We start from the raw sequence: 144,179 nt of genomic DNA on the forward strand, positions 1-144,179 counted from the left end.
AAACAGCATACCTGAGGCATGAATGAACACAAAAGCTGTACAAGATACATTTTCAAAATAAACCACTGAAATAATATAATATATAGGGTCATCAAAAAACAGACTGAAGGATATTGGAACATGCAATTCCCTGTTCCACAGACCCACACTTCTGTTTGATGTGCCTCTATGTCCATCTCACCATCTTCTTGTTGTCTTGTTTGTAGATCGTGACCGTCGCCTCTTTGATGACAGTGTGTGTGATCTCATGGAAGTCACAGAACACCACCCAGCCTTTGTTTTGTTCTTTCTTCCAGTCATTTTTCTGCTTTCCATCCAGTTTGTTCTTCTTTGACTTGCTCTTCTCTTTGGAGATCACAGGCAACTGTTTGGTAGATGAGGTTTGCATCCAGATCATGCGAAAGAATTGTTAATATCACTTGATAATGCTTCAATGACCAATGTTAAGTCATGTGTATTGCTATAATGAATATAGTGTGTTCTAATGCTCCTGAAAAAATGGGCAGAAAAGAAACAGCAGTTATGATTTTAAGTTTTGCACAATATATACTCTGCTGTAGTTGGATGAGGCCGAGTAGAGAGAAACTGACCATAACTTTGTCATTTGGTCTGAGCGTAACTATCTACAGCTCAGTGAGGCAAAACCAAGGAGCTGGTGGTGGACTTGAAGGAGAAACAGGGTGCCCGTGTCCCCCGATTCCAACCAGGGGGCAAGTGTGGACATTGTGAAGGAGTATAAGTACCTGGGCGTCCAATAAACTGGACTGGGTGAGAAACACTGAAGCCCTTGAATACAAAGGGCCAAAGCCAACTCAATGTTTTGAGGCAGCTGAGGTTCTTCAACAGCTGCCGCACTATGCTGAAGGTGTTTGTGGTGGCGACAGCTATCCTCTGCTGTTTCATGCTCGAGCAGGATACTGAGGGTGGCCGACACAAAATGCAGTACTAAGCGCAGGAGATCCTTCATTCCTGTGGCTTTCAGACTCTATAACTCTTCTCTATTGTGTTTTTGTTGTGTTTTTACTGTCAATCCATTCTTATATTCATATATTAATCAGTGAATCCTTCTACATATTAATAGTAAACATTTACTTAATTCTTATTCTGACTCATTTGATATTTCTATTCTATTCCATTTATTATATTTTATATATATATTTATTTACATTTCATTCTGTGTTGAGCGATGCTAGATAGATAATTTACCTCTGGGATTAATAAAGTGTTTCTATTCTAGTTTATTTTTTAATTGCCACTTTCATAAAATCATAATGACAATCTTAACGAATCTAGACATTTTTTAAATCATAAAATAACTAGTGTTGTCAAAAATAATGCATTCATTTAATTAATTGATTTGAAATGTTTAACTCGTTAAAAAGGTTTAACGTAATTAAAGCAGTTGTTTACTTCCTCTTTTTTTTCTTTGTTTGTTTGTTAGTTTGTTTTACTCCCTTACCGGAGCAGTATGTGCATATGTATGGGCGCAGCGCTCTCAATAAATTTCCATTGCAAGCTTCAGTCTTCAGTAGAAAAACAATGCGATTAATCGCAATTACTTACAGAAAGTTGTGCAATTAATTAGTTAATTTTTTTTAAGCGATTGACAGCACTAAAAATAACATGTCTATATACATTTACTGTCTCGGGGTTTTATCAATATATCATATAAAACTAATGTTTGTCATTATAGATAGAAGATTGCTGAATTTTGCTCACAGACCGTTTTACTTACCACAGAGGGTTTACTCCTCCAGGAAATGCCAATGGTACCAGTAACAAGGACCTGCATGTCATGGCTCGTTTCCATGTTCTGACTTTGGCTCTGGCTCTGACTCTGATTGTAGTAACCTGGAATAGCATGCAATCATTATAATGCAGCAGTTACACAGAGATGAGATAATGTACACACAGCTTTGATATTGTGTGAAACTTGGCATACGTTGTTATTAACTACACTGTTAATATAAAGGAAATAGCACTATAACTATGGCTACTGTAATATTATTAACGATGAGGAATCACTCAGATTACATATTGGTGCTTGAAGTTTTAAAAAAAATCTACATAGTTGTGGACACCCATGGTCTTGGTCTTTACTCTGTGACAAGTGGGTTAATTTGGCTTTCACTTTTGATTTTAACCAAATGCAAAGACCAAAGGGTTACATTTTGATATCAGTTAAGTGCAAAGAACTGTGGGTGGGAACCAAAGGCACTGTACATGTCAAATACCAAACTAACCACCTTCCCAAAACCACAATACTACAATTAAAATACTGCAAGAGCACAAACAACTAGTGGATATCTCAGTTCATGTCTCCAAATTGGTTATTCTCCTCACTTAATATTACTTTTGACTGATTTCTTTTCAATTATTATTCCATCAACGCCAACAGATTAATTTTGTGACACATAATGTTCTGCAACACTCACCGGAGGAGCTTCCGTTGCAAACATCTCCGTCCTGCATAACACTGAAGGAGATGGGCTCAAAAATCTCACTGCCTAGGTTGCAAGTCAGGCCCTCCAGTGTGGCCAAGTACTTGATCTTTAGGTCGTACGGTGTGATGTTGCTGTCCTTGACAGTGCCGGTGTTGAATTCACTGAGAAACTTCTTGAACACATTATTGATGCGGATGCGTGTCAGAAAGTTGCGCTGCTTAATGTTGCGGTTCAGCATCTCCGGGATGAACCGCTTGTAGCTGTTGGGATTAAGACAGACAGATTAAGATCATTTCATTCTATAATATGTTCAAGTCCTACGTTATTGTTATAAGTGGGTTACTCTATGCTTCAAATGTTGGGATGATTATGACGGTGGCTAAGTGCTTCAAACAACAGTTTACTGATAACTGTCGTTGAATCCACTAGAAATATTGCCTCTCGCTATACTCAAGTTGTGGTTGATTTACAAGTTAACCATCAACAAAATACCATTAATGAGACAGTGTCAGTATTACCGAGTCTGTTAGTAATTCTGATCCTGAACTGAACTCATCAACAATGTATTTCACGTAGTATATGAACATATCTGCTTGATGGAAATGACACACCTTGCTGTGTAAACGTTTGTAACTTGGGAGATCATGCACATCATTGACAAACGTATTCCTCATTCTTAAATCATAAGAACAGGTCAGGTTGTTAATGTATATTTCTATATGTCATTAGGTTATTTTGAGCGTGTAGTTACCTGTTTTCACGTGAGGAGGTGGCTGGGGGCATCTCCAAGGTCAGGGTATGGTGAGTGATAGCAAGCACAGCCATGCCCAAACATTCATTTTCTATCTCATGTTGTTCAACCTCTGACTGGGATGTCCTCAGTGGAACCATGCCTGTCTGAAAGTCATGCTGGCCCTGAAAAACAAAGATATATTAGAAAACCTGATTGGAAAATCAAACCAAACACAGAAAAAAGACAGGGGGGGAAAAAATAAGAATGGGGCTCGCAGTTGGGAAATGTCAATACCATGATGTAAAGCAAGCAACAACTAATGATTAGCTTCAGGTGCCACTGAAGATAAAAGGAGGATTCTATGTATTTTAACCGTTATGATGACCCCCATGCCGCTATATTACTTCCTGGTTTACAAGTCAACTGTGACTTGTGCCGTTTCTCAGTAAAAGGTGTTACGATTGTAATATAAAAAAACATCCCAAAATAATTTTGCATTGACACTTTTTTCAGTGATCTATACAAATACGGTCTCAATGATAGAGATATAGTCACCCCTTGGAACTAAAGGCTTATCATAGATAATCAAAGAAACCTTAAGCACATACCTGGGAAAACAGATAGCTTAGGGAAGCAGCGTCCAGCAGTGGGGTCCCTTCGGGTATTTTCTGTGGGCTCTGACCTCTGAGTTTACTGATGCAATGTCTCCAAACCGGTGATTCTCCTTCAGTAGTGCCATGCCAGTTTCTGAAATAGAACCTGACAGGAAAAAAAGAAGACAGAGTAAATTAGCTTATGCAGTCTATGTGGATTTCTGACATTTAACTATTATTTACATGAAATTATTCTGATCCTAAATATCCCGATTGAGTTTCACAAACTGAGAAAACTGAAAATGAGAACACGTTAGACCTAAGATATGAGTATTACATGAACATGCTGTGCGCCAGACGGAATTTTAAAGATTAAAAATAAGCTGAATTTTGAAATATGTCTCGCAGGCTGCTGCACAAGTGGTCTGCTATTGAAGCAGCTGGAAATAGAAAATTAAACCAATAGTTCAAACACTTTTCTTAGCCAACCTTTAGTGTGCACCTGAGTCTGAACACTTACAGGAAGTATGTTCATGTCTCATGCAGAGTTATTGAATGCAAACGTTACAATGTTGGTGAGTGATGTGTGTTTTCTCCAATTTCACGTGTTGTGAGGCTCATTTTGACTTTTTCCCAAGCAAAAATCACACGGCTGGTAAGAATTTCGGCTCTGGGTCTCACCTGTTTTTCTTTTTCTTTTTTTTTTCTTTTAGCTTTTGACCCATTTCCCTGTGTTCCTGTTATGTCAAGCATTTTTGTTCAGCTGACCGATGCATTTCAGTGGCATGCATGGTCAGTGGATAGCAGCCAAAACTCATCCTCACAATATTAAGACCATCAATAATGAAAAGTGACCACGGGAAGAAAAAGTACCCAAAAATGTTACCTAGAAATATAAAGTAAAAAAAAAAAATGGAATCAAATCTAATGGTGAGACAATGAGACAGACAGACGTTACGGTATTGTTTAATTTGTTTCTATCAATCATAGAAATGGCAAGCTGGTAAGTTATGTATCTGCAATTGCATGAAACTGCTATGTCACTGCAGAAATGCTTACAATAGCTGTAAATGGCACTTTAGTGAATTTCTAATTCTTAGGTTACTTTGTCTTTTAGTTTTTCTGCAATACAGTATACAAAGGAAATTACAGAACAAAGAGACTGTGCCAGATATTCTCTCTAGCATTTACTGCTGAAGCAAAGCACAACGAATGAGGAAGTGTAACTGAAAATGTCCTCATACATTTATGTCTTTGCATGAAATGCTACACAACGGCATTGGCTTATGTAAAAAGTCTTTCAGACTGATGTAAAGTAAGATTGCTTACAGTTTTTACTATAGGTGCCTTAAACAGGTCAAGTTCGGCATTATATCTATTTTATCATATCAGAAGTTCAGAGCACCACAAAGCTGTTTTTATTGATTTCATGAGTAACATGCCACTGTTGGCATCGCTCTTACCTCATGCGGTAATGCAACTTGATGCTTGTGTCATCTGTGATCTTGAACTCATAGTTGGGTGGGTACCAGGTGCAAGTTGTTTCATTGTACAGAGCAAATAGGTTGTGGCACAAGGGGGAGATTGCTGAGGACGGGAAGAGGAAAGAAGAAAAGGGATCAACAGGCTGATAAATGGAATCTTTACACTGATACGCTTGTTATTTACAATTCATCCAAAGGGAGGACTCAAAAAACAATAAATATAAAAATCTACGTGCTCATCGTGTACTTTGTTTGTGATCTACCATAGGAAAAACTTGTGTGGAAAGAAAGTTTCTCACTCCCTCAAACAATGGGACATTTTAAACAGTAATAACAAATAATAGTGGATTAGTTGATAATAGGCAGGTTTTTTTTTTAAGATAGAGTGAGTCATGACTTGAAAACTGATAATACTTTTAATGATTTTAGACCTCTATGTGATGTCCATGTAATGATGACACATGTCGATAAAACAAAATGTGCCTCAGGTCATATTTGCCAGGTGCGATTCCAAAATTGTTGAAACACATAGAGATTACATATCAATAAACAAAGACAGCAAATCTTGATTTTTGCCAAATACGAATCCATATCTCACAGCATTTTTTGGCGGCATCCACACAAAGCTCCTCAGCCGTGTAGCACCCTTTGAAGTACTGCAGCTGGTTAACATCGTGAAGGTAAAAATGAATCTCCAGGCCCCAAGTGGAAGGAGGAGAGGAGGAGAGCTGGGCCCTCCGGCTTCTCCTCATCTTCAAGCAGATTTGCCTGCTCAACTCCATCACCCACAGAGTTGGCATTCAGATGGTGCCTGAAGTGAAAGGAAAAACAAAAGTGAGAAAAGTGAGATTTTGTCCCGAGTGTTACTACGGTTGCACAATTCAGATTTTTTTGCTGCAATCCTATTTTTTTTGGCGCCATCGTTCTCACTACGTTTTAAACGCCAGCTTTATCAGACTGCGGCGTGACCGTTACTGGATCCAAGAGCGAGAGCATGGGCAGAAGACGGCGTGATTTCACGCCATTTACAGAAGTAAATATGGATGCCACGCCGGTCAGCGCCAGGGTTGCCAGTTATGACTCACTGTTTCCAGCCCAAACAGCGTGAAAGCCATACACCCCATATAAAAACCAGCCCAGATCTCAGCCTGTGTAGAAATCATGTTGAAACGGTAAAATTATTACATGTATAATGAAGAACATGTCATAAGCACACAAATGCACTAAATAAACAAAGTAAAAACGGAAGGGAATTCGGCTCCCCAATTGGGGGAGACCTGCCCAATCTGGCAACACCGGTGAACGTGCGTAGCTCCATTCTCAAGTGGTTATGCAACAGGAGCCGACAAAATCGAGACAAAATGACGAGGGGAAGAGGGAAGTTGTTAACATTTGCGCAGAGCCACTCCCTGCAGCGCTTATTTGTCAGTCACACGTCAATGACGAAGCAGAAAATAAAGAAAGTGGTTCATGAAGCTTCATCGAAGCTTCATTTGGCCATCACTAATTCATACGACCGATGAGATAGTTGAATATTGCCGGCTTGTCAAGTGACGTAAATCACTGACTAATCAGCAGACGACTGCGTTTTCTCCTCCTTATCGGACCTGTTCTGTAGTGCTGGGTAGCCCAACGGAAGGGTGACAAAAAATCGGAACCCTCGGGTACTGTTCTTTCGGTACCAACCAAAACTTTTGCAGTGGGGATGCATGAATACCCGTCCTGTCACATTCTGTGCAGTGGGAACGAGTGTTTCGGTCCCCTTTGTCCAAATTTTGGAAATGTGTTTCTCAGCTTTTACCAAACACAGACTTAGAGTAAGTACTGCACACAGTTACATTTTTGAGTTAGTGATGTAATGTGGATTAGTAACGTCATCCCGGTACATCGAGAATTGTAATGGAGGCTTCACTATCAATTCTTTGACAATCTGACTTTCAATATTTTAAACCTTTTTGCATTTATTAGACAACAGCAAAAGCATATAAAATCCACTTGATGTTGAACAGATGAACCTTTGACTAGTAACACAACTGCAGCATTCGGTAGGTGCCACCTTGATATATCATACACCAAAATGCATTGTAACTACATAAACCTCTAATGTGTGGCAATACCTAGAAAGAAATGCACGTTTTTGGTGTTCAACAGAAGGTTCTCAAGTATACACTTAACATATTAATATTGTTTAAATGTAGAAAAAGAGAAATACTTAGAGAATCATCAAGGTCATTCATCACAATAACTGACAACAACCCTGGAGTCAAATTAAATCATCATACCTCTTTATTTGCTACTATAACTTCTTATTAAGATGTCACATAAATCCTATTAAGACAATGGACCACATGAAATATTGGATTTATACATAATGACTCATCATGAAACGATCATCAACCTTTCACAGTGCTTCACAATACAAACAAAAATCAACAAACTAAAAACCAGAAATAGCATATATGCATTTATTCTCATGTAACATGTAAATTACTTCATGTGCCAGTTCTAGAACGAATAAATGCAAAAAGCACAACACTACCGGAGGGTAATGAAATACATTGAATACACGGTGCTGAAGTCTTGGCTGATGATGGTGGTAGTCATCATTTGTCACTATTCTCCCAGATTAGAGTAGAATTTCTTGAGAAGAGATTATCAACGAGTCATCAATCCTCTGTACTGAGTGAATGTGGAACTGTATCGAAAACAACCCCTTCGTACTTCACTGGAACATAATACTTTTGATAACTTCCTGTGGACGTTGTCTGTTTTGATTTTAAAAGAATCAACATTAAAGGGACACTTAACAGCCGTGGTCTGCTTCTCATCTGATCAAGTTTGTGATTGACTGTATAAGATGGTTAAAAACTCAGCAAAACTGATAGACAGCAGAAATCTGCGGCATAGAAATTTTCCACATCACTGAGTACATTATAGCTGATTTTGTCGGCGCGCAATGAAATTATGTATTTTTTTGTCCTTCATTAGAGAAAAAAAAAAGAGTTTCTTACCAAAGCAGTCCTTAGCCATTATCCATAGCTTCATCAGCATTAACGATGCATGGATGTTTGTCTTTAGGTGAATTCACCAAGCGTTGGATTGTTCACCCAGTAAGAGGGAATGTGAGCTGGGATTAGACCGCCATGAGAAAGGTTAGTTTTACCCTGCTGACAATGTGTTGTTGCAAAACATTTTGATAGCAAAATGATTTTTTTTGTTCTTGCGTAAGGAGCTGCCAGGATGCTTTGGAGCTTTTTCACTATTACAAAATGTGTACAATTATCACTACAATCACTCTGTACCAAAAAACATTTAAATGTGTCCAAAAGTCAATGATGACATGTAATTGTACTTGAAGTGTTGTGATTCAGTGAGCATAACAGCTCAGGATTACGGTAAACAGTACCTGTTGCACAACAACAAAATGCTTTATTTGCTTATGTTCCATCTAATCAATCACTGATGATTTCAATATAGAGGGTAATCTATTTTTCTACAAATGCTAAATATTGGTTCAGGGGGACAATGTAAATAAAATCACAATGCCCATTGTACCTGTAGTGGCTTGTATCACAATTCAGCTAATTGTGCTAAATAGTATCTCACTTGCCATGAAATGCAAAGCCATTGCACCTGACAGGATAAGCCAAAGTACGGCTCTTTGATGTTTCAGAGTAAACACCAAAAGGTGGACTTTTTCTGTTCCTGTACCTAATTACTAAACTAAAAATAACAAGACATATTGATTTATTATTTACATCATTATTACCTTATAATGTGGCTCTACTTATTTCTGCTCATCAGTTTCACATTTGCTATCATCTACATTTATCTGTAAATCACATCACACTTTGTAAAACTTTTTCAAGTGCATATTATTGGCTTCTATGTCCTCGTGTGTCAATAAAAGTGCCCATCGTTATCACAGTAATTCTCTGCCATCAGGGAAGAGAATCAGATCCTCAGATCAAGACTTATAAACTCAAACCAGTAGGGCAGTGTCACTTTTAATGGGTTTATTGGTTTAAATGCTGCTTACGTTTCAATCTGCTTCCCATAGCGATTATATTTTATTGGGTTTTATTAGATTTTTTACCTCCTACACTGTATTGTAAATGTCTTGCCTGCTATTGAATGTTGTATTTTTTTAATGTAGTCTTGCTTTACATGTACAGTACATTGGATTTTATTAGTTATTGTTTTTAATCTAGCCTGTTATCAATGCACACCCTCATGTACGATGACAATATAGCTGTTGAATTCTATTCAATTCAATTAATTAAACTTGCCACAAGTCAAATATGATATCAGGGCTTCAAATACTGGTCCATATGTTCCAAGTCTGACAGGTGAAGTCTCTATCAAAAGTACAAGAAAAACTACGACAAAACTAAGTCTTTCATTGAACCATTTATACTTTTACAAGCAGTTTGTAGGGTCACATTTCAGTACGTATCTGATTGTGTATGTTGAGTCTGAAAGGATACTACATGCTTCTGTGAACATCAAATGTGCCACTTATCTTCGGCTGACTTAGTACAATAACAACCATCATTCACTTTCATTATCAGTGTGTTTTAGCCATTTTCCTTTCCATCGTTTAAGTTCCTGATTTCTGAAAAAAGGCTTTTGTGGGAAAGACCCACATCTACTTTTCACATTCTCAGCTGACACCTTCTTTAGAGACAAATAATGCAAAAACCAACAAAGGGGGTACGGTAGGTAATAATGAAAAAACTACAAAGGAAAAATACAGAATAACATTTGTAGAATTAAAACAGCCACTCTTCGCCTGGTTTGTAAGCGTAATAAACGACTTGTTGGTATATGAGTATCAGTTTAATCATTTTATTTCAATGCAGATGGATTCCCTATCCTAAACCTCCTCGACTGGGACAAAATAAATATTTTAACGTACAAGGCGTAAAGTACATAATCTAGACGATTTCCTTCTTCGTGACCTCCAGCCAGTCTTTCGTTAATAACACAGGTATTATGAGTTAAAACTATTTCAAGAATTAGTAGGAGACCCCCAAAACGCTCATCATCAGTAAATTTCATGTCACAGTTTAAAGTTGCATGAATAAACAATCACGAGCACTGCTGTAAACTGGACTGTACCAATGATAGTTGATGATGTGTGTATGTGTCGTCTCACTCTGATCGCTGTAATTCCGTATTATAGATGCGTGTTTGGGGGATTTCTTGTAATGAGCTCGAGATGTGTACATCTGGCTACGTGCTGTCGGTCACAGTGAACAGTCGAGCTGGGCAGCGATCCTGGAAACTGACGTTGGTTCGTGTAAGCTTTGTTAGCTGTCGGTGGTCTTCCATGTTAACATTATCTACCGACCTACTAACCACATGAAACGGTGAATATGGAGTGGTTTATATTCACCGGACCCGATGATAGGCTCTGTTTTTGACCGACAAAAAAAACAAACAACTAAAACCTAAAGGATTGTTAACTCACCTAGCAAGCGTCGCCAGACAGCTGGCAAGTTACTTCCGTTCCGCTTACAGCATTAGACGTTTCGACCGAGTTGACGGTCCTCCCCGGGAGCTCTTCGATTGCCGTCTGTGGTCTACTTCACACCTGAACTTCTCGAGAACTGCGTCCGCTGTCCTGGCGGGATGGAATGTGAAGAAAAGAATTCCTCGATGGATTTCTACAGACAGCTCGGAGAGACGAGCGCTTTCTGTTCTGGCGAACTCTTCCTGACAAGTGACCGCCCCTTTCCCGAAATCAACGCGTCGGGCCTGTGTGAAGTCTGGCCGCTGATTGGCTGTTTGGCCCGTCAGTCAAGATGACGGCATTAGAACTTTCAGCAACACAGAAACCCTCTGGGTAGAAACGGGCACCGGCGACGAGAAGGTTAAGAAAACGCCTCATGTGTTTCCTGAGAGTAACGTTGTAATATATATGTAACATTCCTGCAATCCCTAGAATTGTAACTGTTATTGTTGAAGCTATTCCGACACGTATGTGTTTGTAGTCCCCCTCTAACTCCCCACTGCACAGTCTATAGCAATTCTTACTCTTTATTATGTGCAACTTCCGTTATATACCTCCTTACTTGCTGTCTTAAAACATTTTTAGCACACTTTTCTCATTGTATATTGTTAATATGTTCATAGGAGACTGTTTTATCTTTTTCTGTTAAGGTATATTGTATGTTTGGCTTTCTGGTATATTTTATATTTAGCTTCACAAGTTCTAGAATATGGTATGTTTAGCTTCTTTGAATATATTACATATTCTGCTTCTGTTAGTATATAGTATCTTTTTTGCTTGTTTAAGTTGTCGTGTATTGTATATTTTGCCTCTTTTAGTATATATTGTATTTTTTGCTTCTTCAAGTTCTAGTGAATTGTATATGTTGCTTCTTTTTGTATATTGTATATTTTGCTCCTTTACCTAGCTGCTGCTGTAACAATGTGAATTTCCCCGTTGTGGGATGAATAAAGCACAGTCTAATCTAATCTAAGTATAAATATTCTAGTGCCAGCTCCTTCTGAGAGCATGCTATATCCGTGTAGTTTCCCATTTATTCATGGAGAACCCTTCTTGAAAACTACAAATGATTGTCAGTGAGACACAATCCAGATGTAATTTGACATTTTTTTTATTATCTCTTTACATATAGCTTTTCAACAACATTTTACCATGAGAATTTATTATATTGTAAGGTTGCACGGGTGTTTAAAAATAAGACTTAGGTACTTTCCAATTGTATGATAAATACAGATCAAATGTAACACCTCTGTATTCATCCTGCCATCTCACTGATAAAATAGCATCTTGCCTATTTTGAGACTGTGTTTTTTGTTAGACATTTTGGCAGGATGATATACATCTCAATGTGATTATCGAGGAGCAGTCTCAAAACATTTGTAATTGTATTGTTGTAGTTTTACATTAACAAGGTGACATCACTTGGAAACAAAACATTCTTAGCTGCAAATTTATTACTTTAACAAAAAATAGTCTTTTATTTGTCACACAATGGGGAAATTTGCATTGTTGCAGCAGCAAAGTAACAAAAGAGTAGTAAAAGAATACAAACAATAATAATAGATATTCAAAAACAATAACAATTATATAAAAAAATTAATTATTGTGATCATATTTGACATCATAATGATGATAGTGATTGAAAATACATCAGAGATTATGTTATTATTGCACAGAATAAATTATTAATACATCTTGCACACAAGAGAACTGTAATTAAAAAGTGTAGTGTATGAAGTTGTCCAGGTTTGGGGGTTATTGGGGTGTGGTGTTACTGAGAGCAGTAATATGTCATTTATATGTCCTTAACATATGAAGAATCTGAAAAACAAGCACACAAATGCTTGTTTATAAGAATAAATGCGATTGTTATTGTGCTGCGTTAATATGATTATTTGCAGGATATGACATGGAAGGACCGGCGGTCTGTTGAGGGTGTCAGCTGGAATCGGTTCAAACCCGCCAAACATAAGCTGAACAAAGCAGTATCCAGAGCACAGATGGATGATCTGACGTGTATAAAGGAGAACTCCTATTTCCTTTGTAAAAAAAATTTGAAGCAGCGGTTGAGGATATCTTTATGAAAACCCAATTACAAAATCTGAAATTTTGATATAATCGGTCTCTGATTAACTCTTTGTTCTGTTGAACTGGAACTCTGAAAAAGAAGATTTTAGCTAACCTTTTTATTGACTTACTTTGTGGTGAACTTTAAGAAAATCAATCAGGTTTTTTTTAAATGACAATCAAACACATGGAAAAGATCAAAAGCTCATGTTCTGTGTCAGTTATGTTTGAAAAAAGATTTCTTGCTCGTTATTCTAAAAAATATTTCCCGTTCTTACTCACTGACATATAGTCATTAAAATCGCCTAAGTGTGACTCATCCTTCCGAAATATGTCTTAATGAAAAGCTCATAGTCAGATTATTGACATTTGGGTCTTTCATTTAAATTTGTTTTGCCACAATGTGAGACATTGTACCTATCATATTGATTCCTAATATGACCATATAAATATGACTCAGCAGATGAACACCAAAGAGACATCAACCTGTTTCCACAACCTGTTGGCACATAGTGACAGTGACATCCACCACCACTGCTCTAGGTTTCCAAACATGTAACTAATGGGTGTGGTTTGTTTATTAAAGTCTGTGTGAGATCAATTCAAGGAAACAATAAAACTGTTAAAAGCGATTAACTTAATCTTAAAGTCTTAGACATACTCACTCCAGAAGGTCCTGGATTAATGAATCGCTGAGTCAAAATCTCTGAGCAATGTTAGAAATGGAGTTTCCCTGCTGACTGCAGGCAATCGATATAAGAGACACGGTGACTGTGTCTAGATAAACATCAATCTTTTATTCAAATGTATCCAACTCAGGGCCATGGGCTGCAAATTGATCCCAACTGTACTCTGTACATCCTGGACAGAGAAAAAGACAACGACACACACTCACATTTAAATGTAGAGACAATGTATAATCAGCATTTGAATTTAGATGCAATTTCTGGTTGAAAACCCACACACTCAACGAAATCAAGCACAGTCCATGCACAAAGGCCACCAAGTCCAACACAATCTCAAATTGGGGACATCTGTGCTATTCAGAGAGATTGCTAACCACTACTTCACTGTCCCACTTGCAAATACATAAACACATTTGACTACTTGGGAATGTGTCCATTAAATGCTTTCTTTAATAAAACTAACTGTCCATTCATAAGGTTCAAGTCACAAATAGATTATATGTCTTTGATGACCTATTTATCATTCATGACAGCTGTTTATCGCAGATGGTGTTTGTGGCCAAAAGGGTATTGCAGTAGTGTGCATAAGTAATGAAACTTTCTTTTATAGATACTGCTTTCATACCGTTGCAGAAGCATTTTGTAATGTTCGGAGAACCTGTTGCAATAATCTTCACTGGCTCACTCATTAAAATGTGTAGTTTTTCCCACAAATGCATACACAAACACACGTATCTGTATAGAAATTTCTAGTGTATCAATAGTAAATCTGGAGCATCAAAATGCTATTTGTCTAACGCAGAGTGTTTGAGGCTGACTTTCTAATTTAGCCTACTGATAAAATAAAGTTTCAATTCACATACAACTGTCCATATGGGTGTTTGTCTTGTAAGACAAAAGTAAGTGGTTTTGTTTTAGAGGAGGAACTTCCTGTTTTATCCCAGTGATCATTTACTGCCTCGCATATAAGGAAGTTAAAAAAAATAATTAATCAGTTTTTAATAAGGTTTGGCTTTCAAAATCATTTTCTAAATGAGAGAACACATTTTCAAGACATTGCACACCGATATTTCCTTATCATAAATGCAGACAATCTAACCATTATAGTCTGTCCTAATGCAGAGTAAGGAGTCACATGGCCCTTAGCTATAAAAACATATGAACCAAGAAGAGAGTATCCGACTGATGTCAGAGTGAGACAAAAACAAACTATGCATCATTACCAGGGGGATTTCCACTTTATTTTACCCCGTGAAAGAAACTTTTCAAGGACAGGTGCAAAGTAACGCACGGTGCATGCCACGTTACCCAAAGGCTATACATACTATTGTCAATAATATTTTGAGAATTGTCACTCAATTTACTCCTTGGATGATAGTGGGCATGTGTCTATAAGGCCAGTCGACGTACCATCATTTTTTAAAACCACCTGATTAACCCAATCTTACGAGGTGTAATCAATAATGAAACAAGGGCGACATTATTGCTTTAAAAACGAATCATTCAGCGTTTTTCTCCGGTTTGAGAAACACCATCACAAGACAATGAACGAGAGGCGACTACCACCTCTGAGACCTCAGTCCAGGTACTTTGGTTCCCTCTGCTGACGTCAATCTGAAGTACATGTGCAGGTTGTGTTGTTTACTCCCGGCCATTCTCAATTTCTTTTTCAGTTTCAACGCAAATGAGTTGACTTTACCTATCGGTACAAAAATATTTATTTCATGTGTACCAAAGCTCTAACCATTTGTTTGAACATTGCAGTAAAAGGAATCAAAAGAATATAGCAAAAGTGAATTTCTGAAGTCATTCTCAGGTATGATTCAGCAAAGCAGCGGGGAAGCAGGGTGTCCCCTTATTAAGAGTCAATATTTCCATGAATAATAATATATAACTTTATCTGCTAGATGAGTTAACGGGAAGCTACAGATTTAAAGGAAGGAAAGGCTAGATAACTGAGTGGTTTTCTGACTAAGTTTGTTCAAAAGCTTGTGAGTTAAGGCTCCACTCCGTTTGAAAAAAACAAACAACAGATTTGTATACAAGAATCTTTTATTTGAAAAAACCCCAGAAATGAATAACATAACAGCAGTGAAGTGGAAAATTACAAAATAATTTCCATGAATCAATAAAACAAACCAGAGATGATGGTTTAAAGTCTCAAATGACAACCTAGAACTGTAGTTTATTCGCTTCTTTGATAGACGATTAAACCAGGTCTGCAGGTTTTCACACAAAGGTGAGGCAGTGACTGAATCCTAAAAATGTAAACAAACCAAACTGAAGCACATTATTTCGTAATGAACAGGTTTTCACTGTATTGTTTATAGGCTGTATCATTTTATTATCCAACAATACCTTCATCTCCTAAGAATAAATCACAAACTGATTTTATATAAAGTCTAATTGTAAATCTGACAAGAATATATTCTTGCAATGAACCAACTGATTTTATTTTTATTTTTGGAATTTATAACTCTTGCAGTCAGTCGAATTTTACACATTTTAAACCTAGAAACATCTCTTCTCTAAAAACATACATGTGAGGTTAACTGTCGATCCTAAATTGCCCCTAGGTGTGAATGTGAGTGTGTGTGGTTGTCTCTCTGTGACGTATCCTAACGTCGCCCACAGTCAGCTCGGATTGGCCCTCTGCCTCTGAACAGGATAAAGTGGTATAGAAGACGGTTGGATGGATGGAAAATCCCTTCTTCATAGACAAATATGTAAAATAAGATAATCATACTTCTGAATTTAAATGATGACAAAAAGGTGAAAATAAGCATTGTTAGTGTCAACAAAGGTAAAATAACTCAATAAAGAAAAACAAGTGAGTGTTTGGATTGCAGGTCAGACTTTTATTGGTGGTCAAAACAGAACTGCTTAATGTTCACATACTCACACTTGTCCACTTGATCTATGGTCTTCCTCCTCCTTAGCTGAATGGGCTCAACTCGTGTCAAGTTGGCAGCCATCCTTCAGTTATCACAGTACTGTACCTTTGATAGGGACAGCATCAGCACTGTGATAACTGAACCAGGGCAGCCTGTCATATCTAGTAGCTCATGACTTCACTCCTTTTTTGAAAAGAAAGCATTTACACTTTCATGTTTGTCGCTCCGCTGTGAGACTGCACAAAAACACAGGTTGCATCTCTGTTCCATTAGTACTAGACACAATCCACAATATATACTGAGAGAGAGAGAGCGAGAGAGAGAGAGAGAGAGAGAGAGAGAGAGAGAGAGAGAGAGAGAGAGAGAGAGAGAGAGAGAGAGAGAGAGAGAGAGAGAGAGAGAGAGAGAGAGAGAGAGAGAGAGAGAGAGAGAGAGCTCATCAGAATTATAGTATTGTTTAATTTGTTTCTATCTTAGAAATGTCTCATCACCTACATGACATCTTTTGGCATTGAGACATGGTAAACACACACACACACACACACACACACACACACACACACACACACACACACACACACACACACACACACACACACACACACACACACACACACACACACACACACACACACACACACACACACACACACACACACACACACACACACACACACACACACTTGTGGCAGTGTGTTTCGTGGCTTATGAGAAGAAAGTAATTTCAACCACAATAATTTTCATTTTAATTGTAAGTACTCACTTATTTCCAATAAGAATGTTAAAATGAACAACTAAAGAATAAGGAAATTCGTAGATTTAATAAAATAATTACCCTGGAGGTGAGGGTCCTCGCACTGATAACACGTGCTTCACTCTGGTCTCGGAAATAAGTTGTAAGTTTGGGAAGTTATACATCCACCATGCCCTTTAGCTAGACACAAATGCAACGATTTCTGAGAAATCCTTCACATCTACATGCACAACAAATGTAGTTCAACAATTGACGCAGCCCTTTTAAAACATTCAACACAATGTTATGACAAAAAAAAAAAGTGTCTTGATGTTGATTGTTATGATGACACAGGTATGTGCACACACCCTTCCCGTTTATGACATTTCTTCCACTGGTCCCAGGCTGTGACTAACCCATGGAGTTCCACTGGTATATGAGCCTGTCTAACAGGCCGATCGCATTTAGCAAACTAACAAACAAAAAAAACTAAACAAAAAAACCCCCCAAACACTTTACAAGTCATTCATATGAAATGCAAAGACTTTTAATAATGCACGAGTCTTGCACATGCATTTTGAACTATGTTACCTACTGCATGAAGCGCTGCGATCTGTCTGCACATGCAAGCAGCGACTCTCCGTCCGCGTGTTTCCATCTTGTTTGCTGCGCAGAGAGGGCTCGTTAATGTTTCATCTCATAAAACGGCCAACGGTGCAAAGATTGCTCTCCCTCCCCTCACCTCGTCCTTCCTGCCCGGGCACGGTGGAAACAAACTACTGAAGCCTGTTTTATTCATACCGACCACAAGGCCCAGTGATGTCAGACTTGTTATGATTCTCCTCGCGGGCTCCGCCCCCCCTCTCGAGCAGTCGCGTCTCGTCCCTTGGCCGACGTAGCGGCTCCTCCTCCTCCTCCACAGTCCGCCCTCCGCACTTCATGTAAACAACTCCATTAGCCCCGCTGCACAGGACGCTGGCCAAAAAAAGATGTTTGTCTCGGGCGTGCGGGGCAAAAGCAACATGTGCGACGACTAAGCAGATGACACGCACACAAAATGACGGACGCCGAGACGGAGTTGCTGGTGACTCTGAAAACAGCCACCGCGGTGAAAGCGCGTCCATGTTGCGTAAATCCTCGATGTAAATAACAGCGATGGCTTAAAGCCTGCTGACAGTAGAGGCAGCATGCACCGATGCAAAAATGCTCTGATCGTTTAAGTAAAGACATGAATCCAACGAAGAAAACTGAAAAAGGCAAGGCGGCGCCACAGCTTGTTGCTGTTATCAGAACACACACACACAAACACACACACACAAACACGCACACACACACAAAAGAAGTTAGCTGCATATAAACAACAATAATGGTCCTGCCATTGCTCAGTAACATGCACGCTCGTTGCAATCATGCCATGCGTGTGCCTTAAAATGCATTTAAAGGAAGCGTATAAATGCAATGTCCGTGTCAAATATTGTGCAGCCAAACGTTGACGCCCAGCATTGCATACACACCCCTTTTCTGAACAAAAACAAACAGCATGCTGAAAAACCTTATATAATCATTTATTCGTATTTACGTTAAGCCCGCATCGCCTGTATGGCGAATAGTGCGTTGACTTACCTGCAATGTTCCCGTTTGAGTCCTCGTGTTTACATGAATATTTTTAATGACGCAGCAAGACCACACAGAGCAACGTGATTGTCGCCATTTTTTGTTGTTATTGAATTCTCCGAAGCCATGTGACAAAATGATGATGATTTTAAAAACAGGCTTCCGGGTGCGGCCACAGAAACTAGTTGCGCGAAGCTATAAAAGGTTAATCTTCCGAGTTGTTTGTCTGATGGATTAGTCTGGCGACTCCACTGACAACTGCTGAGGACTGAAGGCTGTGCGCAATGTTTGACAGCTCCGGGACGCTGCCGCCGCCGTATGGCTCGCAACAAGTACTCACCAGATTCCTCCCGTCCGCAAAACGTTACGCGCAATGACAGCGACTCATGTGCTTTTTTGCGCCTCCTGCCAGCAGTGTCAAGACATAACAAACAACATAAATCGACCAAGCGCGATCCAACTAACGGCTCTAAATTTTGCCAACAAGTAGTTCCATGGAATAAGAAGAAGAACACAATCCTTTACTCATTAGTGTGGCAGTGCGTAAAAAAGACACGTTGGATGTGCGTGTTAAAAATGACATATTTTATACCCCCCAAAAATAGTGTACGTGAAAAATTATTCTGCTTTTCACCGATTCAAACAAAAAAACAAAAAAAACGTTTTTGCAATTCATACACATAAGTTTGGTCTCAGTTTTTCAATGTTGGCATTATTGAAATAGAACATGTAGGCAACATAATTTCTTGCAGCACATTTCACTTTTTGTGACATTCAAACAAACCCTTTCAGATTCAGGGCATCAATAACAGGCAGCATCTTTAATATAAAGTATGTGAGTCGACGAGCAGGTGAGATATCCATGGGAAACATATCGTCAGTGCCTGATGATTATTGATGTCAGTTATTGTTCGTTTTAATTATTTTATTAAATTTCATTTTGGTATTTATTTGTCTAATATGACAAATAAAGATATGTTATGAAAGATAGATTTTTTTTGTCTGCTTTTCCCTACACCCAGTTGAAAGATAGATAGATAGATAGATAGATAGATAGATAGATAGATAGATAGATAGATAGATAGATAGATAGATAGATAGATAGATAGATAGATAGATAAGACGCACCATCTTGTTTTAGACTACAGTTTTTCCACAACATTTGTACAAAAAAACTACAACAACCAGATCACACCGCAAAGTTTACTCATCCGCATTTTTGTCTGGTTGATGTGCGCAGGAAAATAGGGCGTTGTGGAGACTCCCTCATTCATTCGCAGAGAAAAGTATCTCGTATGAAAGACGTCGACGAGCGTAAGTGGGCTGGGAGGAAAGAGGAGAAAAAGGGAAGGGCGTTTTGCCTCGGTGTGATCAGGACATCGCCGCTGTGAGCAGCAGAGAGTGGTCTCTGCTCTGCGTAAAGACCCGCCGACTCCACTCACACGCTTGTATTGACATTGGCAGACTCTCGTTTCACAAAAGCCACACAGGCTGCGCATCGTGCGTACATCTCGCCCCAGGAGTTCGGTAAGAGATACTGCAGCCTTTCCATCGCCAACCAGGAAAAAGTGGCTTTGGAGCAAGTTGCTTTTCACGAGCTGTCTGTTTTTGAAGGAAGAGATGGCCAAGTTTTTCCGAGCTGCTATCATGGGTCCACCAGGATCAGGGAAAGGCACAATATCAAAGAGGATTGCACAAAACTTTGGCCTGCAATATCTGTCCAGTGGACACTTTCTACGGGAGGGTATAGCTGCGAAGACAGGTAGGAGAGGTTTTGCGCATGTATCCCGTAGCACAAACAGAAGTGCTGTGGCGTCAACGGCAAGAACGTGCTTGTTATGCTTTTGTGTTTGTTTTCTTTTTCCTCCATGTGTTGCTTATGTGCGTCTCACTGTTCTTGAATTATGTCTTCTGCAAACTTTGTTGTTACCGTGAAATGCAATCACAGTAGAGGGGGGAAAAAAAGTTACAGAATGAATAATTTCGAAGATAAAAATGCATTTCCACAGTATTTCCTGTAACCTGAAGCAACAGTAAACCTCAAAGCCCCCCCCCCCCGCGCGCGCGCGCACGAACACACACTCACAACAGACACATTTGAATGAAAAAAAAGGCACATTTTTCATCTGTTGTTTGTTGATCTTTTTCTTTGAGTTCACTTCTTAAACAGCCACACAGTGTAGAGTGAAATAATCTTGTTTTTGTTTTATTATTACCAGTATCATTTCTTTAAACATCTCAAACCACTGTGATTGTGTTTCATTGTACCCACCCAGCTGGAATCGATTTAAATCCCAGCATGTGCCAAACTTCAAGTGTACTTGGAGTACAACTGAATTTACCAGAGGAAGTTAAAATTAAAACATGTGTGTGGCAAACTAAAATGATTTAGTGATATTATGGCTCACCACTAAGCCCCTTTTCCTTTACAAATAAGTTTCAGTGTCTGATCTAGTGAACTCAATGAGTGTTTTGGACAGTCAAGCCCTGTGACTTGGCATGAATATTTGTCTAATTATCCACCACAGGCCCCAAAGTTTCCAGTGTATGGATTGGAAAGATCACAGGCTTTGGTCATTTATTCACCCTGAACTACACCGACTACAACTCTACCTTGTGTTTCAGAGGCTGGGCTGCTGGTGAAGTCCTATGTCGAGAGGGGCATGCTAGTGCCCGACCATGTGATGAACAGACTGATGCTGCCCAGGCTGGGGCAGTTAAGTGGCCACAGCTGGCTGCTAGACGGTAAGACGGAGTGTTTCTCTCACAATAAAAGTAGTATGCTGATGAGTATGCTGTTTTGCATATAGCATTTCCAGTTCTATATATTTTTCCCCCCCAATATGATTATGTTCTTCATAATACTCATTCATAGCAGTGTTGTGTACCGTCAGCCACCCCTAAAATCTGATTGGCCATCACTGGTGCCACCCTCAAAATCCTCGAAGTGAAAGCCTTGCTAGAGACAACCCCACTGGGAAAGGCTTTGTTTTTTTTTATTGCTTTTATAAACCAACTCTAGGTTTTCATAAACAGCCACATACAGTTCTGTGTCTTTGGCCTCAGAAATCAGAGGAAGTCGAAAAGTGCATTCTACATTATGCTTCATCTGAGAATGATTAGTACTCTGAGCCATGACATTCACCAGCAGCAGCTCAATGCTTGCTCCAGACTGTTACTTAACCTTGAAGTAGTCAAGTATGTACTTCAGATTTAAATAACATGAGTTATGGATAAAGAAACTGAAAGAAAAACAAAATGTGTTTTCAGTTGGCGCTTCCACAGTTTCCACTGTGTAAACTTGCCTCCAATTTAGTGACAAGCTTCACACAGTGACCTTTGTCCCTATAGCAAGAAAACAAAATAAGTGTTCAGTTCAATAACCGTGTGAGAATATTGCCAAAGCTGGTTTCAGAAAGTCCATTATTATATTTTATCTTCAGCTCAAATCACAAAACTACAAAAAAAAACAAAAAAAAAACAGGTTTGCCGTCCTCATGATCACAAAAAGCAGATTATTGTCTAAAGTTTACACATTAGATATATTGCCATCAAGCGAGGGGTCAATCATTGAACAAGCAAGTGTTAAACTTCTTTAGTGAAAAAATAACTGGGCAAGACGAGAGAAAATGAAATTCTAAAGAAGTCAGACATACTTTGTGCGTAAATGGTTTATGGAGGCATCCCTCTGACTGACATCCATTTCCTTTAGACCAGTGGTCCCAAACCTTTCTCAATGTGCACCACCTGAGAAAATGTCCATGTCTCCACCATTATGGCTGAACCTGAACATGCAGTACTGGAGGCTTACCCTATAGCTATGGACTTACTATTTATATACTTATCTTAAATATAAATTTTACAAGTTTTTTTTATATTTTTTCATTTTAAATTTTGTTCTATTTTGATAATTTATATAATTCAAAATACACTGTATTTTAAAAAAACAAAAAAAACAAATCTGACTTATGCATTTGTGACTAGAGGGTGCTTGCTACCACTGTTAATGTGTCCCACAGTTTGTGAATCACGGCTTTAGACTGTCTGTAGACATGACCATAACATCTACTTTCCCAAATCAGACCTATACTGATCCTGACAAAATACAGCTTCACCGTAAAATACGATCTGTTATACTGTAGAAACGGGAATTATTCTTCCAGACAAAATACCAACGTAAACAGATTTAATATGCATGCAAATGTTTTCATACCTTCCAGTGATATTGCAGTGATTCAAACGAGTCTCCACCTGCACCAGTTTTGTTTTCTCACCTTTTATTGCTTCGCTTCACGCAGAATTGTTGGGTTTTTCTCTGTAAATGTATCATGAGATGACTGTGTTGTATCTGGTGCTATATAAATAAGATTGAATTGAATTAATGTACTTGTTTCAAACTCAGCTGGATGTACTAACCTTTTGCTCAACCCTGCCCCGAAGCTTAACCTAACCCTCACTTTAGTACGGCCATTCGTTAGGGATTGTAATGTTGATCTGTAAACACATTTCAGTAAATTCAATTGCATAAAATTATGCAGACTGTCATGCACCTACATGCCTGCATCTTCAGCCATGTTTTTAGTTCACGACACTTTTAAAGTCTAAATTATTAGTGTCAACAAAATGTTCACCTCCTCAAATATTTTTTTAAATACTGTGTCACACCTATCTTCTCACCAAATAAAGCAGGCGTGTCGCATATTTATAACCTTGTATATTTTAAAATTACAGTTTGTCTTCATGCAACTTGAAACGTTTGATTCGTTACTTGATGTCATCATGTCATGCATAGTGTGCTTGGAACATGGTGCTGTGGTGATAACAGATGTAGCGTGCAAACAAAACATTCCGTGAAACTGTTGTCAGTTCATTCTCATCCATAAAGAAGGAATAAGGTAACAATGGGCTCAAAAGCATGGACTTCAAAATAAAAATGGTGTTCGGACCAAACTAGAGAGGCTGTATTAAAGAGTTTTTCATAACCACACACAACTCGTTCATTAATAACATATCTGAATGTATGAATGACACACAGTATACATACATTGCAAATATGTGTGTGAGTGTTATAAGTGTTGATTATATATCAGAATGTGTTGTGGTTTAATAAATATGTAATATGTCAGAGTTGGACCTTTGGTTGACTGTGTGGGTGAATCTACATGCAAGTGTGTGTGTGTGTGTGTGTGTGTGTGTGTGTGTGTGTGTGTGTGTGTGTGTGTGTGTGTGTGTGTGTGTGTGTGTGTGTGTGTGTGTTTTCACCAAAAGCAACTTTAAATGTAATGTCTTCTGTCAAAGTAGAATATAAGACTATGATGTAACATAACTTCTCTGTACTGATTGATGTAAATCAAGATACGTTGTGGTTGCTTTTGGGATTGCATGAACTGGCACTTCTTTATTTCACTTTTTTTTGACTCAAACTCTAATAAAGTAGGTCAGTTCCTCTTTAGGGCCTGCCTTGTGTCCCAGCCTCTCATGTCATTGTGAGAAGGAGATCTTTGTTTCTCTCTCATCAACTAATGGATTAGTTGCAAACAGATTTCAAAAGAAATTCTCATGGTAGACAGGAAATCAAAAGGTCATCAAACCAGATGTTATTTACACCCCCACAGGATAACCTTAAATGACTCCCACAGTTTAATGGCTGTTTATCTACAATAATAATCTCCTAAATATGAATTGTTTCATTGAATATTTGGTGTTTCTATGACCTTTTACTGTATGTATTGCACTCAAATATTTGAACGTTAACACTGCCATAACAGTTTGCTGACAGTGGTAGTAATATTGAGGATGTGAACAGCTTCACAGAGCGCTAGTGTAACAGGAGACAATTGGCTGTGCAAACTGAAAGCTTTGTCGTATGGGTAAATTCATTTACTTCTTCGTAATCCAGTTTTAATGTCCGTACTATGGACATTTTTACAGAACAATTGGAGAAATATTTAATCATAATTAATTTCTGCCAGCCTCTAATAACCTTCAAACAAGTAATAACAGTGAAGTGATTTAATGGACTAATGCTTTAATAGTGTCTTTTCATCATGTGAAAGGCTCTGCCAGCTTGATAGGTGCAGTTTAAAATACATAGTTGTTAATGAAGTCATAAGAGTAATATATTATTGTATAATCTGTATATTATTTTCCCTGGTTGACACTAAATTACATATCTGTCCTCCTCCTTTCTGATAAATGTTTCTGTCCTCCCCCTGGCTGATAAATGTTTCTAGGTTTCCCTCGAACGCTGGCACAGGCTGTGGCTCTGAACGATTTGTATCAGCTTGACTTGGTCATCAGCCTGAACATCCCCTATGAGACTTTGAGGGAGAGACTGAGCGACCGCTGGATTCATCCAACCAGCGGGAGAGTTTACAACATGGGCTTCAACCCACCACAAGTGCAGGTATCATGAACATAGGAGTGAATATCGGTTCACATTTTATGTGTGTTACTAGGTGTGAATAAGTCGTTCTGTTCATTGTGATGGTTGTGTTTTAAGCTGATTTCTGTTTCACACTCTGACTCACCCAGCTGGAACCTTGTCATAATAAAAAATAGAAACCAGATGAGCGATAGTTTGTTTACCCACTGCCCAGCCCCTCTGCACTAAAACACTCCTTTCTGCCCAACATTTTGTATCCCTGTTTCAGACATTTTGAACAGGCTGCTTCGTGTTGTCTTCTGATCTATATAGTGCTATGAGGCAACCTGCATTGAATTACATGTGAAATTAAATTATTTGTTGTACAGTGTAAACGAATCGGTTTCAATTAGGAACAGGCTTCAATATACAGTCTCCAATGCAGTTATGTCTAACATTTTATGAACTCTTTAGACATTAATGATATTAATGCTAAAGTTTATTTGATATATTTTCACTGCCGTATTACGTGTTGGACTTAAAAAGTAGGGTAGTTGTGAAATGTTTTCTGTTCTGTCTATAGTGGAGTATGTCACCACTTGTGTTGAGGAAAAAATAATTACACTACTCATTATTCATAGGGAGCACTTTTTATAGTCTTTCAACCTTACTCAAGCTATCTTTAAACAACTCAAGATACAGTGTATTTGTTTTGGGGATTGCATGAACAGACACTTCATTATTTCACTTAATCCTGAAGTCAAACTCTGGTGAAGTCGGTCTTCAGTCGAGTTTGAAAAAGGCCAGAAATGAACCTGTTCACTTCAACGTACTTCCGTGAAGCATTGTGTCCCCTTGTGTTCTCGTGTCATATATCAAATACCTGAGCTTCTATTGTTTGTAATTTGCTGTAGGTAAATATAGTGAGCTGTGAGACATACATTTTTCTATGCTGAGCTGATCATATGTTGACATATAATTCCCATTCCTCACATATTGACTTTATTAAAAACAAAAGTTCCCTTTATAGTAACTGGTGTCTTGTCATATGTATATATATATATATATATATTTTTTTTTTTTTTACCTTTGCTGCATTGTTAGACTGTCCTGACTTTGTGTTGTACTCTTCAGGGTAAAGATGACATAACTGGTGAGTCTCTGATTCAGCACGATGACGACAAGCCAGAAGCTCTGATGGCCCGACTGAGACACTACAAAGATGTGGCAAAGCCCGTCATAGACTTATACAAGTTAGTAAACACTTTTACTGATCGTCAGTCTTTGCTGTGATTTTACATTTGCGCAAAATTGAAGCAGGTTGTGTTGGCGTGTAGGCTGTGACAAGATAAAAGTCAATGCTGGATTACTGGTTGATCATTTTAGGGCTGTCGATTAAAGTCTCCCTTGCTATTGGTTGTATTATTTCTTATTTGCAGGTCACAAGGAGTACTGTATTCATTCTCCGGCACAGACACAGACCGGATTTGGCCTTATATCAACACCCTCCTCAGCACCAAGATTCACACGGGCCCAGCAGATGCCTGCCAGACACAGACACCCTGATGAGACTACTCAGAATGAAAAAAGCATGGGGAAGGAGGAGGAGAAGGGAGTGGGAACACATCTTCACATGCTGGCCTTACAGCTGATTTGTCCAGAGTGAGATTTTTTTTAAAAAGGCACACTGATTAATGAGCACGTGTTTTGTGACGCAGTCACTAGTTGGTAATTTGACGTGATTGTCTGTATGCAAATATTTCAAAAGCTTTAAACTAAGCTATTGTGAGACTGTCTATGTTATAATCAAACATTGATGCAAAACCAACATTTTGTTTTTGAAAATCAGAATTGTATTAAGATTCTTTATCAACAGGTTGTTGTAATTATAATTTTTTTTTTTATTATTTTTGTTTCATAAATTTGTATTCATAATAAATCCAATCTAAGTGTCAAATATACCAAAAAAAAAAAAAAGAAACATAAGGATTTGTTTTACAGTTAGCAGACAGTGCTGTATCTTTAAATTGGAAACCAAAAATTATAGCGGGCTTGCAACCAAGCAGAACTCTCTTAAAATATTCTTGGGGGGAAAAAACCCCATACAGAAATCATAACCTAAATAATATTGTTTTTTTCATATGCTTGACTGTATATGCATCATTTTCTCACCCACAGTGAAAACTTGCTGTGTAGGTGTCTCTAATTCCAATTGCCTGAACATCCAGACACACTAAAATTGAGGAATTGTAGTATTCAATGAGGAGGAACCACACAGTTTGCTTAATTCAGCACCAGCACAACGTCAAGTGAGCAATAGTAGTGTTAAGGAAGGCAGGGTTTTTTTTCTCTTAACTTTGTCAGCTATGTGTTATTAGAATATATCCAATAGTTTCTCAGATGATTGCACTGTATAGACTGCTATCCTTGAACTGTTTTGTTGAAATGCTGCACAATTGTTTATGCAATCCTCTTTGGGCCAGTGCTCGACAAGTACAAAAGGCCCCCGCTGATGCTTTCCTGCACTCTGTGGCTGGGATGAAGGCTAATACTTTCAATGTCATCACATTCTTTACAATATACTTCTTTTTTTTTTTTTTTTAATTGGGAAAATGTCCTATTTATAATGGAATGCAGGGGCTAATTCCATTATATTGAACACTGTTGGGTTGTAGCTTCTGGAAGTAATAGGTTCACAATTATGTTTCTGACACTTTTTGAAATATTTCCTTATTTTTTACAGATTGAATGTATAAATGATTGCTACAAGGTGAACAAAATATAACATTTCTAACCTTGTAAATGTCTTTAAAACGGCTTACTCTAGTGTTTTTTATTTGGCCCATAATGTTTTTTCAGTAGACAAACACCTGGCATGGTAACCTTTCACAAAATGTCACACAACTCAAGTACACTTGTAACAACCAAGACCATTGTCATCATAAATTTACATCTTATACGAATATTCACACTCCAGAGAATTATGCAAAAGAAATACGAGCTGACTTTAGGGATGGGCTACAACACATCTTTCATGGTTTCATTTGTCTGTGCTGTCTGTCTCCTTTACTGTTGGTTTTTGCATTTGTGGGATCGAATTTAACTATGCATTTTTCTATGTTGCACATTTCGCTGTTAAGGATTTGAGTTAGTTTTCACAATGTAGAAAAGTGAAAGAGGAAGACACTGTTGGAACAGCCTTTTGCAGTAAAGCAAAAAACAAATATTCAGATGTTTGTAAAGAACATGTTTGGAGAGTAAAGCACACCCGCGGCTTTAGCTATGTTGGGCATGGCACCCACAACACTGCTGCTGTGTAACATGAACTTTTTCCCCTGTAATTTTGCAATGTGCTTTCAAACATTCCAAGAACAATAAAGCAATTATTTCTTGACTATAATCACAACTCTTCATGTCATTAATTGGAGCACCTGTTTTAAAATATCTTGTATGGTTAGCTTGCAGTAGACTACCAGCCAAGGCGTATTAATTTGGTTTAAATCACAACTTGAAATGTGTACAGAAAATGTACGGTCTCACAAAAATAGTGTTTAAGTTGCTTTACCTGTACACAGTTACAAGTAAAGCTAGCATAATGTTGTTGAAGAAATATGGGTGTTTCTCAAACAATTCTCAAAAATTGCTGCAGGTATTTGTTAGTTTTTCACATTTAATTGCCTTATTAATAGCATTCAGTGGTTTCAATTTGCATGTGTGGAATATCAGCTCAAAACACATTTCACAAACAGTAAAGTACCTATATGAAATGACACTGGTAGTTTTTCATGTAAAATGTGAATTTAAGGCATGAATTATTTTTTTCTTTTTAATCCCTATGGGGTCATGGTAGCAGTATAGGGAGCAAAGAAACCCTGACGTCTCTGTCTCCTGTAACTTCCTGCAGTTTTTCTGGGGGTACACCATGCCACTCTCAGACCAAACCTGTGATATAATCTCTGACAAGGCCTTATCATCAAAATGAACTGTCCCATGAGTTTGATAATAAATTATGAATAATATGCATTTTTACCGTACTCTAGTGTTATATTATATTCTGTTAAGAGGAACCTGTACTGTGTTATAAATGGCAATGCTCACTCATTCTCATAAAGAGCGAGCGAGCAGTAAGACTCTGGTTGTAGTTTTTGTCCCGATGGGGAGCAGAACTGTGTGCTCAGGCATGTCTTAGAGCTGAGTCGTGTGCATTTTAAATGTTTGGTGATGATGGTTAATGTGTTGGCATGCATGTTGAGCTGCTTGTTTCCAGATTTTGTAGACTGCATAACCTGTTAAGTCAAACCTCATCACAGGTGGGATTCAGAGCTTAATCCTGAGGTAAAAGTGACTTACAGTAATTAATCTGTGGCACATTTTGATGGATTTATGTGTTAGCTAATGATAATACTGCTTTAAATTGCAGTAGGCTGGTGTGGTTTGAACTTTAACGTTATTTAACTTAATTTCATTGTTTTTTTTAGAAAACCTATGACGACAAAGTCAATAAACATTTGTGACTCTTCTTTAACCCCACCGATACAGACTTCTCAATTCACCTTTAAATGTTTGCTTCATAAAATAATGATTTTATTTTTCATGAATAGCCGACGTAATAACGTGTGGCTTATTTTGTATGTGCTACAGTCATGATTCTTAAGAATAAAATAAAAACCTTCTCTGCAGCGCACATGAATTCAACCCGTTTAGAAATATAATCCAGTCCGGGTTTTGAGCCTCAGCTCCGGTTTAGCGATGCGCTGAGCGGCGCAGTGTCTCCTCCAGTGATCCACAAACATCCACACCCCTGCGGCCGCATCTCTTATCCTCATCCGCACCTTCTACAGATCTACGGAGCGTCGTCGCTGGACCTGGTTTGTTGATCACCTGCCAAAATGTGATTATATGATGACACCGTGGTCCGCTGCAGTCTCTGCAATTTCACCGACAGGTTAACGCGTGACTAGTTGGGGATCCTTGCAGGACTTTACAGGTCTCACAGGACGTTTAGGGCTTTGACCTTTGACTGGCAGCGAATGACAAATCAAAGGTCGCTGTGCGTGAGAGGAGCCGAGATTCAAAGCGCATCTCCACCGCGGCACGAGAAGGCGCACCTGGGAGGATGGTAGAAAGTGTCCGGAAAGGTAAAGTTATCCGTTTCTCTTGATTTATTGTGATTCCCGATTTGATCATCTCAGCTTCCCTCGGACCTGGCAAGGCAGCGGAGCATTCTGTGCTGTGTGGACGTTGTTACATAATGTGGGACTACCTCTGGAGATCGAGAGCACTTCCCCCCGTAGTGCGTCTCCTTGCTCGGTAGACCGGGAGCTTCATCGACACGCGCTCCTTCCAAGGGGGACTGTGTGTTTCTCATCGACAGACATATTGAATTAAAGCCATGTTTTTGAGCTCAGGGCCTATGTTTGAACAACTGCGCACACGAGCATCATGAATGACATCATTTGGTTTATTTTTGTCAATGGTGTGGATTAAAAAAAAAAAAACCAAAAACAAGAACAACGGAAAAAAAAAACATTCGGTAAAGAAAGCGGGATCATTTCTCTTCCATTATGTTTGTCGCCATTGATTTGACTGAAGGTACACTGCGAGGACTACCTCATTGATTAATGCTGGGGTTTTCCGTCAGATGATAATTTCTGCTATGGCACCAAACCGAAAACCACTGACCACAAATCCCTGTGACAGTTGTGTGTGTGTGTGTGTGTGTGTGTGTGTGTGTGTGTGTCTTGAATATAGATTCAAACACGAGCATAGATCCACCGTGATATTGCTTTTGAATGGGACGACTCTTTCAACAGTATTATCATCTTCATCACCCATGGACCGGCTCTGGTTTATGAGGACAGCTCCTCTGGTGCTGTCCAATAGCGCACCGTCACATCACCGAGCGTCACGCACGTCACGTGAGCAGCTTAACGCAGCTTGGTGAAGTCTCATGCCTTATGCTGCACTACAAACACATGCATGCCTTAATCATCCAGTTATTTAGTGGATTGAAACAAGGGTATGCTGTTGAAGATAAAATCCTAACTACCCGATCCAAACTATCTGCAAAGTCTACCGTCTGTCTTGCCAAGCGAGACTGGCTGCAGCTGACCCAGCAAATTCTTGGATTCCTTTAACTGCACAAGCATAATCATTAAACCTCAGCATATCGTTAAGGCATCCAGTACGAAGCAATGAAAACCAAACACACAAAGTCAGTCAGAGTTAGATCATAGGTGTGTGTCGTAAAGCAATTAAAATAGGAACCAGCCCCAAACCTTTAAAGTTTTTTTTTTTTTGAGAAATTAATTTAAGATAAATTTAAATGAATTCCTGAATATTCATAGAAAACTTCTTTGTAAAAATTAAAAGAGCTTAGAAATTACTCTTAAGGGACAGTTCAAGCAGTTGTGCATGGGTAAACCTAAACTGAAACTCATGGTTTTGTACACAAGAGTTTCTGATGCATGCAGCACTATTGACATTGATTTGTACCTGTGGACCTGTTTTGTACAATAGGAGCTCATGTTCATAAATGCTGCAATGTTACAGCATCTACATATACCGTCAGTCTTTTTTAAAGTCATGTCTAAGCTTTGGTGCAGTCGTTAGCAGTTTGTCTTCACAGCTGAAATAGTCCTTGTCCAAGTCGAGTTGGGCTTTTCTGTGCAGACTTTGCATGTCCTTCCTGTATGCACGTATGAGCTATCTGCATGTACTCTGGTTTCATTCCACACTCCATAAACATGTTGTTTGAGGTATGGTCACTTTGAATGTTCCATAGGTGTCAATGTGAGTGTGTCTGTTTCTATGTGTTTGCCCTGTCGGACTGGTGAACTGTCTGGGATGAACCCTTACCTCGCCCAGTCAGCTGGGATTGACAACACTGAATTAAGTATAGAAGATGGATGGCCCGGATTATTTATGGAAACCTGTACTGTAGCCTCCTACATGGTTGATATACATGCATTTTTAATACATTTTTCAAAGACTTGCTTAAGATATTGACATATTGATCAACTGACATTTTTCTTCTATTAATTACAATTTAGAAATTCTTAATTGGCTGTAAGAAGTGGCCATAGTAAGTTAATGTACACTCCATACTGACTGAGCCTGAATCAAACTAAGCTCATCTTAATGTGAGATAACAGTGTAACCACTACCCTACCATGCAGCTAAGAACAAGTGGACCTACCTCCCCTAAATTCACTGGATTAATGTAAATAATTCTCAGATATTCAGTCTTCATTATGATCTAAACCTGTTTTGGACAGAAACCACAAAAAAACCTTAACAAGCAGACAATAAAGATTTTATGCAAACATACAGAGAATGTTTACTCATCATCACATGTATAATTTATACAAAGTCACAATGGACCTGCCTCCTTTGTGGAGAACTTGCAGGGCATGAAGTGGTCGCCACCGGTAGGCACGATCAGGAACGTGACAGGAAGCGGCGTTGCCACAATGCAGCAACAGCACGTCGCATCCGGTTATGGCGCGGGTATCTTTCCTCCCTTTCGGACATTCTGTTCCCACTGTGCTTTAAGCTCCCATCTGTTCTCCTCAAAGAGTTTCCCAGGCTCATGTCCTCTTTTCAAAACTATGCTGGTTTTCTGTTGCCAGGGGACAAGGCCCAGGAAGGAAGCACGCCATCTCTGATCAGTTTTGTTCTGCTGCAGGGACTCGAGGTCATAACACCAAACTGAAAATGCATTGAAAAGATACAGCCGGCTGTAGAAAGTGGTCATATACGTCTGTTACCTGCTTATATTTTCCATTTAGGCTCATTAGAAGGCCTCGATATAACTCGCCCTGAAATGTTTGCCCTGAATGGAGGTCTCCCTCGACTTCTGTGGTCTTGAATTTCTGAACTCTGGCTTTTGTGTACATTTTGGATCATACTTATGTAGGCTGACCTGTATGCAACTTTTTTTTTTTGTGAACTGCCAGGTTATTGTTTTAACTTTCTATTGCTCCACAAAAAAACATCTTAGAAAAGAATTAGTTGCATGAAGAAACATATACAGCAATATGCACAGTTCAGAATATTTCAAGAATAGATATTTTGATGAAACAACAAACAAACAACAAAAGGGTGACATTTAAAAACATTAAGAAATATTAGTGCAATTTTATATCGCTATTGACTATAACATAGCCACAATATATATATATATATATATATATATATATATATATATATATATATATATATATATATATATATAGGGTTAGGTAGGTTTTGACATCACTATGATAATATCAGCTGCAGGTGCAACGTGTGGCGCACTGCAATTACATTTCTACTGTTTGGGGGGAAAGGGGGAGGGGGCGGTATTATGCTCGCTTTACATGAAGGATCGTCCTGTGAGAACAGACTTCATCACAACACCGATCAGAGTGTGTGAATAATAGATGCCGCAACAACATTAGAGGACGGTGACTTGTTGGGGTGGATTTCCCTTTTACTCGGTCGGCGGCAGCAGCGGCGTCGTCGTAGTAAAATGTGGTCCTGAGAGGGAGAGCGAGAGAGAGCGAGAGAGAGGGAGAGAGAGAGAGAGAGAGAGAGAGAGAGAGAGAGAGAGAGAGAGAGAGAGAGAGAGAGAGAGAGAGAGAGAGAGAGAGAGAGAGAGAGAGACCACCCGGCAGATATTGTCGTAGCTCGGAGCACAGAGGATCCCGGTCGTCCTCTCCTCCTCCTCGGACATGTGGTGCACCCAGCAGCAGCAGCACCAGAAGCCGCAGAAGCAGCAGCAGCAGCAGCAGCAGCAGCAGCACCGGCGGCGGTAGCGGTAGCGGCGTGGCGCAGCCTTCTGCGTCTTTGGGGCTTTTTCCGTTTTAAATTCCCCTCCACATTATTCTTTTTTTTTTATGTGCGTCCTTCGGTTATGAGCTTGCTGGGGGCCTACAAGAAAAAGACCAGTTACGATGGGTATGAATCTTTGCAGTTGGTCGATAGCGGCGGGGATAGCTTCAGCATCGGCAGAGGGAGCAGCGGCGGCGGCGGCGGCGGCGGAGGAGGAGGAGGAGGAGGAGGAGGAGGAGGAGGAGGAAGCACACTCGGAGGCTCCATAGCGGCCACCCTAGCACCCAAGGCAGGCCCGCTGAGAGAGGAAGACTACAGCACCATGGACAGCTCAGGTGAGACTCCTCACCACCTCCGCCTGACCGCAGATGTCATGACTTTCCAGTGTATTAATGCGCTCGAGGAGCCGAGGCAGTGCACAGCGGAATAGCTCACCGTAGTGGAGTGTACAATGATGCCATGCAGCTCCTCAACTTCCCCCCAGAGCTCCCAGTGGCTGCTAGACCCCACCTTACTGCCTGTGCTGGGCTGCTTCCTGCAAGAGGGACACAAACAATGCCCTGTCCTTGTGTGTGTGTGTGTGTGTGTGTGTGTGTGTGTGTGTGTGTGGTGTGTTCCTTTATAATACAACACAACTCTCTATCCTTTAAACTATGATAACACACACACACACACACACACAAACAAATTAGGATTTATGTTACATTACGTACAAAAACGTGTTTTGGAGTTTTTATAAAGTGTATTATGAGTACAATTAATTAAATAAAAACAAAACAATCCCCAACATTCTTTAATCATATGGGTTTATCATTAATTTTATCCACAGATCGTTATTTATTGTTGGATGTTTATTAATATTTTAAGATACTGGTCCTTGGAAACATCTGCTACTGAGACAAAACCTATAAAGATGGCATAACTTTTCAAATTAATTCAGCAATCATTAGTAGAATGATCAAATTAAATCTTATAGGCTGTAAATATATGGTAATGAAAAAGCTTTGTTTTTTGTTTATTAGGTTCATTGTTCAATAGGAAAAAAAAGAAGCTCGGCCTTAGATGTTCATAATACCCGTATTAAAATTCCAGTATTGGGTATTTTTTACTTCTTCAATTGCTCACGAGCTAAAATGACAACACACAATCAGTTCTTATGGATAATAGGTAGGCGTGTTAGAGGAAGGTTTTACTCAGTACAGTGATCTGTGGAGCTGGAAGAAGCTGGATGCAGAAGGTGGGTCAGTGAGGAGAAGGGATTGTGGACGGGGAAGGGGGGAGCAGGGCACCTATATCAGATGTCGGCTGGCTGGCCCCTGTGACCATCATGTTTTTGATGTGTGTGCGTGCGTGCATGTGCGCGAGCCCCTGTGTGTGTATGTGTGTGTGTGTGTGCATGTGTACAAATAAATCTTTTTCATTTACACAAAGCCGGATATTGAGGGGTAAAGGTTGGCACTCCAAGAAGAGAAAGACACAATCAAACAAACCATTGATCTCTCTGGCAAAGCCAAGAGCTCTCTCAGCTGCTGATCCCCCCCCCCTCTATCTCTTACCTGAAAGAGCCTTTACCAGAGCCTCCTCTCATGTTGGCAGTTGCAGTATTTGTCATTGTAGCTGGCTCACCAGTCTGCATACTCCCACTTCCATCTGGGCTCAGACACAGAGGTAGCTGAACCAGGTAACAGAGCAAAAAATGCGCCCAAAAAACCACAATCAGACCAACTCAACAGGCACAATGGTAAGGTTTATTTACATCAAAGATAGTTTATTCAAGTCATACACAACCTTGGAAACAGCTTATTGAGTGCTGAAAATAGCACGTTTAGAGTAGTTCTTCTTCCAAACTATCATTCTGATCTGCGTTCATTTACAACTTGCTAAAACATTACATCCTTGAGCCTCTTTTTGATTATCTGAATTGATCTTGAGGCTCCAGAGAGAAAATACACCCGAATACTGATCAACATCATCAGCCCTCGAGCTGTAAGGAGACACTGCTTCAGTTTAAAGAGACAAAACCAGTGCATCAGCCTTAGAAAAGTAATTTAATGACAAATAGCAAACACAGCAATAAAATGCATTTAAACTGTCCAAATAATAGGACCACTTAGGATAATTAAAGCCCGAAATAAAAGTAAATATACAATGAAGTGTTTGGCTTAAAAAGAAATGATCGTTGAACATGCATCATCAACCTCAGCCTTTAACCTGAAACTTTGTTTTCACCGTTCAGTGTCCCAGGATGTTCAGCGCTCGGTATTCGGAGTGTTTTCCAGAGTGTCAGAGTGTAAATCGTAAAAGAAGATGTTGGAATCAACGAGTTCAAACTCAGGAGAGCTTTGAAGCACCGGGACTAGAGTTTCCTTTATACTGTGGGCAGTGTTACATGTTAAAACTCCTCTTTTTAAAAGACTATTTCAATCATTTGTACATGGTGCACTGCTCCAGCTTTGCCTATGGGTGTTTAATTGTGGTGTTGTGGAGAATGAAATGAGTCGTTACTTCTTTTTAATTCAAGACAATTAATTTCAGACATTTAATTACCAGACATGAACGGCAACAAACGCAGAGTAATACAGAGAAATTACCATAAAATGTGAAAAAAACAAGAACATATTAAAGACGCAAAAAGCATTATTAAAAACAGAAAAACAATATAAGAAACATGTAAATGCAAGAGTTAACGACACAGCACATCATCCAAAGGTCTTTGCCCTTGTTTTAAGAGACGTTTTAACTGGAGCTGTTCCGCAGCTTCCTGAGAGTTGTTCCTCAGATCATCTGTCGTCTGTCCACATGAGGACTACTCTGAAAGAAATCACACAGAAAATAACGTATTTGCCATTATAAAGTCTGATGTGTGTCCCCTGGTTTGTGTAAGCTTTGTCACATGCTTACTCAATTTCTAATAATCAGAGACAACATGATATTTCACCTACAATAACTAGTCAAAGGTAATGCAGATGATAGACAGTGGTTGATAAAAAAAAAAATCACACGTCATGGAGGCTGAAGAGTAAAAATAGTAGAGTTTTAGTTTTTCAGTTTAGTTCACTTTTCCCCAGAAGAGAATAAGCCGTGCATTCCACCTTTGAACATTTTGTGAGAAAAACAGTGAAAGTGCCAACGTGCCTTTTTCTCTCATAGCTTTCTTTTTTTAACGTTAACATCACGCATGTGAAAATCAATGGTGGTTAAACTTATTTGGCTGCTGCTATGATTCAGAGTACAATCCATCAACTTCCACTGTATTTACTAGTAGGTCTGTTATTCAGAGGTTGACATAAGCTCAGCGCAACATTTAACTAACTTCTCCACTGCTAACAGTCTTAAGTCTGAAGGTCAATGTTTTTTTTCTTTCTTTTTTTTTTCTCTTTTTCTCTCTTTTCACTCCACCCTCCCCTTTTCCTTTTCTTTCAGAAGGTCAATGTTTAACTCCACAACTTCAGGATAGAACTCCTATTAATGTACAGTGTACAATTGCATAATGATGTAACGTGAAAGATTGAATGGATAAAGCAAATGCTTATAATTGTGAATATTAATAAATACAATACGTGTACCAATAATGCATTATAAGTAGTATACCTGTAAGATATTAGGACGCATGTAATCAGGAATCACACGTGTTTCAGAACTGAACAAATGTATTTTAAAATCAGTTGGATGCCATTTGAAGATGTGGCGATGGTAACCATGCAAAAAAACACACCAATATTTTAAGCATTATTTCAAATAATGTTCCATTTGTCTTTCTTTATTATAGCCTGTACTCACAGTTTATTGAAGAGTTTCAAAGGTCTTTCTTGTCATTTAAAAGAGTGAAATATACATTTAGTTAAGCTGAATGCCAGATAATTAATCATCGACTCCATCAGCAGCATCTCTCTCTAATTAAGGAGATGAGAATCAGGTTGATGCTGTCGTCACTTAAATCCAGAATAAAACAAGGCCCAGCAGTGCCGTAGCTGTGAGATTGCGTGTTGGTCTGTGTGTTTTGCTGGTTGGGCATTATTGTTGAGAATATGTGTCTGTGTCATTCCCACTAAGCCGAACATCGAGCGAGAAAGGTTTGAGGCTGTAGGTGGAAAAAGACATTTCGGCGACCCACTCATCCTTCTGAACACAGCTGAAAATGCCTTTCTGTTTTCTGTCCGTCCTCGTAACTTCTCTGTTCACCTCTCGATTACTGTTGGTGAAAGCAGGACATAAACCTTGGTCAGCTACTCGCAGAGGAACTCTTTTTGTAGTAAAGTTTTTGAAGCATGTTTGTTCCTCCACTTTGGGTCCCAACATGTGTTGGCTTCAAATGAAACTGGCACATCTAAGCTATAATCACATCCTCTAGCTGCTGACCACAAGGAAAAGCAGGATCCCTTTTTTCCCCCAAATACATCCTGTCATGCTCACAGAATAGGAGACATGCCTAATAAGAAGCCTAGAAATAGGCAAAAACCTACTGGTGGATATACTGTACATCAATGGCTAAATAATTCTGTAGAAGGAAAAAGAAACATTGCTATTCCTCAGTAGAAACATGTCCAAGATGCCTACTATTGTAAAAAATAAATAAATAAATAAACTAAACATTTCAGGACATGTGCTTTCTTACTGAAGGATAACTGAAACAAGTACCTTGTCTGAACAGCAAATCTGACTCTGCAGTGGAGCTGTGCATGGGCAAGAATAGTAATGTAATACTGGAAGCAAGACAATATATTGTGGTACTTGTTGTATTAACCTTTACGTTAAGACTCGACTTTGAGTGGGGGGGAGCTGGGTTGGACTTACGGCTGTGGCAGGAAGGGGCATCCAGCATAAAAACTAACTAACTAAGTCTATAGTCTGAGTTGCAGTAATTTGATATGGCATTTACTGTAAAATGGGTGCAGCTGAAGAGACACTTGGTTTCACTTTAAAGCGAAGTGTCATGGGATAATAAAGAGTGACACATAAACACGGAAATCGACGTGCCTTATTTACTCAGGCTTGCGTTTAGATTAATCAGCCCCTTGCTGTTTGAACCGCAAAATGAACCACTTTGACAAATCTTTACGATCCATTCAAAATGAATGTTTGTTCTGGCGATCCTATCTGTTTGCAAACCTTATCATTTTCTTAGTCCCTGCTTGTATTCAGCTAGCCTAGCTTAGCATGAAGACTGTAAACAATGAGGAACAGCGAGTCACTTTTTAGGCTTTTATTCTTTTGATTAGTTTTTGTGTTGCTTTTTATTAATGGTTTTATGTAAATAGCATAGTAATTTCATTATAATTGGTGTTTGTGGGCTTCGCTCATACAGCTGCACTGTAGACTATAGAAATTCGTCATTGATAATCTTGATAACTGTCGGCAAAGTTCCATTACAGTTTGAAAACTCTGATGATTATATGCTGCATAGTTCAACAAGCGGGACCTATATTTCACAGTAACAAAAAAACACCCCTCTGTCAATAATGAAACATCTAACTAACTTTGAACATTCATGAGAAGGACCTTGGATACTCTAGCATTTGTCTTCACATTCATTGTTTCAAAAGCAGTGTTTAAAAATATTCATTATGTCTCAGAATGAAATGATTTAATGTAGTGTGTATATAAAGTGTTCTCTCAGAAAGTGCTTCTTTGTACAAACAAATATTCTGGGTGAAACAGTATTTTGAATTGACCCATTTTACATAGGCAACATGGGGCACTGCAGCCTTCTCGCATGAAAACAAGAAGGTTCTTAAAATAAAATGAAATGCAGATGTGATAATCAAAGCAGGAGCTGCTGAGTCAGACTATTCCACAGCTGCGGTGCTCTATTAGCTGCAGCTCTGCATAGTTCAGCCTTTAATAGTTTATTAAGCACCGTCTGAGGTTATGCACAAATTGCGCCAGCTCAGATGTGTATTCTGTGAGCAGGCATGTAGAGCTTTATAAGTGATGAGTAATACCTTAAAAATGAATATAATGTGTGAATAAAAATCTAAAAATTGGCTTTTTATGTTGAAAAAGCTTGGGTTAACGCTTTGGTGGAAGTGATGTGACACACATTCCAGCATTTGAGTTGTATCTCATTGTAATGAATCGAGACCTGGCGAGTTTGAAAGGTTTTTACTGCCCGAGGTTGATAATTCAAACTGATAAAATCAAACCCAAACTTCATGTGGACTTCATTCAAGAGTTTTTTTTTTCAAGAGTTTTGTTTTCTGAAGCATTTGTCAGACTTTCAAGAGAAGAAACTTAAATACAGAAATTAATATATAATGAAACCAAAGTCAACAAGTCACAGAATAAGAGAAAACTCCAGAAGCAGAGTCACAACAAGACACAGAAAGAGGTTACAGACATGAAGGGATGCCAGGGATAGTTACATGTGTGGTAATAGGAAGCTTTTTAGGAAAGGGAAAGCAGACTGAAAACGAGACATGGCGATACATATATGCTCATACAGACTTTAAGAAAGGCACTGAGACATAACTGACCGAGGCTGCATATTTATCCAGAGTAGACATAAACGGCACTCCCTCTGCAGGTGAAGGAAATTCTCAAAGCAAAATATTCCACTTGAAACACCGATGCCATTGCTTCCTGATTTACCAGGGTAAAGTAAACACAGCAGGCATTTGTGCTGCTACTGTGGAGAGTTGACCAATATTATTCAACAGTCAGTCCCAGGCAAGCAAATCAGTTTGGAAGAGAGATTTTTTACGAGTGTTGACGTTCAGCATAACTCCCCAGCTGTATCACGCCTTCTCACAGGTATTTCAAACATCATTAATGACAACTCTGACAGCTCGCTCTCACTTGAAAGAGCAACACTAATGACCTGAATGTTTTTTCTTATGGAGTTGCACATACCCAAAACATGTACTTTTTAGAGACTGTTATTTCATCCTCCAGGCTCCCGCAGTCAGAACTGCAGTTATCAGAAAATAATTTGACTTATTTAAAAGCCAGAACTCAGATTGACAGCCTGGAGTGTTGGAAGTCTCCCTGGAGACCCGGTGCTCTGTAGACCGTTGCTGATTTTATTCTGTGGCCGCACTTCCAAGTTACATGTGAAGTGATGACACTGTGGTTGCTGTGTACAGATACAGTATGTGATGAGGGGGAGACAAAGGAAGACTGTGAGGGGGAGGGAGAGAAATTCTCAGATCTCCTGAGGGATGCTGACTCAGATATCACACTCGGGTCTCTTCCAACGTTTGCACGCACGCACGCACGCACGCACGCACGCACGCACCTCCAGATGGTTTTACATTTGACTCTGTGTCTTATCTTTCGTGATCTTGTCAATCATTTCTTACACCTACACATCTCTACTTGCTGTGTCTTGCAAGAGTGACTCATGTTTAGTATACAAGTTAAAAAAAAACATTCCTTAAAGATTTGATTGGGTAGTTTTTCAGTTAAGATTACACATGATGTCTATTTAAAAATAAATAATCAATCAACATAAAATAAATACTGTATAACTTTAGAAATTTTGTGTGGTAGAAGCTTTCAGTTTATTGTTCTCAAGTGTATATTTTATGTTGTATTTGTATACTGATCTGACATCTGGAAACATTGTTTGCCTTCAGATGTGGACGCCAGTTATGGCGGGGGACTGCTGGATATGGTGAAAGGAGGGGCCGGGAAGTTCTTCAGCAACTTTAAGGATAACTTGAAGGACACTATCAAGGACACCTCCACCAAGGTCATGAGTCAAGTTGCCACGTAAGTGTAAAGCATGTTGGTGCATGTTGTTGTGTAACCATAGGATGCGTTTCTAGCATCACCAATTCAAATTAATGGTATTTTTACTGGGCAGGGCTGTTTGATATGTTTCAAGCTTCCCAACATAAAGGTATAGGCTGAACTTTGTTAAAGCTATTGTGGGCTTGGTCACAGTTGTTAGAGAAATGTGGTGAAATCTTTGTTTAATCAGTCAGAAACAGGACACTACTATTGCACCCTCCTGCATCCAGGTTAAACTTTAAGGAATCAAAGACAAAATGGTAATGCGGGGAATTGATCGCAAAAAAAATTCAACGGGGATATTCTAAACATCAACAAGTAAATCACAAGACTAATCAAACACACTCCTGATGAAACAATGCAGAGGGCATGGCCAACAAATTGAATAAACACTGGCCTCAGACTGAAAAATTATACATTTCCTCTCTTTTTCGCTAGTCTTTTTATGGCTGTTTTATTGCATTTGAGCACAACTAATAAACAACAACAACAACAAACCTTTAGCATCACAGACAAACATTAACATATTACAACAACATGCCTTTAACAGCATTAGAAGTGGAGCAGTGTGGGTGGAGAGATATAGGAGGGAGGGAGCAGAGTCTGGCACGGCTCAGTCGTCAGTGTTTGTGCACAGGCATCTGCACAGGGCAGCACAAAGGGGCTTCTGTATTGTCACGCACGCACGCACGCACGCACGCACGCACGCACGCACGCACGCACGCACGCACGCACGCACGCACGCACGCACGCACGCACGCACGCACGCACGCACGCACGCAGCTCCTCTGACTTGTGATTCAGCAAGTTTGATTGTGATTATTCTTACATTTTGTCTCCCCTGCTATGTTGCCCATAATTTTGTGAAGTTCCTGTCATTTTCCTCGCCCCCCCCCCCCCCCCACAGCTTCCTCCCTGTCTACACCTTTCCTCCTCTCTTGTTCTCTTTTTGCTGTTTGTCCTTCCACCTCTGGCTGAATTATTCATGGCAGTTCATTGTGCTAAATGGCCAGTGCACTGCTGATACAGAAGGATTCATTTCATTAAGTGTGTGGTGGTGTGTGAGAGTGTGTGTGTGTGTGTGTGTGTGTGTGTGCGTGTGCGTGTGTGCGTGCGAGCGTGCGTGCGTGCGCGCGTGCGTGGATGTTTGGAATAATGGCACAGTGGGAGGAAGGCGACTGTGCTAAAAGATGAAAGCTTCGGGCAAGTGAGGTTGATGGGCCAAGAAAAGGTGCCACTTGTTTTGCTTGGATAATATATTAAAGTTTGACATTTTACTAGACTAAAACAAACAAACTTGAATCATTTTTCACTGCAATTCACACTCACCTAAAGGACTTACAATCAAACACTCCTCTGTCTTCTGTTTTCATGTTTATTAAAGCGCTTTGAAGGACATCCTCAGTGTTCTTTGTTCTGAAATGTTCCATTGGTGGTGTAATTTACCTCACACTGAGATGCCATGGTTCATTTCAAGCGTGGCGGAATTTGCAGTTTACAAATATTGCAAGCTACCCACAAAACTAGAGGAGGTAAGGAAGCTCAATGGCTATACTTTTATGAACACGCCCTGTCCTCAGTTTGACGTGTTTAATCATTCGACATCAATATAAATTGTCCCGCTACTGTGAGCTGTGATTTAAACAGGCCCGCCACCTGGCCTGCCACCTTGTGTTTGACAGAATGCAAAAGGAAAATGGATGGATGGATGGAATACTTAAAAAAAAAAAAAAGCCTAAATTTGCTCCTTATCAAGAATCAGTCATAAACTAACTCCAGTTCTCTGTTGATTCCTCACGTTGGATCTTCAATGCTTTTTCCCGAGTCATGCTTTAATTTCAGGTTGAAATGATGGGAACTTCTAAGTGGTTTTACTACTTGCAACTTTGTTGCTTTGATTCTCTGTTACTACTTTAATTGAGAGTGATTCCAGCTGCAGCATACAGCTGTTTCCAGATTATCAGCCGACAAACCACAATTCCAAAATAGCTTATATGCTGTGTTGAATGTAAGTGGGAATGGCATGCATTGATTTTTAAATTGTAATAACATCAACATATATTTTATTCTCACTAGCATATAAAAAAAATTAAACTATTGAATGTAGATGTCAATATTGCCATTGTGCTATATATATAAATCTATATATCAGGCTTTTGAATTGTCTACTGATACAATGCTGCAAGGCCACGGACATATTTTATGTGCCCAATAAATAAATAAATAAATAAATAAATGCAAGATGCAATTCTTATCCTCATCTCATGTTGGCAGCATGAATGTGTGGACCAATCACAGCCTTTGCTTTCTGTCCGTCATCACATATTTGCTCCATGAGAGGACAGGGTTTGCTGACAAAGCTTGTAACACTTTGGTACAAAACATTTTAGAGATGTCACCAGATATTTGGAGACATTTTCTGTTGCTTTTACAAATGTAATCCAGATGTTGTTTGGATGAGGCACATTAATAAAAACAAATTTGGCCCCATTGGAAAGGGGGAATCAAAACTCAGCCAAATCATCGCCCCAAAAAAGCCAGAGTGAATAATAAACTTGCATTCATCACAGAAATCTTCCCAAGCTGATGACGGCCTGGTTTCACAAAATATTTGTTTTTAATCCCACAAAGTTTTGTATGTTTTTCACCAGTCAGATATTTCAACTGGATACACAGTGGTTTGTGGCATCTTAAGCAAGCTCTCTCACACACCAAAAATGTCAACTGTGGGAACACTTCATTAGCAATCCCCTCTCGTCTCTCTGATAAATAACGTGAGACCTCAATGACTGCAGCCCTTAACCATGAACTCTGTTAATACCCCAGCAGGACCTGATTGGTTCCTCCCCGCTCCTGTCTCATTTGCATTCAAGGCGAAGGCCTGTTGTTGAATAATTTAAAGTGGCCTGCTTGTTTGTTTACCTGGCCGAAGAGAATTTTTGCTGGAAAACCAAGGATTGAGCCTGGGTGGCTGATCTGGTTTTGTGAAAGACACAATGTCCTTGGTCTGCACCCAGACCGCTCCCCCAAACCTCACTGTCAGACACACACTCATCTAACTCTCCTTACTAAAAGCTCTCCCTCTTGTTGTTGTTGTTTTTTTTAATGTCGCCTTTTAGCCTCGTCCACTGACCAGTCTTTTTTGGAACATTTTTCTGTTTCGTTTCAATGTTCCTTGTTTACAAAAAGCCTGTGAATTCTTGAATGATGTAGTATCAAAATATTGTAATTCAAGTCACTGAAATCAAGAATAGTGATAACGTTGACAATAATCAATAACAAAAAAGGGGTTGTTGGTCAAATGTAATGCCAAATGTCTTTCAGAAATAAAAAAAGAATGCTCTTGAAGTGGAACCATTTTCCAGAGGAACATTTTGGCAACGTCAAGTGCTCAAAATTCAATATCCAGCAAATGCAACCCACATACTCACTGGGACTGTTTGAGCTCGACTGTATGTATGTGTACATAGTCATGAGGCCTATACTACGACCCGGGATAAACATACCTAGGATATCTCTCTGTTTCCTGGGTTAATTTACCCAGACTTGCGCGAGCCTGATAAGCGTTAACACGAAGCAGGTTAACAACTCGGTAGTTGAACCCGGAGTTTTTCCTGCTGGATCAGTGTGCATTCACAGGAAAGGGGTGGAGATTGCAGCATTCTGACCAATCACACACACGGAGAAACCCTGCAGAGCAGCTTACTTTTCTATAGAGGAGCAATAATTCTATGAAAATATGAACAACTGAAATATATCCGCTGGGCTAAAAGCAACACTGTCGCTGCAACCAAAGCCTTAAAATTCCCGACTGGTTAATGCGTGACTTCATACGGCACTGTGATCACTCAGTTGTACGGCAGAAATATTTCAGCCAGGGCTTCCTCACTGCTCTTCTTTTAGTTTATATTTTCCATCGAGTTGTTTTGAGGCTGAGTTTCCTCCGTGTGGGTGCGCTTTGTGTTGGTATATTAATTCCTCACTGTGACGACAGGCGTGACTGGTATTATTATACTCAGTATTTCAGATCAACCCCCGTGAAGCTAAACAGAGTCAAGAACAAGAACAAAAACATCCTTCAAAGCCTCAGTGATGAGGATTTATGTTATGTCAAAAAAAGTAATTAGCATTTACTGTGGTTATAATGAACCTTTTCAAAGACATTATTCAAACAAAGCAGCTAACATTTCAACCACACTAACGTCATTGTAGTATATCGAAAGTTTGTGTGTTTTTTCCACAAATTTTTATACAGGAAAAGTCATTCATCCTGTGTCAGCTTGGCCTCACTTCCTAATTCTGCCAACCTGTTTCAGTATGTGCAGCAAAACCTTGTTGTACATTTTAATTGGCTGCTACTCTATCCCCCAAGAACACAGGCACACTGCTCATTTGCATAGTCGGTGACTATTGGCCCTGGCCATTTAAACCCGACACATGACCTGCTTTTCTCCTGCAATAGCCGACTTGCTATTTCAGGACAGAAGCTAGTGAAACCACAGGTTGACAATGCACATTGCTAATATACAGCGTGATCAAAAATTAAATCCAGTTGCGGAAAACTAACACTCATATGGTTTCTAGAAATGAATTAAATAAAAAAAAAAAGAAAAAATGTTTATCAAACATAATATTATTATTTAGCTTCCCTTCTGAACATATACAGTTTATATGAATGTATTTAAAGGATATGCTGTATATAAATGTCTCACCTTTTTTCCTTAGATTAAACACAAAATCGTTACAAGTTAAAATCCTGACCATTATAATAATTTTACATTCAACCATGCATTTGTTTTTGTTTCTTCAAATACAAGAACAATCGTGCATGCACAGCCATGTTACATTTCATGTGGTTTTGCATGTACTGAGACATCCTTAAGACACACTTCGTCTCAGGGCTTGCATGGAGAGTTGAGGAGCGTTGGATTACATAAGCAGGTCTAGGATTGCATCAGGGCCATATGGCACTCTTCCATGTCCACACACAGATAACTGTCCCAGATAGGCTGAGCTTGTGGGATATTCACAGTAGGCAACAAGTCAACTCAATTTGATACGTATTAGCCTGCTAATGTGTTCACCATGAAAATAATAGTGCAGGGATCTGGGTCGCCTTGTGCTGCTGTCAGTTATTGGAAGGAAGGTTTTTTAGTTTTTTTTTTGTTTTTTTAACGAATCTTACGCCAACTCGAACTCCACCCTGCACCTGCTTCCCAGTGTTTCAGTAGCACTCTTTGCTCCCATGCTGCAGCACGAGTTAAGCACTTGTAGGTGTGTGTGTGTGTGTGTGTGCGCGCGCTCTGCAGCTGCATCCACGGCTTAAAATAAACAACTCTCCATATGGGATAGCTAATGCTGGCTGGGCTGCTCAATTGAAAAATTCACATATGGCATTCTTTTGATCCTGGGCTGTTCAGCCGAGAGTAGTGAGCCTGAAAAAGATAACTTCCCCACAGCCAGACACATGGCGGCGTCAGCTCTAAAGCCTGTTAAGAGTAATCACTTGGATGTGCGTGTAATGCAATACAACTTAGTACACTGACCCTGGGAGGTGGTTCAACCTGTCAGAAGCTGAATATTCACACATTGATCTTCACTTTTCAATGACGTGATGAGAAACAGTCGACTAACGCTTCCATCATAAATACATAGAAACATTTAACATGTTTATATGTCATGCAACCTTTATGCCACTGCATTAGCTGGAATCACTGGGCCATAGTAACCAGGACACTGTCACAGCTGATACAGGGCGAAAGGCAGGGCACACACTGGACAAGTCATTACTCCATTACAGGACTAACACAGACAGTGTGGAATCACCAATCAACCTGAATGGCATGTCTTTAGATTGTGTTAAAGATGCGCCTGGCAAAAACCCACACAGGCACGGCACGAACATGCAAACTCCACACAGAACAAACTCACATCCCAATGGCAGCTTTTATCTGTGCAGCTATAGTGTTATTGTCACTATGTCATCTAGCTTTGACATAGACTTGAACTGCAATAAAACCAGAAATAGAAAAGCCTTATACTATAGTGTACATTTGTTCCATATTCTGTTCTGATGATCTTTGGTCACTTTTTTTTAATGTTTGAATAAACTTTTTTCCTGACAGGTACACCAAGGGGGAGCTGGACATTGCCTACATAACATCGCGAATCATAGGTAAATGCATGAAGTAGTTGCTAAAGACCTTAGTGTGCATATGCGTGTAAATTCATCCCATCGTCTTAAGCAACTATTATAAATCAATTGATCTATTCATAGTGTTAAAATCACCCATCATGAGTTGACTTGTTGCTCATACGTTTTATGACAGACATAAATAGTTTGTGGTTAAACACATTTGTATTTACATTGCTTGCTTATTGCTGTGAAACAGCAGCATAGAGCCTCAAGTCCCATTAGGGTCCCCAGAGATCGCAGATAGGACACGAAATATACCTGTTAAAGAAAACTACATCGCTTTCTAGAGCAACAATAGCTAAAGTGACGCCTGCGAGCACCTCGTAGTCAACTTAATTGAATCTCATTAGATAGATAGATAGATCAAATTAGAAAAAAAAAATCCGTCACATGAATTAAAATGTTGACCTTCATTTGACAGAGGACACTTACTAATTATTTTAAATACGGTGTCTGTAAATATCAGTAGCAATGTGAAACTCCTCCAAATATCACATCTGGACTTTTTATTTTCAGTGATGACCTACCCAGCTGAGTCAGTGCAGATTGGCTACCAGAACCATGTGGAGGACATACGCTCCTTCCTTGACAGTCGCCACGCTGACCACTACACTGTTTTCAACCTATCACAGCGCAACTACCGGGGCGCCAAGTTCTCCAACAGGGTGAGTTTGATTGTGACATATTTTTTTTTTCCTATCGTTTTTAGTGGTTGTATGACACGTGCTCCTTTCATTAAAGCAACTCTCCTGGCAAGGACTTGAAGACTTTGCTTGCCATTTTTGAATAACCTGTATTTTGAATGGGAATTGTTGCTAGATGTATTCATAAACTATGTGCACACAGTATTTGGCTTCCCATTTTATATCATTAGTCAACTTTTTATGCTCATTCATGACAAGCAGGGAGGACTGTAGTTAAGAACAGTATTAAAGATTTACGCTAGTGAGAGGAAAGCTACAGAACCTTTGTCCTATCAGCTACTATTTTACTCTGGTTTACATGAGATGAAATGCCTTATTATTCCTGAACTAACTAGCAAATATCATCAGGATTAAAAAGATTCAAACAGTTTGTTGCTTTCTGCATTTCTGTAGTATAAGGCTTTTTCTATTTCTGGTTTTAATACTGTTCAAGTATGTCAAAGCTAGATGAGAGTGATAAAGCGGTTTGTTTTAATAAATGATAAAATCAAGAAAATGGCCTCAACAGAGAGCCTCAAGCCTCAGCCTCAACAGAGAGACAAATTCTGTCATTTAACTGACCCACACAGTGTTGGCAGCTCAGCTAATGTGTCACTATAACAACGAAATGAAAAATAACAGTCACTTGTATGGTGTTTCTGCTACTTAAAAAAAAAAAATGAAGTAGTAGCTGTAATCAAGTGTCAGTAACTTCCAACACACTGATTAAGTGCTTTCCATGTTTCTTGATGCTAAAAGAATTGATGGAATTTCTGCGAGGTGACCATACAGAGCAGTGTAGAATTAGATAAGTGTGTCTACTTGCATTAAAGTCTGTTTTACACTCGTATATATAATTCTACTTAGGTGGAGGATGTGAGTGCGTTTGCCACTACTGTCTTTTAGATGTTGATTCTCAGAGGAATTGTTGTCTCAGTAACGCTGTCATATCTCACTGGCTTTCAAACATGGATAATCCATTCAGTTATTATGCAACATTTGTTCGGATGCGATCAATAATGTCTTTATCGTGAGACATCGAGTGACATAAGCCATTCAAAGCAACAGTTGTACAACACACAATGTCTGTTTATGTGCTTTGCAACAATAACCACTTGTTATTGAGATCACTTCTTGAGTAGAGTGGAGCTGCACAGTTACTAATGGTGCAAAATCACTATTCAGAAATCTTAAAAAAAAAAGCCCTGAGAAAATTACCCATGTCTTCTTTATTCTTTTGATGGCTGTGACAGCCACACGGATGGGGGTGTTGGCACGCAGTTATAGCACCGCAGGGTTTGGACTGAAGTGAACTTATATGTGGGAGATCTATACTGAAAAAGTGCCTCCTTGTAGCACATAGATGAAATGACGCTGAAGAGTCAAGCTGAGAATTCAGAATGGCCAAGATGGCCCCCTGTCTGCGTGTTGAAGTCGCTTTATCTTTAGCTAGATGACTCATCGTGGCAACTGCTGTGTTGTGTTGCTTTACTGCTGCAGTGCTGTTACTAACCTCCTCTTTTCCCTTTTCTGGCCCTTCTGAGTTTCCAACTTTTCCCTCCCCTTTTTATCCTTCCTCTGCATTTTTTTTCTTGTTGTTTCTATTGCAATCTCTTCTGGGTCTGCCTCTTATCCGTCGCTCTTTTTTGTTTTGTCATCTTCCCTATTTTCTTCATTTCACCTCCTCCTCTTATTTCCTGGTTCAATTTTCCAGGTGTCAGAGTGTAACTGGCCTTCGCGCCAAGCTCCCAGCCTTCACAACCTGTTTGCTGTGTGCAAGAACATGCACAACTGGCTCAAACAGAACCCCAAGAATGTGTGTGTCATCACCTGCTCGGTAAGGACAGCCAATCCCATTTCCCCTTTAACCTTCATTTTGTTTTTATGTCATCATTTGAACTTTTCATGAGTTTAAATGTACCTAAACTTTCACAAGTGGTTTAAAAAAAATAAATTGTGTTGGGGCTCGTACAGAGTACGCACTGTTAGAAGTCCTAGCAGTGTGAATTGGTTTCTACACCAGGGACAGAAGATTCATTAACATGGGCAAGACAGTAAATGCGCCTGTGCAATGTTGCTCTCTACTAAATCAGAAGTTTACAAATGCAAGAATGTACTTTAGTATGCAAAAATAATGTTACTCTGTACATCATCTAAGTACACCACCAGGACCTTCAGGAAATAAACTCAGTTAAAGACAAAAAGGAGCAGTTCTCACAGTTTATGTACAGCAAAAAAAACTTGTTTTAGAGACAGGTGGAGCTTGTGTACCCGTCTGTTTTATCCCTTTGACATTTTGCAAACTCTTGTTTTTGTGCAGCATTGGTATTGCTTTTGTTGTCATGTCAATTTCTGCAGCATGTCTACTGGTTATTAGCAGCTGTCGCTCACAGCACCAGTCAAAGTGTGGATTATGGCGAGAACGCGGTCTTAAGATTTCAGACTGTCAGAAAAGGAATTTACCATCTTTGTCGTTCACTACTGTCAATAGCTTTTCTCGAATCCCTCTCACTCTACGCCATACGACCACAGAATTTAAGGCAGGATCAAAGATATCATGATTACATTCAGAGCTTAAAATTGTCAATAGAAGACCAAGCGCACAAAGTTCACATAGCGGTGAAACTAGATTGAAGTCTGAAACCAACTGCAAGAGTGAAATCAAAATAATAACAAAAGAGTGTAAGAACAAAAACTAAAGAGGAATGGCTTACAGATTCACAAGTTATGGAAAGACGTACTCCCTGGGATATAATGTGATGTAAAGGCCGATTCTCACGCACGCACACACGCTAAAGGAGAGAGGCTCAAGCAGTACAGCTGGAATGATGAGGGATTAGTCGGATCAAAACGAGGGAGGAGCGCGATACTGCATGCACACGCTGAGTGATAAGGGCAGATCGGTGTTAAGGCAGATCAGTGAAAAGAAACTTTCAGAGCGAAGTGAAGTTCACAAAAACGCATAAACATTAAAAAGACACATTACGAATTAAAACATAAGACAGGTGTTAACTGACAAACATAAATAAAGAATAATCCACAAAAGTTAGAAGAAGTAGCTCATGAGTGTTTAAAATGTTTCTTTTACAAAATGAATCCTGTTACCATCAATTGCAAAAGCAGAGAAATTCAGTTTTTATGAAAATAAACAATTTAGTGGACCTGCTCCGATTGTTTCTCGATGAACTGTTTTGGAGCTGCTTATTATCCTGTGACCTACGTTTTAATCCAAGCGCAATATAGATAATATGCTACCAGAAGACTAACTAAAACTCACTCATCATCAAAAGTTTCGAGTTTCCTCTCTTGTGGTTCTCAGTTCAGTAGCTTTTAAATTTTTATTAGATTAAGAATCATGCTTCCATATCAACTGAAGTGCTTTTTTCCCTCAGTGGTTAACACTTTGAAGCATGATAATTATACTCTAATGAATCACAACAAAGTACAATGGGTGACTTCTAAGTTAGCGTGTTCTCTCTGTGCACGCATTGTTTTATGTACCCAGGTAATCCAGTTTCCTCCCACAGTCCAAACAAACTGCATTCAAGCTGAGCAATGTCTCTAAATTGACCCCAGGTGTGAATGTGGTTGTGTTTCTGTGTGTTTGCCCTGTGATGGACCGTGGACTTGTCCCAGGTGTAATCAGCTGAGATTGACTCCAGCTGGATAAAGTGGTATAGCTGGATGTAAATAATGTGGTTAAAAATTCACTCCCTTATGGCTCTTAAATTAAATTCCCAGAGATTCCACCAGCCTTCCACAATAAAACACGGAGCGCAAATCTGCTGTTTAACTGAACAATTGTCATTCTTTGACCTCCTTTGTTGTGTCTGTTAGATTGTGATGTACTGGTCTGCACTTCTCATGCTTCCTCAAAGCCGCACAGGAGGTCCTGAGTTTACATTTAGTCCAAGATTTTCTGTGTGGGGTTTTGCATGTTCTCCCCATGCGTGCTTGCATTTCCTTGGAGGACTCCTGTTTCTTCCCACAATCCAAAAGCATGCATGTGCAGGGTTAAATGCTGACCCTGAGCAGCCTGCCGGTGTGGAGAGTGTGTGGTTGTCTTTCTGTGCCAGTCCTTGTGGTGTGGTGTGCTGATGAACTGGTGTACTCTGCCTCGGCCATAATCAGCTGTGATATGCTCCAGCTGAACCCCTCAAACCTGAACGTGATGAACTTTAGATATTTGCCGAGGAGGTTTATATTGAATAACATTGTGGAATAAAGTAATGCTTTCGTTACCTTGTTGTACTACTGGACTGGACAAGAGTGTTTTGCCTCTCTCGAATGTTTTGTGTAAACTCACCGATATACTTGTGTGTTGACTGATTAAAATGTGTGATTGATTCCAAAGAAATGATGTTTAGAAGGCTCAACAAAGTTCGTTTGGCTGTGAGTTTCACTTTTACCATAATGTCAGGTGTATTTTAAGAACAATAAAACCTCATGCTGCTGGAAAAGTTTTCGAAATGGAACTTGCAGCAAACTAGAGTCTGTTTGGTCGAGAGACAGCAATACTTTACACACACTGTGGTGGAGTGTATTTTTTGCCAGGTCATTGTGGTTTGACTGTGGCTTGGAAACCTGCTCCTTCTTACATAATCTGCATCAGATTCTTCCTTTTCAGACACAGTTTTGTTTTCACAGTTTCAAATGACAAGAATGCTTTTGTTTGTAACTTATTACAGTAAACTGATTCTCTCAAACAGAAACACCCACCAACGATGAATGTAATTACTCGTTGCCTATTTGCACATGAGTTACTGAGTCATCCAAAATGCTCTTAATGTTATAAATTCAATGTGTTTTTTAAGCAACGACCTGAAAAGTTTAAAGAGAACTTGATGTGGTTGTTAAACGTTAATATAAATAAGACATAGTGGCAACCGAAAGTAAGCTTGTGAATCTAAATAGAATCATTTCATAAGATGTGTAACGCTCTTCTTTGTGTGTTTGCAGGATGGTCGTGCTCTCTCCGGTGTTTTGGTCAGTGCCATGTTCTGCTTCTGCCACCTCTTTAACAACCCAGTTCCTGCCATGCAGCTGCTCAGCGCCAAAAGACCAGGATCTGGTCTCTGGCCTTCACACCGCAGGTTTGCCTTCCTGAATATGGGTGTGTGAAGACAAGAAAGGGAGGGAGAGAGACGGAGACTGGTAGTTTCACTTACAGCACATTTTGGACTCAGCTTTCGAGCCAGCACCCCTGATATCTCAGCTCGGGTTTCAATGTCGTGTTGTGTAGGCTACTTTTAAGAAATACGTTCAAAAAAGTTGAGAAAGTTTAACCATTTGCTTGATGGTTTGGCGGGCTGGATTGGAGCCTCCGCTGGTTTTGGCCTTATGGTTGACACCCCTGTTCTCTAGGTTTTTATCAAGCTTGGGGAAAAAACAATTACAAATATTCAAATGGTTGTAATTACACTAATCACAAAACGTTAGGGATATTCAGCTTTCGGGTGAAATTTTAGGATGAACCTAAAAGGCAGTATAACCTTTACAGGTGAACTTAATGTGACATTCTCTAAACCTTTGAATACACATGTCCAACTGTTCAAAGTTTCAGCACTTTTTGCACAACTTGCTGTTCTCTAACAAAGAGCTTAGTGGCAAAATTCACAACAGCAGTTTGATCCAAGTGTCGACCAATGCATTTCCTAGTTCAATTAAAATGAGTGTTTAAGCAGTCCTTCTCATCATGCTCTTCACAGTTTGACATCATGAGGCTAAGATAACAATTGATGAACAGCACCTTGACATTGCGAGGCTTCGAACAATGTCGAACAGTGTCACAGAGTGTCATCAGAATCAGAATCAGAATCAGAATCACTTCTGCAGGTTGAACAGCGACACAGAGAGACTGGACGAGTCATAGAAGTGGTCGTCCTTTGGCCACATCCCACACTGATGAACGCTTCATTATGAACTGAGCCCTGTGGAACCAGATGATGAATGCCACTTAGACACTAAGAGTGTTGAGAGGCACCAAGTGTCGGGTCAGACCATTGGAAATCGTTTACATCAGCATAGTCTGCGTGCTACACAACCTGCAAGGATACCTGACCACACCACCAGGCACAGGCGTCATTGACTTGCATGAGCCGGAGAGCACTTATGTAGGGACCAGTGGGCTTAGCGCTGTTCTCTGATAAAAGTCCATCCACGATGATGAGAATCAACGAAATGATGGCCTTCAGTGATGTTGGAGACTCGCTGTGCATCAGCTACTGTTGTAACCAGACGAGCCTTTGGTGGAGGTTTTCACAGCGTGGGTAGGATTGTGTCGTCAATGCAGAACTGTCCTAGACTTTGGGAATGGTACAGTGACAAACCCATAATACCTGAATAACGTCATTATTCCAGTCACTGTGCCTCTGCACGAACAACACAACCTAATTTCATCTTCATGAACCACAATGCTCCAGCTCATCAAGGTGGCATCATTAGGGGATGGCAGCTGGAGACTGAGCTACCTCAAACGTAGCGGCCTGCATTTTCTCAAGACGTGAATCCCATAGAGAACTCCTGGGATCTGCTGAGTTGCCGTGCAGACTAGAGGCTCGTCATTGTCAGCAGGAGACGTCATTGTCATGCTGTAATTGGTGCTCAAGGGCACATGACACGTTATTGAGACTGACATTTTGCTGTGGTATACCCACCACTGTGTTTGACTTTTGTTTCAATAAATTCTTTGAGATGAGGAAATCACATTTGCATGCTTCTACTTAACTGTCCTAGTTTCAAGCTATAATATCAGTGTAGATGGAACTTTTTACGCTTTCTATAAAATTCACCCAAGAGCCAAATATCCCTAACTCTTTATGAGTAGTGTAGGCAGTAGTTCATAGATTAGATTATACTTTATTCATCCCGCAATGGGAAAATGTACTTACGGCTGTGAAAAAAGGTAAAAAAACAACAACATCAAAGAAACAGCAAAAATATACAGAATATACTGAAAAAGATAAACATTCTCCTAACAAACATAACATTAACAAAATACAATAAACTTATGACTGAAGTATGAATGTAGAAGTAAGCAAGTGTGCAAAATATACAAATACTTGCAAAAATATTTTACAGCAGCAGGTAAAGAGATAAGAGAAGACCCTGGAGGTATTTAACAGTGTAAGTAATTATCAGGAAAAAATATATATTGCACATGCTCTGTTTGTATTTTCTGAGTATATAATTTTATTCATAATTACATATATTTTACTCATTGTGACGCACTCAGCTAGGTTTTTCCACAGAGTGTGTTACAATTTTACTTAATATTCAAACCTTTTGATCTGCAAATGTTTGTTTGTAGCCATCAAGTTTATTTAACAGAGAACATTCATTTGTTTACACTGTGTACATTTCATCGTCTTTAATTTACTTTGAGGAATGCTTTGGAAATCACTGTCTTTTTGGGGTAAATTTAAGTATTTGCACCTAAAAAACGACTAATGTTTTTCTCAAGTATAATTTAAGGAATATACTAGTAGTTATACTTGATTATCAATTTTGAGAACATGCTTCATAAGGAATAATAGTGAGAATTAATGGAAAACTACACATGATAGGTGAAAACACTGGAAGCACAAGACGTACTTATAATGTTGCTTTACATTTTTCACACTATAGAAATATGTGTTTTTAAACCATCCAGCAAAATTTGAGGAATTAAAAAAAACAACAGAAAAACACGTGAAAATGGTAAGAATATAAAGACAATCAATATCAAAAAGTAAGTTTTGATTTCAACTTTAATTGTCTCTATGCAGGTACATAGGCTATGTATGTAGCATGGTATCAGAGAAACCCAGCCTCCCGCACTCTAAGCCCCTGGTGATCAAGGCTCTCACGATGAGTCCCGTCCCCTGCTTCAACAAGCAGCGCAGCGGCTGCCGGCCCTTCTGTGATGTCCTCATCGGAGAGACAAAGATCTTCACCACTGCACAGGAGTATGAACGGATGAGGCAAGCAACACCTCACAGACATATTTATAGAATTACACAATTTATAGCCCCTGTGTAATATACGTTCCTTCAAGCTCCTCCTCTCCCTCCCTTTTCCATGTTTGACCTTTTTATTGCTGGACATACAGAGAGCACAGGATCCAGGAGGGGAAGGTCATTTTCCCTCTCGGCGTGAGCGTTCAAGGGGACGTTGTGGTTTCCATCTATCACATGAGGTCGACCATTGGAGGACGTCTGCAGGCCAAGGTATGATTTCCCACCATCAGTAACTTTTTTATTTTATATTCTATATTTTATGCGTCTGACAAAACTGACAGGTCATTAGTGGAATTTTGTTTGGGAGAAACAGCTGAATGCAAAGGCATTAAAACAAAAACCCAGGGGAACACATTATTAAATTCAGGACCTGTAAATTCCTGCAAAACCCACGTTAGAGGATTTTTGTTTCATTTGGAAAACAGTGTTTGACTTGTTGCCTTTTGTCATTGCTTGTTTATTGCCTTGTGATAATGACATTTGCAGTTTTTTTTATTTACATTCTCCATACTACTAAATGTTTACTTTTGACTTTTTGTCTGCACTAATTGGTTGCTGTAGGGTGGAGTTTTTGCATTTCTTCTGGGACACTACAAGGAGATGCTTTATATTAATTAAGTCATAACGTGGTCTGAGCTGACTGCATATTGCAGCCTGATTGGCTGTCTGCATTGGCCATCACTATGAGCTGCATGATATTCTTGAGATATATTCTCTGCACTCCATTCCCACCAAACACCCGACGTGATTCAGATGTTTTTTACGCGAAATCTGGGTCGGTCTGTCATAGTCTCTACTTAGCCCAAATATGGTCATTGGAATTTGGTTGTTTTCGGGCTGTCCAAAGTGGTTCAGATTTTGCCCAAAAATGTAAATTGGGATGTGATTGGAACGTCATTGGACAGTCCAATCCCACCCCATTTTCCACGACTGTATTTGGGCAAAATTTTGACCACATTGGACGGTCCAATAGCAATCCAACTTCAATGGACCGTGTAAATCATGTTAAGTGTTTGGTGAGTCATAAGCACATGAAGTTTAATGCAGACTGCACAATGTCTGAGTTCGGGCCATTCTTTGCTTTGGTCGCAAGGCATTGAACTATTGAAGCCTACACAGTGAAACTCGCCACTTTGATAACTTTGGATTTTGTGAATACAACTATGTACATAAATAAATGTATCAGCATGTTTTTTGTCAATTGTCTCATTCAGAGTCAAAGTTTAAAATCTATAGCATGAAGACTGATTTATAAATGTAACATGTGATGATAAATATTTGCCTTTGCCTTTATTTTGTTAGGTGTCCAACACCCAGATCTTCCAGATTCAGTTCCACACTGGCTTCATTGCTCAAGGAACCACGATACTAAAATTTAACAAGTAAGGAAAGTCAGATGCACCTATATAGGGAAGTATATAGATAGAAAGATAAGAAAGTTTCTATTTTCCATATTCACACCGTGTTTGGCTTTTTAAAGAACACACTTTCTTCACTCTCAGGCCCGAGCTCGACGCGTGTGACTCTCCTGAGAAGTATCCTCAGCTGTTTCATGTGATACTGGACGTGGAGGTAGAAGGAGTGGATAAGCAGAAAGACCTGACACCACCGTGGGAGCAGTTTCCATGTAAAGATCTGAGTCCCAACGTGCTCTTCTCCTGCCACCAGGAACACCAAGATGCACTGGCTATTGCTGGTAATATGGGACAGGCTAAACTGGGCAAATGCTGTCTTTAAACTAGAAACTGTACACCGTGGTCTGACAAACACAAAACACAAATGGAGATATATTACCGACAGTGGTCAATTTCAAGAGGTCTGATCTAAGTTTGATTAAGTGCAATGGATTTTCAATAAGCAACAATATTAGTGTTTGAAATGTTTTATGTTAATATGTGTTTATATGTTTTTTTATACACACTAAAATATGAACACATAATTATTGCAGATCAACATAATCCGGCAATAATAGTTGTCTGAGGCACCGTCTAAGTTTCATGGGAACTGTTTAAAGGCCAAGCTTTGAACCTCACACAAGTTCAAGGCTGCACATAAAACAAGGATCACTGGCAAAGGATTTCACTATTTAAGAATCTAAAAATATATAGTTAACACTAACAGACAGACTGCTTGCTCTCACTCACATTTTGTTATATTTTATTGGCATGAATAGGCAAAATGCAATACATCCCTAAACAACAGCGTGAATGCACATGACAGTCTGCAGAATAGAGTTCAACACAAAAAAAACCCTAACTTCACTCATTTTTGTCCCTGCAAGATGAGATGGAGGGCTTGGATCTGGAGGGTAAGAAACTATTTTGGTCATCAGACCTGACAGAGCAGATAGAAACTGACTATAATTAACTGGTTGGGTTCGTTCAATTCAATCAGACACTAAACCGGGATGTGCTTATTTTATTAGAATATTGGTAAATACATTGTCTGTTGTTGTTGTTGTTTTCTTTGAGGTCAATTAAATCGTTTTACAGCGACAGTTTATGATCTGGAGTGATTGAATTGAATGTAAACTGAGCCTGGTTATGCAGTGATAAATCATTTAGGAAGTGCTTCCCACCCTCCCCTCCTCCGCCTCCGACATCGATACAAACCCTTTGAACATCTGATAAAATCCTGTCCCTTGTAACATCAGTGTAGATTTAGGTTTTTAGAGTTTAGAGAGTTTACGGAGTTTCGAGAACGTGGGAAAAAAACACACAATCTCAATAAAATTGGCAAAAAGAACAAGAGGCAAACATATCAAGGAAAACTTGCTCTCAAGAACTCAGGTTTAATTCTATATTGTCCATGCAATCCTCACATAAAATCACATTTATTTATTGAGACCCACACTCATACAAATTAAATAATCATATTTTAGATTTTTCGTCTGATTAGTGAAAAGCAGCTACCTTGCAGAATTCCTTCGCAGGTGTAAGTATTACTAGAGTATTGGTGTTATAAGCAGTGATGCCACGTGTAGTTTCATGTTATTATATAGCTTAATCTTATCCCCGTGCCCGCCCTCTGTTCCTAGTTTCCCTCTCTCTGCCCTGTGTCTACTTCATAACATCCCCCGCTTGCTGATTTGTCCATTTTCGTGATTCTGTCCTTTAAAAGTCTCCTTTTTTTTGCTTCTTGCACTTTATTTCTCTCTCTCATCCTCTGCAGAGCCAAGCCGGCCCCAGGGAGGCCCGGATGGTCGGGGCCACGGCGAGGAGAGCGAACCCTCCGACGATGAAATGCTCTCCTTGTCCAGTCAGCGGAGCAGCACCAGTACAGCCCCGCCGAAACCGGAACCTCCTGCCCCGGCAGCTGCCGCCGCTGCACAGGCTGAGGAGGTGGATCTCCTTGGCTTGGACGCTGAGATCAAACACCCGTGCTCCTCGTCTCAGCCCACAACTGCAGCAGCAGCAGCCACTGACCTCCTGGGGGACCTATTCGGAGGCCCCCCTCAGCCAAACAGTGGGGCTTCATCTGCCCAGTCCACACCACATAAAGTAGCCCCGAACACTGCCTCGCCATGCCCCTCCCCTGCTCCATCAGGTGAGGAAACAAAAAGTCAGATTAAGTCAATTGGTAATCATCTGGGTGGAATAGCTCCATGTTGTCCCCATTTGACACATCTACTAAATTAATCTTTTGATGAGAAGACTTTGGAGTTATAAAAGTAGAGGACATACAGTATAATAACTTAGGGTGTTCAAATCTATATCAACAACACAATTCTGCAATAAACAAGGGTTTTTATTTTTATTTTTGCAATCCCTCAGCATTTGATCCCTTTGGGACGGGTCCCATGCCTAAGCCTCAGGACATGATGGGTTCATTCCTTGGACCAGGTAATGTGGGACAACCAGACCCTTTTCTGCATGCTGCTCGCTCTCCATCTCCCACCCTGCAGCCTGCAGGTTTTGGTAAGGCATGTTCCTGTTGTTCTGCTGCACATTGCACACATTAGTATCTTGCTGGATTTATTCAAAGTATTTCATCAATCTGAGTAAGTCAGGGTGGGCTGTGTTTTATATTTGTAAGTGTTTCTGACCACATGCAACACTGCTACTTTCTGCACGTGTGGTTTTGTTCAAACGGACATCTCAACCTTGCTTTCTTTTCAAAGATTCCTTTGTTTGATTTTTATTTGTAATATCTCTGTCTTGGATGGGTTTGACTGACAACTTCTTTGCGCAATAGCTTTGAAAAATTAACTTTTTTTTTCTTCTGCTTTGCTTTTGTGAAGTTTGCTTTGCAATGAATGACTTGGCATGATTTATGTTATGCATTTGCCGGCGAGCGCTTTACTTCAGCATTGCCCCTGCACAGCTTGCTTATATAATCTCATTCAATACTAGAAAATAATCTTTTCTAAAGCTGCAGTCAGTATTTGGACTAAAATAATTACTTCACTGTTACATTCATGCTTGTGCTACAATTTTTTTTTTTTTACAGTGTGCAAGCCTATTTATCTGTAGTCATTCAACTTGGAATTATTGACTGAAAATAATTTGTTAGAATTCAACGTGTTCAGAGCTCAGTTTGATTTACAGTTTGAATTTTATTCACTTTTTTTTTTTAATGCCTGGCAATTCTACATTTACCTTCAAAACTTACAATTAGGTTATATCAGACTCCTAATAACTGCTCTCCTGAATCTGTCTTTTTTAATTGTCTGTGAGGACACATTTGAAACCTTCATTACATTTCCACTGTGCTCAATATATGACTGACCTTTTCACTGCGTAACCAGGTCGGAGTTCCCCCGTCCCGCCCACCACCCCATCCGTCAACATTCAGCAGCAAAATGCCATGGGAGGCTGGGACTGGAACAGACCTGCTGCCACAAGTACAGCAGGTACTCACAGCCACACACATGTAAATCTATACATCCATCTTCTATACCACTAAATCTAGTGTTGCATGTGGCTGAAGCAAATCCAAGGTATGTGTGAAGGTAGGGTCACCATTTCTTTACTTTACTTGGATTGACAGTAATGAGCAATCTAAACTAATCAGTTCGTGTCAGTCACATGTGTTTGCACCATTGGTGGAGAAAATAGTTGCATGCAAAGGAAGAACGTGCAAACTCCACATAGTAAGCCCCCCCAAGCCCAGACTTGAACCAGACTCACACCACTGTGTTGCTCCATGGGCATACAGTCAAAACACAGTACTGTTTTTGGTTTTCTTCAGGAGGTGGTTTTAATATGGGCAGCCGGTCAGCCACCACTAGTCCGACTGGCTCCGTCCACAGCACCCCCACCCATCAAACAAAGCCAAACAGTCTGGATCCATTTGCTGACATTGGAAACCTCGGGGGAAGCCTTGCAGGTAAATCAATGGAAATTTCAAGTCAATTGCATTCACTGGCAAATTTTATGCCATAACTTCTGATCTCACTGATTTCTGAAGGTTCTGGCTTCTCCAGCAAGCCCACCACACCGACGGGAACAACACCATCCTTCCCTCCAATGGGCTCCCCGTCGCGACCACCTCCATCTCCCCAGCATGCAGGAGCATGGCAGCCCCATACAGGAGCTGGTTTTCCCTCGTGGCAGCCTGGTGCAGGAGGCGGAGGAGGGTGGCAGGCCCAAGGACAGGGTCCCACGCCACAGCCAAAGCCCAGCCCCAGCCACACCTCCATGCCCCACACCTCCATGCCACACACATCGCCCCAGAATCGACCCAACTACAACGTCAGCTTCTCTGCAATGGGCGGAGGCTCGCCCAGTGCGGGAAGCAAAGGACCGGCTGGAGTGGGTAAGACATTGTGGCCTTATTTTATCTACAGGTGGCATTAACACAGCACAATATTTTAAAAGACATGTTATGTGGCGCTGACTGTTTTTGTATGCGTCTCTTTGGGTTAGTTCCTGTCTATTTCCTAATTAAGAAAAGGAGATACTGTAACCAAATCAACCATCCATTGCCAGTTTCAATCTACCGTGTGTATCTGTACTTCCATTTATTTCAAATAGTTTATATTCCAAGTAGTCCATGTTTATGTTATGACATTTGTGTAATATTGTTATTGCATGACCTTCTTTTTGAAATGCCTCCAGCCATGTTGTGGTGTTTTTTTGGTGTTCCTAATATGTTTGCCCAACTACATGGCACAGCAATGTAACGAGAATGAATACAATACTAATACTCAGTATTGCCATTGGAGCCAAAACTGATTTGACAAAACACAACAAAAGAGCAGCAAAGTGAATAGATTTACAACGTGAACGCATGCATGTTCTATACCAGTTAATTCTGTTCAGGTTTGTGGGGCACTAGAGCCAGTCCCAGCTATGTGCAACTATGTACTTCTAATATGTAGATTTTTAAGTGTAATTGATTTACCACTGGGTCAGCGGTTCTCACGATGTTGCAATAGTTGTGTGAATGTGTATAAACATTCAAGGATCCCAACAAGTTTGTTTTCTACTATTGTTTATTCAATTGTCATCTTCCAGGTTCAAAGCCCAAAGCCTCACATGCCAACTTTGACGATCTGCTGTCTGGGCAAGGCTTTGCTGGGACCAAAGATAAGAAAGGACCTCGGACGATAGCAGAGATGAGGAAAGAGGAGATGGCCAAAGAGATGGATCCTGAGAAAATAAAGGCAAGACCGAGTGATTTCTTTTTTGTTTTTCTTAACCAACAGAAAATATATGTAATCTGTTGTCTTATTTACTGTGTGTGAGAAAGATCATTTCCCATGACATTTGTTTTCTAGCATCTCAGTGAGGTCACATGTTTATCCACTGTAGTTTTGTGCCCATAAAACGTTTGGCTGTAAAACATTTCCTGTTTATTCCAGAATTAATGAAGCGACCAACATAGGTCTCCCATGAACAAACTTTGGTTTTTCTAATCACTTCTTTAAAGCCTTTTACGAGCGCACTGAAAGTATCGATGCTTATTGGATGCTAATATTTGTTTGAAATCTGATTCACACAAAATAATGGCTCCCCATTTCTGCCCCCCCCCCCCCCCCCCCCCTAGATTCTGGACTGGATTGAGGGGAAGGAGCGTAACATCCGTGCACTGCTGTCCACCATGCATACTGTGCTCTGGGAGGGGGAGACACGCTGGAAACCCGTGGGCATGGCTGACCTGGTTACTCCCGAACAGGTTAAAAAGGTCTACCGCAAAGCAGTCCTGGTTGTTCATCCAGATAAGGTAAGACAGATGATTCATAGTGAAATTAGAGGTAAAGGAAATGAAAGCCCATTTCTCCAGCTGTAAGCATTCAGTAATACAACACCGTGGAGGTACAACCTAAAACGATAAATCATAAATGAAATAACAAAGGAAAATGAATCAGTATTATGATGTAAATATACATTTTAATTAAAGCCTGGTTACTAAACCAAAAGACTAAATCAAAAAATATACAGTGTATACCTGTACATTATCAGTACTTTTGTGTCATATACTGAAATGAAAAAAAGGAAATGCTTTTCACAAGATTATTCAAATGTAATTAATTTTTGTTTGGATTTGCGTGTGGAAAGCTGACTAAGGGAGGACTCAACATACCCCAGACCACAAGTATATATAAATCTACAGTAAAATGCCCCCTCCCCCTCACATAAATCAGTTTTCAATCTTTTTTGCCCCAATTAGTCCTGGAGTTTTGACTTTAACTGTGTGTTCACATGCATTTGGTGTCATTTAAATGACTTCTGGTACATTAGAGGAAGGATAAACACTGTTGCCATATAATAATATGCATCAAGCGATGGGAGAGTGGCTTTAAAAATGCATGTGGTTTTATTTTTTTTTTCCAATTGAATTAAGTCTAAAGGTAATACAAACCAAGGACCCAGGACATGGAAGTTTTCGCCGCAGATCTGAAAATCCATCATGCACTGATTTGCTTTAATCCCAGAACACAGAGTCTTTGGGGAAGTTGTTGATCTAGTAACTATAGCATATATGTCACACAGGCTGTTCAACAACTGTCTTGTTTACCTTTTGATCAAATGTTTAAAATGTTACTGTAAACTCAATATTAACCAAACTATGAATAACCATGACACTAATGTTGACTTTGCCCAAGAGATAAAGAGGTATTGGAAAGGTTTGACTTATCTATTGTTGTTCCTTTCAGGGTGGTTACCACCTGCAGACCACCAACCTATGAATGCATATTACACAAAAGAACTTACACAAAATACATTTTGAGTTTTGTTTTTCTTTCCATGAGTATGAGTTCTATTTTGTAGCTGCAGCGTGACGCTTTATGTCAGATCAAGCATTCTTGCCAGAGGCAAACATCTGCCTCACTCATCTGGATTTTCCAAAAGGGCAGCATGTCTAGAATGACTTGTTGGCTAAGCTGCTCTGTGTGTGTGCGTGTGTGTGTGTGTGTGTGTTTTCTCTTCACTTCACAGGCAACAGGACAACCATATGAACAATATGCCAAGATGATTTTCATGGAACTAAATGATGCCTGGTCAGAATTTGAAAGCCAAGGACAAAAAGCTCTCTACTGAGTAAAGAGTGAGAGGATGTGAGGGAGGAGAGGATATCCCCCACTCATCCTGAAAGTGTTACAACCTCCGCTCATGAAACTACAGCTACGCCCAACATCGTCTGCCTTTATACCTGTACTTAGAACTTCGATCATGGCAAAGACTACTGTACATAACAGACCCTTGTGCCCAGATTAACTGTGCAACTGAGAAAATGGCTCCCTGTAGCTCTAATGTACCTACTGTATGGATGTGGTGCAGAACTGTCTTTCCTCCTGAGACTCCTTAACCTCCGATCCAACCCACCAACCAATCCAAGCCATCCGTACGTCTAAAAGTGAGAAGAAACACAATGGTGGATGAAACTGAGCAAGCATTTCACAGACTGCCCTGTAGACGTTCAGATAGTCTGTAAGGCACAAAAAAGCATTTAACAGCATTCAAGCCATTTGGAATTTTTGCTTTGTACAATGAATGAAAATTTGATCTTTGACCTGTACTCTCATCTCAGCTCCATACTTTTTCTCATCCATTTGAATGTGACTCCTAATAAGAAATGAATCATCAAGCTCCATTAGGTTACTGTACGTTCAAGTGAAAATGAGTTGAAATCAAGCATGAATTCATTCCTAGATAGGTTTGTAGGTACAAAATATCCATTTATCTAATCTCGGTGTTGTGAAAGTGGGAATAAAAGCAAAGTGCAATTGGTGGTTTTGACCAATACTTACACTACACGTGTGATTTCATCTCCATTAGCAACAAAATATTGTCTGCTTAGTGGACGAGAATCGAAAAAAAAAACCCCAAAAACTGGTTCGATTTAAAAAAAATGGGTTTTTACAGGGAAGAAAAAAAAATACTTGTAAAAACTATTTATTTCCTGACACAAAATTCATATGGTGGAAACAAGACGCTGAAACAAAAGTATGTTATATAGAAGAGTTGCTCAAAGTGTGTGGTATAATCAACCCTTGTGTGTTTCCATGTTTGCCGGGAACGAAGGATTGTCTACTTAAAGATTAGCACATGTGCAGGCTCTTACATGAAGCACCTTAAGGCCTCACACATACAGTGATTATTAATATTTTTTTTTCCCAAAGGGAGATCTGTGATAGCACAAACCTGACGATGTGCAGCTTTGAAAGAGATCCGTGTTCTTTTTAAAATTGTATTTATTCTTTCATTTTGTCCATCTTCAAACCTGCTGTAAGTAGCTTCGCCTAAGTTGCAGATGTCAAAACTCGGGGGCTAATATGTTTAATGCATTAACTTAAGTGTGCATAACTTGCAATATTTTTTCTCCAAATTGCAGAAATGACCCAATCACAACCTCCAAATGATGCAATAAGAATTGGGATGATTCTGTCATGTGTGCATCATAACTGTATTGTCATGTCGTATATAAATCTTTCATATCTTGCTGATGCTATTCACATCCTCGACCGTGGAGAAATTTGATTTTGGACATATGCACAATGTTTTACATGGTGATTGCCTGATTGTTTACCGTTATGAGACATGTTCATTCCTGCACTGATACTTTTATTTATAATCAAAATAAAAGGCTTTGGACATGTAATACAGACATCATATCAGCAGCAACGTACAGTACACCTGTTTGTTATAGGTGAAATGCAACCTCGTGAACTAAAATCTTCCTCCATATAACTTTATTAATATGCTGACAAACGTGATTCCTTTTTGTTCCTATGGTCTCTTACACTGGGTGTGATCTGTGAAGACAAAAGAGGGTGGGACGTTTCAGACAAAAATTCATTTAGAAGATAATCTTGATTTGAACCAAATGTCTCAGTGAAAAGTTATGACAAGAAATGCTAATGAGACTAATCATAATTGTAAAAATGTCCATAATCGAAATCATAAATTCGACATTTCAAAGTCCAGCTTTCAACCAGATTCATTACTTTGTATCAAACCAATCACTGGCGGGGTAAGACTGTAAGTTTACAACTAGTGTTACTTTTCCAAAAAGCTTAACTTAGATTTGAAATACTTTGGTTTTGTTTGTTTGGTCAAGTCTGCTGGGAAAGTATCAATAACCACAGTGATAAATCTAAATATCAATAGAAATAGAAAGAAATAGAAATAGAAAGTAGAAAGAAAACTAGTCAGACAAAGTCACTACCGGCCACAAGATTTTTGCTGCACACAGCAGAAATGTATACAACTCTACCGTTTGCTTCAACATCAAAGTTGCTTCCTGGAATTCAGAACAATTCCCCGCTTCCCCATTGAGAAGTTCCAGGTTTGACACGTTTACACAGATTTTTTTTTTCCACTCAACTTTCTTCCCAATTAGTTATACGAAAGCACTATATTTGTTGAAAACATGATGAATGTGTTCGGGAAAAATAAAAAATAATCCTTGACTAAAATGAGACTAATTATTAATATATGCAACCAGCAGACAAAATCAGATTTTTCCAAACTTTAATTGTGAAACCACTCACCACACACAGATTGAGAGGAATCTTTGCCTTCACATGATTTTCATTGTTTCTCTACTTCTGCTTTTCTTTGATCTAACCAGTGAGGTGAATACTGGATGGTATTTGTAAATTTGGTATTTTACTCTCTTTTTTTTTTTTTTTTTAAACATTGTCGGTTCTGGTGTTTCCATTTTTTCCGTCTTCATTAAGGATGTTGACTGTACTCTGGACAGAGTATGAAAGGAGTGTGACTTCTGCTTTAAAGCTCTGTTTCTTCAACATGTTTCGGACTCATAATGGATCACAAGAAGGGAGGTACTATGTGTCCTGATTGATATCGGGTGCCTGAACAAGACGCTGGACCCACAGGCGGAGGATACTGAACTCTGATCTTGAAGCTGCTGCTTTCTTTGGTGACTCACCAGATATGAGACGTGTGTAGTCTGTGTTCAAGCTCTACTTACACTGAGGACCTACGTGTGAAATAACCCCCATAAGCATCTTTGCTGACTGAATCTGCAATCGTACGGGCTATGTTAAGAATCCAACCTCTATATTGTAGTCAATGGATGTGTGTCGTTTGAAGTCGTGGTATGTATGGAAGTGATCTGATTCAAACACAGAGTACTGTATGTTATGTTGTGTTTGCCTGTCTGCTGTTCAAGTATTACTAAATTGTGTAAAAAAAAATACTGTTCATGTGTTCCTTTTCAGTTCTGTTTACCTTCGCAAGATGTAAATAGTGATCAAGTGCAGTGCACAGAAATAAACAGTAAAGAGGAAACAAGAGGAGCTGAGCGGCATTCCTCAGGCTTTTATGTTTCTCTTATTGAACACTAGGGGGCAGCAACAACACATAAACACATGGGTCAACGTTATCGAATCATTTCCTGGAGAGAAAACACACTACTGCATCAATCTGAAATTACAGCATTGCAACAACAGGCCTTCCTCGAGGGAAATAAGTCCACAAAATGTATAATCAAAACATCAGCGAAGTCCCCACTGAGACTTTCATGTGACATGACACATCAATGTATTGAAAAGTTTTTGTGCCCGTCATGTTTTCCAGGATGACCTCACTCATCCACCAGATATGAACAGTGATGACGTGGTGGCCTGCCACGACAATGCTCACTGCATTAAGACTTGGTGAAGGCATCAACAGTGGAAAGATGATATGTTTTTTTGGTTTTTTTTAAACTGTCACACTCATAAACGTAGGAAAGATGATCTCTTCTAGGGATCAAGTCTTCAGGATTCAGTCCTGTGTCAGTTATAGAGTCGATCAGTGAATGATCTGTATAGGCACCACATTACTGATTTGTGCGACACTGTCTTTGTTGGCCCGATATTGGATTGGATTGGTGAGCGATCCAGCATTTCCCTTGCCTTCCATTCAGAGAGAAGAGGCTCCAGCTTCTCGAACTGATAAAGCAGAATATCAGCGGCTGGATGCTACTTGACTTGTGGTTTGAAACAAACAAATCACTAAATACACATAGCATATATGTCTGTCATGTGGAACATTTTCCTATGTTAGTCTTGTCAGTGATGACACTAAATGATCAAATTAAACAACAGGGAGGCTTTAAATTAAATTCTGCTGCTGCTTCTTTCTTATCTTTTAAGTGGCCACTCATTGGCTGAAATGTTTTCTCTTGGGAATTAGATTCGAGGGCGGAAACAAGACCGCCAGTCTTTGATTAAGCAGCAGGAAATTTAGGATAATTGAAAATACGCTTTAAAATGATGATTCATGGTAAAACAATGTTGGAGTCTTCAGTTTTTCCTTCCTGCAGCTCCCTCTGCTGACGCATCTCCCGAAAGAGTGCTGACGGTTTATTGCTGGTGGGCTCTTGTGCCATTAAACATGAAACTCATCTCGATAAACAGATAAACATTTCTGAGAGGAAATGCAAACACGAAGAATTCAGGTAATCAGTGATAGTAGATTTTACTTTCGAGATTTTAAAAAAAAGTTATTCATATTATGACAACTAAAACATTTAATATATGTTGAGTTGGTTCAGCGGCTTCCAAGCAGACTATATAACCAAATGTCAAGATGTGTTTTTCACCTTTTATATAGAAGATGAACACAGTATGTTCAGTTTTCATTTTTAGTTTTTTTTTGTAGGAAATGTTGGTTTCACAATAATTGTGTGACCTTGCGTGAGCGCAGAGCGGTGTTCATCCCAACAATAGGCTCCTTTCCCCCCCCTGGAAGTCCCTCAAATAGCCACTGTGAAACACGTCAAGGTGAATGACGAGTGGAAACACAAACACTGGGCCTCCGCTACTAGCAGAATGGTAGTAATTACGAAAGTCAACTCTGTGGGTGACAAGAAGCCAACTCAAATCACTCCTGGAAACTGGACTGACATGTTCATTGGAATGACTTCAAAAGCAATGTTGTGTCTCATGCAGCCGATTATTTCAGGACGTATTGATTTAAACAAAAACATTACATATTGTACCTCTAAAGTTAATTTAACCCAAATGCTTAAGCGGTCGCCCCTTAGAGGAAAAATCCTAATCAGGAGGCATCATGTGGAAACCATTGCAAGGAGAGTATTCTGAGAATCATGTCTGTTTTTCTCACATATGAAAGTAATTGGATTGTTTTGTTTCCGACAGGGGAAAAAAAGCAGGTTATTATACTGGGTGAATAAATGTTCTGTTTATCTCTATTTGGCGTTTAATTAGATATCCTTCAGCTAGAGCTTGATCTTGTAGTAAACAGTATGTCAGTGATCTGTGATCCTGGGCTCTGGGTTTGCACTTGTACATTTATGACTGACACGGTATTTGCTCTAGGACGTGATTTCCGCTCTAACTGGTCCTTTTTTAGTTGATTGTTGAACCCTGTCTTCACATGCTTCTGCATGCATGGAGCTGCCCTTAAATGTTATCAGGAGTGAGTCATTAACCCCCCGTCTCCCTTGGATGTAAATGTTTGTCTTCTCTTTGCCAGTCCTCTTTCTGACCACCTTTTTGGATTTGCCTCATCTGAACCTCTGTCTGATTGGACTGACTTCCTGTTGCTGGACTCTGCCTGAATGATTATGAAATAAACTGTCAACCTTTCACCATGTGTGAGTCGCACGCTTAGGTTCCCGATCAGAACCATGTCAGAAAAACTGCATTTAAACTAGATGTCTTTATGGATAACCGATAAATTCCTTTTGTGTATAAATAATCATCTTTAAGACTTTGAAACAGGTACGAAGTGTTCAGTAATTTTGTCAGACATATTTCATTTTTTATGTCAGTGAAAACAAAGCATTTGATTCGTGGCTGTGTGGTTGGCTCGATGAAGCTTTGTTAAACGTGTTTTGTATGAAAGCAAAACAAACTTGGAGAGCTTGTGTTTGCTTTCACACACAGTGGGGACTTTTTTTTTTTTCCAAATGTACCAAGACTGTTGCTCTAAGCAGTAAGTACTGTTGTCAGGTAACCATGAAAACAGTAGGTCCTCCTGTAATCTCAGGCTGCAACATCCTTCTGACCCCACTTATAAAGCCAGATATACCTGCAACTACGGTGCTGCAGTCACACCTCACCAATGCATGAAGAGATTCTGTTTTAACAGGAAAAACATGCTGTTACTGTAAAGTCTGCTGATTTCCAGAGTAATGAAAGCATCTGCTGTGATGTCATGATCAAATGGTCTAAACAGTGCTGACTAAAATAAAATAAATAAATGCTTGGCTGCTCTCACATCTTAGGACATAATCAGTAGACTCACCACATGTTGACTAACTTAAAACAGGTCCAGCATAAACAAGGGGAGGGACCATTAAATCAGTGAATACTTTATTATTTGATTAGATTGCTTAATACTCTGGTTATGGTCACAATTTTCAGTAGCTCAAAGGGATGTGTCACATACTTTGATTTACATTTACTCTTCAAAATAATAAACCGGATTTTAACAGTATGCTGTGATTGAAGCCTTTGCATGAAGCCACGCTGATCTCTCAGTCACAAAAATGATCTGAGCTTGCTTTAAACTTCAATTTTAGAGCATCTAATAAAACACATTATGCTTTCTAGATGGTGACAATATTATTGTTGAAATGAATATTTCAGTTTGTAAATAATTAAATGATAGCCCAATAGGCAGGGTGTGGTTAAATATACAGCTCTGTTAAGTTAAATGATAAACTAAACAGGCACTGATGTTTTACAGGTATTTCACAACTTGAACTGTCTGATATATGTGCATGAATAGATTAGTGTTGTCTGTGAGCCGGGAATCTCTGTTGGCGCCGGTGTCCAGATTTCACACAGGAAACAGAAACAGAACATTAGATGTGGTTCAAGAGTCCTTTAGGCAGTTTGGCACCGAAGAGAGGAAGTCCTTTATGTCTGACATCAACAGCATGGTGCTGATCAAGCACAGATCAAGGAAATCCTCAACTTATGTGCAAACATTTCATTGAAAGGCCTTTTTTTCCAGTGGTTCTCTACATCCTGATTCACAAAAAGATATTTTCAAAACAAGTTTACCTGTCTACCTTTTATTCAGTCACCTGAGTTTAAATCTAGAGGCATTTATTATGATTATAGTTACTTACACCTGTCAATGTCTCCTCATATAACTCAAAATAACAAGTTTGTTTGTGTTGTATTTTGAGTGTGGATTTAACTTCATGCAAGATACTTTCCAAGCTCATATATACATGCCTGCATGTTTTTGTCGAGTATTGGTGGCCCATGGGAATGAAAGGAAAACTACGGACACAACTAAGTGCCAAAGCAGGACCCCGGCCCCGGCCCCGGCCACCAGCCACCAGCCTTCCCACCTCCTATTGAAGGGTTTCCTCCCAGCAACACAAACAAATAAACACAGGGGGGCAGACTTTGCTTCTATGAGAGTACTACACTCCTTTACACACTTCTTCTTTCAGCAATAAGTTTCAAAATAAAACATACGTTATTTGGTGTTTACACACATTTGACACAACAACCAAACAAAATATGAATTGGCATAGCATTTTGAAACTCTGTTTAGAATTCATAACAATCATGTGATGTACAGTGTCATCCGAGTGACACAAAGGTCGAGACTGTGTGCTTCAGGTGTTGTGGGGTCAGTGTCCTGGCTCCTCTGCTCAGCAGAGTTTTGTTATCTTCCTGGCAGTTTAAAAATAGCAGTCCCCTCTTTGGCTCCATCACTTAACAACTCTGTGTTAAATTCAGCTGCAGCTGTGATGGAAAGCGACAATAGAAGCATAATGATAATAATAATAAGAACTTTTACAGGCACTTAAAAGCTGTTTTAAAAATAGCACAGCTGTTGCTAGGCTTTGTTGTCGTTTGCTTCAGCAGGTCTGTTTTTCCAATGTCTGTACTTGTGGCTGGTTTGATGATTGATTTCGGAAACAGCTGCAGCAACAGGCAATTGGGGATTTTCTGAAGAGACTGGTAGATGTTTGTCAGTGACTCATCACTTCTTCTGCATGTTTGAACTCATAATACTACTCTGTCAGCCACTAGGGGGCAGTGCAAAAAAACAAAAATTAAAAAAACAATCACTGGAAACCCTTTCAGCTTTCGAATGAGTATCAGTAACTACATCCTTTAAGGTCTGTTGTTAGCACGATGTGTGTCTGTTGACAGTAATATTGACTTTACGTTAGAGAGTGTGTTTAAATATTTGCTTGAGCGAAACGCCTCAAATCAGAGAAATATGTTGATAATTGCAAAAAAAAAATTCAATTATGAAGCTTAAAGAAGCTTTCTTCTTCTGTTTGTCGTTGTTGTTGTTGTTGTTGTTGTTGTTGTTGTGTGAAACAGGATGCATTTAAGCATCTGTTTATACTCTGTTTCCATCCAGCTCTTTACAGTAGCAGGGCTGTATCCCTGCGTTTCTCTTCCCTGGTCAGGATCAGTGGTGGTGGACGCCGTGGCATTGCACCTCAAAGGCAGGTCTTAGCGGGAGTGCGTCAGAGGAATTACGGGATCAAATATCACACGAGCACACACACACACACACACACACACACACACACACACACACACACACACACACACACACACACACACACACACACACACACACACACACACACACACACACACACACACACTGTACAGAAAAAGAAAATCTTTGAGCCTCAAATAGAGGGGGAAATCTTTTAGATGACCACAGACAGAAAGTTGGCTTGTCCATTCATCTGTTGCTTCTTTCAGTATTTATGAAATGCCTTTGTGCACACAGCTACAAGTGCATATCTAGTTCATGTACATGAAAAAACAAACATGGCCTTTTATCAAATTAAAAAAAAAACCTCTGTGCTACCCATATTCATGCTGCACACAAGCCTGCAGATACAGTTTACTGCAAACACAAGCATGGGAGCCTTGGCCCGGGTGTCCTGTTGTGAATAGCTGGTGTGTATTCTGACACGGCGTTACAGGAATAGCTGCTCATACCCAGAGACACACTGCTGCACATAAAGCCCTCTGTCTATAGGACTTCGAAAAGAAACTTCACACTCTCAAGACAAGTCTTCCAGAGATGAGCTAAAGGACACTGTATTCCTCCCATTATTGTTCTGGAGGTGGGCCGGTGTCATTCAGCTGGTGAGTAATATTTGATATTACAATGTGTACTAAGAACAAAAGCTGTGAGATGAGTTGCATCCTACTTACACCTGCACTGAAGACTGAGTCACTGAATTGTTCTTGTGTAGTTAGGTGTTTGGGGCCTGTAGACTTGACATCTATTTCACTTTATTTTCCTCTGTTGTTGTAATAATACAGCACTTTTCCTCAGTTCTTCCAGCATGTCTTTACTTGTTTGTCACAATTTGTTTTGTTGTCTTTGGCTTTATCTCTCACCACCAGTGCTGGCCCAAGCCTCTGAGGGGTGTTATGCAAACTCATCTGAGCTTGACCATTAACAATTAATTACAAATGCTGTATTTATTATCAGCTGTTTAAACTGTACTTGTTATATACACCATACCTCTTTTGTTAAACCTTTCATATTCAAAGCACTGGGGTGGTATAGGCCTATTGAACATGTTCAGGAAAAGTAACTAAAACAACACCACACATGGCACTCCGTAAACCAGTCATCTTTTTTTAATTGCTGTTGCTTTGAGAGTCGGCTAAATGGAAGCAGAAGTGCAAATGTGCCATAAATGAAGAAAAATCAACCACAAAATAAAATCGATACATAATATTTTCGCACATTTTTGAGTGAAACACTGATTTCTTTAAACAAAGTAAATAAATGAAAAAGACATTTCGAAAAGTTTTAACGTTAAATATAAAAAAAATACTGAAATACTGACAATAAGTCAGAAATGTGAAAATGCAGCATGGGTTCAACCATGAAAAGAATTTTTGGAAAACTATGTACAGGTTCAGACACTGGGATACCTGATTCTCAGAATCTTTGCTTTCTTGCTTTTCTGGAGGCAAAATCACCAATGACGTCCTTCTAATCTATCACTTGGCCAGCTTTCTTATTAATCCTAATATGAGTTATGCCACCTTTTCTCTCAACATATACATACATGCTCATGGGGGCCCTCAGCTGGTCATTGGGGCCTTATGCACCCCCTTATGTTGCATATGCCAGCTCTCCTCATCACTCTTCCTCTACCTCTTTTTTTTTTTTTTTAGCTTCAGCTTCAGTTAATGCATAGTAGTAGTAAATAATATCGTGATAGTAACCAGATCTTCATGCATGCCTGGTAAACGTTACAGTGATGTTACTTTACAATGTCTTGTCTCTACAGTGTCTGTGAAACAGTCCATCAAGAGAGACAGCAGCTTTGCACCTTATTGTGTCTACGACAAAACAAACAAGTAAGGAGCTCAATGAAACTTCAGTTACTATGACTACAGGAGTAATTTCATAAAGTAATCAATTATGGGATATACCTACACAAATATGGGTCAGAAAGATGTTTGAGCAGGACCAAACCGATCCACCTTTAAAAAAAACAAACAAAAAAAAAACATCACCATATTTATCAAAATGTCTGAGATGAGAGGCTCAGTTTGATTCTTGATTAATGCAGAGGTAACGAGATATATATTATGCGGGGTCTATTCGTAATCTTACAATATGAAAGGTTTGCTGAAACGCCACTCCCATTTAATCTAGTGTGTGGCTTTACTCTTCCGCTCTTAGATTTAATAAAAAAAAATCCTGACAGTAAATAATACGTTTTTTTACATTAGTTTCAAAAAGAACATTTTTGCCAGTAGCCAAGCAGTGCTTGTGTTCAATAGGCACAAAATCAGAGGCCTCACTAAAAGGCAAGCTGTGCTAAGACCACAGACACATTTCAGAGCAGCCTGGGGCAAACACTTACCAGCTTGGGTTCAATCTCCACTGCAGTTTGTTACGCTCAGGGGGGGGAAAAAAAGACCTCTGTTTTTCAATCTCTGTCAGAGCTAACAGTCGAGCTCATTGAAAGAAGGAACATTATCCTGCCAATTAGACCAGGAGGTTTACTTTCCTAACCGAGGCTGCAAAAGGTGACATTATCATCACAGACGTTCTCATGACGGTGAACACATGTTTGCTGAATCGGTACATAAGATCTGCCAACGTGAAAAAAAATCTCCTTTTTTCCTCCAACATGAACAGAAATGTCTCAACCTCGTTAATCCTGGTGGGAATTTGTTGTTTTTTTGGCAAACAGAAAGAATAAGACTGCAGTTAAGAACAAAATAAATTTCCACTGCTTCAAAGGTCACGCTTGACTCACAAATGTGCCAACAAACATACCTTTATGTACAACCAGTCACAGTCTTCACATCAGGCCTCATATACCTGGAAAACTGCACTTTACTTTTGTTTTTTATATAACCTTGATTCATTCCTTCATAAAGCACACGTTCCTTCATGTGCTGGATCACGTGACTGCGTTGTGGTTTTAGTCTGTATGCAGTGTATTCCTCCAGCTGTCATCTTAGTGACTTTTTCTCCTGTGAGTCAGCAGGTTTCAATGATCTGTGGCTGTATGACTATCAACAAACTGTTGAGTGTTAGGATAATAATATTGATGGTTCTATAAGTGCAAGTGTTCTATGAGGGAAGACATTGCTGAATTTTCTTCAAATACACAAACTGCACCGTTTCCATCTTGTGCATTCTTTACTCTTTACCTCCTCATCCTCTGTGCAAGCAATCTTTTACATTTTATATTTCTCTCCACATCTGTTTATATTCACTTTCTTTTTATGATGAATTGTATGAGTCGGACATTGTGTGTGGCCTTCTCATCCAAGAAAATGCATTCTCTCTGCTTTATCCCCCACAACTAACTATTTATCCTTCAGTCTGATATTAACTTTAACTGCAGGAATTGTAAATACATTTTTAAAAGATCGATTTAGAATCTATACTCACAAATCACACATTGGTATAGTGACAATTTTGAAATGTAATTGCAACAAGCCAAATAATCAGAAATACAAGTAGAACACTAAACGGTTTTCTTACTGAAATCTGTTCAGGACGACAAAAACTGGTTCATTAAAAGCAGCGGTCATCATTTTGAAAACCTCGACCGGAGCAATCATAAACTCGCATAACAGCGGCAACAGCACAAACCCAAGTTCAACCTGCTGAGAGATGACGGCCTCTTGCTTCACCCCCACTTTATTGTGCTGTGTTGAAGAAGACATCTCACTGGGCGTAGGATAATGACATTTGATGACGCACAAGCTTGGCATTGAGAGATGTCAGCACTTTCTCTTGAGCTGTTTTTCGACAATTCTTTCCATTATCATTGTTTGTGAGGGTGGAAAAAGAGAGATACTTCTTTATGAGTTTCCTTTTCTCTCATAGGAAAAAGTGAGATGGTGGCTGTGTGTGTCTGCTCGGTATGTTAAATGGAGAAATGTTGTGGTATGGCAAGGTAGAAACTGCACTCCCAGGAAGGGGCCATCCTATATGAGTGATGCAGTTGTCGCTAAACAGAGGCGCAACCTGCTGCTTTCATGTCAACGTATCATGGTGAGTGCTGCTGCAGACTCTGTGCTGATGTCTGAGTACGTCACGGTGAATGCAAGCCAGAGAAACTCAGAGAAAAAAAGAAAAAGATAACAACAACAATCACAAAATGAAAATCAAGTATTTGTCTTATCCAGCAGACTCATTGCTTTTGGTCTCTGATGCAAAGTTCCTCTGGCCAACAAAACTCCTTCTGGCTGCCAATGTCACAGCCAGATGTTACTCAATCACATCTGGTGCCAATGCAAGTTAATCACTCCAGAAGTCCCCAAAACACAGCTCTTTGTGCTCTGGCTGGTGCCAGATGATGATGAGGGTGTTTATCAAACCTATTAAATCTAATAGCAGCAAATGTCTCTTTAACTCCGGTGAGAACCAAGTGCTACACATTCACGCTCTCACACACACCACAACTACTGGTCGGATTGGATCATCCTGCCAAGTCTGCACATGATCAGATGCTGCCGCAACTCAGTGACACACAGAGTCACTTTCAACAATAATAGAGAAATGAAAACACAGTGATGAAATAGCGTGTAAAATATATGAAATGGATACAATAATTTTTCAACTATTATCAAAGACAGAAAGAGAGAAAAAAGAAAAACAGGCAAAAAACAAACAAAAAAAACATTTTTTTGATTGATGAAGCTCTTCCCTTATTTATTCTCCTTTTTATGCTGTTTTTTAATCCCTTTGACTCACATTTGGAAGAGTGATTGATTTGAAAATTGCTCCCTGAAATTATTTGCAGATTTATTTTTGAAGCGATGCAGTGAAGCACTTCCTTTGTGCCAGTAGAAATTCATCAATTCTATGTTGGATGCGGAGAGCTCCCCCGCTCATGTAGAAAGTCACCATTTCTGTAATTTAACGACAACCTTCCAACTACAGCTTGCTTCATTGTCCACAAGGCAATCGTTCTTCCTTTCTTTTTACAAATGAAGACTTCGAAAAGTCAGGGGTACCGATATCAATCATCAATACCCATGCATGCATTTCACCTTTGTGATACTTCTATGTTCCAGGGGGCTAAAGTCAACCCCAGCTGACTGTGGGGTTCAACAGATATAGAACATGGCTTTGCAACACATCCTCAGAGGATCTTATCGCAGGTACCAGCACCAGGAATTTCAATTCATGGACCAGCAAGAAACCAAACGATTAATTTACTTTGTTTGGTTTGATAATGGCTTAAAAACACGAAGGGTGATAAAAGGAAGCTTTTGTGGACAAGCAGAGGGGTTTGGTGGTATTGGAGCAACTTTCATTATTTTTTCTTTTTAACAGGAACCTGCCTCTTTGTCTGCATTTCATGAGCACAACTATTCATAAAATGTTAATGGGCAAAATATATATATCATTGAAGACATACTGAAAATATCCAGGATGGATCAATATTGTACACTTTTAACTAATTATGTGTCTTATCTTTCCCCTGAGCTGCTCATGCTTCGTCCAACCGAGGCAGACATGAATGTGCAAAAGGCTTCATTTAACTTCACATTTGCTCAAAGGCTCTATTCAGGGTCAAAGTAGAAAGTGTACAGACAGTTTTGTTCCATTTGCACTGCATACGTCGACCTTTTCCTCTCACTGGCTTCTTTCATGCAGTCCTCCAGTGGAAAATGAGCTAAAGAAGAAAGAAAAACCTTCTTTATTTGATGTATTTTGGGCAATTTGCTTGTAAAGTTACTTTAAGTATTGTGAAGAGAAAACACATTTCATCCCCATTTAAAAAGAATTTAGCAGAGGTTGAGATTGTTCCTGGGGGTGGGTCGGTGTGACTCTCGTACAAGGACGTACCGACCTCCCAATCAGCATATTGTAACCTTATTGTAAGTAAGCATGGATATTAACTTGATATTAACTTGTATCCACAGAACTCTGTCTGTCTATCTAATCCTCCTCCCATATCAGCTCATAAATATCTTTCAAAAGGCTCTAACATCCAGAATATAAAGCAGGCATGAGTGGTAACTTTGATCATGGCGATCGGCCACAAAAAAGTCGTCCATCTCACCAGAAGGCCAAATTGTACTTAATTATTGAATCATGCATAAGGATTATAGTGCTCAGTTTAACATCAAAAGCCAACTGCATTAGCTCTATATGAAATGTCTTAAATCACACTGGTACTCCCCTGTGATAAAAGCTTCTCATATTTTTTTTTTTTTTTAAAGAAGACATAGAAACAAACTTAAATGTCCTTTATGTTGTTTCAAATAAATTGTCACCAGTGTCTGGTATCTTTCCAAAAACTGCCACTTGAAATTATAACAGACTCATAATTATCAAAATTGAGTGGGCCCCCTCACACAAAGCACACTCAACAGCTGAAAAGGTTTGTCAATCAATGAGGCGATTTATACCCGTAAACTGCTATTCTGTCAGAATCCTCGGGAAGCAGCATCCTGATGCTTTGCGTCGCCCCTTTTGTATTCAGCCATGACGACCCAGTGCGCTGTGGCAGCCAGGCACACATCAGTCACTGGAGTTGGTATTGTTGGCCGTCTGCCCCTCCTGTCTTCGGCTCCCCCAGCGATCCGAGGAGTCAAACAATATCTCTTGCGATCCATGCTCTTTCCACTTTTCCACAGACTTTCTTGAATGTGTGAAGCTTCATCTTTTCTTGTCTTGTCATACCACTGTCATTGCAATCTCTCCCTGAACAACAACCAGGTGTCACAGTCGTGATGTCAATACCAAGCCGATGGCACAACTTCATTGATTTGATTTAGTTGAGGAACAGTGCGATGAGGGAGTTTAACAAATCCACTCCAGCCGTCTTTTTTGTTGTACTCTTTCACTACCACAGAGCAGGGATATGGATGGCTTGTTTCCTCTTGTGTTCCCATCTGTCTACATCAGTAGCTGGATACACGCCAATGTAGTAAGTGAGACGCTAGATTGACTATCATTCAGTGTAACAACATGTAAAGGGGTTTCCCCAAACACAGCAATCTCCTGTTACAGATCCTCATCCGTTTTTCTTCAGCTCAGCATCACTGATGAGACTGACTCCTGGAAGCATTTCGCTGCACAGAGTACCAGTCCGGAGGATTCCTTCATGAGCAGGTGCAAGGATGCAATGGACACTTGTAAACTAGTTGCCAAAGAACAACTTGTGATTTTGTTGTTTGGGTATTGGCTGGGCAAGGTTTCATTAGAGAGTCTCATAAAGACAATAAACACAGCTTATTGAGTTATTTCTGTAAAGTGTGCCGTCTACCTTAAGTACCGGCCATATTTCCACCTTGCACAAATTAAATTTAAAAAACACACTGAGGTATAAAAAGTGTACCAAAATTGAACATTTTGTGTAAGCCGGGTGTTTATAGGGGAGTAATCGCACGTTGGGATCCAGTGTGCATTTACAATGAGGAGGTGACATCATCTCGAGCAATTTGAAGTATGACATCATCCTCTTGGTATGTAATCCCCCTCCCGGGGTCTTCAATGTGAGGTGAATTATTCATGAGCGGCATCCCCGTCTGAGGCACCGAGACCTTGTTCTGCAGCAACACGCGAGGGGGAGGGGTGGTGTGCGTTAGAAAGACACAGCTCACGACACTGATGCAGTGTAAATTGTTTGACTCATCAGCTGTGTTGCTCTGAGCTGAAGTCATCCCATCTGCCAATGGCGACAGGGTGAAAACCAGATTTCCTTTTGTGAACAAAAATATTTTGATATCGTGCTTTTGCAGCTCTCACAGCTTTAAATACAGGTTACATTATTAATGAAGGAATGACTTTTGAAACACAAGCTCAGAGTCAGCTGTCAGATATTTTAAGTATTACATGTAAATAAATCCAATCTGTTCTTTTGCTTTTGATACATTAGATGATTTGTAAATGTTTACTTAATGTGACTGTAATAGCATCACTTTGGACAGTTTACTGAAGCTAATGAATACCTTTGATTTAACAAATAGATTATTAAGATTACATCTGGTGGCTAATTCAGATGAAAATATATTGAAAGAATGCATGTTCTTAGACCTGCACACACACTTTTTGGTAATTGTTCTAGAAACACGTTTACCCACACACACACACCCACACACACACACACACACACACACACACACACACACACACACAGGATCTCTATTGTACTAAAAGTACAATAGAGATCAACATTGGAGGGCTTTCATATGCCAAGGAGAAAAAAAAGTAATAATGAAATCATTAAACATGAGTAATCTCATTATTAGATGCTGATCTTTTTAGACGCTGATCTTTTTTCTGGGGACTACGTGGTGAGAGGGTGACGTCAGGGTGGGATGATGTTAGTGGAGGGGATGAGGTCACTCTTCATATTGAATGCACACTGTAGGTGAGGCTGCTACTGCAGCACTCCATTTTCACGGTATACGCCCTCCCAATCGCCACAGTTTGACCTAACTTCACATTGTTTGGAGAATCCCACCCATCTGTGAAAGAATGGAAGGTATTTCCTGTGGTGAGAATCAAAGGCATACGGAGGTGCTGTAGAGATGACAGTATACAGGAATAACATCAATAGCAGCTTCTCAGTGTTTCTCTAAAAACGATAGCTTCATGCATCAATGAATATCTCCGGTCTGAGCTTGTAACTGTGTTGAGTTTTGAGTTGATCAGATTCCTGAGACACTGAGACTTTGAGTCATGTCTGCACAAAGTCTATTATTAGAAGCAGATTTCCATGCATACCGGAGGTGTTGGTTTTGGATTGTCACACAGTAATACATGTTTTTCAATGTGTAGTCCCTACTGTACCACAGTATTGAAATACAATTGCAATCAGGTGTGTTGGTGTAGGGAAATATTTTTAAAAAATGGAAAACTGCAGCTCTCTAGGACCTGGATTAATCACCACAATTCAACATTTCACCAGTGGAAAACAGCAACTATTGCATTTGCGCTGATCAGTGATCTGACAATGGCATTCTTTATTTATTTGGCAAAAGTAGTAAATAAATTATGACAGCAGCTAAAATTCCATCACTTCTATCTTTAGCCTGTTTTTGGATTTCTCACTGATCGAGTGAGTAGAATCCGGAATTGCAGTTGGAAACAGTTGCACCTTCCAGGAGTCACCCCGGTATTCATGCGCTGACAGAGCACCCGCAGGCTCCTGAAAACAGAGAACAGAATCCATGTCAATAAAGATCAGCCAGCTGTGAAATGTAGTGATTTGCGTCGATCATGACGTTGATCAAGAAAAGTCATTTGCAAATGAATTAGTCCCCCTCCTCTCCACCCAGGCCAATCTATGCAAGAAGATGATGACGCATCCTTTCTACGTCATAAACTTTGGTAATGACTGCAGAAACTCTCATTCTGGTGCGCCCGCCCACACACACACACACACACACACACACACACACACACACACACACACACACACACACACACACACACACACACACACACACACACACACACACACACACACACACACACACACACACACACACACACACACACACACACACACACACACACTCCCTCTCTGCAGTACACTTGAAAAGCCGATGTGATGCACTGAATATATGAGAGGTTTGCCCAAACTAGAAATGTTGATCTGATCCTAAAACCTCCACACAGCCTGGATAGCACAGGCGTTTTATGATCAGCACTGTTGTCTCCCAGAAAGAAGCCTCATGGTACCACAGGGATACTCTGTGGATACATTCCCTCTGGATACTCCAGGCATGCAGTATTGTACAATCTGTTGATACAATTTCTCAAAATCTCAGTTTTTTTTCTCTTTCTCAATTTGCAAATTATTTAGTTCATCTAAAAATTGTGGCAAACCCCATGTTTTATGGGTTTTTTCTGGCTTATGGATGAGTGAGAATGGTAAAACAATAATTGTTTAGGCAGCTGTTTGACATCTGTCAAATTCACATCACCTGGGCAGGGTGTTTTTAATAGGATAAAAACAAATCCCAGCTTCCTGTGATATTATGGCTTTATGGTTGATGCTTTGACTTCTTAGACCTACAGACCCCTCATCCATATATCTTAAAGTGCATGCTTTATTAAAAAAACAAAAAAACAAACAAACAGACAGACAGCTTTTATATTGTGTGAAATGCTCATTGATTTCTTGATTTGTGTAAAAATGTCTTCAAAACATTATTAATCATGTATTTTGGGATGAAGTTGTTCCTTTTTTCATGTCAAATTGTTGTTTTTGAATAGCTTTATTGTTTGGCTATGGATAGTATCAATAATGTCTGGAAAACTCTCCCTTTTCTTTAAGCATTTTCAATGTAAAATATGTGCAGGTGCATAATTTGAATATGTCTCTTTAATGTTTTTAGCTGTTTGATTTGGTTTTGTGCATCAACCCCGGATGCACAGTTACCACTCATTTATCACGTTCACTGCTGATGACACTCACAGCTACTTGACCTTAAAGCTTTATTGTTTAAAAAAAAAAAAGACTTCACCTTTAGGGTCACCATGCCAGTTCCTATGACAGTTAAAGTGCAGAGGATGAACAGCAGACCGGGTTTCAGACTTGTTCATGACTGTGCCATTAAGCACAACGAAATCATTCACTGCAGTGAAACACCCCTTCAGGTTTTGGTGATACGGACATACTTTCCTCCAATTAAAACAGATTGTTTGCTGCCTGTTGGAAATAAGTCCTTCGGTATGCCAGGATCTACTTCTGTGCAGAAACCTTTTTCCAGAAGCTAAACAGTCACTTTTTATTTGGTTCAAACTGAAGGGGAAAAAGTTGAATGTGGGTTTAAGCCTGCACTATATCATATGGTGACATGCTGTCATTTCGGACTTTGCACACAAGTTTAACAAGTAATTTGAGATCTTTGTTGATTTATCAAATGCAGTTCAGAGGCAATTACTACACTGAAACACAGTTTAGCCCGGATACATCAGATTTATCTTTGCCTAAATGCTTCCTGTCATCATGGATCAAGAGGAACAAAATGCTGAAGATTTATGAAAAAGATCTGGAAATAATGAGGTCCACAAAAATCTAGTGGCTCATTCAAATAAAGTGATAATACATATCTAAATTATACTCATGTGTTCATTTGAACCCAATGCAATATGTGTTCCAAGTCACAGAAGTGAATGTGGATGGATGAATAACATTTCATTTGTAACCCTACACTTTGAAGTTCCTTGCAAGGCCCAAGTCTGTTTTCCCACAAGTCAGTCTTCAGGGCAGCTCAGTGGTTTGGTCCTTTCATAATAAACTGCTGCTTGATGAGGCTTTTCTATGTGGGACTTGTATGTTCTCCCTGTGCATGCGTGTTTTCTTGGGGTACTCTGGGTTCTTCCCATACAAAGACAAAGATTGTTGACGAAGTCATAATTGTGAATAATTGCATTGATATTTTCATGTATCTCACTCAAGTTCCCATTACACACTGGCTTACAATACCTTATTAATGGATTTTTCAAAAAGGCTTAAAATACTAAAAATGTAAATATTCACAGGAGTTCACATTTTCCTTGTGTGAGCTGCAGGACCTCACAAATCTGCCACTTGAATTTTGAACCATTTACCCAAATCAGCTCAAAAAACCCAAAACATACACAATGTATTAAAGAAGCCAGTCCTTTACCAGCTACTGAGGGAACACTGGACTCAGTTTACCACTACGATCGCTGCGTGATGCTCAAAGATGTCCTTAAACCAGTTCTTCGTGTGCCAAACTATCTTTTTATTTTGCCCACAGTGCAATAAAACCACTGGCCTTACCAGTGCGCCCACAACACAATTGAAATTGCAGAGGTAAAGGAACAATGATTACAGCGTTGACAGCAGTCAAAACCTTGTATGCCCTTCCAAGTCAGCATTCACCCACCCATGACGGGAAACCTTGCCTCATATAACCACAGCGCCACTCCGTGGTCACATTATCCCTCGTTTGGCTCCTACACAATGAAATTTACAGACAGTCACACACCAACACAATGCCTGCCATGCAAGATGTCCGACATCCATTGAAAGCAATTTGGGGGTTTAGCCACTCGCTCGTGGACACTTCAACATCCAACAGTCACTTGTATCTAAACAGACATGGTCAAGACGAGCTGCTGAAGTTCAAAACCAATTTTCAGAATGATAATTGTTGGTGCCAGATCGGCTCATCTGCATTTGAGAGAAACTGCTAATTCACGCCCAGCCATATCTAGGTTTTATGGAGAATGGTCCCAGAAAGACAAAACATTTATTGAGCAACTTTGTCTAAACCAAACTGTTCAAGATGATATAATGGTGACTGAAATAATAATGATAACCAAAGTATCCAGGAGATAATCTTTGAGCGCACAACGTATCAAACCTGGAAGCTGATGGGCTATAGCAGCCACAGTTGCTGTCGTTCCTGGGAGCTTTTAATAGGAAACTAAGGCTCCACTTCACACAAGTTATAATATACAAACAACATGAAAACATGGATCCACCTATTGACTCTACCTTACATCAGTGGTTCATGATGATGGTGGTAGTTTGGATGGTGGTGGGTTTCCCCCAGGTGCTCCGGTTTCCTCCCACAGTCCTAAGACATTTATGTGAGGTTAACTGGTGACCCCTAAATTGCCCCTTGGTGTGAATGTGAGTGTGTGTGGTTGTCTCTCTCTCTGAGGTTGCCCTGTGATGATGAGTGGTGAAGACTTCGACGGATGTATATGTGTGCGTGCGTGCGTGCGTGTGCGCGTGTGTTTGTGTGTGTTCACGGATGGGTGGATGGATGTCTGGTGAATGTTTCCAGCACCTTGCTGAGTCTTTGCCACCAGGTAAAGTAAAAATGGCAACAGAATCCGAGCGGAGTTCGTATGTAACTTGGAAGCGTGTGATTTCCAGAGGTGTCGTGAACGCACCGCAGTAGGCTGGGCACTCTGCATCAGCGTGTGTCTGAGCGTCTCTCCCTCCTTCAGATCAGTCGCTCCTGCGCTCCAGCAGGATCCGCGTGCTCGCAACGAAGTAACCGGAGCGGCACGTGAGAGACAAGCAATAGAAAGAGAAGAGATTTCTCAGGAATCCTCCGTCAGTGGATAACGGTCTGATTGGAATAAACTCACCTGAATGGATGTGTACTGAAGAGAAAGCTGGATGCTCCATCAGGTCCCACATCATCAGCATCGATGTAAGAATTATGTTTCATTTCTATCGATTCTCATTCAAACCTTTGTTACGCAGACTGTCACACCCCCTCACTCCTGTCACACAGGCAGCGGGGTAGATTAGAATTGTATTTAAACTTTCTATTCATCTCGGGATTACTTCACTTCAGTTTTGGTTTGCGTTTATTTGTGTCACCTCTCTGCCTCAAATGATTCATTTTCCTTTCGCACGCTGGTTTAACGTTTGACTTAAAACAAAAAACAAAACAAAAAAAAAAACTTGTTCGCACTGTCATGACAGCATTTTTTTTCCTACACATGAAGGAGAAACATTTGTCTGAGTTTTAAGTATTCACTTTATTGAAAGAGCCTCTCATCAGAACTGCGGTTCTGCTGCTGTTGGTGAGAAACATGAGGAACAAGCCCCAGCGCGCCTCCAGACCAGCAGCTCCAGTGAGTCACCTCCTCCTGGATGAATACTTGGCAAGGTGGGGTCTCTGTGAGACCACGGGGCGAGGGGGCCTGGTCTCTCTTGCAAGTGGAAAAAAACTTTCAGATGGCTGTCTTCATTCAGCCTAAGTGTTTCCAGAAAACACCAGAAAGCAGGAGTGTGCAGAGTTTGTTAATAACAAGCAATGAATGCTCATTCAGAGGTGTTATGTTTACATGTGAGCAGAGGATCAATGAGCACACACCCTACTTCATCATGAAGTCTGCATATCACCAGTTTGTTTCTGGTAAAACATTAAGCTTATCTTTTATTATTATAGCCAATATACATTATTGTATATTAATCCCACATTGTGATTGTGGAAGCGATTATCCATCTCACATCCTGTAGCAAACTTACTTTTAAGATATTTTTCAGGACTTAAAGTGATACTTATTGTCATAATTGATCAGTGTGTGGCTTGTAAAAGGACAGAAACTGATGAAGAAATGTTGATGTTCACCACAAGATATTCAGCATTGTTGTCATCCAGTAAAAGAACTCCCATTCAGGAATCCTAAGAAACTTCATTTGAAAGAGAAACACCTGGATTTGGCTTTAAATAAATAAATAAATAAATAAATAAATAAATAAATAAATAAATAAATAAATAAATAAATAGCTTTTTGATGCATCACCTTGTTTATAAGACTCACAAGTTGGTCCGACTAAAATACCCAAACAAAATAACATTTCAGTCAGTGTCATAATAGGGCAATTTATCATGCTTTTAGAGCCAGCACGTTTGTAGGTGTGATCTCATTTTCCTGAAAAAATGCGCTGACTATCGGAAAACGGTCACATAAAACCGAAATGCCAGTGAATGAATATGTTATGTGACTAGTATCATAATGTCGTGAAACTGCAGTTGTCCAATTATTATGATAGTATGTTTTAAATCAACCATAGAGTGGGGGAAAAAACATAAATGTACAACTACATATCTGTGTAAAACACAAACACACGCTGTGTAGATTTGGTGGAGATTTTGTGATTGTTTATACTGTGACAGCTCTCCAATTAATCTCTGACTGAATTAAACCAGTGTGGGAAGTGTGGCAGATCAGTGAGGATTTAGTGATGTCAATGTTAGATTTGATTCTGTTTTTTGGATCGGTGTGATGATGTATGCTTTTAATCAGGTATTGCATTTATGGATTAGCCCACAATAAAAGTACATATTTTCTGATGTTTATCATTTTCCAATATATCTTTCTAAAAATATGTCAACGGTGTACATGTACATTTCTAAAAATGACTTCCCTGTAATGGGATTTGTATCTGTGTTGCTCACAGCTCTATTGAAGCGCTTTTTGTTTAGTTTACTTTTTTTTTTTTAATAAGGTAGAAGGTTTTAGTACAAATTGAAGATTCAGGATGTTTCTCTTTTCCACCTAACATGCAAATTAGCTTTACCTGCCAATGCAACAGATCTCTACATTTCACTTTTAAATTAACCCAACTGAAAGTACCCAGATATCTTGGTTAGGTATGGATTATTGTAATGAGTGAGTCATTTTCATTATAAAAGTAAAAATTATACTACTGAATGTATACTTTTCAAAGATCAGTGTGAGTCTGGGCCATTTAAGAAAATCCACATATAAACACAAAGTCAATACTTTGAGAAATAAGTTAACATGTTTCAGCGGGTAGTTTATATCTTTAGTATTGCTTTTTAAGGATCTGTTCCTGGTACCGAAACCTTACCGGCATTGACAGGTGAGTGGAAACAACAAACGTAGTGACATATTCACCCAGAAGCTCCAGATGTTTTCCATAGTTAGTCAGCAGACTTTGCCTTGTGCACCTGAAGCTGATGCCATATGTGTTGTTTACTTCTAAGAAGAGACGTCTTTAAACACGCCAGACGCTGCTCATCGCCGCCCCTTCGTGATCCTTTACATACTGACTGATTATTTAGGAGCGTCTCGTTTTTTGTTTGTTTGCATCTCACGGTCTTTTTCAGTGTATCGCCCACACACAGACACAAACACACCGTGCACAGACTCTCGCGATCAAGTATTTGTGCCTGTTTATCAGACTGATCTGCACAAGATCACCCTTTTCCATCGTGAACACACAATTCCTGGTGTTTGCTCACCGTGCTGTTTTTCACAGCTGGTTGCCTAGTAGTTGTAGAATGTCAATGAATTAAAAGATGTGGCTGTGGTGTTAATTTGCCTCCTCCGTGCTCTTGTTTAACACCAAGGCAACAAGTGGAAAGACCAGTGATCAAATCAGGATCAATAAAAGCAAAGCTAAAGACGTGTTAATTAGATCAGGTTTCAATAAGAGACGTAGAAAAAGTGGGCAAACAGCCGCCTGAACCATTCAGGCCTTTTCTGCTGTCTGGATTTACTGCAGAATCAGAAGAGAAGCTTCTTTTTAAAAGGTTTTCTATACCAAATATTTAGTATTTTAAATTGCTCTCTCTATATTTACATCCTGTTCTGAGTCTTTATAGATTATTTTTTTTGTCTTTTGTCAGCTGGCTCCAGCTCCATGTGACCCTGACGTGGATAAAGTAGATGTAGAGGGTGAATGAACTCAGCTGTTGTCACGTCTTCCTACTTAGCTCTGGGCTACAAGTTTGAAAAAGGATCTTAGGGCGTATCGATGACCTCTATATGAATCAAATGAAGAAGAACACAGTGACAGATCCCTTATTTTTTTTTTCTGTGAATTTGCTTTTCCCATGAATAAAAAACAGCCCTGGAATATTTTATCAGAGAGAGGGTGAGAGTGGTGGGGCTTTCTGTTGATGGGATTTATGCTTATCAAATATGGTTTGGCTAAGAAATCCTTTGTTGTCGTTTGGTAGCGGTCAAACACAGCAGTGTTTTTAGTCCAACCTTTGCCAGCCACTCTGATTATCCACATTTATTTCCGTCCCCACAATCAACTTCAGTGTTAATTGAGTCAAAATCAACGTATTTATGACACAACTTCAGATCCTTGTTTGGGTATTATCTCCACAGGATGTCTCCTTAAAGGTTTTTTTCTTTTCTTTCTGTCTCCACAGTCAGGTTTAAACCCAGCTTGACCATGCTCAGGTTATGACCACAACAATGTAAGTATTACACTACATTGATGACTCTACAGTTGAAGTGCAGTGTTCTTTATTCTACTACATTTATAGTCCATTGTGAAATGCTGGAGTGCAAACCAGTGACGAAACTGTAGAGGTGTTCATATAGAAATGTCAAATTTTTTTACTCTTTGACTCAACATTTTTGTTAAATCACTTCATTTATAAGGACTATGTTGATGCTCTGAATGATCCTAGTTTCTTTACCTTCGTATACTATATTAATCCCTCCAGATTGGTTAAGCGTTTTACCTGTTGAGCATGAAATGCACTGCTGAATGTATACAGAGATTTTATTTTCTGTTATTTTCCAATTCATCCAGGTTGAAATCAGTTAGCATTTTAGGGATGTTGTATTTTAATGGAAAGAAAAAATTAAACAATCAAAAAAATTAATGATTAAAACATCCAAAGCATGCAGATAATAATGTTAAACTATCCATGAGTTGTCAAACTACATACTCTACATAAACAGAAGCACTGAAACTCACCAATTTGCACGAGACCAAACCTTTTGTGACCACCGCAAACAAGGCGTGCGTCTGGGTAAACGGCGTCACAGTCCCTCATGGTACCTGCAGTGCTGAGTGATAATGTAAACTGCTAACCAGTGTTGTGTGATGCAACATTCTGAGTGTGTCAGATGAGTCAGTACATGAGTAAAGGAGTCTTGTCAAGTTCTCCCACTGCACTGATCAACTGTAGAAAACTGCTCTTTAATGGCACCAGACTGATTACAATAGAATACATGACACTCTCGTTCCCAACGCACATTTTTCATTTTGTCATCTGTAGCGGACAGAAATCGGATATTTATCTAGATCATATAAAATATTAATGGAAAAGTCACATCACAGTGTTTTGCTTTCTATTATACTTTTGCAGCAACCAGAGTTTTTAAAAAAAGAAATTTCATGTTTGTGTTCCTGTTTTCAATTTGCCTCTCACATGGACTATTTTTTATTGTGTTTTTCTCTTGTGTTTGCTTTTCTCCATCCAGTAGGACACTGATTATCCTCTCATTTATCTCTCTGCAGGGTTCGCTCTGTCATGTTATCAGCCCTGATCCATATTTTACTGGTGTCTTATGGTGAGTTTCACAGTTTTCTTCCCTGTCTGTGCCGTTTTTCTCCTTTAAGTGCCGTTCTCATGTTCAACACAGACAATACAGAGAACTGATGAGTCTGTATTAGAACACATCATTTCATAATGTTGCTGCAAGGATTAATTTTTGTCACTTAAACTTTAAACACAACATATAAGTACATTTGGATCATTCTGCTCTTCATCAGAATGGATAGTCTTTTCTAACTTGGACATTGCGACTGTTTATTCTCGAAGGTTTCGATTTTTACGTCATTCAGGAATAAATGTGCTCGTCTTCCAGGAACAAAGAAAATAGACAGAAATAGCAGGGGAGGTTATTTAACCATTTATAATATTAGTTACATTATGTGTCCGTGTGTTATCATATCTGTGATTATGCTCATTATATTTAAGAGTGTAAAAAAACACACTGAACTCAAGCAGGCCCAATGCGGACTCACACTACTCTACAGAGACATAACCATCAGGCTTTTAGCGGATCGTCTGATCATCAGACATTTCTGATGAAGGCTGTTATTCTATTTATCTATTCCAAACTGATTAAAACAGTTCCTTAATATCAAAACTTAAAATCTGATGTAGTCTTTGGTCATGTTTCTTTTCATCCAAAAGCCGTGAAGTGATTTCTACGAATTCTGATTTCCATTTTTTATTAATTTTTTTTAACAAATGCTTCATTCTTGACACCTTCAGTTACTTTTTTGCAGATGATTATATCCTGCATATCGCAATTACTTTATTCAAAATGTAACTGGAAAAAACATTGAAAATGCACTTTTGAAAGTAAACAGAGAAGTGGTTAACATTTAATTTCTTCTAAATTATGAGTACTAGACTTTCGGTATCTGACATAATAGTTTGCATCACTTGGCACCACAATAGTACAATAAATACGACTGGAATGAATCTGGAAGATTGATTATTTAGATTGATTTCTTTGATTTTACAACTGACAGGTCATGTCAGTCCTAACTTTGTGACAATTTTCACAAACTTAGGATTGATATGGACGTTTTCTTCCAAAGCATTTTAATGTTAGATACCAGAAGGCCGCGGCATTGTGGCAGGAGCGTCTCATGCACAACAGCTTCAGCCCAAATCTGAGAGAAGTTGTTCAATTAAATGTTTTCTATTGAAGAAATAATTAATGTTTTCAGGAAGTGACACCAAACCGGATTTAACAGCAGCTTTGCAGATTTCCCATGAAATGAAACTGGTTTTTACTGTGTTGACAAACAGCAAAGTCACTCTCACCTGCTACGATATTGTTCTGCGATGTTGTGGCTCCATTCAACTCTGACTGCAGCTTTGTCAGACAGACTGGACTGAACTGAAACACGTGATCTACGAGGATATCCAAGTTGCTACAGAGGATGGAAATAGAAAAAACAAAAAGAGACACTATCCAGTGAGCAGTGGTTGTCTGGGTGAAGATGTCTGGTTGATGCTAAAGTTGGATTAAAATAATAAGACGAGTGTGCGTTTGGCAAAACATCTGAAATGTAAAACATCTGTCTGCAATCCGTCCTTTTTCCTGTCTGTGTTTAATTTTAGTCAACTTTTCTGCATCTCTGCACGCAGGTGCTCGGTGTCTGGAGCCGGAGAACGGCGCATCTCCTGGTTCAGGTGCCCTCGATCTCCCATGGCAGGATGAGCTGTGCTGTGACTCACCTGCAGCCCACCGCAGTGTGGAGGGAGGTGGCAAAGACTCATCGGGGACAAACGGTTCTGAATTACAGCCCCCACGCCGTCGGCGCTGTTACTACAGAGGCTCCATGGATGAATCCAATCCTCGTGAGACATCTGGTGGTATGCTTCGAAACATCTGTCATTGTTATTGTCATAGCGAGGCAGCATTCTCCTCTGGGTACCACAGTCAAGGTGATCAGTTTGTCAAGATTAGTTGCCAAAAGGTGGATGTTGCTCTTCTTTAGAAATAATGAAATAAAACGATGTCTGTGGTTGTGCATGTAATGGTTTTGAAATGTGGGGTGGTCTTAATACGGTGGGCACCCGGGAACTTTTACCCACATAATTCCAACATTTCTTGATTTGTCCTAAAGAAATGAGAGTAGAAACAGAATAATGAAGGATAAAACCTTTCATTGAAGTGCAAACTTTTAGAACTGTAATTTTCACGAGTGCTGTAGAAACAAAGCATTAATCATTAAATACACAAGACAATTATGACAGTTGTATCCTGCACATAAAATTCTTTAGATGTTGAAAGTTAAAGGCTCCAAATGAGTACAAGTTAAGTTTTTATTGTTTATAGAGCCCAATAGCAGTTAAGCTCTTAGAGGGAGTGCTCCTACAATGCTGTGAAAATTCATAGCCTCTTAAAACGCCACTCAAAGTCCTGTTATGTCAGTTCCCGTGGGCCTATTTTCTTACTGTCTTATCCTGATGGCGTTATCTTTCACAACTTTAAGTTGACACATTTTTAGCAATGTGTCATTTTTTCTGTGTAATAGAGTGAAACTGGATTTGATGAGAGGCAGTCTACTCTAATGGGTCTACTACTGCATGCTAAAATTTCTCAAAAATCAGTGCTTTAACCACGGTCAGCAGTCCGAGCCATTGGAGACTTTTTGTTGAATTAAAAAAAACAACTAAGTCTTATTTTGGTAATTCCCTTTTCCTGAAACAAATGCATTGCATGCAGAGACTTTACATTTTGCACATGTTTTGTTTATGATTTGTCATAGTGACACATTGCCATGTCATGCTTTGTATGCTCACTGTAGCATTTGCACCTGTTGTGGAAAATATACCAAAAAAATTCACAGAATCTTGAAATTGGTAACATTTTCTGACAAATGTGCAACTATAGGACCCCCAGGTGTTCATGGCCTCTTATGTGTGGTTACATGAGCACCAGTGCAGAGAGAAAATGCTTTCTGATGAAGTCTTGTTTCAATGACAGACTGTCAAGTCAGAGCAGTTTGCTTCCACACATTATATAATTCACTGCTATGGTCTGCCTGTGAAAATTCAGGAACTTTCCTAATCTTCCATTGCTGATTAGGCCGTTTCTCCGGAGAGATTTTGTGATGAGTGCTGCAGGACGTGTTGCAACTGACATAGTTTAAAGATTTTTATTTCTATGAAGACATTTAAATGAAACCTGTGTATCTGCAGGATTGCTGCCACAGCCGCATTGTTTGAGCCAAACTGCCTCATCACTCTCACCACCGCAGCAGCGTTGCTCGTCGTCACTGATAGCGATGACCTCAAAGATCAGGCTGATGGGCTCATTACCCTTTAATGACTTTTCACCCAACATCCTCCTCCCCCAGGCTCCTGTGGGGGCGGAGGACCACGTGACTATACTGCTGTGATTGTCAAGGCTCTCCCGGGGCTCCCTCTTCCTTTTACCAAACTGCACAACAAAATCCCATCCACTTTTTTCAAAAGAGAGAAAATGAATGGAGCTATTAGCTTAAACAGCAAATATAAGCCAGTTGAAGTGGGTAATCATAACCATGAAACACTCCTCTATTAGTGTCTGTCTATGTGAAGGTGCAGGCAAGGTGTTATGTTAAGAAGGCTTGTTTCCTCCAACTGATCTATCAGGCGTCGTAATGCACCAAGACTCCCAGATTTATACCAAAACAGTGGAGTTAAAGACCTACACTGAGTCTCTCAGTTGCTTTATGAGGCCTCCTGTGTGTGAGAAGTGACGTAACTCTCAAAACACCAACAACAGGACCGAGAGGACATCGCAACACTTACATTCATATGGGCATTTTGTCTGTTTGCTGCATAATTATCCCCCAATCAGATGTGAGGGCAGTAGTTTGGAGGATGAAAAAACCCCAAATATTGCCGTTAAATTGAAAACTTGTCCAAATGCTTCAGTTTACACGATTTTTAATGTTATAGTCTTTATCTCTGGAAGTCTTTAACCCTTACTTTTTGTCACATAAACTATTGTTTGTCACCAAGTCTGGGGGAAAATATTGAAAAATAATATTGAATATATTTTTGTAACTCAATTCTACTTTTCACATATTTCTAAAAACAGATTCAATCATTCAATATTTTTTCTTCAATATATTTTAATTTTGACAGCTGTGGTTCAACACACACACACACACACACACACACACACACACACACACACACACACACACACACACACACACACACACACACACACACACACACACACACACACACACACACACACACACGACCTCATAGAGGGTCAGCTGTTTTAAATGGAGGAAAGCTAAATTTGGAGTAATGCAAAAATGTCTATTAAAATCTGTAAGAAGCTGTGGATCCATTCCACAACTGCCAACTTCCCTAAATTGTGCTTTAAAGTTTCGGGTATGATCTAAGATACAAAAATAACAAGGCACAGGAACACACACACACATATACATATATATATATAGAGAGAGAGAGAGCGAGAGAGAGAGAGAAAGAGAGAGAGATGGTGACAATGATGTAAGCTTAGTACATTGAATACGATCTACCATCTGTCTTCAACAATAGTCATAACTCAAAAAAATTAAGGTGGGGGAGAGACTGAATATCTAGGAGGTTGAAAACACATGTATTTGACAGGGAAAGTACTAGTACGAGGGACATGGGAAGGAAGGGTTTTACAGATATGAAACATTCAGCTCTGAGAAAAATATGGTCGGCCCATTTCTCAGAAGCACATACTGGTTATTCACAGCACACTAATATGCAAATACAATGTCTTGTCAGGTCCCTGTTTGGACATACTGTGCAGACTTGATGAAAACTGGGGAAATTTAACATGTGACCTCCAACCTCACGGCCATTCGACCAGCACGCTGTGGGCCGGGCTCATGGAGATCAGACTACAGCAGTTGATGTGAGTATGAAGGTGCTCGGTTTTAATTGTTCTCTTTCTATTATCCATAACGTGCATGTTTGTATGGGAACGAGTCACTGTGCTGAACTGGGGAAACCTTTCTGAAACACTCACTGGGGGGTTAAGCATGCGTATTTACTCTGACCAGAAGAGAATGATGTGAGATACTCTGGGGGCTTTGGGCAGTTATAGTGGCATCATTAAAGAGGCAAACACTGATTTAAAACCCTCTGATACGAGAATGTGTCGTGTTTTTACCAGCTGTGCACTGATGCTGTTGTAAAGGTTGACCAAATCTGGCTAAATAGTACTTTGACTCATGTCTGACATATATGGGAATCTATTTACTATTCTTGTTTGAGGAATTATCATTTTTGCTATTAAAGGTAAAGGAGACTTGATAAGACAAATGTGGAAACGGGTCACCTCAATAAAGAAAAGTCACTTAAATTTGCAGAATGAATTCATGAAAAATATATTTTTTCCATGGAAATTGACCATACATACTGACGCTTTTCTTCTATTCATAAAACAGTAATTAAAGTAATTTTTATCTGTTTCCAGGTCCCACGAAGGGGACACTGATGGAAGTGATCCTGCATCTGATAATCTTGTCGTCTGTGAAGCGAAGAACTCCTTCCTGTGCTCAGTCACTTTCAATCAGACAAAAAGTTTTGTCACAGTGGTGACAGTCCGCATCGCTGAAGCTGCGGCTCCACCAGTTCTGCTCCGAGTTCCGGCATTTCCCGGTAAGAGATGGTTCTTTGCAGATGTTTCTCTACAAACTGCTTTTTGGAAAGAAACACTTTGCTTTCCAATGTTTTTAAATCCATAAATGCTTGCTTACAATGAAAGGGCTTCCTCTAGGAAAACAGCGCCTGCATATACAGTATGTATACCCATATAAACACCTGTTTATAATACACAACTTACCTTTATACCTGACAAAAAAAAAAACCCCATTAACATTGTCTGCTGAGTTGTATTAAAACATTTCTAAATAAAATCAAGTGGGAAGCAAGAGATCAAGAAAATTACCAGGATATGCATTACTTTTTTAAGTTTGTAATCCACCTCATCTGGACATAGAACAAACTGAATAATAGGCTGTGCTTTATAACCACCTGGTGCATGCCATGAGGAAGTTGTTTCATGATGTTGACATTGAAAAGGCTTCCTGCACCTTACTGGAAAGTAATGTTTAAAAAACAAAACATCTCTAAATGTTTTACTGTCAGTATGGGATTTTTTTAAGCCTTTCATTGTGAGTCATCTTAGTCAAGAGTATTAGTTTGTCAGTATTTGAAGCTGTGAAATGTTTGAGAATTAAGATTAAAGATGGGTATTTCAACCGTTTTACCGCACTCCTTTTAGTACATTATATTGAGTGTCCAAGGGAGTAAGTTCCCAGCATTCATGTTTTATTCTTTAAGTTCTGAAGAACACATATGCAGCCTTGCATGAAAATGAAGCAGAACTTCTCAAGGGTTTGAAGCAAAAACATTTTTACTTCTTTCACATTGAACCTTAAAGTGGTAAATAGAGACAGATAAGGAGAAGGACGGTTATTCAGCTGCCAGCGGCTCAAAATCTACTGCAAGTTGCTGGTTCATGGCTGAGTGTTTTTTGTCAAGAAGTATTAAAACGTGCCTTCATCAAACCCCCACTAAAACACATGCACACAGAGCAAAAAAAAATTAAAAAATCTATATATATATATATATATATATATATATATATATATATATATATGTGCGTATGTGTGGTTCATTGTTAAGGTAAGTGTTGGACAGGTGGTATGTTTGATCAGGAACTGAGTGTGTCATAGGCCATGCCTATGCTTTAAGCCACTGAGATGCTACATTACTTAATTGATTGTTGTCTGATTGTTATTGTGTCAGACCAATGAAAGTCCAGGTCATAATGAGTACCTTGCTCATGTATTAACGTCCACAACTAACAAAATGTCCAGTAAAATCACACCCATCTTTCCAAAACATCCGGACGTGTACCTGCGGTTAAAAACTGTTTTTCTTTCCTTTTCCTAATACACCGTGTACCATAAATGAGTGTACACGCTGCTTCTACAGAGTGAATGCGAGCTCATTTCATGTCCCTTCAAGGTATTGAATACACAGCAGGTCTTTCTGTGTGATTTCTCAAGTGAGAGAGAAGGATTTTTCCATGCTCAGTTTGTTCAACTTGACCTCCCGTGTCAAACCAACAGAGCAGAGCAGAAACTGAGTGTTAACGCTCTGTTGGCCGTCGCTTACATGTCAATGATCTCTGTCAAGGTTTACTGAGCTCCTTGTATAACCTTTATCTTTTAACATTTCCTCTGGTCGTCACTGTCTTTTCAGTATATATTTCAAACCTCCAATTTGGAGTGAAGCATAAAACATTGTGCACCTGACGAGTGATGGGAACAATTTGTTTTTTTAGGCTTAACAACAATACTTTGGGCATTTTCTAGTGCTTTCTTGTTTTGTTTTTTTGTACTCCATCATTTCTTGGACAGTATGTAATGTTACCATGGAGACAGTGGGTTAAATTTAAGAAACATCATGTAGTGTGTGTGTGTGTGTGTGTGTGTGTGTGTGTGTGTGTGTGTGTGTGTGTGTGTGTGTGTGTGTGTGTGTGTTGAATGTTTGATGGATGAAAGGTCATGCTGAATTGACTCCTTGCAGGCCTTGTTTGCTTTGTGAAAAGCAACAGTCACTGGACAATGTAATCTGATCTGTCCCTCGTGGGTTTATGGATTAAGGGGTGCAGGATTAAGAGCCCCAAACAGGATTAACAATTTTATCATTAAGTCTCTAACTTGCTCGACTCACAGTGATCACTGATCCATGAGAGAACGCATTAAAGAATCTTCTGGAAACACTTTTAAGTTCAAGGTGATCTTAAGAACCAACAAGTCAATTTTTTAAATAATACCAGCCCATGCTAGAACCCACCTCCACCTTGCTGGTGTCTCAGATGGAGAGATTGTCTTAACATTACTGTTGGCAACACAGATTCTTCCACCTGATGAATCAGAAGATGAATCAGAAGTCGCTACCATAGGTCCATAAAACCTTTCAAACGTCCATCCTCAGATCTTTCTTGGTGCAATCTCGCTCACGTGTCTTGTTCAGTGATGGTCGACTAAGTGTGTGAGCACTGAACACCTTGTTGTTCTGGACACTTCTGGAAAATAACAGCAATGGGTGGCATGTAGTTTCAAGTTTGATTCTTCTCAAATCTTTTTTTCAGTTCATTTGCTTCTCTTTCTGTTCATGTGTTTGTTGCAACCCGGTTGGGTACAACAAAATGTTTGATGGTGCCGTGGTAAATTTGGAATATGCATTGCACATACTTTCATGTTTATGCAGCTTAGAGTTTGTAAATATGCATAAAGATGGCAGTATGGTCAAAATACTCACTTGCCAAATAAGTGTGCACAGAGTGTAAATGTGAGTAAGTCTCTTGTTCCCAGTGTCTGAACAGTCTGATGATTAACAGTTGAACAATTTATTTTTCAGACTCTATTACGTCTCCACTCCTGCAAGGCAGTTTTGTGGTTTTCTGTCACTCAATTATCTTCTCATTTATGTGTCATGATTAAATGATGAACAGCTGCACCTTTGTTATTGTAGCAGCTACGCCCGTCGGCTTTCGCTGGGTGACAGTGAACATAAGTCTGGATCCACAACTCAGATTTCCACAAACTAATATCAGTACGCTTGATACATTATCAAAGAGATTTTACCAGATCCTTTTGACATTTTGGTGCATTTATATTTATATTTTATGCTGAGGTTTAATTAAAAGTGAGAGAATGTCATTTCTGCCAGGCTGACAGAATAAATTACATGCTGTCTGTTTTTCTTTTGAACTCTCTACTCCAGGCTTTTGATAGCTTTGTGTATAATTAATAATCCTGCCACAAATAATACATTGGCATTGACTATCCTCGTATGACACTAAGTTTCAGTTCAGCAAATCATTAGCTGAACGGTGGTACATAGGTGATAGAAAGTAAGTAGCAGATTTCAATTCAATATCTGCGAGTTAATAAGCGCTGAGTAAAATTACCTCATGTTTCTTGTTGCAGAGGAGATTCAGTAACGTCTTCCATGCAAGGTCACATTAAAGCAGGACCAAAGTGGTGTCATCATTATGAGTAATTTGTCGGACGTATGGTGAAAAGTCTATTGTGGAGCACAAGGTACAATAATCTGTCCTGCTTTTTCATTTTTTACAGTGAAACCAAATCCTCCAGGCAACCTGTCACATAATCAGACGATTGAAGGAGAGCTGATCTTACACTGGGACGCTCCTTCAGACCTCGAGATCAGCACACTGAGATATGAGGTCCGGTACTCATCCAACGCTACTGACCCAGCCTGGCAGGTAAATGTTGACCTGGTATGAACATTATGTATCAGCCAAACATCATGTAATGGAACAACTAACATCCGTTTGTCAATAGTTCCTAGTTCATTGTGCAGCTACATTTTGTCATTATCAGACATATTATTTGTCATTGAGAGTACATAATGTACAAAATATGTGCATGCTTTAAACTTAAGTTCGCAATATGATTAGGATAAATAGTAACTAACAGAGGGTAATTGTTGCTGGTCTAAGAAACAAAAATTAAAATGATTAAAATTAGCAAGTAAGCAACATGAGGAAGATAATCACAAAATGACGAAGTCCTAGTGTGGTTACAGACTGACTTTATCATAACAGGCCAGCTGCGGCCATGTTATGATGACGACTTTCATTCAGTCATCTGCATATGATGATGATGATGATGATGGAGGTTCATCCTCCTCCTGTCTGCAGGTGGTCTCTGCTCCTGGAGAGCCCAGGTTGTCTCTGGATCTGAAGCCCACACTGAACTACACGGTCCAGGTTCGATGCTCCCACCTCAAGGAGCCTCCACTGTGGAGTGAGTGGAGCGAACCTCACCACATCTGCCTGAACAGTAAGAAACATTAATCCCATCAAAATTTTTATGTTGAAAGAGTTCCAAGTTCCTAAACTTTTATAAGATAAGTTTAAGTTACATTTCTCTCCTTATAGTTTTAAAATAAAAACCTGTCTTCTTTGGGCATGCTGCAATATCGTTCATGCAATATCCACCCTGCCTCTACCCTCGTACTCAGGGGACACAGGAACAGGGTGAAAGGGGAGAGGTTGAAGAATCAACATGGCGTATGATTATGTGCAGACCCAGACTGGCTCTTCGAAGAATGAGTGTGCAATGATGAGTTTCCAGATGTCTTTAATGTACCCAGAACTAACAATCGTATGACTGTATAATTTATAATAATATTGGTCTATTTGCAAACAACACATTTGTTACTCGGGTTGTTTTGTATTTGTTATATTGTTGTTTTCAGCATCTAATGAGCTCAGTGGAGAACTAAGAGGGTTCTGAAATCATACAATCTCACCTATTTGCAATGAACCCAGTTTTTTTAAATTAGTCCTAATGGCTACATTTCATCACTCATTTTATCTCATCACGCTGACAATGATAATTCATAACCATGTGACATAGATGCTGTGTTGATCTTGATAAAATTTTATGTCCATTTACATTGGTGCAAAACTATTAATAATGAAACCATCTCATCAGCCTGAGCCATTGAAGCGGAACTCATTTTGATACAGCCAGTGTCAGCAAACCTTGAATCAGAGGTCGTTTGCCAAGGTCAGAGACCAACTGCACATTCACAGTGGCATAAAAAAAGTGACAGAGATGAATACTGAGCTTTCATGCATGAACTTAGTTGCTACTTTGATTGTAATGAGGGACTTGTTATCAGACTGTTTATTTCTTGATGAGTAATTCATTAAGTTTTATGTTTCGGAACAAGAAGACAGTGGAAACATGCAGCACTGCAGAACCACGTCTCTGCTTCTGATGTATTGAAATGTTGTATAAGTATATTATATAATACAACACATGTTGATATGGATGTAAAATAGTAAAATATCCAGAGGAAAATGACAAAAGACCATTGTAACATAAAAATAACCAGGAATCAAGTTAATTTATCTCATCATTGTGTTTTACTTGTACTAAAGGAAGACACATTAAGTTCAACTTCTTCTCTTCCATTGTGAGAGAAGTCAGTTGAGGTGGTCTGGACATCTGATTACGATGGCCCCTGGTCGCCTCCCTTTACAGGTTTATCGGCCACGTCCAACTGTAAGGAGGCCCAGAGGTCAGTCTATGAACCCGCTGGAGAGATTGTATCTCTGGTTTGATCTGGGAGTGGCATGGGATCCCTGAAGAGGGACTGGACGAGGTTGTAGGCAGAGTATTTGCTCTATGCGCTGCCACCACGACATCCTGTGGACTGAGAGGGAGAACAGGATGGATGAATGGATGGGTTGTACTTGCATTGCATTTAGGAGACATATGCTTATAGCGGCAAGGTGGTAAAGTGAAAGCCATCCCTCGTCCCGACCCTAATCACCTTCTTGAAAGCACCCAAATGCCCTGCGGTGCCACACACAGGCTGCCCACTTCCAGGCTGGCGAAGAGGAAGGCCAGTGAGGAGGTTCACAACTGCTCTAAGGGAGGACATTGACGGGAACAATGTGTCCGCTGTGGAAGACCCTAAATCTGAAAATTACTGATTAGTTGATGGTTCACATCCTCACGTCATCCAATACAAGTCTTGAATTGGATGGTGTCGCAGTAGATACAATTAAATCTTATTTTATCCTCTCTGCACGTTTGATGATACAGTTGGCAGGAAACAGTTTTGTATTTGTGTATGTTGACACATTGGAATTTACATGCATTGCTTATTCAGATTGCTCAATATGTGCTTCTTATAAGATGGCCACCATGTATTAAAATCATTTAATGCTGCATCAGAAATTTTGTCTGTGACGTGCACGGCGCTCTGGACAGACGGTGCTGACCGATCCTGTTATGTAAACAAGTGAAGATTTCTGAAGCCGTCTATGTAATAGTGAATGTTTCATCCTCAGAAGATCATGGAGCGGCATTGATTTTGTGCTTGAGTGTTATGGGAACCAAAAGCCTGTGAGACTCTGCAGCTTTGAGTAACCTAAAAAATTACGAACCCCAATAAACATTTTAAAAAGTCATTCCTGCAAAAACAAGTCCGACTATAGAAAAAGTGTAATCTGTGAAAATGTTTAGGTAAAATTTAGTAAAATGATCATCTGGTTACACACATAACCACTCCACATAGCATGCAGATCTGTCCAGAATTCATGAAACTTTCTTTTCTGATTTGCTGATGAGTCATGTTCACTTTTTTGTCCTTGCTGACAGAACAGACGTGGTTCGATGCATCATAGCAGGCAGTTTAGACAACAATCCTCATCTTTTCCCTACAGCTTGAGACAAAACCTTGTGTTTTTTTTGTATAGAATAACGAGAAAATTGTGGTTGAATTAGAATGATTGAAGTGTTTGTTTTGTTTGAAATGTTTTGTTTGAGTTACCTTTGTTATTGTGACATCAATTTATCCGAGTTCATTTATTTACAGTCTTACAATGAAAGATTATAAAAGAAGTTGCATGATCATGAGCTGTTTATCAAAATTAGATTTTTTTTTCTGTGTGCAGTGGTGAGCTACATTCCTGAGAAAGTTGTTGTGCGACCGGGGGAGAACGTGACCGTGTACTGCGTGTTCAACGACCACAGCATCGATGCCAGCGCGGCCATGTGGATGCTGAACTTAGGACAGCTTGTCCCTCGCAGTCAGTACCACGCAGTCAGCCAGTGGGTAAGAAAAAAACTCTCCTTACCTGTCTGAACTATTTTCAGAACTTCCCTTTGTGCTCTTAGAAGCCTTAAGTGTAAATTTTCTTTGGTTCAAATCAGGTCAGCCAGATCACAGTTCATCCTTCAGAGCACCGGATGTACCACCTGCTGAGGTGCACTCAGGAGTTCTCCATCCCGTACAGTCAGATCTACATAGAAGGTGATTTTTGTAAGCAAAAATGGCAAGAATGTGCTTCATCTATGGCAAGTTCCCCCTCCAACTGAATGTGTTTTTTGAGCTCTTTCCTCAAAACCCCAGTATTTATATGGAGATATATATTAGAAATATTAACGCTGTCTCATTAAATAGCTAACAGCAAGTTATCAATATGAATTATGAAGAGTTAATATGAGGTTTTAAAATCTACACCAGTGATTTTCATTTGCAACAGCAGAATCAGGAAAAATCTGCGGTTCAGGGCATTGCCTTTTCATAGGCTGAATTTTCCCCTTTTATTTTATTAGAACACACATTTTAGAATAAATCTGCTTATGTGTTTGATGGAAACATGTTTTGTATAAAATATAAAAAACTGTTATGACAGTTACAGACTAAATGTAATGACTTACAAGTTCCCCTCATCCTCATATACCGAAAGAAAATCTGTGCACTTCATCCTTTTTTGTAATTTTCTTTTCTTACTTGTATGATCTCCTTTATATGATTTTTTTTTTTACATTTCAGACATATAATTCATAACAAGCTATACAACACCTAATAATTCATACATATATACATACATACATTTATAGATGTCACAGAACACTCCCTCTCACAAAACCAGTGAAAATACAATGTCACTCACTCACTCACTCAGAAATGTGATCATTTCAGCCATCTTTTAAGATCTAAATACTGAATTAACCTCTAATAAACCTTTAAACACTAAATTGCTGTAAAACCCAGCATCTGTATTGTTGTTTTTTATTTTGGCTGTATCCTTTGTATTATTGCACCATTGCCCCACTTTTAAACAGATATTTTGGATAAATATATATATTTACTTAAATGTTGACAGATTTGATAAATTAACATCTACAATACATTTTTGGGAGATAACGTTGCTGGAACTCTTTCTGTTCTTTTTTTTTCCTTCATGAATTGAACAAAGACAGGAAAGAGAGTGATAGCATGCGACTACACAACAATAGAAACAAATGAATCGCAGAGCTCAAAAGACATTCCAGGCGAAGGCCGTCCTTGTCCCTAAACCTCAGTGTTTCTCTTTTGTGTGTTTCAGGGGCACCGATTGATATAACCTGCGAAACCAATGGTGATATTGACGCAATGGACTGCAGCTGGACAATGACGCAGTGGACCAAGCCCACATTTAGATCCAAGTAAGGCAACATTTACTGGAATATGAAGAGTCGTTCTTTCACCACATGCACTTGTTTGTGTAAAAGTGCACATCATTAATGAAACATGCGCCAAAAACCAACAAGTCGATGTGCCTAAAAACTAGACGTTACTGAATACAAAGTATTACTGTAGGTATGATATCCTCTGAATCAGTGCAGGGTGGGCTTCACTCAGGGGAATCGGCGAGGTTCATTGGGGCAGCAGTAAAACGATGAGGGTCAGTCTGATTACCTTTTCCCAGCGTGTGGATATTAAAACTAACAATGTCTCAATGTTTGAAAGGTTCATTTTCTGAAGGTAAGACATAATGCTGAATTCTATGTGGTCAAGATGAGCACACATTATGTTTTGTCTTGTTTTCAATGAAGGTGGGCTGACTTGACCTGCGATGAGATGGAGGAGAGGGAGAGAGCCGGGGAGGACACGGGGGCTATGGACCCTGAATGCGTTTCAGTGAAATCCAGGTCAACAACCTGCATCATCCAACCTCTTAGAATGAACTGCTACAAGCTGTGGCTGGAGATGCCCTCCATGTTTGGCCCCATTAAGTCCAGACCTGTCTACATATCACCGATCGATCATGGTGAGTACGATTTTTAAAACATTGTAAATCTGACAACTTGTTACAGCCGCTGTATTTTCTCCTCCTCACATTGTCAAAACTGGCTTGTTACTTCTTACAACAGAAGATGATTTCAAAACAGAGAATTGAATTCAGCCATGAAGAGAAAAGGCATCGAGTGAGTTAATCTGTGTGACTGTTAAATTGATATCCACCCATGATCTACAGACCATTTGCATAACTTCACCAAAACAGAATGAAAAACAGTTTTCTTCTTTCGTTACTTTTACAGTCACAATGAGTGACAGTGAAAGTGGACCTGAGAGTAACAACCCTGGATACTCAAAGTGCAGAGAATAGTGAATTTGAGTGATTAAGCTTCATGTAAAGATTGTTAAATGCAGACACGTACAAAAAAAATTAACTTTTACTGTCATCAAGGTGTTTTTACATCTTATGTTTACTTGTATTAAAGTAAATGATGTAAGTACTTGAGCCACTTCTGTTTGTGGACTGGTTTCCTGGTCTGTGCTAAAAAAGAAAAAAAAAAATCCTTCTTGTAATCAAAAGAATTAAACCGGGTTGAGAATGGACTTATAAAGGCTGAGTGGATTCGTCTGCAGCGAGTGGAGAGCTCCGTCAGCTGGATTGAATGGAGAATCCCTATCCCATACCCAAATCAGGGTTTGAATCCCTGCCCACAGTCTGTCTCTCTATCGTATCTTTTTCTCTCCTTCTTTCCCCCAACCCCAACCCGTACAGCGGGAAAGCTGCCACACCTGAGTTTGGTTCTGCAGGTTGATTCCTGTTAAAAGAGACTTTTTCCTTTCCACTGTCACTTATGTTTGCACATGTGGACTTGTTGAGTTTTTCCTCTGTAAAAGTGCCTCGAAATGACTGTGTTGTATTTGGAGCCATCCATATAAAATGTTTTTTACAGCAACATATACATAATTATTGACATGTTGTGAAACAAACTGAAAATATTCTGCATGGTTTGCCCCACCCACAGTGAAACCCAACCCTCCCACTACAGTGAAAGCAGTCAGTCAGAGGAACGGCGTCCTGATGGTCACCTGGGAGCCGCCGTCTCTGCCAGCACAAGGTCTTCAGTGTCAGTTTCGCTACCGGCCAAAATCTCCTCTAGGAGACCAGCCAGCGTGGAAGGTCAGCTCTTCTACTATTAGCAAAGCAGCTTTGTTGACATTTATTTGCCATTACAAGTAGTAGACAACATTTGCGTTGATCTCTTTGTGAATGTGCCCTTCTCAACTTACATATGCAGTACACAATGCATTGCAGTAGTAACATCTCTCACTCAGTGATGATATATTACGTCCACTAATACAGGGGAAATTAAAGTATTTGGATCTACAGGGCTTAATGAGTTAAAAGTCGTTTTTGCTGGATCATGATGCTGAGCTCACCAGCGCCATATCAGACGATATTATCATTTTCTTTTTATAAATTTCAGTTCCAATCTTATTAAAAAAAAAAAATGCTATTTGAAATTAGACACATGCTTTCTATTGTGTCATCTTTATGAGATCCAGTAAAAAAGTCACTCAGAAATATGAAAAAATAACCTCTCTTTCATTGATGAGAAAATAGAGGTAGCGCAGCTGCCCTCCCCACAGATTAGGTTTTTTTTTCTTTTCCATTTTTCCAAGAGACCTAAACATATTCTGTTTGCAGGTCCTCAGTTCAGTGCGGGTTTCCATGGCAGAGGTTGCCGTGTCAGACATGTGCCAGGTGTATGATGTCCAAGTATGCTGCATGCACACAAATGGCACTGGATACTGGAGCGAATGGAGTGAGACTGTTTACTCCACACCACAAAACAGCAGAGGTAAAATCTTAAAAAAAAAAAAAAAAAAAAAGAAAAAGACATTTCTTGACTTCAATTTCTAGCATCTCTACCATACAAATACCATCTGCTCCATCACTAACCGGGTAACTGAAGGGAAACCTGTAATATTTGTCTCCTGACTCAGCCCCTCAGTATGGTCCTGATTTTTGGAGAATGCGTCAAGATACTTCATTCGGAAACCAGACGAACATTACTCTGTTGTTTGAGGTAGGCAGAAATGTTTAAACTCATGGTTAAATGTTTAGTGTTATTGTGTTTGTACTGTCAACAAATAATCAGAACGGTGTTCATTTTATCAGGAAGCAGAATCCAAACAGAGAGAATGGGGTTGGAGTATTTGTCCCAAAGGCCTCATGATTAAATTAAGAGATTTCTGGGGGCTCAGGCAGAGCGACCTGGGGTGTCCATAAAACCCAAACTATGAAGAGATATCTTTTGCCATGGAAAGAAGATTCATGTTTTAGTCAGAAAGGAGCAAACTCGACTGTGTTCAGACATTAGAGTTCAGACATGGTATGGGGTCACAAGAGATTCACACACATTTGATCTGCAAAAATAGAAATGAAACCAGAACCTTGCTTTGTATGTGAGTCTGATCCGATCTGACAAGGCTTTTTTTCTCGCACAATGTTTGTATGGCGTGCGCAAGTTTTACCTGCAGCTGCTCAACATCTAAACAGCTGATCCCCACTCCTGCAATCAGTAGACCAAGCCGAAAGAAAGTCTCTGCTATGAGAAGGGGAAGGTTCTGAATGAAGGCATGGCACACATATTCTACATCTTAATGACAGCAAACGTTGTAGGAGGATAGTTTCTTCTTTTATGTCATGAAGCTTGATATTTGTGCAGAATCCATAAAGAAACAACTGACTGAGTCATTGAGGGAACAACAACTCAGAACATGTGGATACCTGTAGTTTGAGTCCCACATAGATAATTAAATAGGTTTATTAACCCAAAGGACATTAGTTTTCTTAGTCTGAGGTCCACATTGGTACATTTATCAAGACATATATGTGAAAAGATAAAGCGGCATGTGTCACAGCAATAGAGCGTGCACCAAGGGAAGTTTCTACTCCTGTTTCTGGAAACTATTGTGAAAAACAACAGCAATGCATCATCAGCTGCTCAAAGAAAATTGCTGTGTTTTTGTTTTTGATTTTTTTTTTAATAACTGGTGTTAACTACAGTTTGTTTTTATAGTAGTTACAACTCATCTTTAAAAATGCTGCTTTCTCCACTTTGTCTTCTAGCATCTCCCTGTATCTGGAAACTCCTACTGTGTGGATGGGTTTATAGTCCAGCACCAGGGTGCGGGTGGCGTTGTGAAAAGACAGAAGATCAAGCTGGTGTCTTCTTACAGCTTTGAGTGGAACCAGGAGCCCCAGACTGTCACTGTGGAGGCCTACAATGACCTGGGAAACTCCTCTGACAACATAAACATGACGCTGGAAAGAAAGCCAAAACGTGAGTTAGTCCAACATATAAGAGTTAATGTCAAAATTACATGTACTTAAACTACCTTTGAGGCAAAAATAAGTATGATCAAAATTAAAATAAGTCAAGGTACTTTAGACATGAAATAAGGATGGTTAAGAATGAAAGAACACATTTACTTGCATACAAACAATCCAATGAATTTAAAATGCATGTTTATAGCATTATGAAAACAACATTTCTATAGTCAATCCATAAAACCTGTGATCAATAACTTAGTCTCAGACTCAAGATTAAAAAAGACAAAAAAAACAACTTTTGTATAATAGGAAGAGTTTCATCAGCACATACTGATTCATGATTCAGGGTTAGTATCGACAGGCTGTTCACTGGAAAGAAAATGACGCCGACTGTTGCTACCTTTATTCAGAGCTTCTGAACAACAAGTTTACACTCACAGCATGTCCAGGATGTAGTTCTCTTACATATTCTAATCCAAGTAACCCATAAACTCCTAATTTGCCTGCATTTTTATATTTCCTGATTTTGAAAGGAAAAAAAGGGAAACAACATCACTTTGGATGCTTTGATTTGTTTTGTTGTTTCTGAGACACCATAAAGTAAGAGTAATGTTTTTCACTGGCTTTGGTGTGTGTTCATTTGCGGCTATGACGATTCATCATTTTAATACATACATGACAGAATAATGTGCACCAAAGCTTGGCGTAAAATCAGCCCTGCGTCTACACATGCAGCAAAGTTATACTGTATGTCTCGCTGTGGAGGGCTTTAAGCCCTGATTGAGACCCGGCAGCCATTAGCTTCAGTGCACTAAGTAATGTTTGGTACATGCCAAACAGAGGCAACAACGTTCATTTTGTTTTAATGACAGCCGTCTGTATGTGTGGGTAATTTCCATCTCTGCCATTACTCATGATTCAGACTTGTAACTGGCCGAAATAACAGTGGTTTTCCATGAAGATGGCCAATTAGTTTTTTACCAATTTGTTTTCACCAAAACATTTCTCGTTAAACATTTTTTCACTTATGTGACAGCATTACAGAGCACATGTTTACACTGCCATTACCATTTAGATAATAACGATGAAGCTCCAAAATGTCAAGCTGCCACAGTACCTTCATGGACAATATTTTTTCTCCTTCTAGTTTGGAGGGGAAACAAAGTAGGCTTAGGGTTAATATGTGCTAGATAAATATGTCGGAGACTACTAGTAAACCTGTTTTCCAATCCAGCTTAAATGATACTAATAGTAATGCTAGATATTCACAAATAATTGTATTACACTCAAATATTCTGACGTCCACCACCCATTGGTTTAATATGAATGTTTAAAATTTTTCAATTAATTTTTACAAGATTATTCCAACAAAGTACATGGCTGCTAACTTTTAACTAAGCCACAAATCCTATTTTATATTACAGATTATTCCAAGCAGTTAAACAAACATGGATTTGGGGATCAAAACTTGCATTCGGTTTCTCCCATATAGTTCAGTTAACGTGTTTAGTAATAATATTAATATTAATAGTCTGTTGCAGGTTAGAAATGACGTGCTTTATTCTGGTCCGGTATTGAGTTACCATGTCTTTTATTTCTATTGAACCCTTTTGCATACATACGACAACTGATAAAATAAAGAAGATGCAATGTAAATAACCCCATCATAACATCAAGATGTAAATCATCAAAATCCTGATGAAAGTCTCTGATTTAGTAAGAATCTACAACCATACAATTAAAAACTAACCTTGCCATAGTTATGAATTATTTTTGCAACTTAATTCCTGAGGAAGGAACAGTGTGATTTCACTTTGAGCACAATGTTATTATCACCTTTAACTTTATTTGTTGCTCACAGTTTTTTAGTTTGCAGACGCATTACTGAATTACCACCTGTTTGCAGATTAGATAGAAAAGTGGATTTAAAGTAAATGAAAATGACTGAAAACACATCAACCTCTGTAAATAGTCTTAAGGACACTTCAATCGTCCTCAAAGCGTCCTTTACTTTGCGCATTCGTAATCTAACCCGTTGTATTCATTCATTTGCCGTCACTTCTTCTCTCGCAGGTCACTGTGTGCGTTCGTTTCATGTGGCGATTATCAACAGCACATGTGTGTCGCTCTCATGGGGCTTGTGGGAGAACTGCTCTGTGCCTCTGCACATGGTGGTCCAGTGGTCTCCACAGAGACAGCCACAATCTGGAGGGATTGAAGAACCATGGACCAGGATTCCCTACACAGACCGTGCTGTTCATCTCAGAGGTGATTCCTCTTCTGTCTGCGTCACCTTGATATTTCTACTTTGACCTGTTACCAGTGTGCTTTCAGCCGAGTAAATGTCTACTGAGCCAAACTAACGTGCAGCCGTTTTGGTTTGTCCTGTCAGGTGACTTCTTTGCCTCTGAGGAGTATGGCTTCTACTTGTATCCAGTGTTTGCTGATGGGGAAGGGAGGCCGGTGTTCACATTGGGTATGTTTGAAGGTTTCCAGCTGTGGTAAAGCATTAAATAATTCCAGCAACCTCACTTATAGCATCACGCAAAGCTTTGATAGGTTTTTTTTGTCTTTTTGTTCAGCGACCAGAGGAGATCCTGCAGTGTACATGATGATGATGATGATCGTCTCATTCCTTTCCATTGTTCTGTTTGTCACCTTGGTCCTTTCCCAAAACCAGTAAGAGCTTCTCAAACTTGCGGAGATAAACAGAATTTTCCGAATTATGTTCGGCCACAAACAAACAAAACCTTCTCTGATGAAGACGGCCAACTTTGAGACTGTATGAGGTGTCATTTGTATAATTAGTTGTAGTGACCAACTTGACAAATGATGGGAATCCTATGTGCAGTTAATCCAGAGTGAAGAGACACCTACAATAAAAAAAAAAAATAATAATGAGATGTAACATTTAACAGGTCACAAGGGTGAAATTACACTTAATGTTGGCTGATGAGAGGAGGAGCCACTAGACGGCAATATGTGAGGAAAAAAAAATGTTTACTTGTTAAGTCTAACCTGAATATCTGCTTCGTTTCATTTCCAGGATGAAAAAGGTTGTGTGGAAAGATGTTCCCAACCCAAAGAAGTGTTCATGGGCGAGAGGGCTGGACTTCAAAAAGGTTAATAAATACACAAACAAACAAAAATGATGTTCAGATAAGTTTACTCGCAACTAAATTAGCAAACAATATCAATGAGAATTGTAAAGCAATACCCAAGGTAATATCTCAGTGCATTTGGTACGGCCCGAGTTAGTTCTTCAGAAAGAAAAGCAATAACAGAAAATATGCACTTAAGGTCACTTTACCTCGCTGATTATTATTTGAGCAAATTAATGAGGAAACATGACAGATAAATGAAAATATGCCAACGAAACTGTGCTCAGCTCAAGCATGACAATCATAAACACAATGCATACAGAGGCGGAAAAGAATGAGTTGTTAGAAAAGAAATAGTTTAGACTGTTGAAGGTGAATAATCTGCATGAAAAGGGAAACTGTTTCTTTACAGATGACCAAGAAGAAAAACTAATTTCAGTTCACATTGGAGAAACATTAATGCTCCATCCTCCAAAAAGAAACACAACCTGTATATAAGCCAGTGTAATTGTAGTCTCTTGGTACTTTAATTTAATAATCTGGATAAATGGTTGATATAATAATATATGTCATAATTAAAAAAAATAATTTTGTTTTTTAAAAATTTGATCATCGGCCCTTGATTTGAAGACGCATTTTAACTTCATTGCATTGCTTATCCCTCTTAGGTGGACGCCTATGACCACCTGTTCCGAGCTCCAGAAGGTCTGCCCTCGTGGCCGCTGCTGCTTCCCCCTGAAAAAATGAGCAATGTTATCGTCGTTGACAAAACTCAAACTGCAGCCCTGATCCAAAACCCACTTGTTTCCCTCACCCCTGACCAGGCCACTGCAGTGGCTATCTCCCTGTCCCCAGGATTTGACCGCAGAGTCAGTCAGTTTACAGAGAGTGAGGGTCTTCTGAATGGAGCTCCTTCTGTAACCATCACGCTGGATGCTTCAACCGCTTTAGACCTCAGAACTGATGAATTACAGCCTTTTTCTTCTTCGGCGGACCAGCACCAAGGAAGCAGAGACACTTCGGCCCAATCTTCAGTCACGTATGCCACTGTGCTGCCCTCTGAATTGAATCAGGACCAGCAGCCCTTCCATCTTCACGACAAGGAAAGTATTGGCAACAGCTCCAGTGATGAGGGCAATTTTTCCGCCAACAACTCTGACATTTCAGGATCTTTCCCCGGTGGTTTGTGGGAGCTTGACAGTTGTCGGGCTGGGGATATGGATGACCCCCAGCACGCCTGCTCTTACAACTCTGTTGAGGAGTTTTCCGAAACATCAGAGCAAGAAGATGAAGTGGAGATGAAGAAGGAGAAAGAGTTATATTATCTGGGAATGGACTATCAAGCTGAGGATGAGGAGAGTGAAGATGAAGATGAGGAAACAAAAACCGAGCTTCTCAAAAGTGTTTTGAACAAGGACGGCTGTTCCATAGAGTCCCACCCACTGCTCGACCCCGAGAGCTCGAGCGAGCTGCCATCAGAGATGCCGCCCAGCTTTTCCTCACTATACCTGCCTCAGTTCAGAACTGCTGCATACATGAAGCAACTCACAACGCAAAAACACGACGGCACACCTCAGCTGTAACACACCGGTGCTCCATGAAATCCTTCGTGTTGTTCACTGTGTCATGATTCAGCATTCGCCAAAGCAGATTTGCATTTGTTCCACCAGACATAGTGAGGTGTAAAGGCACCTCTACTTCTGTGTGATTGCAATCGTTGTGGCTTTCGTGTTACGTGGGAAAAGATATCAAAGGGCACGAGCCTCATGCGTTGGCATTTCTTTATTTTCCATGAAGCATTATAATCCACATTCTTGTGTGCGATAATGCCATTGTGCCGAATCTGTGACTGTTGCTGATGACTTTTTGGGAAAAAATAAAGCACATGCAGGGTGGACAGAAGCAGGCGGTGTGTAGAGAAGGTACACTGGTTCATCAAGAGGGAATGTAGAGGGCCACCTGGTGAATTCACTTGTTGGCTGTAATTCTGAGAAGCAGACTTGCGGAACAATTTCTTCTGCGTTTAAGTGGAAGATGAAAGAGAGTAAAGCAAGAGAGTGTAAACCCCCACAGTCTGCACAGTTTTGGCTTCTCAAAGTAGGTTCCACTGTGAAGTACAGCCCAACATTTGGATGCCACTTCAAAGCTCTTTGTGCCTAAATGAAGCCAGCTGATGGTGAAAGTCAGTGAGTAACTGCAGGTGTTAAGTTATGCAGTCATACGCAGCTTGTTGCATTGACATCCGCATGGACCGACTCATTCAACCCAAAGTATTTTTTGTACTTAGTGCTATCCTGTAACTGACGTGTGATATACATTTTTGTTCTGTGTTTGAGTATTTTAAATTATGGTTGTATATAAAGACAAAATAATTCACATTTGAATTAAAAAAAATGACCAAACTTATTAAAAAGATGGAAATACAAAAACAAGACTGACACAAGTCGATCTTGTAAATGAAGATCTTTTCTGTATTTTTCATGGTAAAACAAAAATAAAGTATTTATTGTGAACTTTTTGTGTGTGCGTGTGTTTTCATTATTTGACCAACTCATAAGGGAGCTGCAAGTTAAAGAACCAAATAGTTTTACCAGGAAGATCATACACAAAACACTGAGTGTAGGTATGGCGGTAGTAAAAGAGCACTCCTGAGGACCTTTTATGACTCAGTGGTGGCATCAGCCATTTTCTATGGAGTGGTCTGCTGGAGCAGCAGCACTACGGCTGCAGACAGGAACAAACTGAACAAACTGGTGATGAAGGCCAGCTCGGTCCTGGGCTGCCCCCTGGACCCTGTGGAGGTGGTGGGAGACAAGAGGATGTTGAAGAAGCTTTCATCCCTGATGGAGACCGTCTCCCACCCCCTACATGGTACCGTCACTGGGCAGCTCCTTCATTGATGTCTGAAGGAGAGATACCGCCGGTCCTTCCTCCATGCTGCAGTCAGACTCTTCAACCAAGCGTGCTCCCAGTAGACCACTGACACACCACAACCGGACAATATCACTCCACTCCAACTGGGCAATAACAATAATAATTTATAAAAACGTATTTATTATGTGCAATAAATCCACCCCCATATTCTGTACATGTCCATACTTATATTTCTTTTCTTTTTTACTATCTTGTCTGTTGTACCACTGCAAATTTCTCCACATGTGAGATAAATAAAGGATATCTTATCTTAGTTTATTTGAAAAAATATTGGATGCATTAGGTTTTGGGTGGAGGTCATGTGATCCGGCTGGTCTGAGTACATCACGACTGCCTTTTTTCTTTTCAATTTCCAAAACTTCATCTTTATGTTAAATACACTTTGACACTGTAATATTCTGAATAAGTTACCTGACCTACCAACTTGCCTAGAAAAATATCCTTGTAAAATATAAATGTGTTTTCCGTGATTCTGTGTTTTCCTGATAGTAATTTAAGGTTAATGTGTACTTCATACAGTAAAACACAGTAGATTCTGCTCACTTGGTCAATGAGAGAGCAATTATTTCACATTCGCTATGATTCCAAGACAAAACAGATGTAGTTTCCCTTTACAGACACAAGATGTCACAAATTCACAGTGGAGGGATTCTGTGTGCTTTTATTTCAGAGATGCAATGCAGGCTGTGTCCTTAAAGGCGCTCTGTGCTTTTTTTTTTTTTCTTTCCTCCCATCTTTTTTTGTATTTACCATAGAAGGCCACTATGATGAGCAGTCCTGCTGCCTCTGGAAATGAGAGGTTAAAAAGCGCTCGGGCCTGAAGCAACATCAGGTCCAGACATGGCTGTACAAGGAAAGGTTAGAGAGAAGGGCAAAGTCTGTGTTTATGGTGGCAGAGTCACTTCGAGAGGTCAAGATTAGTTTTCATGCAATAAAACTATTGTGCTTTTGTGACAGGGATCAAAGATCAACAACCGTGAGCCCATAAAACAAGAATGGGCCCAGCCACGAGCTAAACTCCATTCTGCTTAACGTGAATATAGAGTCTTCTGATAGAAAGATCAGATGGTTTTGATAAGCAACTGTTTTTGCTCTACTTTTTTTTTGCTCTACTCTGTTTTTGTCTACTTTAGTCAATTTTCTGCATTTCTCATCATTTTTTTTCTTTAGGATTGTCCGTCGAAAAACAACTACCTGTCATATTTTAGAATAGTAACACGATCGTTGCCACCATGAAGCAAATATTGCCAATCCTTTCTGATTACTGAGTTAATCGCTGCTTTGAAAAGCAGATGATAAAAAGCAATGATTGTAGAAAAATGGTGCAGTTGAACCGTCACACTGCTTGATGGAGAAAACATGAAAGGTGAGACTATAAGAATAAAAGTGGAACAGTTAGAACCAACACAGTGTGTTAAACAAAAGTCATTCAGGAAGAGTGGCAGGAAAATAAAGAGAAGATCACAGTGTTTCCTAAACTACACCGATGCATGGAGGAATTACAACAGTGACTTTTGTGCGCTGAAAACACGATCCACTATCCCCACCTCACAAATATCTGCACCTGCCACAGCTCAGGGTGCAGATCCAAACAGCACAGCAGAACGCTTGTCGAGATTTGACTGAACGTTTTTAAGAAAAGACAAAAAAGAAAGACAAGCTGGCAGGCAGACAAAGCAAAGACAAAACAGAGCACGGATTCAAGTGGAGCCAAAAACAACAGGGTACAACAAGCAGACTTGAATATTTGAGAGTCAACAGGAAGAAAGTGAGTCCAGTAAAGGTCAAACACTGACCAGGTGGTCTGAATCTCCATTAATTATAGAGGCGGCGATAGGAGGCAGTGAAAGTGTCGAAAACTGACTTTTTCAGTTACCTAAGGCAAATTATGATCTTCCTTCAGAAGACATAAAAACACCAAAGCTAAAACAAGTGACACTGCAGATTTTTATGGAACTGATTTTGTGTCATCTAATAGCTGAAAAAAAAGAAAGTTTATAACACTTAAGTGGTTGCCAAAAGAAACATTCAACAGTTTTCATGTAAACCACATTGATAAACATAATTTACAGTAATTCAGAGACACTGAAAAAAAATAATTTCAACAGGCTAACTATCCGTCATGGGCAAGCAAAAGCAAACAATCATGTCAAAAGGCAATTCATGGAATCCAATTAAATGGTAGCACATGTTTTTGTGCTGTAGGAAGGAAAATGAGTACACAGAGAACTACGGGCAGGAAGAGCATCAGCAGGCTAATTGAGTCAAACAGAGCTGCAAACATCAAAAGGTTGAGAAGTTGTTAAACTAAAATGCAATTATTAAAAAATAAAATCCCCAAAACATTGTTTGCTATCCTATGTCTGAATAAAACACAATGTAGTGGCATTGTTTTGATGCAGGGTCAAACAAATACAAATAAAACCGCAAACAAAACTACCACAAAAAGCTCTATCATTGAAATCAACAGTTGAAATAACAAAACTAAACTGTGTGAGATAATTTCACTGGCATTATTTAGCTCTTGCAATACATGTCAGTGTTCTGAAGTGGCAATATTAAAAACAACAAAACCCAGTAGTCAGTGGAAAAGCTGATCGGCAAAGCAGAGTTGAGTGATTTTTCTAGATGGGTTAAGCACTTCACATATTGTCTGAACAACCAATAAACACATAACGTTTCAGTTAGTTAACTCATTCCAGAAACGAGTCATATTCTCCGAAAACGTGCCGTCATGTGTTTCAGTGGTGAGCTGAGGTTATCCACAGCAATAAGGAAACAGCCACCACTGCTCCAACAAAGACAAAAAAAGCACAACTTAATTGAAGATAAAATATATATTTATTATGTCAACACCTATAAAACACAATGATTGAAATGACTCATATTGTGGAAACAAAACCAGAGGAGCCTAAAACAAACGGCAGCGAGAAGGGGAATAAAAAAGACAATAAGTCAACATGTTTCTACAGGCATTTCCCAAACAGACGCACGCATGCACACGCACACACACACACACGCTCTGACGTCAGTGTTCATGCTCCAACTGTTGCCATCAACCCTGTTAATGTGAATCAGGAACAAGATTTACCAGCTTGACATTGTAAATCCCTCATTGATTGACAAGTATTAATTTGTGCAGCGATCATGAAAGGCTTGAGCTACTGATACTTATTAAGGTTGGCTTTTGATGTGGGGTAAAGGTCAGATTGTGGTGAGTTCACTGCAAAACTCTGCAACCACAGAGGAAATCCAAAGAATCTGCCTGTGCTGGTTTGTGCATGCTGCACAGGGTATTTTTTATTTTTTCTCTCTCCTTCAATAAACATGAGGTTAGATAAAAGATTTGATTGTCAGGCACCACAGCACAGCAAGCTGGGCAGACCTGGGCTCTTTGGGAATGTAAAGCCTCTCCCTCTTCCTATAATCTGCCTTGTGAGCTCAGTTGAAGCTGGATTATTGGGAAATCAATGCTGTCGACATGCCTGAGGACAGGAGAGGAGGCCCAGAGAAAAAACTAAGTGCAAACCATGAAAACAGATGTGAAAGCATCTGTAGCATCAGGTGGAACGAAGACGAGGAAACAGAGAGAGGGAGGGAAAGATCTGTGGAAAAAAAACATGTCGACAGAAGCTGTGCTGACCTCTGGGACCTTTTCCTGGGGCCCTTTCTGTGCTGGAGGCCTCAGACGGGATTTGGGAGGACATGCATGTTGTTCTTTCACCACGTTGCTCCCAGGCGAGGCTGTAAATATACAAGCAGCTAAAACCTTACCATTCATGTCATCAGCACATGGAGATATTTCATTTTGGAACAAGGACCCTTTTCAAGAGTTTAAAAATCAATATGCAGGGAAAATGCTATATTCAAAACAAAACTAATAAGCACACTTAAGATGATATCTTCTGCATGTATTCAGTTAATAAAACACAGCAAGTCTAATTGCCTCTGGGACACAAACAGTTGATATGTTTATTGCATTATGCAACTTCTAAACAAATGTACATCTTTGAAATATTGTTTCACCTTTTCATTTTGCACATAGTGCTGAAGCTTGATCAAAATGTCTTTCCTTTTAAAACAAAATGTCAGAAAGTTTTTCACACATGTTGAATGTGTATGGTGTTTTCAGTGGCTCATGATGAAGTAGTTTATTCAGCATTTTGTTGTCTAATGTGAAAGATCATTAACAAGAGGACGTTGGTTGTGTCGCGGTGCACAAAGTTATGTAACAGACAAACTACACATTTAAAAAACAAAACAAAATTGTAGAAAAACTGTCCAGTCATGCATTCAGGAAAGGAGGAGTTTTGCAGGTCCTTCAATTTGTGAAATTCTGATTATAAACAACACTGAATAAACCCAGAGAGTAACCTACATGCAATTAAACAGCTCAAATTGATGTATTCAGTCCAGCAATTAAAGTCTGGCTGCATTATGTCAGTCAATCTTCATACAGTTTGTTTTTTTGTCTAGTTGCATATTAAGCAATTGGGTCACTTCAGCCCACTGGTGACAAACAAACTGTCAGTATCAAAGCATGCTATCAATGAGCTCATCATTGTCTATTCATGTTTATTATCCTGATTGCAGGAGGGAAGAGGACCATTAGCCCACATTTTTATAGGCCACAAACTGACATTGAAGAAAAACCATTAGCCCGATCTTTTACATGGTAAAACATGCCCGCTTGTTTGTAGGAGAAAAGCTGCACATGAGTCTTTGGGAGGAACCTGGGGCATCTCATTCATTTGGCCTCATCTGTTGTAAGTGGGTCGGATGAGCGAAATGCCTCCAGATCAGTCAGAGCGTGTGTAACAAAGCATGCTTGTCTCTGGCTAACAGGGTGAAAGAGGTTCTGCTCAATGGCCCCCTTTTCACTACGACACTCAATTAAGGCCTAATTGGTTTGGGGTCCACCACGGGCATGTGGAAAAGCAACACCCCAGGCTTCTGTGCACTTGCTCTCTAGTTTTGACTCCCCCTCCAGAGGTATTCCTTTGATGTGTGAGCAGCCAAGTTCCACTGAAAGCAATGGGATGATAGCCTATTTTCTCTTTCAACACGAGCATCAGTTTTGGACAATTATTTGAGTATTTTCACAGTTCAATTGACTCACAGATGAGGTAGCCACTGGCAGTGGCTGCCACACAGGATAGAGTGGTTTCTTGTTAAGTGCAGATATAGATCCTTTTTTGATCATTAGTATTGATCCGTTTCCCTTCACAGAGAGTTTTCATGAGTGCATGAGAAAGAGAGATGTTTCTAAGAGCTGTGTCAGCAGCAAATATCTTCTCCTTTATGATGTGGTGCTTTGCTGTAATGCGTTACTGGAAAGTTCCATCAAACCAATACAGTAATGTCACAGCAATATCACTGTGAAAGCTCCCAAATCATCTAAACTAAGATAACAATAATCTGTATATCACGTCAGTGGATTTTTTTTAAGCTTGCATAAACTATTGACTATGGTGAGACACTTTGGTTAATAATTTGTAGGGTATTCTTTTAGCCAGGATACAATCTATCATTCCATTGTGACTATAGCTACTTCACTTCAAGGACTAAACAAAACACATTGAATACATATATATTAAAATCCAAACAAACAAGAGCTTCCAACTCTCACTCTCCGAGAGTCAAACTGCTATAAACTCTATGATCATATGCAGCACATGCTAAGCAGTTGTTGGTGATCACAGAGCAAAAGGCCTTGTGGAAGTTTATAGGACCAGGGATTAGCTGTGTGCAGTCTGTTCTAGATTGCCCATACAGAGAGACCTCAGACATATTGTCATACAATAGAGCTTGCAGCTCTCAGTTAGGTACTGATAGGATGAAGAATAGTCTTTTTTGGGGAGGGGTTGTCTTCTTGAAACCAGGGATAATGGCAGCTTAAATAAAAAGTAATGCAAATGCATCACAAGAGCAACAGCAAGGCTGTTTTCAAATGGTATAAGCTTTTTGTATAATCAACAATATGCATTAGATTTTGTTTTCAGTTGTAAATTTCTATCAGCAAAACATGAACATCAAGTGAGGCTGGTATGCTCATATAAGTTTTATTTTGTATGTCGTGCCTCAGCCTGCATCAAACAGTCACAACAAAAGGAGAACACAGCGAGCTGTAAAATGTTAAAACAATTGTTTATTCAGCAAGCTAAACAAAATAAATACTTCCCGAGGGGGAATTACTTTTCTCCATTGATCCTACTGATTTTTAGAGTGCGGAGGTGCGGCCATGTTACAGTCTTCCAAAGAGCTGATGGAGGTCAAGGGCTTTGCTCAAGGACCACAGTGGTGACCTGTCTGCAGTGGGGATTGAACCTTTAATTTTTCCATCGCAAGTCTGCCTCACTAACATCTAGGCCACTACTGATCGAACCAATGGAGGTGGCTTGAGAGCAACCGAGAGCAATGTGGGGTTCAGTGTGGACAGATAGGGGATTAAACTTGCAACCTTCCGATTGAAAGACGACTACTCTACCAACTGCATTCAAGCCATCCCCTTGAGACTTGGAGAGCGCGTGAGATGAGGGGCAGTGCTCAGGCGAACATTGATGACCCGTTGGCTGTGGGAATCAAACCAGAGACACTCAGATCCTACGTCCATTTCTCTAGCCTCTAGGCCAACCACTGTTTAAACCACTGAGATTGGACAACTTGATACTCCTACCCGACTCCTCATGATGACTTCACAGGAGGTTTCATCATTCACTTTTAAACAAAGTTACAAAGTAAACAGAAAAAGACAGAAGTCATCCAAAAACTCAAAAGCAGTTAGAATGGATTACCATTATTTTAAAACAAAATCTAGTTTAATGAAGATACATTTAGACGAGTGTAACTAGAAAGGGTTTTTGACCTTCACTAGTTATCTGACAATGTGATGTCCTCAAGGTGACATTGACTGTGTCAGAGACAAACCCTCTGCAGCATAGCATTGCCCTCGTACAACAACCTCCATTTCTGGCTAGGACACTGTCCAATTACATCTTTATTTTCTTCATATCTTCTTAAAATGTCGTGGAAAAAGTTTCTGCCCAAGAAAATTAGGGCTTAAATTGGCAAAGCTCCATGTGATACAGTGACAGCAAAAGAAACCTACTTTTCTACATTGTGAAACTTGGTGATAATATATGTTCAGATGCACAAACGTGTAAAGAAGGGTATGTGATGGTTATTATTATTATTTTTGTCAATGTACCATTATAGTTATTTCCATTGTGATTACTACATTGTTTGGAACCCTAAAGCTCTCAATATGCAATATTTTTTACATTCTAAAATAAATAGTCATGTGGTAGAGGGTTATGATCGAATTAAGTTTTTGTAATTGTGAGAAAGACCATAACGTCATGTTGAGTATATCGTCTTCATATGGAGCAGCTGATTTTCAACATTCAGTCTGTTTTTAATTGTTTTCAGGTCATTCTTTAATTTCATCTTCCTGTCTTCTCTTTGTTCCTTCCATCAGTTCATCTGACAGAAATTAATCCACCTTAACAAAGAAACCTGCTGAGAGATGGTGTGACCGAAGAGTTAGGCTGAGAAATTAACACACCCGCATGCTAACACGAAGCAGATGGCTTCGTCTCCAAGGTGTTATGAGTTACGCGGTATCTTGGGGTAGACGTTACAAACTCAAACAACAATTCCCAAAATGCTGATCTCTGCTGACCTTGACCCACGATGGAATAACGTCACTTGGTGGGAACGCTGTGGCCTAAATCTGCCCCTTTGTTTGTTTCCCGCAGCATCCTGTAGGGCCCAGAGACCTCTGCAGCAAAAACATTCAACGGGAGCAGGCTGCTCATGGGACGGCTGCATGCATTCCTCCGTCTGGGAACGTCCCAACAATCCAAGTAGTAGTTAATGTGTGGAGGAGGAAGAAATGACTGGATAAATAACATGGAAACTTCTTACAGCAGGTTGACCAGTATGACAGATGAAGCACAACACTTTTCATTGAATTCACAAACCTCTGCACCAATAGAAAAATATCACCCGTCTGAGTGGATAGAGGGGCTCTCAATGAGGAAGAAAGTTAATCTGCAGAGTGAAGGTGAAATTAAAGTCTCTTTTCAATATATTTAAGACATACACAGCCATTTTATTCAATTTTGTGCATGTTGACAATTTGCTTTCATACAAACTCATTCAGGGGGCTTGGTGGGAAAGCGGTTTGCACCACTGCATGACAGTAAAATAATCCGCATTTGAATCTGATAAATAATCTTTTTCTCCATGTACTCCAAGTAATATTTGGTTTCCTGTCTCGTGGCATTTGGCATAAACCTTGGATTAAATTAGCAGCCTATCCACGTTGTATCCTTCTTTATCAGCTGTTCTAGGGGAAACTTCCTCCCCGACATATATAAATAGGTAGAAAAGGAATGAATTCATGGAGTAAATGTAATCTTTTTTTTTGTCTAATTTCGAGGCTCGTTAACCAAACTAAACTCAAAAACCAACCTATTGCTCATATAATGCGAACAGAGGAACCAAGCGTTAGTCGCCTTTTATGGGAAGACAATTGTAAATTCTCAGCAGAGTGTGTGAATAATTAAACCACAAACAAATGGACTTATTGTTTTGAGCTCTAAATAACTGGGAATGGTAAATCGACTTCACGTATATAGCGCCTTTCAACTGTGCGAGCAGTCCCAATGCGCTTTACATCACACCAATGGAGGCTGCGGCCGTGCAAGGAGCTGTCATTCCAAAACTTGGGGTACAGTGTCTTGCCCAAGGACACTTCAAGCATGTGGACTGGTGGAGATGGGAATCAAACCTGCAATCTTTCAATTGGGAGACGACTACTCTCCCAACAGAGTCATGCCACCCCTAGGAAAAAAACATTTAAATATTGGAATAATTCCTCAGTTACAATCAAAATACCACATGTATACAGTTTTTTTCTGAGTTGTCATTGCGATATGCTCATTTTTAGAAGAAAAACATCTAAATTAATTTTACTATCAAAAGCATGGTTATTGCTATATTGATTTACAGGTGTGGCAGACGTTGAACAGGGTATTGTGTAGTAAATGAGCGCTTGTTGAAGATGAGGAAAACAGCATCATTTTGGTTAAGTACTGATAAAAGTCAGCATTGCCTTGATTTGTGAGGTTGGCCGAGTTGGCTTTGTTTTAAATTTACTGCCTTTTCTGAGCTGCACACACTCCACATCTGATAAATGGCAAAATAAAGTTACTCTGTGGGGATGTCTTTGTGGTAGTTAACTTTGCATGCTGGCATAAGAAAGATGTCTAAGATAAGCTCAGTATCTTGTAGCTGTACCACCTTTTTTTTGCATCTTGTACTTTATGCCTTATGAAATTTTATTCCTGCTTCATATCAGAGCGTGAACAGAAGGAAAACTGTGATTCCTGCATCGAGTCACAAAATCCGCATTAAATTATATTTCATCAGCTTCAATTAGGTCCAATTGTGTGAGGTCATTCTCTTTCTTGTTTTGCACTCTGTATAAACCGTAACGTGAAAAGTACAGTTTGACTCACTCTGTAACCACTCACATTTTCACAGCTATTCAGCAAGGCTGGAATATGTTCTGTACAAGTTTTATTCAGCAATTACACATCACTTTGATTCTCATTTACACATAACTTAATGCATATTTGTACCTAAAATGTATTTGTGTCATTGCGATGCGGATGTTCTGGTAATAGGCAGCATTGTGGAGTAAATCAGCTGTGGTCTGAGATTTCCTCTCACGCCACACTGAGCCTGAGTGTGGGAGGGCGGCCTGTGGTGCGTTTTTCTCTCCAGTTTTGAAAGACTCAAAAGTATTTTGAATGGTTGCTGCCATGACACTGGCATACTTGAAGACATTAGTGGTGCTGTGCAGCTGGAATCTGTGGCAACCATTAACCCTAACCTGATCGGATGGGTGACAGGGTTGGTTAACAGTTAGGGCAAATAGCTGTTACGTTACATTTAATTGCCTCATTAGTTTACCCCTCTTCCAGTAAACAACAGTCAAGTGAAATAGAAACAGCTGCTCAAACTGAATGCAACATTTTTGGATTATTCTAATGCTGAAAAACAATCAACCGAGTAAGTACAGAAAGAGAGAACCAGAGGAGATTACAGTTGCTTTGAGTTTCAACCATATAAGATAACATATGTAATACATGTTGTATTTACAGAACACAGCCTTTGTTATTGAGATCTGAGGGATCATGCAATATTTGTCATTTAAATGAATTATTGTTTGACGCACACAGAAGCCAAAGAGCAAATTAATTGACAGTGGGTAAACACTGCCACAAAACATAGTAAGAACAGCAACTGTGGTTATTCTGTTAAGAAGCATGACGACTGACTCCAGTAAAGCTAAATTCAAATGACTGGTAAATTCCTAATATCATAGAACATCAACTATGTACTTCAAAGCCAGATTGACACGATGCACAGAAATATTAACTGAATTCATGTTGATTCCCAGCAAAATCAAAAGAAACGTTTGGTGATTGTTGAGTGGCAGTAGTAGGGACATTGAGTTTTACTTCAGCTACAACGCTTTTAAATTGTTAAAAGCTAGTAAAAAGCGAATCACAATTTCTGTCAATTGTAATTGACAAAAAGCAGCTTCTTCTCTCAAAGGCCGCTTACTAAAACAAAAAGGCAGCTTCTTCTCTAGAAGAATGTTAACTAAACTTTCAAACGACACAAATTTACTAAACACAAATGGAAAACTTGAAAACAAAAACCCCTTATTAACTTAAAACAAAACAGCTGGTACCTTCACCAAACTGCTTGACAATGGGGCAAGTTGACTAAAGTCTAACCAACATTTAAACACTCAAAGATCAGAGTGGCGCTGAGTTACAAAGATCACACAAACTATTTTTAAACACACACCAAGGTTTCTTGAGGCAGACTGGAGCTTTTAAATGGTGGGCTGGTGGGCGGAGCTGAGCCAATCAGCCGTCATCTTCCAATCAGAGTGCTCCACATCAAGACAGGACGAGGAGGACGTTGGTTGGGGTACCACTTGTCAAACACACACACACACACACACACACACACACATATATATATTTATATATGTGTGTGTGTGTGTGTGTGTGTAGAGAGAGATTAAACGAAACAATGACATGTGGTGGTCAGTATCAGTCTGGGAGTGGCCTTTCCCACTGCTTTCATTTTTCATGTCTCTTTCCTGGTATGTATTACCAAACAGTATCAGAATTTGTTGAAATATCAGCAAAAAAAGAAAAGCTATTCATGCAGGTCTTCTCTCTTTGTAAGCAAAAACCTTCTTCATCCCCACTGTCACACTGCATTTACAACCTTCCTGCTTTATTGGGGTGCACGCCAGACACATGCTACCCACTGTGAAGGAAAACATGCTGAAGTACAGTTAAAAACACCCAAGTTGCAGTGGCGGAATTTATATAATCACTTGATTAAGTGCGAGCCAAAGGCTGCTGCCCTATTGTCTGCACGGCATCAGCAGGTCTGATGGCTTCTTGTGGTTGTTGGTTATAAAATGAAAGTCTGTGCTGACACAGACTTCAACACCAGCTGCAACCACTTAGTGTTCTTCAATCAGCAGAGCTGTGCATTGCCAGACAACACCACTGTCTCCTGGACATTGAAAATCAATGGCTGACACTGACACCAGCTCACAATAAAACACAGCAGTGAATTTGAGCATGGCTGCAAGTTGTCAGCACCTGTATGTACATGGTTTAGAAAGCATGTTCTTGGAAAGCTTATATTCCACAATACCCTAAAACATAAACAAATCTGCTTACATTTAACCCAATTCAACTCCACCGAGATAGGCTATAAACCTCATTTACAGCTGAGCTTAAACCAACAATGGTTGGTTTAAGCTTCACTTTCCATCAGCTTTTCCACAGCTGAGCCATGACAGCTGGCTGTCTTAGCTTTTAGCCGCCCAGAGGGCATTTTTCACACTTGTCCTCTCACAACCTTCTCACCCACACACCCAGCTGTTTTCACCTCAATCTGTTGAGTACCAGCTAATGCGGAGATCAGCAGAAAAAGCATAACTACACCACATTCCAATCCATCATACTAGTATAGTCTTCTGACCATCTTCTTATATGATCTACTGTAAATAAGTAAAAAATAGGATATCATGTTCTTCAATTGAACTATTTAAAGCAGAAACTATTCTATTATTCTTCTGTTAGGATTTTCTGCTTGAATGCTGGAGTCCAAAATGAGTAGAGAAAATGACACTACATGTATTTTAGTATAGGGTAATTCATTTTTTTGGTGTTGGCTTCTTGTAACAGAAGCTCTGCTGTTTAATTTGATGTGTAACATCACTATATTTGTGATTTACTTATTACTGTTTGTGGAAGAGATTTGCACCCCAATTGAGGGACCCTCTGGCCTGCTCTAGATCCATTGGTAGAATGGTCAGTAGGGCATCTTCCAAACCTGAAGTTGGCAGTGTGATGGCGCATGAGCTAACTGCATGACAGCTTTGGCACCATTGTTGTGTGACACCTAAACATCTCAACAAGAAAACACGTTGCTACAGCAGCTTTGTGACTGAAGCTGTAATAATAGAGAGTGATTTACCTAGCTGATGCGAGCTGTGAATATGCTTAAAGTTAAATATCACTAGTGTGCAGAACCCTTCGAGCTTTGGCACATTGAATGTGTGAACATGTAAAGATGTGTGATCGCACTTTGAAAGTGTGCAAGTTTGATTGACCACAAGTGAAATATGTCACAGAGTCACTACTTCTCCCAGAGGAGAGATACTCATGGCTCACGGAGGTGGAATCCTGGTAGTTTATATGATTTTGTGACCAACAAAAACAGCCCTCATAGCATTAACACAGAGAGGTTCACACATTCTGTACACATTCACACATATGGTCAGTTTTCACAAGCATCTCAATAGATTGTGGGAGGAAGTCCGACAAGCACAGGAAGAAAATGCCACATGGCCCATCTTGCTTGGATATGACAGTGCAGAAGACTGTAACTGTAGTTAGGTCAGCTGAATATTGTCGATCTACATATCCACAATGCTTTGCTTGGCTTTGATGGAAACTTCTCTACCCGTGATCTGATACAGGCCGTTGTTTTCTGGTTTTACACTTTGAACACTTCCTGACATAATGCAATTCTATTTTATTCTGGGGAGCAACTTCTACAGTTTTATTTTCTCGTCAGTAGATTCGCACATGGATCACACAAAGCTGTGGATAAATATTATTGTGTTTTATTCTGAACCCGGGTATGAAGTCAATCACATCATCTCACTTGATAGTGTTGCTTATATCGTATGTATTCTCATTTAGCTGAATTGAACCTAAAATTACTCTTTTTTAATAATATATTTTTTCTGATTATAGGATGCATAAATATGGGAAGAGCTAATGGTTTTTGAATAATATGTGCATATACACTGCTTTTAGACACTTCCTTTCAGTGATGGCCAGTGATTCTTTCTCCATTTTCAATCGAAGCATTCTGCATTATCTTTAAAGAGGTCACCGAGGGGCTTTAAGTGCTAATGGATGTGTATTGATACATTTTTGCAGAAGGGCTGAGTCAGATATTGATTGAAGCTCAGTGTAGTTTGTTTACATTAAGAGTTCTGGAGAAAAAAAAATTATTTTATCTTTAATCATTACATAAGCTTGTATGATTTTCATACTACTCAATATAAATCTCACCACCAATCAATATTCTACTGTGCACTCAGGTCAGGTACTCCCATCAGTTCCCTGGGTTTATAGGAGGAAGGAAGCAAACAGTGGGACACTCAGAGGGGAGGCTTCCTTTCAGCTGCTCTTGGCCCAATATTTATTCTTCTCTCTGCGGCAAGGCCGGCACAAACAGTCTAAGAGTCTAAAACGACCCAAAGTTGCCAGCTTGACAACATTTTATGTGACTAACAGAGACGGTGGCAAAGCTGTCTGCCATGTTAGAGAGAGCAGCAGGGACTGAGAGCAACAGGACGTAAAGCAACTAAAAGGGATTTAGTTTGTGGAGGTACAAATGTTGAATCTGAAAGATAGATTTTGATTTTGAAGTGAACAAAACTGGCTGTAAGTTTATGATTTGTTCCACTCGTGGATTCACTGTTTACATTTTTCTCATCGATTAAGAGAAGTATGGCGAATAAGGTCGAAGTTTCCTCTTCTGCAGATTAAATGTGAATTTCTGATGCCTGCAGAGGCTTACATTCAATTTAAAAAAAAAGACTCTAATGAGGCACCATTAGAGTGTTATAAATGAAGTGTAGTGATTAGCACTCTCAGCGAGGACATCCCAAATTTGACTCCAGGCTTTAGAGCCTTTCTCTACAGAGTTCAAATGTTCTTGCTGAGCTTGCGCAGGTTTTTCTTTGACCACTCTGCATGGTACAGAAAAATGCAAAAGTGTGAATGCAAACATGTCTATCCACTTTGCTGTGTTTGCCCAGTGATGAACCGGTGTACCCTGCCTTTACGTCAGCTGGGATTTCAAATCTGAGTTGAATAAAGTAGCGTGAAAGTGCCGGATGGACTGAATGTGCCATATGTGCTTTGCGAGTGATTAAAAAGGACAATTTGGACAGAAATGCTAAAGAAATGATAAAAATCCATGAGCCATTTATCATATGTATTAATTTATGTTATCTTTTTGTGTGAGAGAGGAAGAAGGGAATGTTCCAGTAAATGTACTCGTAAATAAAGCTAAATTATATGTGAGAAGTGTTGCAAGCAAAAGTCATCATACCCCTTTACTCTGATCCCTGAAATAAAATCCAGTGCAACCAAGTGTCTTCAGAAGTCGACTGATTAGTAAACAGAGTTAACCTGTGTGCAATCCAATCTCAGTATAGACCCACCTGTTCTTTGAAGGCCTCGGACGTTCATCAGAGAACATTTGTGCACCGGGATAAAGTTGTGGGGAAGTTTATAGCAGGATTGAGTTAAAGAAACGATTGTCCCCAGCTTTGAACATCTCACGAACCACCGTGCAAGCCATCATCTGAAAAAAGAAAGAGTATGGCACAACGGCAGACCTAAAAAACATGGCCATTCGCCTAAACTGTCAGGCCAGGCAAGGAGAGCATCGATCGGACAGTCAGCCGAGAGGTAACTCTGGAGGAGCTGCAGAGATCCACAGCAGGTGGGACCTTTCCACAGGAAATCAGTTCTGTACGCCAAAAATCAGGCTTTTATTGATAAGTGGCACGTGGCAAGAAAGCCATTGTCGAAACAAAGCCATGGGAAGTCCTGTCCAGTTTGCCACAAGGCACAGCAAACACGTGGAGGAAGGTGCTTAGTCTGGTGGAAAATTAGCCTTGCCCATCACCCTGAACCCATCATCCCCACTGTGAAACATGGAGGTGGCCGCGTCATGCTGTGGGGATGCTTTTCTTCTGGAGGAAGAGGTGGGCTGGTCAGAATTGATAGGAAGATGGATGGAGCCAAATACAATAGCTTTGGAGGAAAACCGGTTAGAGTCTGCTAAAGACTTCAGACTGGGTGAGAGGTTCACCTTCCAGTAGAACAACGACCAGAGTTGCAGTGGACAGGTTAGATGAAAGGATTTGTGTGTTCGGTAGGACAAGCCAAAGTCCGGCCCTTCATTCAACTGGAAATCTCTGGCGTGACTTGAAAATTGTGGTTCACAGACACTCTCTGTCCAATCTGACTCAGTTTGAGGTATTTACCAAAGAAAAATAGGCCAATATTTCAGTCCCTAGATGTGCAAAGCTGGTAGAGACAAAGACTTGCCACATGTGCCTCTACAATGTATTGACTCAAGGGGTATGAATACTTTTATACGTCACTCTTCGCAGTTATTTACACTTGGAAGCCATGTATCATTTTCCTTTCACTTCACAATTATATAGCAGTGAGCTAATGTCCTCCCTGTGTGTGTGTGTGTTTTTTTCCTCTGGGTACTCTGGTCTCCCTCACAGTCCAAAAGCCTGCTTGTGAGGTCACCTAAATTGCCTGTAGTTGTGAATGTGAGTGTGTGGTTGACTGTCTCTGTGTGTTTGTCCTGTGATGGACTGATGTCCAGGGCCTATCCTGCTGTCACCCATAGTTAGCTAGGTTGGACTCCACCGTCTTCCCTCACAGGACTAAGCTGTATAGAAGATGGATGGATGGATGGATGAATTAGTTATGACTGTCTCATTTCGGAATTGAATTTGGCATTGCCATAAAGGTATATACAAATCTATTTTTCTATACATTACATTTTTCTAACATTATTGACATTACAGGGTGATTAAATTCAGTGTCACTCTCCCTTTTTTCTGATGTCACTTTTGTCTTGATGTTTATTTTGCATTGGAAGGAAGGGCAGTCCCAGACTTTAAACTGCAGCTACCTATGAGTTAGAAGCAGATTTCTACATAGCACAGACAGGTATGTCGTAGACCTAAAAGAAGCTTTGAGCACATTCGTTGAAGGGGATATTAACAGAGACAAGCTATCTTTTGTATTTTGTCTAATATGTCCCGGATGAATAATGTGAAATTGCAAAATTTAACAGGGCATTGTTTTTTGAACGAGGATTTCTTGAACGTGTTGTATGAATAAATTTTGCATAAATCTTGGTGAATGGATGTTCATTGAGTTGTTGTTCTGCGTTTTGCTGTAAGATTCTTTAAAAATGCCAACAGACCAGCTGTTTTGTTGACAGATATGCTAATACATTTCTTTGTCATCTGGATGAATAATCAATACACACTTTTTTGATTTTCTATGAGGTCATAGTTTAATCTCATTTAGGTTTGAGAGTTTAGAGCTGGGTGGGCTCCAGAAGATTTTCAGATTTTTATGAATTCTTGAGTTTGAGATAGGCGGATCTAAAGAGCAATATGTTACTGGTGGTGCTACAGCATGCAACATTGTCTTATGTAGCCAGCATAGCGAGAAGCCTGCTCAACCTCATTGTCATGGCAACCCGTGTTCACGTGGATACCCACCAGTATGTGTAATCATGCAGTTTGTCTTGTGCCCAGAATAGCTTGATGGCTCAGACACCTGAAGCCAAAGCAAACACATCGACGCACTGGCTACCTGATAAACTCTGAGCATCGATTGGATTGAATGTTTCATGGTGTCAAGTTTGCATTTATCTTTAAACCCTATAAAGATTTGTGAAAGTGACGAAAAGTTACTTTTTGCTCTGATTAAAGGGGATTTTCCACAAGCTTGCCAAGATTTAGTTACACATCTATTTTTACTCATCTACATAGTAATTATTATCCCTCTTTAAAAAACAATGAAACCACAAGAAGCTTCCTCTGGAAACCGACACTGTCAGCATTCATTAAATCTCTGCCAAAGAGAGGGCTAAAAAAAGATCACGTACTATAATTTTCCACTGGATACCTCCTGCAAAAACACATTATGACCATCATGAGGTACAGTATATCTTTAAAAAGACACATTAAAGTTTTACGTTATATATTTTACAGATTTCTTCCCTGCACTCATGTTTTTTGGTGTGTTTTTTTCCATATGCCTCAGCTAATTTGGAAGGAAAACCACACACCAGCAGGGCAGACGGCTTTTTTTGGCAATCAGTGCTGCTTTACAGCCAACACATATGTTAAAAAAGGAAGCGGGGGGTTTCAGTGACTTTGTGTCTTTACTGCGATTGGAAATTATACAATGACTGAAGTAAGTGTACAGAGATGGATACATGCTCTACTTGTTTTCAGATAGAGAAATAGATTGTCCCACTTGTCCAAGAGTTCGAGGTTGAGTTGAAGCACACTTTCTTTGCTTGTTTCCATGACTGGCCCTGGTGCCTGGTTTATGGTGCTGTCTCCAGTGAGAGAGCATTGTGTGTGTGTGTGTGTGTGTGTGTGTGTGTGTGTGTGTGTGTGTGTGTGTGTGTGTGTGTGTGTGTGTGTGTGTGTGTGTGTGTGTGTGTGTGTGTGTGTGTGTGTGTGTGTGTGTGTGTGTGTTGGCATGGACCTAATGCTTCCATCAAATCACTGGAAAGTATTGTGAAAAAGAAAGATGAGGAAGAGGGTGGAGGAGGAGGAGGAGGAGGAGGAGGAGGAGGAGAAAATACTCCAATGATTCAGACAAATTGAGACATTGGTTTAACGTCTCACTGCAGCTACACACAGAGAAATGATTTCTTCACAGTAAAACCTGGCAGGGAGACTGAATTGAAAGCGGATTATACTTGAAATCCAAGTCAAAAAGTGATGCCAACAGCTGCATTGTATATTGTTGCAAGCAAAAAAGTCTAACATTGAACCTTTCTTGTCCATTAGCATTTCAAGAGATGTACACAAGCTTAAGCGTGGATAAGTAGCTATTTACTTGCACTATGGTGATTGCCATCATATCCAAGTTCAAAATTCCAACATTTATTTGAATGTTCTGTTTGCAAATAATTGCAAGTCATATTTTCTCATCTTGTGAGAGCCAGTGATGTTAGAGTGTAGATAGAGAATCCTAATGCTACAGCTGTACAACACAGGTTTCCTTCATCCTCAATGGCATCTTTTGTATGCGAGTACATTTACTGCACTAAAAAGCATGTTACTCTCATGCCACTGCCTCTGGCACTAATGTGTTTAGCTCAATTTGTATGAGCTTGTAATAAAAGCTGGAAAGCTGCAGAGATGTCTCACCGAGCCCAGTGTTGGCTTAGACACAAGACAAAGCTCTTATCTGAGCAGTTGCCATTTCAGTAGCCTCCTGTTTACCAGGGCAGGAGGAGAGCCTATTTAACCCTTGACTAATTCATCCCTTCTGACAATGACATGAATGACTTTGGACTGTCTCAGCAACATTACCGTGTGGCGAAGTACAATAACTGTGGTCCATTAGTTTGTCTTAATAAAACTCTCTTGCAGCTTTTGAGTTTTTCTCATTTGTTTTATTGTTGTTTCTTCTTGTATTTTGTTTTTATTTATTGATTTTTTACAAATAAGTTAATTTCAAGAACCACTAAGATGCATATTAACAACCATATTCCTTCAGCTTATTGTAGCGTGGATCAAAGTGGGACAAACTATGAAAAGTAACACAAGACTTTTTGTTTTAGGTCAGGGGTGGCCTTGAGGTTGGAGAAGTGCATTTGGGTTGAGGAGTCAGCAGGCTCGCTCCCCAGTGTGGACAGGTCACCACTGTGGGTTCCTGAGCAAGACTTTTGACCCCTCCACCAGCTCCCTGGAACCTCCGTAATGTGGCAGCACCTTCACACCCTAGAAATAGGATGGGTCAATGGGGAAGAGGAATTTCCCCAAGGGGATCAATAAAGTATGATTTGTTTAGTTTACTTTGAGTAACTTTCCCACCTAAACTAGTCCGGCTCATGTGCTCTGTGAGGACTTATGCGCACAGTTAACTAGGTGGTTCAAGTATATTTTAAAGTTTTGATTTACGTTCAAAAGCACTAAACTTGGGTGACAACTTCAAGTGATTGACATCACTCTGGTGCGTCACCTTCTGTGATCATTTGCAACACTTGGGTTTCTCATGATAAAAAATTATTTCAGCTCATCTCACGAGTAATCCTGCACTGTTGGTCGAAGTATATCCTTTTCATCCATATTTGAAAAGTAATAACAATGTTAAAGGGCATATGACAGCATTGAAATATTACATGCATATTGTTCCAGATCATGTCAGACTCAAATGAGTGCCAAGCTTTCATTTTGATAGCAGAGCTTTTATCAAACCTTTCCAATAGTTACAAAATTTTTGTATGAAAAACACTAATCATGTTTAACTTTTAAAGGAGTATTTTTTTTTTTTTTACAGCTTATGTTGTAGTTAGTAGTAATTTCAGACTGTGTAACGTGTTCTTCACTTTACCAGATGCCATGTAAGATGTCTGCATCATTTACATGTTTAACGGCAAGCTGTTATAATGTGAAGCAGTTTAGCAGTGAAAAAACCTTTTGCTACACATTTGTTCTTATCTGAACCTGAAACTCCAGCTGTGCTCAAGAAACCACATTCTTTCACAAACACGCACACACACAAAGCAACACACAGATTTCCTCGGCAGTAGTGATGACATCTATCGAAGAGCGGGTTTTATTATTAGATTTCATTTGCTGAGAGCAGACTGCTTATGTAAGCCAGCAGACAGGCTTTGAGATATATTGCTTTTTTTTCTTCTTCTTCACTCTGATTGTGTTAGGTCCTCCACGCAATTCTCACAAATCAACCAATAAAGCTTTCAGCATGCAACATCCACCCAGCCAACAAGACACGTTTACTGGTCATCACTCGAGAGCAAACAGACTGTTGGTCTAACAGTTTGTACGCAAAAGCTGAGGCCAGGAGGCAAAAGAAAAGAATTCTCATATCAACAGTGCAGTCATTTCATCAGGGGAAATACAGGCATATGTAGGTAAGGTTCACACCGATCAGGCACAACATCAGCTTAGAAGAAAAACTAACACAGGGTTACCATAACTGTTAGAACAGCAGAAAAGATATTCAGCCATATTCAGGAATTCTTTACAACCAATCACAACTATTACCTGATGCACAGAGTAGCTGTATTGTGATTAAGTAAATATACAGTATTGCAGAATGCTTGCACTGAAGGTAAAAGCTTCACGAGATCACAAATGCGAACAGTGGTACATTACTTTAATCAACAAAACCTCAACTAATCTCAGTGCTTTGTCTTTTTGTCATTGCTATCAGTTGATCAGTAACACCTTTGAACATTAAACTTTATAATAATACTTATGTGTTCATTGCATATATTTATGTTTTTTCTTTAATACTTTGTCTAGTAATGCAGTCCAAACCGGTGGATGGGTTCAGTCATACTGACCATGTAAGAATTCAATATGAGGTTGATAAAAAGGTTTGGTTTCATATGATTACTGGGTTCTTTAATGCAGTACATTACATTTGGCTTTATCAGTGCTGTTGTTGGTCATTTTTCAGTCTGGCTGAACCACATAGAGGTTATTATCACCACGTTGAGGTCATAATTTGCAAAAAGAATAAACAATTGATAAATATGAAACTGTGAAAGTATATTTAAAAAAAAAAAAAAAAAAAAGTGAATTGTTATTTAGACTTTTTTTTTAAATCAGCTCAAAATAAGTCAATTCTGATTTCATGTTTCTATTGGTTAAAGTCCATTTATGAAAGTCCACATTTTGAATATGTTTTCAGTTCTCTGGCATAATGTCTCACTGTGCTTTATTTCTGAAAATAGAATAGAATAGAATAGAATAGAATAGAATAGTCAGGGGATGCAAGTACCCTGAGAAACAGTATGACACACAGGATTTTAAAACTGATTTTAAAACTGATTTTCCAATTTTGTATGAGGCAACCGAGTTTGGCTAAGAATGGTCTAGTCCTGTAATGTGCATCCACCTTAATACTGACATCAATATTTAATCGAAAGTTAGTGCAGTCACAGGAGAGACAAACACAACAAAGGCATTATTGTCTTTCAAATCCACCAAAGACATAACGCTTAATACTCGCAGTACACTCTTTCTTTATCATTCATTGGGCTTGGATGTTTGAGAAGGAGGGTTCAATTGTGGATTTGGTCCCCTCCATAAATATCCTTCTTACAAAAATGTCACATCTTCTTGTGACTGCACCCAACGCCAGTGCGCATCATATTCCAGATGCATCTTGCCATTCATTTTGCAAGTCTCCAAGTCAATCTTCCCATTTTTGAACGGTTGGAGTTTGGGGCTCTGGCTGAGTTTGGGATGGGCAGGGCTGCCTGTTTGTGTGGGCGGTTTCTCACGGACCCCATTAGCCTTAATGGCTTCTGCCAGGATATTGTCTTTAAAAACAGGGCTTCCCTTATCCATCTCCGGAGCCTTGTTCCAGATGGGAATATCTTGCTTTGGGGCCTCTGACTTGGCTTGGGGAGAGCCATAAGGAGCGACCGGTTTCCCAGTTCCAGTTGCCCAAGGCCCAGAGACAACACTACTAACCCCTTTGCCAGATCCACCTCTTACATCTGTTCCATTTGCAAGCCTGGTACTATTCTCATTAATCCCAGCCCGATTCCCAGTCTCAGCCCCAGCAACAGAACCGGATTTCACCGCTGCTCCTGCCACAGTTGCAGCCGCGGGCCCACCTGTTGTCCGGCCCCCAGCAGTGGCTTCTGATAACAGTGGAGTGGTTGAGCAAATCACTGACTCCGAGCTGGAGGGGCAGTACTCGTCCATGTCATCCGCCAGAGTGTCCAGGTAGCTGCCTATGGAAATGTTGTCCAGCTTGTCATTGGGGTCCTGCAGGCTGCTCCACGAGCCTCTCCATGAAGTGTCGGGACCCTCGCCCAGACTGTACTGGCTGCTGGTCAGGCTGCTGCAACGGCTTGTTAGCGTGCTGCGCTCCTCCAGCAGCCATTTCACAGCCTCAATGCCCTCGTGGACCGTCAACAGCTGTTGCAGGATTTTTACATCCACTGAACGCAAGTGAACCTGTGAACACAAAAAAAAAAGAGCTGTTCTCGGTTTTGCTAGAAAGATGCTCTTTTCTCTGTAGTAATGAAATGAGAAATCAAAAAGAAATCAGTATATTGCCATTTGACATATATTCTATACCGTGGCGATGTTCTCCAACGTTGCCTGGAAACCCTATTATAATACTATTGCAGATTGTCATAATTCAAACAAATACAAAAAACAGTGGCAACTGACTGAAATATTAACAAATTGACTCTTCACAAGAAGCTGCTAAGATGTGGAAATTTAATACAGTACAAAGTATGACATATTAGAAAACAAATTTAATAAATGTTTCAAATGTGTGATTTGAAACTGCCCCGTTAATATGCAAGCAACTCGTAAGTTTATGCATTCCGATGATAATTGACAAAAAAAGAACAAACACGTAATTACATTAGAAATAACCACTGATAATGTGATGTGGTGCATGTCCAGACCACACAGCTAAGTGATGAACGAGAGGGGAAAAAATGGCTGCAATCATGGAAAATTCCTCCCCGGAATAAATTTGCGTCAGTCTGCAGTGAAGGTGAGAAGGTGAAATATGGCATCAACAATCACAGTTGTGATATTTACTCCTGCAGACAGCTCCTCTCTGTCGTAACTCAAGCTTTTTGGTTCCCTAACATTATGTAGCAGAAAGCTTCATGAGAAAAAAAACCCTGGGACGCCTTTTTCCATAATATTTCTTTTTCCATATTTTTTAGAAAAAAGATATCCAAAAAGAAATACGTGGACGGCAAAACTATGAAGACTTTTATTGAAATATAGGTGAGAACTCAGAACAACTCATGAAAAGTAATTTACAAGAATGTTATTACAATTAAAACAATATGAAGTCAATCAAAAACCAACAAAGAGTGTTGGTGTGTGGTTTGTTTATGTGTGTGTCATCACAACACGAGGAATTGATAAAAAATTACTTGTGCTTAAAAAAAAAGCAAAAATTATATACATATATATACTCATGCTCATTTAGAAAAGAAACCTACTGTACATTTATATCTATCTGTCTGTCAGTCTGCACTGCATATGAAATGCTTTAGAGCACACAACTACCGTCAGGAGCGTTATAAATAAGAAGACGAGCTCAGCAACCTCAGCCCTTCGTCTTCAAGGCTCTTAAACTTGCTGTCATCTTGGCACACAGACATTTCGGTGGGGTTCAGGATCGAGGCTTTTGGCTGGCAGAGACAGGGTGGCTAATGAGGAGGGCAATAAAAGTACCTCCAAGCATGTCAGCGCTGAGGTGGCACAAAGCTGACGAAGCTGCACGCTCCACCAGCCTGTGAACACTGAGCGTTGAACTGCGCCTGTCTGAGAGTATAGATCAACGATATACATTACTCCTGTCAAACTTTATTGTTTTACTCATTATTCTGTTTGTGGTAAAGCAGCAAGATAATCTTATTGTCTGTTTTACTGTAACCCCAGAATCCAAAATTATATGGCTATAGTGTGTAGTAATAAACCATAGAAAAAAGAAGACTCACATAGACTCTTAGTTACTTATAAATAAACTGCATTATCACTGCAACTTGCAAACAGTATTTCATGAAGCAAAAAGAATGTAAGAAAGGCCTTCATGACACCCTTGAGCCGACCCTGGAATCCATCCAATGGGGCATTTGAGCCAACTGGATAGATTCCGTGTGTGTTAACCCTGGTCTTCCCGAGGGAATGTCTTTCTTTTCCATCATTTTCATTATTTCTATACTGATTAGACTTTTTAATTGTGTGATATAGTCAAACACGTTTATGAATCCGTCGAAGCTACACAGCCTGACAGATTTCCGTTTGTCTGCTCAGACGTGAAGCAAAGCACCAGCTGGTTGATCCATAGGACTCTGGAAAGCTCATTCTCCTGCACTTTATGTCTGGTAACATGGTTTGTGTGCGTGTGTTCTCGGCAAATATCAACGTGATTATTCACATATTTCACAGAATTTAGAATGTTTCTGAATAATCCCTAAACTCTCATTATTGTGACTACAACATGAATAAGGGGTAAAAAACAACAACAATAACATTCACCAAATGTAACTGGAGTAATTATTAAGCACTAAACTTTTTTAATTCTTCTGCAGTGGGGATCTGTTTCCTTCTGGGAGAGCAGTGGATGGATATACAGGTTCAGGGAATTTACAACCTATTCAGTAAAATACAAATCCACTGTCGGTAGTTCCGATGCACGTTGCTTGGGTGTCATACAGCTCAGAATGAGGAAAAGCTGTTCGTCATTGAGGACCACAAAACCCACAAGAGACCTGGGCTGACAGCAGCGGCAATGCTTGAGTGATTTGCCCCGCATGAAGGATTTCAGCTGTCGGTGTGTTTTCTTCTCTGACTTGGACAAACCTACTTCTATCCACTTTAAAGCAGAGGATCAGACTGTGCTGACGGAACTAAAAAGCAGCTTTGCATCCTGTGATGGCATATTCTGATAGCTGGAAAGCTCAGTAGTGCGGCTTGATCGACTTCCTCCTTGGTCAGAGTGCAGTTTTACTTAACACACACTTTTGCTCCAGGTATTTTTATTATTTGTGTAGGATAAAGTTTTCCTATCCTGGAAAGCTATTAAATAAGCAATGAAAAAGATCTAGAAAAGGCAGAGAAATCAAACAAAAGTTTAGTTAACCACATTTACCACCAGTTGATTTAAAAGAAAAAAAGCAAACAAAACGCACAGATCTGAAACCTGATCACTGAAATCAGAAGAGCACACCATCAACAACACATTCCTTTTTTTTTTTTTTTTTAATTTGTAGCTATAATGAGCATGTTTTTTTTTAGTTCTTCACAGATTTTAGACACTGAGAGCCAATTTCTCAGAAGCGTCAAAAAGCAAACATTCCCTGATGATACTTTATATTTTGACACCATATCCAGTCGAGTGTGATCCATAGTGCAAGCTCTACCATGTGGTGAAAACAGATTCCCCAATGTCAGCCAGCCATCTTAGTGAATGCTGAATCACTGCCAGCTGAGAGATAGACTGTAGTATATCACACACCAGCAAAAAGCAAAAACTATAGCTCTCCTCCCACCCCACCCCACCCCACGTTTTTCATGACATTTAACAAGAAGAGGGATGACATTTCATTATTGGTGGTGACACTTGGATAACTTACCTACACACACACACACACACACACACACACACACACACACACACACACACACACACACACACACACACACACACACACACACACACACACACACACACACACACACACACACACACACACACACACACACACACACACACACACACGCACACACACACACACACACACACACACACACACACACGATCGTACAGTTGACAGATGCTGCAGGCCATCATCACCAATCTGTGCGGTTACAGATCCAGAGTAACAGATGAATGAGGAGTACTAGAATAGACACAGACACAAACGCTCGGAAAAATTATGAAAACTAAGAAGCCAACATCAGACAGCTCTTTAACACTTGCTTGCTAAATTGGGTTCATGGGCTTGTCAGCCAAAGAAAAAGTGATGGGAAAAGTCCAAGAACTCTGCCTGGCTGAGGGCACGACCATGTGCACACACAAGCTCTTCCATTTACCATCGGTCGGCAGGCACTCTGCAACATGCATTACTACACATCTTAGTAAGCAGGTTTTTGTTGAAAATGCAATCCTGACATTTTCTTCAGCACTTTCATTACAGCGAACCACTCTCACAGATGAATGGGGCAACTCGAACCATGCACAGAGCAGAGCAACATCATGGCTAGGGTTTCACACTGACTTAGTTTGACTGAATAATGCCTGAAAAATGACATATTTAGAAATGTCTGGATAGTTTTAAAATTCAACTGGACATACTGGTCAAACATGCACCTGGTAACATTTTAGCATGCCTGGCTTTAGTAAAAACACATTATCTCACCGTTTGTGACATACTTTTGTGTGGGGTGGAAGTGAAATCCACTACATCAACATGCAGCCCATCGGCCATCCATCCAGCTTCCATTAGCATCAAACTAGAGGCTGCTGGGGACTGGAGTCACTCCCGGCCTATTGCGGTTGTAATGGTCCACTGTGGACAGCTCAATAGTCCCTCACAGGGCAAACAAAGAGACAGACACTCGGACACTCTCACCTCCACACCTACTCGTAGTTTAGAGTTACCAATGAGCCCAGATGATATGTTTTTGGACTCTGGGAAGGAGCCAGCATGAGCAGAGAAACTGCATGCCCAGGGAAGACAAGCAAACTCCAGACTCACAGGGGTGGACTCTAACCGGGCGCCATCTCACTTTGAGGCAAGAGCGCTAAACACTACACCCCTGTGTGGCCCCTGTCTGACCTGTCATCACATTTTATGAAATGATCCAAAATAAAGTGAAATAAAGTTGAGGGAACAGTATTTCTTAAGTAAAAGCCGACACAAGGCACCAAACTCACAAGTCCTGATTTCTAAAAGCAACAAATAACTGGAAATGTTTTTTCAGCAAATGACAGATTTCACCATATTAAATTTGAAAAAATCAGAACCCATATACTACCAACATGTTAACATGCTTGAGTCAAACTTCTGTCTCTAACATTTGACCAAACTGATAAAAGAGTTTGGGATTTTTGAAAGTGAGAAATGGCTTTCGGAGCAGCTTCCTCGGTACATAGCTAAGATGTATTGAGGCGTTTGCTGTACTTAATTATGTACTTTCATCCTGTTTACTGTTGTATTGTACTTTATCCCATCTTGATGCTGCTAAGCGACTGTTACGCTGAACTACACCAGACTAACTGACCAAGATTGCAGCTAATGCCCCTGCTTATCTTATGTTTGTGTGATAGTACTGTTTTACTGTGTTTTTATTGTGTTTTGAATACAATTGTTTTTAATATTCTTGCAACTGTTGCATAATAAATCACTCTTGAAGTGACAGAAAATAAAGATGAAGTTGAGTTTGGGTTATGGTGTGCATATGCTCTGTGTTATAACCACAGACTAGGTGCACCCCTGCTCTTGCCACAGGAATGAATGACATACATGATCACAGAGGGGAAAAAATGACTGCAGACGGCTGCATTACAGCAACACCCCTCAGATCTTGAGTTGAAGGTGAGGGTCCATATAAGTAAGCAGAGACAGCTTTGTATGCACAGTTACTAATATTCACAATTAAGCTTATGACGTTTGTGAAGTAGAGCGTTAATCGTCTGACGACAGAAGATTGAAATCACCACTGTTGACGACAAGGATTATAGGAAGTTATATTGCAGCCGCTAACATGAGAGGCAGCCTGATTTATTGAATAACAGACACCAGAAGTTCCTGCATTTCTTCACGATTCACAATAAAGACAACTGTCCACCTGCTGTCTGCGGCCAAGGTCAGTTCTTTTCAGTAGCAAGAAATGACGTCATTTGTTGATATGCTGACAATTCGTGCATTAAGGTGCATTCTGTCAGTTTAAATGCACAATGTCTGGCTTTATTATTATTTATTCAGTACAAATGTTACTGTCTCTCTCTCGCTCTCTCTATTAGGGACCAGGAGTTGGGCTCTATTATGTTGGATCAGCTGGACTTCAATTAAATTAAAAAGAAAAAAAAGCAGTATATATACATATTGTTTTTATTTGTGTAACAGACTGTTTGTTTGTGACATTGTGACATAATCACTTATTTTCCTTTTTTCTTCACAACAATATGACGACAACCTTTCACTTGGATGATGAACTGGAGTGTACGCTTTCACTACTTACATCCAGCTGCACCGCTTCAGGGTCACTAGTCGGTTAAAAGGCAAACAGAGAGACACACAATCACATCCACTCACACCTACAGGCGCCTGCCACCAGTTCACCTCAAATACATGTTTTTGAACTGTGGGATGAAACTGGAGTAAAACAGCACACAGGGAGAACATGCAAACTCTACTCGGAAAGGACGTCAAACATCACCGTGTGGACCTTGTCAATACAAAAATACCAAGCTACCTAATGGATGGAACCCCCTCATTTGTGTTTTTATTTTGGTTTAACTTTTAATGTCTTTTACTTTTGTTTAATCATTTTTATTAACTTATCTTTGATTTCTATTAGTTTCATTTTCAGTTTTTATTGAATCTATGTCAAAAATCCACTTTCAGTGATTGTCAGTGACTTTTTAATGCAATGATGTTGTTTTCCTGTCCTCTTTAGAGATATTATAATTTGGTCAGTATCACTTGGGTGCTTTAAAGATGCATTTTGACTGTTTGATTGGTTGGAAGAGACATAAAAGACCAGAGAAGAGTCACATTAAGTGACATTAGGAAACACATGAAAGCTTGTGAAACGTCTGAGCCGTGTGTTCACATTTATGTTATTTAAAACATCCAGAAGTAAATAACACGGAGTATGTAGATGTTTAAATATCTGAAACTATAAGAAAATAACAATTATCGGGGATCAAAAAAAATATGATTAAACCAGGTATGCCTGGAGAAACATTGATGAGCCCACAGGAGAGAGTAATTAACTTCCCGAGTCAAATACTTTCTCACTTTACAAGAATACCG

At 39.6% G+C, this 144,179-nt stretch overlaps 5 protein-coding genes across 5 annotated transcripts in view; 3 read left to right on the plus strand and 2 right to left on the minus strand.

Moving 5' to 3' along the window:
• The window catches only part of jak1 (Janus kinase 1), a 24,533-nt gene extending 13,559 nt beyond the window's left edge, over positions 1-10,974 (minus strand). Inside the window, exons 1-8 of the mRNA XM_080473580.1 lie at positions 10,728-10,974; positions 5,853-6,065; positions 5,234-5,357; positions 3,786-3,936; positions 3,196-3,359; positions 2,436-2,704; positions 1,736-1,851; positions 182-364 (exon numbers count right to left, since the gene is read on the minus strand). Coding sequence (XP_080329706.1) covers positions 182-364; positions 1,736-1,851; positions 2,436-2,704; positions 3,196-3,359; positions 3,786-3,936; positions 5,234-5,357; positions 5,853-6,054 — 1,209 coding nt within the window. The 5' untranslated portion in view covers positions 6,055-6,065; positions 10,728-10,974. The remainder of the gene's footprint in view (positions 1-181; positions 365-1,735; positions 1,852-2,435; positions 2,705-3,195; positions 3,360-3,785; positions 3,937-5,233; positions 5,358-5,852; positions 6,066-10,727) is intronic.
• An 8,980-nt stretch (positions 10,975-19,954) lies between these two features.
• ak4 (adenylate kinase 4) lies at positions 19,955-28,527 on the plus strand. The gene is made up of 5 exons (XM_080473976.1): positions 19,955-20,525; positions 21,389-21,508; positions 24,997-25,169; positions 26,262-26,380; positions 26,567-28,527. The coding sequence occupies exons 1-5, from the start codon at positions 20,384-20,386 to the stop codon at positions 26,691-26,693; spliced, it is 681 nt and encodes a 226-aa protein (XP_080330102.1). The 5' UTR covers positions 19,955-20,383; the 3' UTR covers positions 26,694-28,527.
• A 5,496-nt stretch (positions 28,528-34,023) lies between these two features.
• dnajc6 (DnaJ (Hsp40) homolog, subfamily C, member 6) lies at positions 34,024-68,241 on the plus strand (the record flags this gene model as incomplete). Its single annotated transcript, XM_080474014.1, has 19 exons — positions 34,024-34,276; positions 41,516-41,651; positions 47,798-47,847; positions 48,385-48,533; positions 50,266-50,388; positions 53,511-53,644; positions 56,318-56,512; positions 56,641-56,758; positions 57,851-57,930; positions 58,051-58,244; positions 58,830-58,856; positions 59,720-60,094; positions 60,322-60,465; positions 61,296-61,400; positions 61,739-61,876; positions 61,958-62,305; positions 63,007-63,155; positions 63,539-63,715; positions 64,933-68,241. 19 exons carry the CDS (start codon positions 34,024-34,026, stop codon positions 65,032-65,034), a joined length of 2,997 nt encoding a protein of 998 aa, XP_080330140.1. The 3' UTR covers positions 65,035-68,241.
• A 7,007-nt stretch (positions 68,242-75,248) lies between these two features.
• Positions 75,249-113,890, plus strand: lepr (leptin receptor). Its single transcript, XM_080473102.1, has 21 exons — positions 75,249-75,296; positions 90,069-90,116; positions 91,172-91,224; positions 92,823-93,050; positions 95,964-96,093; positions 96,658-96,842; positions 100,340-100,488; positions 100,927-101,068; positions 103,702-103,862; positions 103,961-104,060; positions 105,142-105,241; positions 105,632-105,846; positions 106,838-106,992; positions 107,521-107,674; positions 107,820-107,902; positions 108,949-109,162; positions 111,226-111,420; positions 111,545-111,628; positions 111,735-111,831; positions 112,199-112,274; positions 112,922-113,890. The coding sequence occupies exons 2-21, from the start codon at positions 90,103-90,105 to the stop codon at positions 113,834-113,836; spliced, it is 3,450 nt and encodes a 1,149-aa protein (XP_080329228.1). The 5' UTR covers positions 75,249-75,296; positions 90,069-90,102; the 3' UTR covers positions 113,837-113,890.
• Positions 113,891-135,191: 21,301 nt separating this feature from the next.
• The window catches only part of lurap1 (leucine rich adaptor protein 1), a 10,078-nt gene continuing 1,090 nt past the window's right edge, over positions 135,192-144,179 (minus strand). The window contains exon 2 of the mRNA XM_080472793.1: positions 135,192-137,613. Within this exon, the coding sequence (XP_080328919.1) occupies positions 136,744-137,613 (870 nt within the window). The 3' untranslated portion in view covers positions 135,192-136,743. The remainder of the gene's footprint in view (positions 137,614-144,179) is intronic.

This window comes from Lipophrys pholis (assembly GCF_963383615.2).
Source record: "Lipophrys pholis genome assembly, chromosome: 10".
NCBI lineage: Eukaryota > Metazoa > Chordata > Actinopteri > Blenniiformes > Blenniidae > Lipophrys > Lipophrys pholis.

Coding starts and splice junctions, on each gene's coding strand:
- ak4 (XM_080473976.1), top strand. CDS start 20,384: ATGGCCAAGTTTTTCCGAGCTGCTATCATGGGTCCACCAGGATCAGGG. Junction 21,509..24,996: donor CCACAGCTGGCTGCTAGACG/GTAAGACGGAGT, acceptor AAATGTTTCTAG/GTTTCCCTCGAACGCTGGCA. Junction 25,170..26,261: donor TCAACCCACCACAAGTGCAG/GTATCATGAACA, acceptor TGTACTCTTCAG/GGTAAAGATGACATAACTGG.
- lepr (XM_080473102.1), top strand. Junction 104,061..105,141: donor CAGTCAGATCTACATAGAAG/GTGATTTTTGTA, acceptor TGTGTGTTTCAG/GGGCACCGATTGATATAACC. Junction 107,675..107,819: donor CACACCACAAAACAGCAGAG/GTAAAATCTTAA, acceptor CTCCTGACTCAG/CCCCTCAGTATGGTCCTGAT.